The sequence below is a fragment of the Diospyros lotus genome, chromosome 11 (assembly GCF_014633365.1).
Source record: "Diospyros lotus cultivar Yz01 chromosome 11, ASM1463336v1, whole genome shotgun sequence".
Classification (NCBI taxonomy): Eukaryota; Viridiplantae; Streptophyta; class Magnoliopsida; order Ericales; family Ebenaceae; genus Diospyros; species Diospyros lotus.
The window spans coordinates 19770516-19914694 of record NC_068348.1 but is presented as its reverse complement, the minus strand read 5'-3'; the positions used below and the strand labels follow the sequence as shown (position 1 = coordinate 19914694).

At 38.0% G+C, this 144179-nt stretch overlaps 3 protein-coding genes across 30 annotated transcripts; 2 read left to right on the top strand and 1 right to left on the bottom strand.

The window, feature by feature from the left end:
* Positions 1 to 19998: 19998 nt before the first annotated feature.
* LOC127813487 (calcineurin B-like protein 1) lies at positions 19999 to 28177 on the top strand. 4 transcript variants are annotated; one of them, XM_052354484.1, is made up of 10 exons: positions 19999 to 20199; positions 20989 to 21120; positions 21393 to 21475; positions 25369 to 25428; positions 25697 to 25805; positions 25905 to 25957; positions 26866 to 26946; positions 27298 to 27339; positions 27443 to 27555; positions 27633 to 28177. In XM_052354484.1, the coding sequence occupies exons 2-10, from the start codon at positions 21042 to 21044 to the stop codon at positions 27694 to 27696; spliced, it is 684 nt and encodes a 227-aa protein (XP_052210444.1). In that variant the 5' UTR covers positions 19999 to 20199; positions 20989 to 21041; the 3' UTR covers positions 27697 to 28177. The 4 variants fall into 4 exon arrangements, with proteins under 4 accessions (XP_052210444.1, XP_052210447.1, XP_052210445.1 ...); XM_052354485.1 differs by lacking the exon at positions 19999 to 20199 and adding an exon at positions 20212 to 20509; XM_052354486.1 differs by lacking the exon at positions 19999 to 20199 and adding an exon at positions 20530 to 20779.
* Positions 28178 to 33843: 5666 nt separating this feature from the next.
* LOC127813485 (pentatricopeptide repeat-containing protein At4g17616) lies at positions 33844 to 139340 on the top strand. Of its 25 annotated transcripts, none has more exons than XM_052354458.1 (12): positions 33844 to 34037; positions 34114 to 34364; positions 34593 to 34752; positions 35761 to 36033; positions 36182 to 36236; positions 36452 to 36479; positions 36574 to 36658; positions 37041 to 37159; positions 37891 to 37965; positions 125176 to 125311; positions 129283 to 129368; positions 136736 to 139340. In XM_052354458.1, exon 12 carries the CDS (start codon positions 136872 to 136874, stop codon positions 139029 to 139031), a length of 2160 nt encoding a protein of 719 aa, XP_052210418.1. In that variant the 5' UTR covers positions 33844 to 34037; positions 34114 to 34364; positions 34593 to 34752; positions 35761 to 36033; positions 36182 to 36236; positions 36452 to 36479; positions 36574 to 36658; positions 37041 to 37159; positions 37891 to 37965; positions 125176 to 125311; positions 129283 to 129368; positions 136736 to 136871; the 3' UTR covers positions 139032 to 139340. The 25 variants fall into 25 exon arrangements, with proteins under 25 accessions (XP_052210418.1, XP_052210434.1, XP_052210432.1 ...); XM_052354474.1 differs by adding an exon at positions 124964 to 125052 and having other exon boundaries at positions 36452 to 36658; positions 37041 to 37135; positions 37891 to 37954; XM_052354472.1 differs by adding an exon at positions 124964 to 125052 and having other exon boundaries at positions 36452 to 36658; positions 37041 to 37135.
* On the bottom strand, positions 56634 to 57194 carry LOC127812765 (LOB domain-containing protein 18-like). The gene has a single exon (XM_052353291.1). It carries the CDS (start codon positions 57192 to 57194, stop codon positions 56634 to 56636), a length of 561 nt encoding a protein of 186 aa, XP_052209251.1.
* Positions 139341 to 144179: the final 4839 nt, after the last annotated feature.

Sequence of the window (144179 nt, the reverse complement as noted above, 5' to 3'; positions counted from 1 at the left end):
GCTATCGCAGGGGACCCTTGGAGCTCTCGACAGCGGCCAGTTGGGGGCTCGCGAGTCATCTCGGATCGCCATCGCACCCTGCTAGCCCTCGCAACACCTCACCCCCATCCGCCAACCCCCATACTCGTCGTCGACCCTTCATTCCCCCCTCACGCTGTCGCATCGGGCGATGGCGTGGGTGGGTAGGTATATGAGAGAAAGAAAGAGAAAGAGACAGTGAGTGAGGGAGTGAGAGAGATGGTGCAACATAGGGGGAGAGAAAGAGGTAGTGAGTTAGAGAATGAGTGGCCGTTGCACCAGTTGGCCCCCCACCTGTCGTTGTCCCTCCCGCCTTCCTCACCTCCATCGACTCCACCACTTGTCAACCCTCCCTTCCCCCACCGCCATCACACCTACCGATGGCGTGGGTGGGTGGGTATGTGAGAGAGAGAAAGAAAGAGGGAGAGAGAGAGGCAATGAGTGAGGGAGTGAGCAGTTGTTGCACCCGCTAGCCCCCCACCCACAATCGTTCTTCCCTTCCCCCCACCATCGATGGCATGGGTGGGTGGATTTGTGAGAGAGAGAAAGAGAGAAGGAGGGATAGAGAGAGAGTGAGTGAGGGGTGGGTGGGTGGATCTGTGAGAGAGAAAAAGACAAAAGGAAGAGAGAGAAATAATGAGTGAGGGAGTGAACATTCATCTCAACCATTGATATATATTTAAAATTCATCTCAACTATTGAAATGTGTCTCTGAGATATTTTACATATTTTTAAATATTCTATTGCTTTATTATATAGATAATAATTATAATAATAATAATTTTATTTTTAACATAAAATAATGACATTTTAAATTTGAAATAAGAAATCGAAAAATAGAGAAATTGTCCTATAGAAATAAAAAAAAATAAGACTTTTTAATTGTTTACAATCGTCTTATATGATAAATTTAATTTTTTTATTAATCAATAAATCATAGCTCAACATATTTTATCATAAAATTTGATTGATAGTTTACGTGATACATACACACACACAAAAAATTACACGAAATATACGAAATGGAGTTACACACACAAAGGCACGTGCATATACATACATAGAATATATATATAAATATATAGAATACATACATACACATACAAGTTACATAAATATACATACATACACAGAATACATAAATATACATTCACACACAAAAAATACACTTAATTAATCGAATACATTAACATATATTCATACATACATACACACACACACACACAAAATACATCTATAAATATACGAAATGGAGTTACACACACAAAGACATGTGCGTATACATACATACACATAATAATATAACTATAAATATCAATTAAGTATTGATATTTAAAAATTAAGAAAATTATATATTAATTTGGAGTCCTGACTGCGCACAACATTTCTTTTCTTTTCTTTTATTTTTTTCTCCTTCTCCCTCCATCTTTTTCATCCCGCATCTTCTTCCTACAATGCATGGCCATCGCTTTCGCACAGCATCGCCCACCCACTGGCTTGGCCTCCGTCAGTCGCCACCGCGGCCAATGCCCCACTGTCGCTATCAGCCATTCGGCGTCGTGGGCCACCTCCGGTGCCTCGCCTGCTCGCACGAACCACCATCGCCATTCAACCTTACTGTGTAATAGCTAGCACCAAGCGGCGCCCATGCGTGCGCCTGTGCACCCGGCAAGGCCGCGCGCAGCCACGCGGCCAGGGTACCAGGCGTGCACCCCTAGCCATGCTGCGTGGGTGGCCATGCGCCACCCACCCCTTCTCCCTTGCTGCCACATGGCAGCATGCGAGAGACCCTTGGCTGCCCAATTTTTCTTCCCCTGGCCGAATTGCTCCCTCCTGGTGCCTATAAATAGTAGTGATTTCACTGCTGAAATGCTCTGTAATTTTTAACCCGTCGAAACTCTACCCGTGTGTGTACGCGAGGTATAAAAATGTTTTAAATTTATTTAATAATGCTATTTATGAATTAGTCGCATGTTTAGCTAAATTAATTAGCGATGTGTCGGTGATAATTAAAAATTGACTGCACGTTTAATTAAATTATTTTTATTTTATAATTGTTTAGGAATTGGGACGTGAAATCGACACGCAGTTTGAGATTAACACGTGGTATGGGTTTTAATATGCTTTGTGTGTAAATTTATTATGGCATGGCTTTCATTAGACTGTGGGAGAAGTGTCTAGGCATGGGGCTGTAGATTTGGACCGTGTGAGTCTTGAGATGGGGTCCTAAATGAAATCAGTGGGGCCACCAAAATCCGGTTTAGGGTGAGGTGGGCAGGCCTGGATGCATGATACACTTCACATTATTCTATAATTGTCATGCATTTTAATTTACTGCAACTCATATTACCCTTACTGAGTCCCTGGGACTCACCTCTGTATTTTCCCATTAACACAGCAGGTGGCTCGGGATCTGAGAAAGGAAAGGCGATGTTGATAGAAGAGCCGCCAGTTGGCAGCGACCGTTAACCGTGGGGGTGTGGGTTAACCCCAAATGTTAATAATGTAATGTAACTACTGTGTGTTAACTATGAGTGTCGGATATGGCTTAACCTGAAGTAAACCGGAACCTAGTTAAGGTTCCCAATATGAGTAAACCCAGTAAGGTAGGGAACTTGTACCTGTCGGCTACGACCAAAAACTGAGATATGTTTAATTATGTTTGGTGGTTGAAGTAATTTATGAGGCTTGATGGTATTTGTTTGAAATTGGATTTATGCTCTAAGGGCCCAATCAGGTACGAGGCTTAGGTGAGTTTCCGCTGTCATCGTAATTGACTCTCGAGTTCTCGTCTGGTCGAAGGCGGCGAAGCCTCGACCCCACCCAGGGTGCCCACATTATTTAAAAGTTTTATATTGGCAGGGGCATAGTCGTCCTTCGGTGCAGGCCTAGATTATAATGCGTGTCATGGTGGCACCCGTTAGTGGGGGCCGGGGCGTCACATACTGCTTCTGGCCACCAAGTGTCGCCGTATCTGACCACCATCGATGGAGCCTCCAACCCCCTCACCCAGCCGCTGCATTGTCCGTCACCGCAAGTCCACCCCACTCACTGCTTCAGGCTCCATTGCTCTCTCTCTCTCTCTCTATATATATATATATAGAAAGAGAGGAGGTATGCCTGTGTATGAAAGGGGCTGGAAAATGGGATATGGGTAAGAGGGAGGGAGAGAGAGAGAGGAAGAGAGAGAAGGGTTAGAGACGAGGATTGGTGGGTGGGAAGGAGAGGGAGAGAGACAATGAGATAGTCGCTGTGGGTGGGAAAATTTTTAATCCCATCCATCAAATGTATCAGAAATGATCACAGCCATTGAAATGTCTCTCTTTTGAGACATTTTCAAAAACCATCATGTCTTATTATATAGATATGTTGGAAGTTCATCTTTTTAATAATAGTTTAAATATATATTTTTAATGACAAAGTACTCTTATAATCGTCGTCCGTCATGCCTGTTGCGGCCACGGTCATGAATAGTTATAAACCATCATTCCTAAATTATCTATATAAATTGATAAATAACATATTATAATATGACGACTTCAAATATTAGGGAAATTTGGATAGAAACAAAAGAATATCCAAATAACATATTAATATTGAAGGATTTTTAGGTTTGTTGTTACTTTAATATAATAACAATTAATTTATAGTGCGAGAAAAAGTGATCTCAAAAAGTAATCCTCACGGTTGCAAATTTGGATGCTAGTGATCAGGAAACTAATGGCCTGAAGGGAAATGATTTGTAGAGTCTTGTGGATAATCAAATGCCCTAATGAACAAGTGGGCCTGCTGATTGTTAGTGATGTACCATTATACTATATTTAGATGGCGTCTAACGTGTGTGTATTAAAATACATGTGATGTATCTTTATAAAATGCAAGTTTTATTATCGTTCATTACTTTCTACTTTTGTTGTATAAATGAGTTCTTGAATTTCCTTTTTGAGAGTCTTATTTGCAATATATTAAGAATATGTGACGAGATTATTTAGTGATGGGATTTTTTAAGTATTCCTAGTCCTCAAATTAATTGGATGGGGACTCTGATTATCAATTATGAAATGTCACGAGATTTACTACCTTGATTAGTGTATGAGATAGTAATGATTAAGGATGGTGAGTCACATAACATACGACATATGGATATTTCTAGTAAAGTTGTGGGTGGTTGTTGGAAAACAACACATTGAATGTATCACCGATAACTGATCAAATGACATTATGGATAATAATCTTATTATCAAGTTGCGATTATATAATTGATTCTTTGATTTGAACATAGTTGTTTTGAGTATTGGTGTGTGGGATTTGCTAATGTGCCAAACTATCCAATTCAACAACTTGAGAGAAGAAGGAGTTTCCAAGAAGGAAAATATAAGTATGTAGAAAAATTCAACAAAACTTCCAGCTTCTTCCTTATCTTTTAATCTCCATTTTACATGCTTAATGGAAGGCCAATCAAGTGCTCATCCACTTCAATAAATAAACATTCTTGATGGTGTATGTCAAAACTCTCAACTAGTTTTTCTATTTTGTTGACCGACTTATTCAAAAACTCAAAAATCTATTGATTGATTACTAATATCAATCAACTATTTTTATCGTAAAAGTTTCAACGACTAATTGTACTTAATCTTTCTAGGCTAGGTTTTTTTTTTTGGGTCTCTAACAGCTATATCTTCAAAGAAGGACGGCAAAGTCTATAAATATGAGAAGATTTGAAGCGCAAAAGGAGAGATTAACAATTGGGCTCGTTGTTGTCAAACTAGCAAGTGGACTCGTACAAGTTTACGAGTTTATGTAGGAACCTCTAAACGAGTCAACGCGTTTGTAAAATTGAAATTATATTGAATTGGAGTTGGTGGCGAGTTAACTTGGTAAATTTGATGGAATCATGATTGCAACAATGAGTTTAACAAGTTCAATACATAGGCTTTTTATCTTCTTTAAATCTTGAATTTATATGGAATGGACCACGCCCAAATGATTGAGCCTGTCTTAATTAATCAAAATTCAACATTTAGTTTAATATTTTTAATTTTTTAACAAAAAACAAAAAAACCCCAAATCCCAGTTCTCTCTCTCACACACATCATAGGTCTGAGATCTTATCTCCAACAATTTCTGACCTTATCTCACCCAATTAGCAAGTCTCCAATCTCCTTTCATTAAAGAATCTTTATCTCATGCTTAGTGAAGAACATCTAGATCTGTGATTTTTTACAATTACTCTTTCTTGAACTAGTTTGGGATTACATTCTATTTATTCTTATTGGTTTAAAATGGAGATTTGAATGAATTGAATTAGTTAAATAGTAATTACCTTTCAATCAAATCTCAAGTTCAAGTTTCTAAAAAGAAATCACGATATGGATTTTAGCTCTGATGCTTGTTTGAGTTTCATTCAATGCTTTATACATGCACTTTTGTAGGTGCTTAGTATAAGATACTTTTAGGATCCTTTATGTACTGATTTACGTTAAAAAAAAAATTGAATGTTTGTTGGAACTTTTAAAATTATTGCTTGTAATTAGTGCTGTAGTTGTTTGAATTTTTATTTTAAATAATATATTAGAAGAAGAATTAAGACATTTGAATTTAGTTTGGATCACAAGATTTGAATCAATAGGTGTATTAAAAAATAATACCATCTATAATTCATTCATTAGATTCAAGAACAATATATAGACAGAGCGAAGCAACGATTAAGGAGTCAATTTGGAAACAATTGACTCCTTAATCTCTAAGCTAAGAAATGACACAAAAGAGGAAGCAAACTGAGAAAGGAAATCCTAAAAAAAAAAAAAAAGAAAACAAAATAAATCTCCTTGATTTGATTTGAATCTTCTAATCTTCCAACACTTCCCTTTTAAGTTAGTGAATAGATGTCTATCAATTCCAACTTGCTAACATTTAACTTAAAGTCTAACTTTAGTAACAAGGTTAGCATTTTGCAACTTTGTTGGCACATAATGCAAGGTGAATGTCCCATTGTCAATTCTTTTTTAATGAAGTTTCTATCAATCTTTACATGTTTCATCCTATTATGTTGAATAGAATTATAAACTATGCTGATAACAGATTTGCTATCACTGTATAACTTCATAGGTTCTTCCATTGGAATAGATAGGTCTTATAGTAACCTACTAATCCAAATCAATTCACACACGTCTTGAGCAATTGTCTTGTATTTAGCCTCAATACTACTACTTCTTGCAACCATTGCCTATTTCTTGCTTCTCTAGGTCACCATATTTCCTTATACTCTTGTGCAATACCCAGTAGTGGATTTTTTGTCTTTAATTAAACCTGCCCAATCTGCATAGCACTCAACACTTTGTTAGTCATTTTTATTGAATAGTATACCTTTCCCCAGAGTAGTCTTTAGGTAGCAAAGAATATGACTCACTGCTTCTGGATGTCCCTTTATGGGAGCATGCATGAATTAACTTACCACATTGACATTGTAAGCAATATCGGGTCTAGCGAGAGATAAGTAAATTAGCTTCACCACAAGGTCTTGATATATCTCTCTTTAAACTGGAGGATCCTTTTTAGTAATTGTACGCTTCCAATTTTGATCTAGAGGAGTCCCTGTAAGTTTGTAGCCCAGTTTCCCTATCTCCTTCAACAAATCAATTGTGTACTAACTTTGGGAAATAAAAATTCCTTTTTTACTTCTAGCAATTTCCATCCCAAGAAAGTATTGTAGGTGCCCAAAGTCTTTTACTTTAAATTCTGCTTGAAATTTACCTTAAGTCTAATAATTTCTTGTGTGTCATCCCTAATAATCACCATATCATCTACATAGACTATAAGTATAACCCTTTTCTCATCTTTAGACTTCTTCACAAATAGAATATGATCAACCTAACTTTGAGTGTAACCAAACTGCTTCATAGCTATTCTAAATCGAGTAAACTATACTCTAGAGGATTGCTTCATAGTACATAAGGATTTTCTAAGTTTACACACCATGCATGTTGTGTCCTTTTCGAACCTAGGAGGAAGTTTCATATATATCTCTTCTTCCAAGCTTCTATTCAGGAATGCATTCTTCACATCCATTTGGTGTAAATCCTAGTCTAGATTGGTAGCAAGAGAAATAAGAACTTTAATGGAATTCAACTTGGCAATAGTAGCAAACGTTTCACTATAGTCTATACCATAAGTTTGAGTGTACCCCTAAGCAAATAGTCATGCCCTATATTTGTTTATATTCCCATTAACATTCAATTTTGTGGTAAAAATCCACTTACACCCCACAACCTTCTTTCCTTCAAGAAGATGAACAATATCCCAAATCTAGTTCTCATTTAATACTGTCATTTTCTCCATTACAACTGCTCTCCACTTTTGATCTTGGAAGGCTTCATAGGCATTATTAGAAGTCATCGATCTGGGTTCATGTTCAAGTTGTTGGACATAGAGGTCTTGAGGTGTTGGGTTAGGCAGTGGAATCGAGATTAGAAGATAAATAGATAGATCCTAATGATTTTCTTTAGTTGAGATCTCCTTATAAAGAGAAGAATTGGGGAAGAATGCTTGATTTTACTTAGATGTGGTATCATAGGAGATGTAGAAATGCCTGAAAGTAGGGCAGTAGCACTTGTATTCAATTTTTAGTAAGAAAGTAGCCAAGAAAGATGCATATGTGAGACCTTGAATCAAGTTTTCCTCAAGTAAGACTGGGGTTATGGATAAAGATCGTGCTAAAAGACACCAATTTGCGTGCGCTAATGTTTAGTGGTAGATGCAAGAAGACAGAACTGGTTTTTAAAACTTTTTTTAAAGCCAAATAAACAAGTAATAGAAATGAATCATTTCTTACATGACATAGTGATAGCAACCATATGCATATAATAAAACCATACATTATGAAAATGCAATAAATGGTAATTGTTACCTCAATTTCGAAGAAGATGACTGTTACTTTCGTTGCACATCTGAGATGAGCTCCCACGATCCCATCACGCACCAACTCACGAACCAATTTCCTAAACCAGCTTCAATACCTGTCCTCAACTGACCAAGCCACCCCCACAAGCGCAGAGGACAAAGTTAGTCCACTTGTAGGCTGCCCTGGAACCCTTCGTTGGACTTGTATTAGGACAATCTCAACAAATTGAAAGAAGTTGGGACCATTCTTTCAACAAGCTCTCCATCTCATGGACTTCGAAATGAGGTATAGTAAAAGTGGCCGCGACTATAAATCCACCACCAGAAACCAGTACAACTGTTATCGTCGGTAACTTTTACCATCATAGGTATTGGACTGGCCGGAGAATGAATCGCAACCATCACTAGTTGCTTGCAACAACCCACTACCATCCACCGAAAACTCTTGTCGGTGTCGGAGTGCTTTTTTTTTGGCTACCTGTGTTGGTCTTCTGCAACGGCAACGACGAAGTCCTTATGAGATGTGCTTGTTGCTATCCATTCTACAACTATTAATTTCTAGGATGCTTTTGTCCATCAATGCTTCTCCAAGAAGCTTCTTGTAACACTGAGCCATGAGATTGCAACGCCTTATAATCTCCTCCTTCACTCACATAATGCTCGACCACACACATTGTATACAATATATCATATATATACATAGATGGCATTAAGGCGAAGGAAGAAAAATTGGTCGTGGGACCCATTAGCTTCCACACCCATCTCCTTTTTAACATATATCACATATAAGTATTACAAGAAGCAGAGAGAAATAACCTGATCAAGGAAGAATAAGAAGTTGCTTGCGTTGCCATACATATATATATATATCTAATATAGATTAAGGAGAAGCGGGAAGCAAAAGAAGAATGGATAGACGAAAGAGAGTAAGAGAGAGAATTATGAACTATCTCAAATTAATTTTCTTTTTTCTTTCTCAATATATATATATATATATTTTCAAATCCAGAGAACCATTCTCCCATATCTCTCTGCCCATCAATTTCTTGTGCAGGTGCACTAATTGCGCATGCTGCCCATCACCTCAATTGCCTTTTCAATTTCAAATTGATTTTGATTTTTGAACTCTTTTAATTAATTAATTCTTATAATATAATATAATATACATTATGCATAACAATTATACATATTAATATTATACAAAAATTAATAATTACACACTATGAACTTTTCTCATATTTAATATCTCTCTAAAAACCTCATTAACTCTTAACGATGTTTTGATCAACTATTAACTTTTAATGGTAATCAAATCTCTATTAACTCTTAATGGTGGAAGAATAGTCTATCAATTCAGATTTACTAATCCAATGCTATACCTATTCAGGTTGTGACTTTCTAGGTTCACAATTGAGAAGCAATTGAGACACGCCAACTCTTTAACAGTGATTGAACACTTCGATTTATTAAGGGGATATATCCATCTCCTCAAAGCATCTCGAAAGGTCCTGAGTAACATCTAGCCATGGCTTAGAACGATCTTATTAGCAACAAAGTCATAACTTCTTATAAACTTATTTAGGGTTTTCGATTACCATCCACTATAGTCCTTCCACTAACTAACATCTCAACTGAGTGAGAGCCATGGACTGACTAAACTCGCATGACTCGATAACTATGCCAAGATCTAGTCTAGGGTGATTGAGGTGACATATCTGAACTCCTTCCGACATCGAAAACTCTTTTCCAATCGTGTGTACCTTAGCCAAAGATTTCTAGGATATTCACTCCATGCCGGAGAACAATGGATCCCATCAGTGACCATCTGACTCCATACACTACTGCACAAAAGTCACACACAGAGTATCTCTATCTCTCACTCTGGATGGTTCTACTCAACAACAAATCCTCGACACCATTATACAAGACAATTCATTTCATCAATTTGCTTCCAACACTAAGGCTGGACAAAAATCACCTTATGGTATCTTGTTCCATGAGAAGCCTAATAATTATGAGCATATACACGTCTTTGGGTGCTTATGTTATGTTTTCATCAAACCCAAGCCTTCATATGAATTCTCTGTAAAAGCATGAAGGTGTGTATTTTTGGGATATAATATAAGAAAGAAAAGATATAAGGTAATGCAAATTGTAAGTAGAAGAAGACAATAATCAACACACGAACCATGATGATACTAACTCAAATGCCAACCTAGAAGAAGAAAGGGAAAATTCCGAAATAGAGAATCATATCAAAGGAAATGAGATAACTAATTAGGGGAGGCCAATAAGTGAAAAAATGTTGCCTATAAGATATGGTGACTATGTGTTAAATCATGCTAGCACATTTTCAGGCACCACATGAGCGACAAATCTTCTCAGACATACCCGATGACAAACTTAAGGATATAAAGACCATAACTCCAGATTTTAACACTATCTATTCTAATGTTATAGGAAACGCAAAACTAGAGGAAAATCCTAGCAGTTTCGAAAAGGCCATGGAGAACTTGAGGTGGTGAGAGGCAATGGATAAAGATCCAAAGGCATTAACAAATAATGTAACTTGTGATTGGTATGCACTAACGCTTAATGCATCAAGCAAGGGAGTCACTATTGTTTTGAAAACTCTTTTAAACACACACACGTAACGGAAATGATACAAAAACAATCCTTGCAAGACTAGGTATAGATAGCCATATGCAAACATATACGCATCAAAATGAAATACAGAAATAACTGTTACCTCATTCCGTTGTGATGCTACTACCTATTGTGCTTTTGATATACCTAACTCGAACTTCTTCAGTCACGAATAGCTTCTGCTAAGACGATTTGCTCTGGTACTTGCTTCCTTGGTTGACCAAGCCAACCCTAACAAATGTAGAAGACCAAGTTGGTCCATACCTAGGTCCACACCTAGGTTGCACTAGAATCCTGCACCTCATCCACATGCTAGACAAGCAAAAACGAAGGTGACTTCGAGCTAAGCTAGGCTCTCCTCGGATGAACGGGTCGTCTCATGACCTTAACACTAACTGAAATAGAGAGCAAGAGAAACATGAGGGTGATGGAGCAATAGGAAGAAGAAGATTAACAGTAGCAAGCTTGGGCGAGGTTTTACTGCTTCTCTCAAAATTGGATAAAAGATAGAAGAATACAAAAGCGTGTCTTATACGTTTCTTCTTCTTCTTCTTTATATCTTCTCTCTCTATTAAATGCGTCTCTGACGCATGTGATATGTTAACGAAAGAAAACCACATGGGATCTAATCCCACTCAAAGAAATTATCAACCTTTCCAAATGAATTGTTGACGGTTTCCAAAACTGTCGATTGTTCCAAGAAGAGTGTCAACTGTTTCAAACATTTCTTTCAAAATTTCACCAAATTGCATCAAAGCTCACTATTAACTCTTAATGGAACCAAAACCTCCTATTAACTCTTAACACTCTCCTTCTATTAACTCTTAATAGTTTGTTGATCCATTTGTTAACTTTTAACAACACATCCATCATTATCATTAACTCCTAATGATGATTGAGAACACACGAAAGTAAGGAATCACTAATCCAATGCATTACCTAGTATGTGTGTAATCTTCTAGGTTCATCGCTATGTAGCAATCAGGTCATGCCAAACCTTTTGACACTGACCGAACACTTCAGTCTACTATGAGAAATTCTCCATTTTCTCACAGCACCCTGAAAGGTCTTGAGTGACCTCTAGCATAATGTTAAGACAATCCTAATGGTAATGAAGTCAATACTTCAATGAACCTATTAGGGGCTCTCGATTATCGTGCATTATAATTATTCCACTAACTAACATCTTGATCGAGTAAGAGCCATGTACTAATTAAACTCATAAGACTCGATAAATATGCTAAGATCCAACACGGTGTGGTTAATATGACACATTGGAGCTCATTTTAACATCAAAAACTCTTTCTAATCATACGTACCCTAGCCAGAGGTTTTCCAACCACAACCAACTGAGACCGCATAGAATGTTCACCCTGATAGACCAGGAGGTGCTATGGCACACACCAAGAGGGGGGTGAAATGTGTAATTTAAAAACTTAATTCAACATGAAAAACTTATTGATACAAATTGAGGTTTTAGTGATTTAAAACGTAAAGCATATAAAATGACAAATGTAAATTTACAAAGATAAATATGTGAATCAAGAGAGGAATGGATAGGTGCTTGACAAAAAAGAGAATTTAAAGAACACAAGCACACAAGAACACCAAGATATATAGTGGTTTAGCTTAACCCAAGCCTAATCCACTACCTTACCTCATCGCTAAGGATTTTGCAAACAATCCACTAAAACCCCCTACTTAAACCAAGTAGGTCCTTTAGTCCGCAACTAGGAAAATTACAAAATCTCCTACTCAAATGGGCTCTCTAGCTACACAAACAAGGAAATATAAGAAATGTAATCAAGAAAAGATCCAAGAGATAAATCTCTTAGTTACAATGTCTCTAAAAATACAAATAAGGCTTAAATGAATTGATACAAATAAAGATTAAAGCCTTGAAGAGAGAAAAATGAAGCACAATCATTGTAAATACAAATGAGTATAAATGTAAGCTCAATTCAATTTATTCCCGTCCATTAGCCTTTTCTTGATCTCATTGGTTTGTATTTATAGGCTTCTCAAAAGTTTTGCCCGAAATTAGTCGTTTTTGAGCCGTTGGAGAATGAGAAACTAGCCATTAGAAACTGTTAGAGACACAAACGATCGACAGACTAAAAATGTTAGTCGACTATATTTTTGAATAAAAATAAGACATAGTCGATAAACATGTAGGCATAATCGACAGATGTCCAACCAAAATCACTAATAGTCGATAGGCACCTTCATATAGTTGGCACATGCAAAATATGAAGAAAATTGCTAACATCAGACACACAAATAGTCGATAGAACAACACATAGTCGACAGTTCAAAGGCACTCAGTTGACAGATGAAGACTTTGAAGATACAATACATTAAGACATATTTACATTTCTTTAGTTTAAGTAAATGTTCTCATTTTCTTTAATTTATATTTTACCTTCCATTTACTTTAATACATAAATGTAAATAAGAAAGTACTCCATATTTGGATTCAATAAAAATATTAAAAAAATTAAAATCTATAATCATAAAAAAATAGAATTTTGATTTTAGTACAAATTCGGATTTAGCAAATTTGTGACTCTCAAAATACATATCTTATATTTATTGAAAAATTCAATAAAAATCATTTTAATAACAATTAATACTAGCTATCAAAATATTGAGATATAGTTCTTCAAAATGGAAACATTTTCTTATATATTTCCTTATAATGCTCTAATTTTTCATACTTAGAAGTTAAGCATCAAAATACACAATAGAATTATTTAAGCAATTTAGCTCAACAACATGGTCTTTTGCAAACCAATTTGAAAAATCATTTAGAAGATTATTTTAAAACTCAATATTTGTTTGTGCTAATCTCCAATTAATATAGAAAATCATAAATCATTTTGATTTTCATATTCTTGACAAATCATAATCTCCAACAAATCATAATCTTGACAAATGACTTAGGGAATAAGTTGATTTTATTTTTCATCATCAAAACCAAATACAAGAGTAAAATATCAATCTCCCAATTTTTGATGATTGGCAAAACCTAAAATCAATTTCAACATATCTCTCCCCCTTTTTGTCATAAATCGAAAAGGTTTGTTTTCAAAAATGAAAACTCAATACTCTCCCATAAATAGAATGAGTTTTAAAATGATTTTGAGATAACAAACAATATAAGCTTCAAAAACTTTTCCTTAAGCTAATATGACTAGAAATAAGTCATCCATTCTTAGATACTCCCCCTTAAACCAAGAACATAAATAGTTGAGTTGTATGAATACTTACGTGAGAATCAATAATTAATAAGCACATAATCTATACATTCATACATTCATATACATGTACACAATCCATGTACAAGAGTCATTCATAAGTCTTTCGCATAATAGGCCATAATAATCTCTAAATAGTTTAAAAATTTTGATATCATATATCACTCCATTTGCTCACAGGATATTTGCTTTACAATGCATAGCCATTCATCGTATAAGAGGCATATAATTTAAATGATCAACATAGGAATAATATATATCATTATAAGGAAAGAAATTAAGGGAAATACTCCCCTTGGAGATGAAAACTCCCCTTAGATATGATATAACATTTAGTCATAAAACTTAAAACTTCCTCTTAAGATATAGATCATTAACATTATATTCAATCAATATAACTACGTTAGAGGCACAAAATGAAAGAATGAACCACATGTACTCATTTTTCATATATTCAAAGGATAAGTGTTCATTAATCATACAAAACCAAATAATGATACCAATTGATAGACTTGGATAGCAAAGGTCAACACATTGTCTAGGATTACAACTCATGCAAGAACCACGCTAAAGGTCAGTGGATCCCATCACTGAACATCTGCCTCCATATACCACTGCATAGAGACCACATAGAGTGTATTCTCATCTCTTATATTGGATGGTTCTGCTCAACGATAAATATTTGACACTAGTGCACAAGACAACTTTGTCACCTCTACTTTGGGGATCAAATACATAATTGAAAATCAGCAATATATCATTAATCCTCCCAACCATGTGATCTATCACAAACATCACATTTAGCAGATGTTCAAGCAACATCCACCCACATATCTACTAGCTATATCTCATGCGATATGGCATGTGACTCACCATCCTTTGTCATTAGTATCTCATACTTTAAAAATCATGTGATATAGATCATTATCACATATTCTTAACAACTTAAGAATATGACCATTATTAGGAATCTAGGGATTTATTCATACACATTTGAAGAGAAATGAATGAAGAAATTATCGTTTTATTAATTGCAAGAATATCATACATGTATCCCTATTACATATTAGATGACTTCTAAATCCAACATTAAGCATATATCACTAACAACTTAGAGCTTGTTCCAAGTATTTAAGGACAAGAAGACTATAAGATCAAAATGGGTTTTCAAAATAAAATACAACCTAGATGGCTCAATTGAATGCTACAAGTCTCACCTTGTTGCAAAATGATATAGCCAAGTCGAAGTGCTCGACTACAATGACAATTTTGCTTTAGTAGCCAAGTTTACCATTATAAAATGTCTTATTGTAGTTGTTGTCGTCAAAGAATAAGAGCTTCACCAACTTGATGTCAATAATGCATTTCAGATGAAGAAGTGTTCATGAAACTTCCACAAGGCTATTAGAGATAAAAAAAAAGGGTTTAGCATGGAAACTTCACAAGTTGTCGTTCAATTTGAAACAAACTTCCAAAAAATGGTTTGGAAAATTGACAAAAGTTATAATCAGGTATGGCTTTAAGCAAAGTCCTTCAGACAATTCCTTATTCACGTTGTCTGCAAAAGGTAATGTGTTAATAGTGCTCATTTATGTAGATGAATTGATACTTGTAAGGGATAACAAGGATAAGTACAACCACTTTAAGAGATATTTGCAATGTTGTTTTAAGATCAACGACTTGGCCATTACACTATTTTCTTGGATTGAAGGTTAAATAGACCAAGGAATATATCACAATTAGCAAAAATATGCTAGAGATATCATATAAAAAATAGGCATACTTGATGCCAGAACAAATGAGTTTCCCATACCATAACAACACAGGTTATCAACTATAGAAAGGGATCCTTTCGACCAACCTTGGATGTATCATCCTTTCATTAGAAGATTTTTGTATCTAACACTAACAAAGCCAAACATAACATTCAATGTACACCTTCTTTGCCAATTTATGTCAGATCCCTGAGATCTTGATATAGCTATGACAAATTGGTTAGTTTGTTACTTGAAGAAGGACCCTGGGCAAGGTATCTATTTTCCAAAGAATAACATGCTAAAGTTGAAAGTTTTTTGTGACTTTAATTAGGCCACATGCCCCACCACTAGAAGGTTAATCACTGGGTTCGTATGAAACATGACACACTATTCTCCTGTCGATATTCTCATACTAAACGAGGTAGTAACCCCTGTGTTAGTCTATACTCGATTAATCGGAGTCCATATCTAAAGAATCTATAGATTATGAATAGTTTAAGAAATTCTGTTATCAGAGAATCCTGTCACATAGTCTAACACCTTGAGAATAAGATTCTCACACAGAAGATCTAAGGATTCATTCATATAATTGATTGAATAAAATATGAATGAAGAAAATCTTGTATTTTATTAATTTATACAAAGATACAATAAATGCATTAAAACAAGTCCACTAAATATCATTCAAATCTAGCATTAGAGCATACAACACTACCAATATTCACTGAGGTTCCTCGACCTATTGAACTACTCTGTGATAATAAATTTGCATTTCACATAGTTTTTAATCCTATTTTCCATGAATGCACAAAGCATATTAAGTTGAATTGTCATTTCATTCAAGAAAAGGTCCAAGCAAACTACTTAACCTCCTTTTATGCCATCTCATTGACAACTTGTAGATATTCTCACCAAAGGTCTCAGGCTTGAACAATTTCACATGCTTCTTTAAAGCATTAGGATCCATAGTACTCATCAGCTTGAGGGAGGTTATGTAGGAAATATTCTGGTACAACAAGCTTGATATGTTTCCATCATCCGGTCAACTTGAGGGGATTGTTTTTGGAATGTAGGAATATTTTCTTTATTACTTAACATCAGTTTAGGCACCAAATCAAGAACCATATATAATCTTTCTTGACCTTCACTATGATTGATTCTTTGTAATTTAGGAATGTTACCATTACAAACACCTCATACAAAACTAGTACTTTCCATTATTTGGTTGTATCCTTTGTGTGTGTGTGTTGTAGCCTTGTCTATTGTATTTATCATCAAATATAGTTTTCATCTTACACAATTCTAAAGGAAAGACACAACTATAGCAACAAGAATAAAACAAAAGCAAGCGACAGTAAGGAGGACTTTTGGATCAGATCTTAATTTATTGTCTTGTAGAAAATAAAGTAATTCAAATTCTAGTAGGAGTTGAGGACTAGTCACCTCAAATTTTAGTAGAAATTGGAGACTTCAAGATTAATCTTGACACTAATCCTAAATCAATTCGAATTAGGAAAAACAAAATAAATAAAGTTGAAGCAAGACTAGACAAACCCATAGATACTAAAATTCACTCTTAACTCACTCTCATACCCCACCCTTAATTCATAAGTATTTTATTAAGGCTAAGATGATATATATCTTCAAGAAATGTAGTTCTAGAATTTCAATATGGGACAAGACTTCCCCACTTGGCTTTGTAAATCCCCATAGATAAGGCTTGAAACACAACAAATTTTCAAACAACTCCATCACTATAAAGATTGTAGCTTAGATCTCAACAATTTATTATTTTTCTTATTGATAATGCATATCCATGCTAAGTATATTTTAACAAATTGTTTTGAATTTTATAATATAATTTTATGTAACATGTAAATGCAAGAGATGTAGTACTTTGGAAAAATTAAAATGTAAAATGAAAATTATTTAACACATAATTAATGTTTAAAGGTAACATTGTCCAAATTTAGTACATGCCACTTTCTTTCTTTTCTTTTTTGCAAAATATGGAAAGCTTTTATCTTAAAATTATATCATAGAGAACTCCCTAGTAAATGAAAGACACTTTGCTTTTCTATTATTTAAATTTTTAATTTTATATTTTAAATTAAGAATGTGCCTTGATAGTAATAATAAGATTATTTCTCGTGATAAAAAGATTGGCTAAAAGCATATTTATCGTTCTAAACTTCTATTTTTTTTCTTGTGAAAGCTTAAGGGATTGTTTTCTTCGTATTTTAGTTTTTAGTTTGAATGTTTTTTTTAGATTACTGAAAATTCGTTCTTTTTGTCTTTAGTATTTTTTGCGTTTTGAAAATTTTAAGTGTGTTTGTGATAAAAATAGTCAAGACAACTTTTGTTGTTTTGAGTTTTTTTTACAAAATTTTTCCTTATTTCTGAAAATACATTTTTGAAAATATGAAAGTAAATACGTTTTCACTATTTTGAAAAACTAAAAAGTAAAAATGGCTTGAAAATAGTAAAGAGAATAGAGTCTAAACTTTTAATGATTCCAAATGTGCCCATAAAGTTATGCCAAAAGAATATTTATACCCTTGAATTTTTCGAAATTTCAAATATACACAAACTCTACAAATCACTCATTTAAACACCTGGCCAGCAAGTGATACACACCCGCACTAACGTGTCATTTTTCTAGCGTCTCCTCAACTCCCTCTCTCTCTTCAAGTGCGTCTTCTCTCTCTCCCACATCTCCTATGTCTCTCTAGTTAGGGTATGTAGGTTAGTTGGGTTAGACAGCTGACTAACATGCCCGAGTCGATAATCACCCCATCATTTGGGAAAGGATCAAAGATTGGGCTAGTTTGGGGATAGCATTTTTTGCAAGAGACGTAGCTAGAGGAGACACATGAGACGCTAAAGAGAGATGAGACATAGCTGAAGAGAAAAAAAGAGTTGAGAAGATGCCTTCAGGGAGAGATAAAAAGTGTCTGTGTATTGAAGAGATGCCAAGGAAAAGATGATATCCCATAGATATATATATATAGAGAGAGAGAGGATAAGTTTAGGAATTGTTGAAAACTATTACGTTAGCATGCGTGCATATCATTTACTAGTCAGATGTTTAAATGAGTGATTTTACGTAGTTTATGAACACATTTAAAATTATAAAAAGTTTAAAATTCTAGAAGAAAAATATACAAAAATTTAATGACATAAATATGTTTTTAACCTAAGTTTAGAGTATATTTAATATCACAAAAAATTTAGAGTTTCATAAAAAATATATATAAAAATTCAGACATATAAATATGCTTTTTACCTTAAAAAATTACAATCATGCATTCTCGTAAGGTACGCTTTCTATGTTAGTATATAACTATAACTATATTATTATTGTTATAACCTTGCGATGATTCAACAAAAACTGCCATATACTACACTAACATTATTGTGAGACAGGTGGCTAGACAATGACAAGTATCTTATTGTGATTTTCAGCCATTATTATTATATCATAATTTAATTTAATACCAATAATATGAGGTCAAGAATTAAGATGGTAGTCCAATAATAATCACTAGAAAACAACAATATATCAAGTTTTCTATCTAGGGATTATTATCCTTGCGCAGTCCCCCGCTACTCGTGTTCTCGATCTTGACAGAGAAAGTAAATTTCAGGTGAAAATTTTGTTTTACTGCGTAGTGTAAAGAATCAAACCCATAATCTATTAGTATGAATTTTAAGTAATATTTGTTAATCAAAATATAAATTAAAAAAAGTAAAATATAGAAAATATTTTAAATTTTTATTCTTTTCAAAGTGTTTATTAAATTTATCTGACGACTTTTAGAAAAGAAGTCACATGACTTTTTATCTGTCATTTTTTATATATGTTTATCTCTTTATTCTCTTAAGATAAGCATATTTTGAACCTTATAAATAAGAAAAAATGATCATACGTCTTCTAATGCATTTTAAAAAATATAACAAATTATTTGATAAAAATCTTAAAATGTTTTCTATACTTATTTTGATGATTTTATATCTTAGTTTAGAAAATATGCTAATTTTATCTTGATATAATTTTATGTTACTTATTTTAACAAACGTTACCCTAATAAATATATTTCATGACCATTATGATTTGCATTATTAGGTGATTTTACATTTTTGGGTATCATTTTATTAAAAAAAAAAGGACTATCGTTCTTCTAAATAGACGAGAAATGTCATTTAGACCATTTTAAAAAAATACTTTATTTTTGTTACTCATTCTTTCATGAAATTATTTCTATTTTTTAAAAATGTTAGTAATTCTAACATTTTAGCATAAATAACCCAATAATAATAATATATAAAAGAAAGCGTCAAATGGATTCATTTTTTTTTTTTTTTCTTGGTAAAAGATTTTGCTTCTACATGTTAAGGCGGAGGTTTGTCTCTCCGTCACTTGATTGGACAAGGCGGACTCTAAATCTCGGATCAGAGCTCTCCCAGCCGTACGATCAATCATACAACTCGGCCCAAGTTCTCCATAAACCTCCTCCTTCGAGTTCATCTCTCTCTCTCTCTCTCTCTTCCTACTGTTTCCCTAGCTTTCTCTCTCTAGCCTCACGGCATTTTCCGGCTGCTATTTCTGGTTTCGGAATCTGGTATATCACTTCCCTCGATCAATTGAGCGTGCAATTGTGCAATTTTAGGGTTTTGGAATGCTGGGTTTTTTGGGTTCCAATACAGCTTTTTTTACTTTTGGTGCTTTTTGCTTTTGTACTTCCTGTTTGCCAGCTGACGAACTAAATGTCGGTTATTGTTTCTTGGGATTAAAAAAATGTCTGAAAATGTACAGCCAGCCTGCTTTGCTTTTACTGTTCTTCCAGCGGCTACTCAACCGGACCATTTGGTTTAGTGAGGAGATTCTGGGAAAAAGGAATGAAAATTGAATCTTCCTAGAATCCTCTGACGGTACAGTTATGGAACTTAAGTTGACGTTTTGGTACCCAGAAAATGACGTCCACTTGTTTTTACTGTTTTTTCTTCCTTTCTCTTTGGGTTTTATCGAACCTGGGACGTCATTGAAACTCTTGTCCCTGTCTCATGTTGGTCAGTGTATGTTTTTTACTTGAGTTGGTTTGGTATTTTATGTATTTTCCATTAGATGGGATTATTTGAACTCACTGGTAGGCTTCTTTTAATTTATTTGCCAACTTTTTCCTGTAGGTCTCTCTTTACCAGGTTGGAAAGATCAGATCTGAATTTTGTTTAACTTGCAAAGACTTTTTGATCTCTGATGTTAACTTGGATTCCTTTTGTGATCTGGAAACTTGATTGAATCTACATGTGATGTAGTTATTAGGTGTTGTTTACTGATTATTTTGTGTCTTGGTGTTTGAATTTCTATTGGTAATTTGCAAGGTTAAAATGGTTTTGATGATAAATTGTAGAGAACCTTAGGCGCTAGGCACTGCTCTGGTGGTAGGTGCTTTCTCCTTCGCAAATGGGCTGTTTCCATTCTACACCAAAAAAGCAGTTTGCTGGATATGAGGATCCTGTAATTCTGGCTTCACAGACGGCCTGTAAGTTGTTCAAATTTCTACTTAAGATTACATCGTTGCATAGTTTTGCAGTTTTCTGTAGAGGTGCAAGTTTGAACTTTGAATCTCTTTTTGTTTCTCGTTGGAGTTTCTTAAGTTGGCATTAGATCGTCTTAAAATTGATTGCCAAAGTTTATGAGTTCCTCATTTTAGATACGTTTAGGCCCAAGGACAATTTGTTTTTTGTTTCCGTTAAAGAGAAATGTTCAACATTGGTCTTGTAAATAACTTATGCTATTTTCCCTTGTTTTCAGTTAGTGTGAGTGAAGTTGAAGCACTGTTTGAGCTGTACAAGAGTATTAGCAACTCTGTTATTGATGATGGATTAATAAACAAGGTAACATGCAAATCATGCTTCTCTTCTTTGTTTTTTTTTTTATTTTTTGTTCTTAATACAACCCCCCACCCCAACCTCCCACATTTCGCCTTTTATGATGCATCTTTCATTGGTGGATTTGCTTGATTCTTAAACCAGTACACCAGTGTTAAAAGTCACTATTTGGTACCAATGGTCCAGGAAGTGTACATGGTTTATTCTTTGTTACTGATGAAAAGGCATTGACAAAACCTGGAACTTGAACTTTGTTTATAATATCAACAATTTCATTAAAGCTTACTGTCCATATGTGAATATGGGGCAATTATGCATTTATTGAAGTAGAAGCCCAATCATTCAATGCAACCCTATGATTGTATAGGAAAAAGAAAAAGAGACAAAGATGCACTTATCAAATAGAAGTCCAACGAAAAAGAAATGGAACAGAAATTGAAATTCAAGACTATTAAACTTTCCTTGACAGGTCTAACAGAATGTCAGCATCAGGGTGAAAACAAGGCACCCCTTCATAAACATAATATAATTTCTGGTTTCAGCCATTCAATGCTTAATTTAAACAGCGGCATTCCTGGTTAAACCACAACCTAACCAGTTATAATAATACAGTTAATCCGGTTCTCACCTTCCATCTAACCAGTGCCATTTTTAACTAACAAACTACTGCCTTCATTTTCATAAAACTCTAATCAAAATCTTTTAATGATTTTAAGCTCAAATATGACTATCATTGTAGCAGTAATCAATCTCCTCTCAAGATTTCCAAAATAATTTCTGTTACTCTTTTTAAACTAGTAACTAAGCCAGCCATGCCCTTTTGTTCTCAAAACCAGGCACAGTTTCTCCACACACTTCCCAAACCAACATCACAAGGTTTAATCCTACTGGGTGGGGGGGGGGGGGGTCGACCTGATGAATTCTAGACCTCTAGCCATCTCTCTTCATTACCACATCTTCTAGCCATCTCTCTCTCTCTCTCTCTCTCTCTCTCTCTCTCTCGCTACAAACTTTCTCCTTTTTATCCATTTGCCTCTCATTTGTGTTCTTTAGTCTTTTTTCACATGTTTGCACCATCTTAATTGTGTCTCTCAATCTAATTTTCAATTGGCACCACTGGGATGTTAAAACGTATGATCTGATTTTTTTATTTTGTCTCTTGTTGTATGACTACTCATTTACAGTAACATCCTTGTAGTACCTACACTCATATTTTGCACATATTGGTTTTTAATTGCCAACATTTTGAGCTATACAACAAAGATGATCTTCTAGTTGTTTGATAAAACTTTCTTTAGCTTTAATTGTGATCCCTTGGTCCTACAAGTAACATCTTCCATGACCTGTCCCTTTTGAACAATTGATGTGAGACATTTACACTGATAGTTTCTTGGGATAACTTCCATCTCAAAGTTAAGATGTTTCACTTTCACCATCAAGGTCGGCCCTAGGCATAGGTTGTCTAGGCAGCCACTTAGGGCCCCTCTTTCAAATCAAGTAATGCTATTCATCTCCTGTAGAGATGAACAACAGTCCATGTGGCAGTCACATGACAGTGTTTGATTGGAAAAAATGAAAGGACACTGAACAGATTTTATTGTAATGCCAACCAAACACTGTCATGTGGCTGCCACATGGACTGCTGTTCATTTCTACTGGAGATGAATAGCATTACTCCTTCAGATCCAATGCCTAGGGGCCCTTTCAGATCCAACGGTTTGGGCCCGGATCCAACCAATGGAAAAGTCAAAATTAGTAATAGGAAGAAAGAGATTGCTTTTGGGAGAAATGGCAATTAATGCATAGGGCAGTGGGTTACAAGCGCAATCATACGCCTGCAAGAAGAAGAAGAACTTGAAATTGAAAGGGGAGTGGGTTGTCGATTTGCTTATGTGTGTATATATATATATAATATTATATAATAATATTTATAATGAAAAGAAAAACAAGCAGCCAGGAAGGAAGCCCATTTTTCCTCCAATGTTATGTGCTCTGTCTTCTTATTTTGTCTATCTCCGTGCGTCCCTCTCAGCTCTCTTTTCTTCTTCTTCTTCTTGTTTTGTCAGTAGCACACAGCAATAGGTAGCAAACATCAGCGGCTAGTTTTCTTTGCAGAAGGATGAGTAAAATAGAAAGGCGATGAGCAAAATAGAAAGCAATCTGATTATATATATATATATATATATTGGTGCATTGGATATTTACATATCTCTTGAACTCTTCTCTTGTGTTCTTCTATTAATTTGTTTTGCAGATTTCAATTCAAATATCAAATCTAATTAGGTTCTATTGTTCCTCAATCAATTATATTTGAATTTGATATTATATTAATTTTCGTATTTAAATTGTTTATATATATTGGTGCACTAGATATTTACATCTCTCTCAAAGTTGAAGTTGATAAAATCTTACATTCGGTCAATAATATCACAAGAAATGTTGAATGGATTGGCGATAGTGTCTATTGAAAAACATTTGTCAGAACAAATTGATTGTAATAGTTTAATTGTTGATTTTTTTATCTAAAAATGCTAAAAGAGTAAATTTAAAGTGAAATATTGTGAATTTTAAACTAATATTGTGATAACTTTGAATGTTTTTATATAGTAAAAAATTTTTATTTGTATTTGTTACATATAATTTTGTTTTTAAATATAAAGGGTCTCATAAAATTTCGCTTAGGGCTCCTAAAATCTCAGTGTTGGCCCTGTTCACCATAATTCAAGTTTAGTATTCAGGTCTTCTTTTGTTTCGTCTACAAGTAGCATACACCAAGTCACTTCTTCTTCTATGTGCTTTGTGATTTCATCCATCACAAAGCCACAAAATAGATATAGTAGGAGTAGAGCACAAGTTATATGCTATTCAATGTTTGGAATGTGATGTTTTATAACTTCATACCTGTAATCTCTCTTTTGTGCCATAATTTATCTATGCATCTATGATCAATAAATTGGTTTGCTAAATCAATAACCATTGAGGGAGTAATCTCCTTGTTCTTTTTTTTTTTTTTGTATTAGTTATTCTCTATCTGTAAGATCTTTCTATGTCTCTATTGCCTTTACCTTGTAAATCAAGTCCCACTAGCTGTAGGCAGACTTTTTCTGCATGTCCTCTGGAGATCTTTGGATGATGATGCAGAAACTGTAATACCTGAACAACTTGCTAAAAAATGAATTTGTTGTGTGGTACAGAGATCATGCCAAAATAGTGTTATGCTACAACAACAAAACAAACATATTAAGCGTTAATCCTACTAGGCTACTAGCTAGGGTTGGCTACATGAATTCTAACTTGTCAATCATCTCTATCTTTCAAATAATATTTTGCTAATTATAACAAGAAATATTATTTTGTATATGGCAGAAATGTTGGGCTGTTAGGCACAATATGTACAAAATATGGCAGTAAATGAGCTTAAGATCTGATGGTAGATGTGCGGCCATGCTAAAAGGATTTAACTAGGAAAGAGGTTATCCATAATAAGGTTGGAATGGTGCTCTGAAATATGTTTAAGATGGTTTGGATATGTGAGATGAAAACAAATAGATGTATTTATTAGGAGTTGATGGAACGTAAGAAGTTTTTAACAAAAGAGGTAGAGGAGAAATGAAGAATACTTTTTTAGAAAATCTTAGATATGATATGGGATATTAGAACCTTTCTGAAGATATGGTCTCAAATCAAAATGAATGACAACTCAAAATCCTTGTATACTGCCCCACCTAGTGGGATTAAGGCTTTTGATGGGAAAGCTCTGTTTGTTGTGGTAGTAGTAGTTGTTTGCTTATAAATTTTGTTTCTAAGTTACAGCATATACATTTTATGTTTAACTGATTACGATCATTTTAATTATTTTTTTTTTTCACATGATATTGGACCTTTTGTTGGATATGCAGGAAGAGTTCCAATTGGCTCTATTCAAGAATAGGAAGAAGGAGAACCTATTTGCAAATAGGGTATGTGCTTTATACTTTTGTATTAAGTTGACCATGTGACAGTATTTATTATACATGTCAGGTTGTTTTTGGAAATTGGCATGAAAATAACCATGAGTCTCTCCAAGCAGAAATTATTAATTGGATTTTCCATTTGCTTTGATGCAATTAACTTACATTTTGTTTTCAAGATTATGAGTTGCTGATCAGTTTTTCTGTTGCATATAAAAATTACTTCAGTATGGCATTCGGCTTCTACTTCTTGAATCTGGACGAATTTTGCATGCAGATCTTTGATCTATTTGACGTTAAGGGGAAGGGAGTGATTGATTTTGGTGATTTTGTTAGATCACTCAATGTGTTTCACCCAAATGCGCCTCAAGAAGATAAGATTGATTGTGAGTAAAATCAATATGATATGTTCTCATTAGGTTGCCTTCGAGGTTTTTCAATGCAATACAGATTTATTAATACCATACAATAATATTACATGGCAGTTTCATTTAAGCTCTATGATTTGGATGGCACAGGATTTATTGAGCGGCAAGAGGTATGTTGGTGTTTAAATGCCACTTGAAGTACTAGTACTACTGTAATATATCTTTGGAAGAAAACGCATATGGCTGATGAGATGCTAAACTGCTATAATCTGAGGTTTCAATCATCCTAGAACTTATGACCTATGTGTTAACAGTTGGATTTTCAATCTGTTACTTCAAAAAGAAAATCAACCTACTGTAGTGAATAGTGCCTGATCCTACAGTTATGTAATTCACAGGTAGGGCCACATTAACTTAATGTATGTCACTTCTTTTTTCTTTTTCTTTTTTTCTCAGTTTGGTTAAATTGGTTGTTGAACAATCTGTTTTATTTTTATGCTGCTCCCATAACTTTGCTGAAGTTATTATACCAATAGATGTGACTTTCCGCCTCTTCACCTGTCTTGTATAAGATTACTTGAAATCAAGCCATACCTTATCTTTTATTAAACTTACTCTCTGTATATTTTGTTTTAGCTGATATGGACTTGCATTTCTACTGTTGATGAATCTTTAGTTTGGGTTTCAATATTTCCAGAAAGTTGTCAATTTTATTTCCCTTGTTGAAAGAAAGTAGGAGTAAATTTTTTATTTTATGGGGTTCACTTTCATTATTCCTGCACCATCTATTCAGCACATTGACTTCAACTAGTAAGAGACAACATCAAATGTTGTTTGTAGTTACTGATTCAAAACTTCAGTCTCCATCTGTTTTTCCTTTCCCTCTTCAGATGATTTTTTTTACTGCATAAATTATTCTTTTCCAGTCTGAAGACGCTTCATCTCAGATCTCAGTAGTTGCTTGCTTGTAATTTTGAGAAGACAAAACAATGGAGCACATAATCCATACAATTGTGTTGATTAAATTTATGCTCTACTTGGGGCACTTGCAGGCTTCTTCATTGCATAATTTTTGCAGGTCAAGCAAATGCTAATTGCTCTACTCTGTGAGTCTGAAATGAAGCTGGCTGATGAAACCATTGAAATGATACTTGATAAGGTGAAAGTGGTTACTGATTCTCCTGTTGAGGAGAAATTAATGCTCTTTCTTCATAAGCTTCAGATCTCTTGCTGTTCATTTTCTAAGGTTCTTCAGTCAAGAGGCATGAAATTTCCATTCTTGAACCCTTAGTTCTTTTTTACTTGAATGACGGGCATTATTAAGAATAGAAACATAGTGGTAACATGTTTGCTTCTTAGATTCATGCAACATCGAAATGTAGTGCAAAACTTAGCCGATTGGTGATTAGAAAGGAGCAGAGTTAGGAGTCAAAATACCTCCATGATATATAGTGATCCTCGCAAAAAAAAAAAAAAATGTGGCTCTGACCCTTGCATCATTTTGAAATAGGAAGTGGTTATTGGCCTTCATTTCCTGCTGCTTAACATTCAGGTGCTGTTTTAATTATGTTAACTGAATGACAATCATGCTTTCTGTTGGTAAGTTTTTTTTTCTGAAAACTACTAATTTAGAATTTGGTTTCTAAATTTTGTAGACATTTTTAGAAGCTGATATAAATCAGGATGGAAAGATAGATAAATCTGAGTGGCATAATTTTGTTAGCCGAAATCCTTCATTGTTGAAGATAATGACACTTCCATACCTGAGGTAGGATCACATCTTATTGACATGGATCACGTATAAGTCGATCAGTTTCAAGCCTGAGAATTGTAAGATTTTTGCAGGGATATAACCACCACCTTTCCAAGTTTTGTGTTTCATTCCGAGGTTGATGAGATAGCTACGTAACAAAGATGGTACTACTACCTTTGACTAGATTGAAATGTTCTGTTTTTTTTTTTCGTTCTTTCTTATTTCTTGGAAGAAAAAGGTTTGAAGCTCTTATGCAGCTGGAAACAGCTGGCTGCTGTTCTAGAATTGTAAAGTTCCGATTCAGGCATTTCCAAGTTGCATTTTACCCCATGAATAGCTGTAGTTGTAGATATAATTTGCCACCGTTCTGACCATATGAGATCCAAATACAAAGCTTTATCTGGAAGTACTTGATTAGCAAGTGATGTACCCAACAGAAGCAAGACGTTGTTTGTTCTTTTCACCCTGTGATTTTGCTGATGCAAACTAGGTAGGTAGCTGGTGGAGTATACAGTTACTGTTCCTTGAATCGTTATGGAGAAGTATTTTCTGCTTTCTTCGTGCCACAAAATGGACCCTAAGTAATGTACCCATCGCATCTGCCTTAATAAAAGATTATGATTTGAGGTATTTTTAAGATTGTGGGATCAGAGTGGTGTTGAATTCTGTTATTATTTGAATGGTTAAGGGTTGTTGGAAGGGTGGAAGGAATTATTGATCTTACTATTGATGGTCTCTCACATCACATGGTATAAGAATGTAAGTAAGCAGTAGCAATGGTATGGGAATGTAAGTTTAGGTGGGGGTACCCAGTTCTTTTACTTGGGATGCCATTTCTTGCCGGGGTTTTTGCCGTTCGGTCCTATAATTTTTGACAAGAGAGGTAAATATGAGTCTAATGCACAATAGTTGTGCAGGGACTAGATTCGAACTTGAGAATCTAGACTATCCACCACTCTCTGCTGACTACTGGGGTAATCTCGGGAACATTCAGTTCTTTTACTTTACTATTAAATGAGCTTTGACAAGATAGGATGGAGTCCTTTTGTATTCTTTTCATTCTTGTAAGCATAGTACTTGCTTAAATGAGAATCATGTGATTGAATCATACATTTGTAAAAAAATACTCCATTCTGGTGATCTATCCACCATTGTTATTTTACATTGAGTTTTGTGTTTACATGTTTTCCAAGCATATTGTTAGAATTAGATTGTCACAAATATTTATTTAATTTAAAATGTTTTCGTAACTAATCTTGGCTTATTGGAATATTAATAATTATATTATTTGATCACCTGTATAACACTGGATTTGGGGTATCTTGAACTCTAAACTCGTCATCAATTAACTTAAAATATAATTTTTAAATATTACTTATTTAAATGGGCATGCACCACGTGCGAGTTTAAATGTATAAATTATTTTATATGAGAAATTATATTAAATTATTTGTGATCTTGAAATGTAATTTAAATGTATTATTATTGTCAATAAATTAATTTTTTAAGTTAAAGACCAGTTTTAAAATAGTAATGGATATTGAGTGTAATACTTTACATTTATAGCAATCTTTTAAAAAAAAATTATTTGTTTTGGAGGGTCATAAAATAATAGTAAAAATTAACTTTTTATTTACATGAATTCAGTTGTATTTGTAAAACTTTAAAATTCTTTTGAATTTATTTTACCTCTTCATTGAAAACAAAAGAATTTATTTTAGCACAACGAATTTATTTGAATAATAAAAATGGGGAGATAGACAATAATTAATGTTAATGATCTTAATATAATTTATTGAAGTTAAGGATGGGAATGAATGAGATTTTAAGTTCTTTAGAACAATATTAAAAATAAATCTATAGGCAATGTATAAAATTTTCAAAGCCTATTTTATTTATTCATTTAAATAATTAAAGAAAAAAATACATTCGATACACTTGAGATTTAAGGTAGATCTCGATAGCACCGTGGTGTTTGAAAAAATGAGTACCTTTACATTTTAATATCATATTGTAATTTTTTTTCATATCAAATGGTGACTTAAAATATGAGTATGTTTTGCACTCTAAACTATTATATAAGAGATTAATCGAGTATTTTCATTATAAAATATTAACATTCGCGTTAAAAGCTCAATAATACTTAAGGATGTGACGTGTGTGAAAATATTTTTAAGGGAGTAATTAAGTATTTTCATTATAAAATGTTAAGACCTGTGGTAAAACCCTAATAATGTTTGGGAAGATGAAATAGTGGTGGCCTTTGTCTTCATGAAAACATTCGTGGCTATTGATGGCTTCCTCCGATAGGTTCTTTTTGGTATATATTGTGACGAATAAATTTTTTCATTTTTGTTATTGGGCTCATGGTATTTTGTGTTTAAGCTTATATTTTCTTTATGAAGTTGAGGGTATGTCCTTGCTTCTATGTTAGTGCCTTGGTAGTCTTTTTATGTTGATAATTTTTTTTCTTATTTTGTGTTATTGTTCAAGACATGCCCTAATATAGATATTGTGTCCTCTATTTTTTATTTAATGAAAGTCTCATTTATATATATAAAAAAACTTAATTAATTCTAGTTAATATTTTGAAATAACCAAATAACCCTTGTAATTACCTTTGTATTTAAAAATCTACCAGCCCCCATTCTCTCACTCATTTTTATTTTAGAACACCTTTATTTTCTTTCTTTTATTTAAGAAGAAATTGTCAACCACAAATGTAACACTCTCAATCTATTCCCTTTTTTTCTTTATTTTTCATCCTCTAATTTTTTTTTTTTTTCATTTTTAGTAGCAACTCGATCTTGATAAGGTTATGTTATAGAAACCCTATAATTGAACGAATTCTACCATGGTAGAAGTTATCTCTATTGTGACTATCTCTCTCTCTCTCTCTCTTTATATATATGTATATATAAGTATGGGTTGTCTCTAGAGCACATATCAAGTGATTGAATTATGATAAAGTAGGATTCATATCATTAGGTAATAGGTTTGATTTCTTGTCCTGCGTAGTGAAGCAAATCATCCACTTGCGATTTACATACTCTACCGAAATCAAGGGCACGAGCGGTGGAGGACCACGTAAGGGTAATAATCCCAAGTGCGGGTTGTGTTATTTACGTATAAATAGAAAAATAAAATATTTTAAATAAAAAAAATTTAAGTGACAATTAATATATAGTTTTTATATTTCTTAAGGAAAAATTTAAACAAAGTTTAAAATTATCAAAAATGATAAAATCAAATATTTTAACTTACAAGATCAAGAGATCAAATATTTTGTCTGCCAATGTCAATCCTTCTCTATATCTTTGCCTTTCCCTCAAATTGATTAGGGTTCATGTTTTACAAATTGATCTTGATAAACTTAAATTTGCAATCGACACATCCCTCATCTAGCATATGTCTTCCTTCTTTACTATGCCACCTCACCTCTTTACTTGATTTCTCTAGAGTTTCAACCTCTCTTATTAATTTTTGATTCTGAATTTTTCAATGTGAGATTGTTTAATTGAGGATTAGATTACCATAGTTGTTCAATTGAGTTCCCCACTTGTGACACTATTTAATTGAGATGGGTTATAATCATAAAAAGATAAAAATAAAGATAAGATTAAGATCCTTGATGCCACAGTCTCTCTCATTTCTTCATTTCTTTGTTTGCTGTGGCAAATGATAACAACTAGAAGTTCTTTTTTCAATTTCATATATATGTATATTGGTTTATTATTTACATTTTGTTAGTGATGTGTGTCTTGATATTAGATTTGGATAACATCTAGCGGGTTCGTTTTAATGCATTAATTGTATTTTTGTACAAATTAATAAAATTTTAAGTTTTTTTTATTCATATTTTCTTCAATCAATTATATGAATAACTTCCTAAATTTTCTGTGTGAGAATCTTATACTCAATGTGTTGAGACTGTGTGATAGGATTATCTGGTAACAGAATATCTTAAACTATTCCTACTTCTTAGATTATTTAGATAGGGATTCTGATTAATCGAGTATGGACTAGTACATGAGTTACTATCTCGTTCAGTATGAAGATATCAATGGGAAGATAGTGTGTCACGCGGCATATGACATGAGATGTTGCCAGTAAACCTATGCGTGGTCATTGGGGAATGATCAGCCGAATGTGATGCCGATAACTGACCACATGGCCTAGTAGATAATAGTCATGTCATAAGTTGCAATGGTGTGTTGATTTTTAGACTTAAACCGGCACGACTATGTTTGTGTAGTGATGTGCGAGATTTATTAATGAGTTGAACCATCTAATTGGGATGTGGAAACGTTTATCTATGTGGTTTCATATTACTAGTATATGGAGACAGGTGTTAGAAATAGGATATGTTGCCATCGTCAGTATTTAATAGGGTGAACGTCTTATGTGATCTATTATTAATGTGACGGGATAGTCCTTGGCTAGGGCAAATTAAAAGTCAGGAAATATGTTTCCTAATGTGTCATCTAGTCATATTAATTAAGTCCGACACATAGTTACTGAGTTTGTTACTCCATGGCTTTCACTCAGTTGGGACGTTAGGTGATGGAAGGATTATAGCATATGGTAATCGTTAACTATAATAGGTTCACTTGAAGTGAGATTTCACTGCCACCTATACTGTCCTGAACCGCTGCTAGGCGCTATTCAATAATTCTCAAAACGCCATTAAGATTTGGAGAAATTCTGGTGATGGGTCAAGGGGATTGATATCGGAAAGGGTTTCTATGTTATCTAATTGCTAACAAGTAATGAACCTAGAAAGTTACACACCATATAGTGTTGCATTTAGTATCGACATCATGTGTCCGAAATGTCTCAAGAATTAATTGGTCAAATATTGACCATTGGCCCCCTGCTAATAGTGCATAGTACATAATGCATAGTACATAATATAAAATCAATTATTGATTGCACAGTAAGAGACAACTACTAAAATTGCATAGTGCATGTACATAGTAAAATTGTATAGTAATATTTGAATTATTACATATATAATTGAGGTGGGGTGGCGGCGGAATCCAAAATTAATTAAATTTGGAGAGATTGAATAAAATGACAGGGACAGAGCCTCTGCCTCTTTCTCTCTTCTCTCTCACCTATGCAATTTTTCTCTTTTTTTTCTTCTTCTACCTTCAAAATATTATAAAAATTATACGTATAATTGTTACACGTATAATTTTGAGACACGAACACTAGTGATATGTAGATCTTTTGTGTCTAGTATAGAAAGAGATGACTAGAACAATATTTTACTGCATACTAGGTGTGGACAGACTAGAATCACTACAACGTGAGGTAGACACGGTCTCAGTACATAAATAGTTTCTGTACCCCAACCTTATATCGGACAATAGGTATATGATTTTTTTATGTATTCAATTGTTGAATATGCGTGTTGCTTAAATACCCAAACTATATGAGGCGTATATGTTATATTCTGCTACGTGTATCTGATATATAGTAAAAAAATTATTTTTACCTATACTGCCGTATTAGTGATTCTTTTCAAATTTTTTATGTAAAAAAATATTTATATTCTCGCAACAAAATAAATTTTATTTGTAACTTAGAATTTTTTTCTATATTTGTGTATATATTATTTAGGAAAATATCCTTATATCTATAGTTTACTTAAACATATTTTATTTAAGAAAATTACAATAAACATTTTATAAGCTTGTTTTAATTACAGAAAATACCCTTAATGTTTTTAAAATTTTACTAAATAACAAATTTATCTCTACATTCCCCCCCCCCCCCCTCACTCTCTCTCTCAATCTTTTTCTTTATATTTAAATACGGATAAAATTTAAATTAGTAAATTATTTATAGACTTAAATGAGAGAAAAAAGAAGAATGTTTTATTATCTAATCTAATGGAATCATGAAAATATTAAGTAATTAATAAAATTACTTATTTTATATAAAAACAAATATGAGAAACTATTTTTTGAGTTTTTTAAAATAAAAACTTTTATATTTAATTTAAAAATCTCTCAATTATTTTTTTATGATTTAGGTGTCCAGATTTCGCTCGTTTAATCTTGAAGAAGACCTGCCTTCTCTCTTGATTCAATTTTCCAATAAATTAGATACAGTCACAAATTTATACACTTTCAAGGAACATGCGATTAATCTCTACTAAATAAAATATTTTTGAAATCTCTCAATTCCTTCATTTTATTTTGTTAATTTAATTTTTTTTTTCAAAATTATAATTTCAAATTTTGAAAGAACGCTCCACTCTCTAGCGCAGTTCACGCGCCCACGCGACAACTGGGGCTTGTCCATCCAAGCAGGCCTACAACGGAAATAATAATACTGTAACGGTCGGGGGTGGGTGACGTCAGACTTGGTGTATATGGTGCGGTCAAACGAATTGGGAATTATTTGCTCAATTGTGTTTAGGCCAATCTCTCTCGCTCTGGTTTTTCGCTGATCATACGCTCATGTGGCAATCAAGTTCTTCTGCACAGGTTTGCTTTTCTTCAAATTTATTCTCTAATTCGTTTCGATTTGGTTAATGGCGACTGAAACTGGGGGGTTTTTCAGCGAATACGAAGAGGGGAAAGGGCTTTTTTCTTCAAACTACTCAAGATGGACCGGTCGGGTTTCTGGATATTCCAACTAAGCGTGTCGAATTCATGTCGTTCTATCGGGAAAACAGACATGGTTTTCGGGAGGTTGGTTTGCACTTTTGCATTCGGTTTTTACTGATTTTCATCAGTTTTGCATAATTTCCGATGAAAAGAGGAGAAGGGCTATCGGGCGTTACCTACGGGGTGGCTTGAGATTCGTCAATGGTGCGCCTTCTTCACAGCTTATTCCTTTCTGTGATCTCTCGCCCTATATCTTTCTGTTGTTTTCTCGGTTTCTCGTGATCCCTCTGTTTCTTCCTTACATATTTATGAAAGCACAATTATAAAAAGTATGACACTCGATTTTCACTTTATTGTTATTCAAAGGGACAAAAATAGAGAGAAAATCACAAAATAAAGAACATAAAATTTCTCTTTTTTTTTATTGGTAAGGGGAAACTCGGATGATCAGGGACACAACTTACTGCCTTTTAAGGTGATGAGGCTAGTACATTGGCCATGCAGGACATTTGGAGAGTGGGGGTAAAAGTCATCCCAAGTAGAATAATTGAACACCTGACTCAAACTTGAGACCTAAAGTCTCGACGCAGAGGTAAGACCAACATAAGGTGTTTATCTCATGATTTTTACTCGCAATATCTTCGTGTTTGACTTGAAGTTGAGGTTTTTAATTAGTTCATCAGAATGTTTGGTGTGTCTGTTGTACTAAAATATTGATCCTTCGATTTATTGTTAGTTTTCACGTGTTTATTTTCAGTGTTCATTTTTAGACTCTTGTGCTCATATTATGTTTCCAGTTACATTTTCAAAAATGAAAAATGAAAAATGAAAAATGAAAAATGAAAATGAAAACTTAATTTGTCTTTTGATTTTTGTTGTCATTCTCAAAAATGTGGAAACAAAAATAGAATGCATAAGAGACATAGTGAAAGATGTGGGAGAGAGGGGACAAGTGATCAATATGGAGGAAGGAGCACTAAGGGATTGCTAGATTGAGACAAGGAAGGCGTTGTTGTGGTGCGTGGGTCAAGGGAAATTAGCTTTACACTTTCTCAAACCTAGGTCAATGGGTACCACTAGAGCTAGAGAAGCTAGGTTACAAGTCGCCATAGGCCATCAAAGTCTGCCAACCATATGATCTAGCTAACTTTGACTTCTTAATGGGAAGAAACCTTCTTTTGATTACTGTTGGAGTGTTGATACTTCAAAAATGTAGGCATGGAAGGTCGCTCAAGGTCTTTGGTCAGTTGTTGTTCCACGCCTTTCTGTTGGTTGTCCAAAGCTGGGAAGATTTGGACGGTGTTTTGGGGGGGGGGGGGGGGGGGGGGGGGGGTCAACTTTACGTCCAAAGATGAAAATGTCTTTTAGGCATTTCCAAAATTTTTAAAATTAGTGAAAATGTATTGATTTTGGAAGTAAACACAAAATATTAAACAATTTTTTTTTTTTTTTTTAGTTTTTGTTTTCAAAATTTTGAAAATGACAACAAATCAAACTACCCAACAAATGAGTTTACTTCTGATATATGGCTCAAAATCTTTTTAGTTTGATCTACTTGAAATGATAACAATGCTTTTTAACTTAAAAAATTATGTTCCAGGGCTCTACTTGTTTCTAGCAGGAGAGAGGAATTTATCACTAGCAAGATAGGCTACAAATGCCATAGAAGTGAAGAATCCAATAATGAATGAGTTGAAATATGCTGTGAATTTCATCTGCAGAAAAGAATTCTGGAGGATGGCTGTGTTATGAGTTATGGCTTTCCTCCTTTCTGATTTGTGATTGTTCACTGAAACCTTTTTCTTTTTTGTTCTGTGAAACCTATTTCGTACCCTCGCTGTTCTCCTTTGCCAACAATGACAACATTAACAAGGTCTGTCTGCAACTTCATGGGTGTAATACATTTTGTTTTCTTCTTGTTCTTCGTATTTACACCTGATTTTGAAGCATCTTTTGGAGTGGGAATTTTTCTTGATTACATGTATTTTTGCAATTTTTGTTTTCAACACTTTTCTAAACAGGTCACATATGGGTTGGGTGCTACAGTCTCAATTGAAGGCTTCTTTGTCGTTCTTGGTGATACCACACTCTTTTTTTGCTTCTTCGCATCTCAATATGTTTTTCCTATTTCTTTGCGCCAAGCATCATAGAGCTGCAACCAAATTTATCTTCTAACTGCAGTGTGACAATGATCTTATTTGTTGTCAAAGGTGTAGTGCAAATCATAAATCTGTGTTCTAACTAGGCCTGGAAGCTTTAACTAATGTACTCTCTCCTGGTTGTTTTGACAGGCTAAGGCTGACATTAGAAGATGAGAAAGTATTCCCATATAAAAACTTTTCCAGTTGACTTATCATCTTTTCGTCAATTTTGAAGTTTAAGGAAACCTTTCAGCTGTGGCTTCTGTATTCAGATGTGCATTTCTGAGTTCAACTCCTGATAAACAATTCTGGGATATTGGCAACATCATCTAGACTCACTGCTGAAGGCTTTGATCAGTAATACTTCAGTTTTTTTTTTTGCTAAGTAAACAGTATAGTTCATTTTAATGATGCATTTATTTGTTTGCCACTTGAGAAGTAACTATTTATAGATAGGAAGGCCTGAGCTGTTAATTTTAGTGAAAGATGAATTAGTTGTCGCAATTGATCTTCTTTGAATTTATGAACATAATAATTTTGTGAATGTGTTTTTAATATTGTAGATTATCATTTATATTTGCCAGGATCATTGATATCGGTTCTATTGTATGTAGTCAAAAAGAATTTTGGATTTTGTTGTTCCAGCTAAAAAAACATAGAAGATGGAATGTGAGAAAAGTTTCATACAATATGTAGTTGCTGTGCTTAAGCATATTGATATTTCTCTCATCTTTTTCAGGATGATGGCTACTAATTATATTGGTGCATTTTCACTGCCCAAACTTCTATTGTCGCTTCTTGAGAACAGCCCTGTTACTGCCTGAATTGTTACTGGTACACCCTTTACACATCTGACTGGTATGTGCTTTTTACCTGTTTCATTATACAAATTAAATTTCAAAAGATATAAAGAGCTGTAATTTGATCTTCCAACACAACTTGCACTATGGCGATCGCTATACTAGAGGACTGACATTGCCTTTTAACATGTAGCTATTAATATACCTCTGTTGTTAACTTTTTGATCCTTGCTTTTATGCACGGAAACCATTTTACTGAGATATTAGTTGTCGACAACATAAAAGTTGCATCCCATGTGACCCAAAGAAAACATTGGTGGCGTGAGTGTTACTTGTGATATTGTCCACCATGTACATTGGTGCGTTCAACAGACATATACATGGTACACGAGAACAACCCTTTGATTTTCTTATGTGATTATGTGTTTAGAACACATCGAAGATCGTATATTGTATGTGGTTGATTATTTTCATTGGTGATAATTGCTATTAGAATTGCTTATTGTTTTTGTATATGTTAAGAGGTATGCTAGGGTATTGGATATAAATGTAATTTCATTATTGCCTTTTTCCTTTAGTATATGGATAGGCAGGTGGATTGGCAAATTGTTTTTGGAATGATTTTCTCAAGATTTAGGAGATACCTTTGTGCTTGTATTTATGATATTTTAAATATATTCTACTTGTATTCAGCCCAAAGAAAAAAAGAAATCTACTTGTCATGTAGGGATTGATTTGATAGTTTTTTACTGTATTTCTGATTGTGTCTATCCATTTGTGTCTTTATAGTTTGCCTGCCCAGTGCTCTCTTATGTGATTCATTGACAATTGAGTGCAACGAGGATCTCGACAGGTATCTGTGATGTACGTGCTCTAATACTACTTAATGTTTGCATACTTTTCTAACTTCTATATATATGCTATAAAGGTGCACATTATAATTTCAGTAGCGAAACTTTTGTTTAGTCTATCCATGAGATGTAGGATGATGTGCCAGATGCATTTTACAATTTTTCTTTTTTCTTTTTCTTTTTTTTTTTTTGCTGAAACATTTTACAAGTTTTAGTTTGAGTTCTTTTTCTACTGAAATAAATTTTGGGTGGTGGTTACACTTTTTTCTCATCAACTTAAGAATATTGAGTATAGGGAATGTAAGGTCATTAACAAGATAGGCTTCAATAAATATTTAGACATGAGGTCACAAACCGTATGAGTACTTTTGCACTAGGGTAAATTAGTATTCTTGTTTACCAACTGCCTAATACATAATTGTTTTTGAAGGGTCAAGGCCTCCAAAATCCTAGTGGACTGTTCTAGAACCATTTGAAGTTGGAAAAATAGGAAGAGAAGAAATAATAGGGGAAGACCCAGTCAATTTTAACTTAAGTTCGTAGACCCTCACCTCAAAGATGTATGAATCACTTGTACTTATAATATTAGCGTTTCTTAAGGACTTTAATCATGGGCTTGTAGTTTGTTGTCCCTGCATACTTTGACCACTTGCTTCTTCAAATGAAAAAGTTTCTTCCCCTTACTTCAACTCATAGGTGCAGCGACCAAAACATTTTGAGAACTTAAACCGGTACTACACAATTAATCCCCTTTATATATAGCTTTCCACCTCTGTAACGGACTATTGGGATTAATTTGATATATTGACTGACATGTGCGAGAGGCTCATAAAATTAGCACTGTTGGCTGCTAACTTAGCGTAAAATGTGGTGTCCATGTAGGTTATGATGTGACAGCTTGTGACATTTTCCCTTGACAACTTGAAGACTTGTTAGCGAGTTAAAATTGGAAACTGCCCTGAAGGAGTTTTACAACTGTACTTTCAGAATCATGTAAATTATAAATAACTATCTCACAAACAAGCCATTGTGGTATTCTATCTCCTCATCATAACCTAGGTGTACTCAAGGAAACTTTTGAATAAAACCTGAGAAAAATATGAAAATAAAATCAACAGTAAGTTAACATATTTTATATTTGTGTAAATAGACTCCTGTGAAAAAAATATGGACTTGGATTTTACTCGGAAGAAAAAAAAAACTAAATGAAATTGGACAATGTTAAGATTGAACTCTGTTGGAGGTCTATATACAAAGGTAGCCTTCTTTTGTTGGAGAATGATTTAAATTAAGTAATTTAGTTTACATTAATAAGTGTTTTGTATTGGATGTTTGTGTGCCTCAAGAGACGTATCTAAACTATGAACTCTAAAAGACAATGTAAATTATTTGGATGTCAAATAAATTTGACTTTCAAATATCAACACATCATAACAAAAATATCCAAAACATATATATATATATGTTCAAGAACCATTAGCTCTTGATTTCAATCAGTTAGTGCAAAATTGTAAGAAAATGAGATGAAATTCAGGCTAAGTTGGATTCCAACGATAGCTCTTGCATAGTGGGAGGCCCTGACTCTATCTTCAAGAACCATTATATTGCCTCTTAGCTAGATTTGACAATAATAACAATTCTAGTAGTTTCAGACACTATAGATGATAGAGGCCGTAATGAAACTAGTATTAGAGGCGTACATTTTTTGGAATGAGTATTTGTTTATTTATAAAGGGATATGGAGTAATCCTAAATAGTTCAAAATTAGGATTTTTGCAGTTAACGTCTACCTTGACTTTTTCTAATCATGCCAGGATTAGGATTCTTTATGGATAATTGTTTATCCCTTTCATAGATTCATTGGAGGGATTTTCGTATGTAGGAGTTATTTAGTTTGCGCGTTGTGCGGGACCCCCCTCCCTCCCTCGCGTACAAGGAAATTTACACCTTTTACCCGAAGAAGTTATTTTGGGCTTTTAATGGGTTTTTACCTATGACACAACACTTATGTCACAGTTGCGCTGTGACCACAGCTGAACTTCCAACTCGGTGTGAATTGGAAGTAGGCGCTAGAGAACCGTGAGAAAGGAGGGAGGTTTGGATAGGAAGAAAGAGAGAAAAGGGAAATAGAGAATTGGAGAGAGAGGATACAGGAAATGGGAATCTAAAATTGGTTAATCGATTGATTTTCTTCCAAGAGGTTGACATAGTATTTATAGGACCCATAGGTGCTGCCACAACAGATCTTCTCTCTTCTAACAGCTTCTTTTGTCTATTCTAGCCCCTTTACACTTGGCATAACAGCCTAACAAACTAACAACTAGAAATGGAAAAGTTTCTAATTAATAATGGAAAGAAAATAACTAATCTATACTTAATATCCACAGTAAAATTTCTCATACTTCCGGCCTTCCTCTTGTTTCGTGACAATACCCATCCCTTCAGCGATTTCTTGTCCTCAAGAAATATTCAAGAGGTTGGCTTCCCTCGGAAACTTTTGTAGTAATTGAGGGAGATATTCCCAGGTAGCCTTTTCCGAGGACTCTTCTTGCCACCTTACTAGCACTTGGATAAGGGGGGCTCCTTGGTGGTAGACCACCCTTCTTTCCAGTATAGCCTCATGCTCTTTCTCTCCTTCCTTCTCCTTCGGTAGTGCGGGTAGCTCGGGGTTAACCCTCTCCTTGCCAGTAGTCCGTTTTAGTAAGGACACATGAAAGACTGGATGAACTCTTGATCCTTCTGGCAGCCGCAATTGGTAATCTACTTTGCCAATCTTAGTGGTTATGGGAAACGGCCCGAAGTACTTAGGGCTGAGTTTAGAGACTGGCCCTTGGGAGATGGACTTAAGGTGTGGATACCTGAGTCTTAGGTAAACACTTTCTCCAACATTGAACTCTTGGTCGCTCCTCCGCCTGTCGGCATATTGTTTTATTCGGTTTTGGGCCCATGCCAGCTCCTGTTTGAGTTGCTACAACACTTTCCTTCGCTGCTGCAAGTACTCTTCCACAGCTGGGGCAGTGGTGTGCCCTCCAGTAGCCAGTAGAGTCAGTGGGCTATACCCAAACACTGCTTCAAATGGCATTCTCCTTATAAAAGCATGGTGGCTGGAATTATACCACCACTGTGTCAATGCCAGCCACCTATGCCAACTCTTAGGCTATAGCAAACACATGCACCGAAGATAGGTTTCTAGGCTTTGATTGACCCTTTTTGTTTGTCCATCGGACTGAGGATGGTAGGCGGTTGAAAGGTTGAGTCCTATGCCCAGGTTCCATCAATTCCTTCCAAAAATGGCTGGTGAACACCTTGTCTCGGTCAGATACAATGAATTGAGGAACCCCAATGCCTTGGCCACTTCTTGGGTGGTGTAGGGGTGAGCCAGCCCTATAAAATGTGCATACTTAGTAAGTCAATCTACCACCACCATTATACAATGTCCATGATTGTGCCGGTATTGGCAGGGGTTGCAGCAGCCTTGGATAGGCCACATTTTCTTTCTTGCACCTCTTACAGGTATCACACCCCATCATGAATTCTTTTACTGCCCTCTGAAGTTGCGGCCAATGGAACAACTGCCTCACCCTCAAGTAAGAGTCATGCAGGGACTGTAGGATTTTCTTCTCGAGTTCCTCATCATGGCCCACTACAATTCTGCCCTTATACCTCAACAGTCCATCAACCATGGTGTAGTCTTCAGTTTCCTTGCTGCCCAGGGCTAATTTCTCCCACAGGCTCTGGATGTGTTCATAGCTATCCACTACCTCCTTGCACCATTCAGGAATCACCACGGTTATGGGGGTTGCAACACCTTCCTCTTGACACCTTGATAGGGCATCAGCGGCCACGTTTTCCTTGCCCTTCGTATATTGTATGGAATAATCTAGCCCCATTAACTTTGCCATTCCCTTCTTTTGCAACTGGGTTTGGAGCTTTTGTTGTAGCAGAAATTTCAAGGACTCGTGATCGGTTTTAATCACAAACCTCTCAACCTCTAAGTAGTGCCGCCACTTCTCAACAGCCATAAGAACAGCCAAAAACTCTTTCTCGTATATACTCAAGCCTAAGTGTTTTGGACTGAGGGCTTGACTTAAGAAAGCCATTGGCATGCCATCTTGCATCAACACAGCCCCAATTCCCACTCCACATGCATACGTTTCCAGCACAAAAGGCTTGCTGAAATCCGGCAGCCCCAATGTGGGGACCTCGCTCATTGCCACCTTTAATTTTTCAAAGGCCTCTTCTGCTTCCTGCCCCTATTGGAAGTTCCCTTTCTTCAACAAGTTGGTGATGGGTTTGCTGATAATCCCATATCCCTTCACAAATCTTCGATAATAACCGGTGAGCCCAAGGAAACCCCTAAGAGACCTTATGATCGTGGGTTTCAGCCAATTGAGCATTGCCTCCACCTTCCTTGGGTCGGTGCTGACTCCTTTGCCCGAGATTAGGTGTCCCAAGTATTCCACTTGGTCCTGACCGAATGCACACTTGGACTTTTTGATGAATAGCTGGTTGTTTCTAAGGACCTCAAAAGTGGTTCTTAGGTGGCTAAGATGTTGGTCCAAGGTTGGGCTGTAAACAAGGATATCATCAAAAAACACAAGTATGAATTTCCTTAGGTAGGGTTCAAAGACCTAGTTCATTAAGGATTGGAAAGTGGTCGGGGCGTTGGTGAGTCCAAAGGGCATCACCAAGAACTCAAAATGGTCATGGTGGGTACAGAAGGCAGTCTTGTGGACGTCCACGGGCCTCATCCTGATTTGGTGGTAGCCCGAGCGCAAGTCCAACTTGGAAAATAATTTGGCTAGGTTAAGCTCGTCCATTAGGTCTTCAATAAGGGGTATGAGAAACTTATCCTTAATGGTTAGAGTGTTAAGCTAGCGGTAATCTACACAAAAATGCCAGGAACCATCTTTTTTCTTAACTAACAAAACTGGGGAGGCAAAGGGGCTCTGACTTGGTCTAATGAAAGTCTGGCTCATCATTTCTTTCACCATTCTTTCAATCTCGATTTTTTGGGCAGGGGGGTAGCGGTAGGATCTGATGTTTACAGGCTCAGTATTCGGTTTTAGGTTAATGGCATGGTTAAAGGCTCGGTTAGGAGGAAGGGTATTTGGCTCCACAAAGAGGTCCTTAAATTATTCAAACAATTCATCAATAAGTGGTAAGGTGCATACCTGGTCGGTTCTCCCTTGTTGGTGACTAACAGTGAGCTGTAGCTCCCCTGGCTCCTCTTCCTTAATATTTCCTTCCACTTCCACAATGGAGAACAGCTGTGTAAGTTGACTCCACTTGCTTCTGAGGACACTTTGCAACCTCCTTCCTGTAATCATCTTGCAGGTAGCAACCTCTCTTGTAACGCCTCGCTTTTCCGAGCGTTAAATAACTTAGGAATTTCGAGAATATTTTTTTTATTTTATAAACCATCTCCCAACAATCCCGTTTTACCTTCTCAACACACTAAATAAGAATCAATAAGTTAAGACAGGTAATCATCATAACTGCGGAAGCTTAAAATTGAAACCTGATATGATACATAATCAATTCACTTATATTATATTATAAAGAATTCGTACCATATATTACATCATATCTTTAATAGCCTTAATACATGAAGAATCCATAATATTCTAACAAGGCTAATCATCAATAAAGCATCAGCTAAAACATCTTCGAGACAACTTGCTGAATCATCGGCCATGCCATCACGTGCCGTCATATCTCAACCTGCTCCTTGCCCTAACTGCAAGTCTAAAACTGGAACTTGGAATGTTCTAGGGGCATAACCCATTAGAAGATGAAACTTCTAGTGAGGGTCCAAAATATATATATATATATACGAATATATATATACGAATGCATGATGCCAGACATAATCAACATATGCCCTTAATGTAACTTCCCAGGCCCACTAGCCCGGCACGGAATCCTAGGCAAATCCCGAACCTCTGCAGGATAAGCCTAACGTTATTCCATCATTGCCCTAGGGGAATTACGACTACACTCTAGGGCGACATCCCATTCCTATGCACAAATATCAATGTAATAATAATATTGTGTCATGCAACTTTTACGACTTTCCATGCAATATGCCAAAATGAATATTACATTTATAACAACATGCATAACAAACATATCATGAATATAAGTTCTTGTGAGAAAACCACTCGCAATATCATCATTAGGATAGGAAAACTCACAAAACCATGTTTTGGATAAAATTACTTACCTTTAGCACAAGTTCGAACTTCCTCGAAAAACGTGCATCGCTTCAATTTTCGTGCCAACTCTCAAAAGTTGTATCAATCACATCATCTTGATTACCTCAACATAAAAATGACATTTGTTACTAAATATCCTCAATATTCCATTTATTTCCTATTTTCCTTCATTTTCTTTCATTTTTCCTTTTGAAAATCCCAATAAATACATTGAGACTATTTTCTCAAATCTATCTTCACAACAATTCATAATAGACTTTAGACTTCAAGGGTTATATTGGACTTACTCGGATGGTCCGTTTTCACGCAAAACGAGGCACTTTGATGCTAGAATCGAGACCTATAGAACTCCAAATTCAAATATTTTTTTACAGGAGCTAGATCTCGATTTTAGAGGAATTTAGAAATTTTTTTCAGAATTTTTTGAGCCCGGAGCGCCCGCACTTGCCCAAACAATGTACTCCACGCGCCCCCACTCGCGGGGCCCAGCTGGCGCGTGTGCCTCACGTGCCGATCTTCTTCAACATCTAGCTCGCCGGACTGGTGCGCTGCATTCGGTTTAATGGCTATATCTCCTTCATCCGATCTCCGATTGACCCCCCATTTGAACCTATGGCTTCCCATTTTCATCCTCTACAAGATGATACCAAAAAATTCCACAAACAGAGTCATTTTCAGACTGCTTGAAGCTATTTTTTGGCGAAGCTCATTTTTTCGACGAAGCTCCAGATCTCCTTCATCTCTCAACGAAAATTGCTCAAAATTCACAAGAATGATCCTCTGGACATGGGGAACAAAAGCCTCTTATCCGTTGCTCTCAATTTTTTCCCAAACTCTCGGATCTGAGAGTTTAATTTTTCACTCCATTCGGCTAATTCAAAAACCTCTATTTATAGGCAATCCCGACCCTCCAAATGCTCATGTTTGGTCGATCCAACCTCCCTGAGGCTTCTACCTGCCCCAGAGTAGTCCAAAAATGCCACCAAACACGGATTCAACGTATTGGAATTTCATCGACAAAACGGCCGAAAATCATGCAAAATTGGTCATCATCTTGGCCAATGTCGGCCTAAGCTCGACCCAAGAGCATCCTAGGCCACTTTCCTCGAATCTCTCACCACCGAATTCGGTGATGGGAGGTGGTAGAGAAAGCTTGGTTGGCCATGGCAGATTTGCTCTATCTTCAACTTTTGAAAATTACACTTTGATCCCTATCTTTTCTCATTTAAACTTTTGGTCCTTTCCTTGATGCCCCTAAGCTTCCCAATACTGCCATTGCGACCTATAAGTTCTATACTTTTCATTCCATCCCTGAAGATTCCGAAAAAATATCACTTCGACCTCCCTCCGGCAAAATTAAGAAATTACACTTAGGCCCTAATCTTCGTTTTGGCCCTAAACCTCTTCGTTTCTTCCTGAAACCACTAAGGGGTTGTTCCTTATGAAAAATCGAAACCTCTTCAAGCTTCCGTTGACTTCTCGGAAGTCGTCTATAACAATTCGGTATTGCAGCCTAATTGGCAGTTGCCATTTTGTTGTACCGAAAATTGTTCCCGATCCGATTTCTTTTGGCACCATAAATCCTATCTCGAGGTGCTTGTTAATGTCACGTCATTTTTCTTTGGCACCTCGACTGCAGGACACTCCCTCCAGTCGATTTGGTCATTCATACGGTAATAAATTACCATTATACCCTTCATTTATCCTTAAATTTCATTTTTGCTCATAAGATAATTTACCCTTGAGTCCTTTAGAATTTCTCGGGTATTACAGCTTTCAAGATGAGAGATGGGTTGTTTGAGTGGTTGGTCATGCCTTTTGGACTAACCAATGCACCAAGCACTTTCATGAGACTAATGGATCAAGTATTACACCCTTTCATTGGTAAATTCGTTGTGGTGTATTTTGATGATATTTTGATATACAGTAAGTCTATTAATGAGCATGAGGGGCATATTTGGGATGTGTTGAGTGTGTTGAGAGAAGACAAACTTTATGCTAATTTGAAGAAGTGTACTTTTATGAGTGAGAGCTTGTTGTTCTTGGGCTTTGTTATAAGCAAATATGGCATAAAGGTAGATGAGGAAAAAGTGCTAGCAATTAGAGAGTGGCCAACCCCTAAAAATGTCAGTGATGTGTGAAGTTTCCATGAGTTAACAACTTTCTATAGGCAGTTTATCAAACACTTTAGTAGTATTGTGGCTCCAATTACTGAGTGTTTAAAGAAAGGAAAGTTTCATTGGGGTGAAGAATAAGAGCAAAGTTTCGCCTTGATAAAAGAGAAATTATGTACCACTCATGTCTTAGCTTTGCCAAGCTTTGACAAATTGTTTGAGGTTGAGTGTGATGCGAGTGGAGTAGGTATAGGTGTTGTGTTATCCCAAGAGAAGAGATCAATTGCATTTTTCAGTGAGAAGTTGTGTAAAGCTAGAAGAAAGTGGTCTACTTATGATAAGAAGTTTTATGCAGTGGTGAGGGCTCTTAAGACATGGGAACAATATTTGATTGTCAAAGAATTTGTTCTTTACAAGGATCACCAAGCTCTTAAGTACTTAAGTAGCCAAAGGCAATTGAGGAGTGATATGCATGCTAGATGGTTTGCTTTTATTGATAAATTTCCATATAAAATTGTGCATAAGTCGGGACAACATAATCGAGTGGCGAACGCTTTGAGTAGGCATGTGGATTTGATCAAGACCCTTAGTGTTGAGATTGTTGGGTTTGAGTGCTTGAAAGAATTATATTTGACAGATGGGGATTTCAAACATGTGTGGGGACAATGCATATCTCAGCAACCGTCAGGAGATTTCTATGTCCATGATGGGTTTCTCATGAAGGGAAATCAGTTGTGCATCCCTTGCACATCCCTTCGTGAGAAAATTATTCGGGATTTGCATGGTGGTGGCTTAGCAAGGCATCTTGGCAGAGACAAGACTATTGAAGCTGTTATGGGAAGGTATTATTGGCCAAGAGCAAGGAGAGATGTTTCTATTATTGTAGCGAGGTGTTATATATGTCAAACAGCTAAGTGGCACTCTTCTAACGGCGGTCTCTACATGCCATTGCTTGTTCCCAATGCTATTTGGGAAGATTTGTCTATGGACTTCGTGTTGGGTCTACCGCGAACCCAACGAGGTATGGATTCTGTTTTTATAGTGGTTGACAGGTTTTCCAAGATGACACACTTTCTTCCATGCAAGAAGACGGCAAATGCAGTAGGTACAACCAAACTATTTTTCAAGGAGATTGTTAGACTACATGGAGTCCCTAAAACTATTACTTCTGATCGTGATACAAGATTTTTGAGTCACTTCTGGATTGCTTTGTGGGGAATGTTTGATTCATCTTTGAATTTTAGCAGCACAGCACATCCCCAGACTGATGGACAGACAGAGGTGGTGAATCGTACTTTAGGAAATCTAATTCGTAGTGTTTGGTAAAATTGAGTCACTTCTGGTTTGAGTGCTTGAAAGAATTCTCTATCGTACACATGAAAGTTCCTAATCATGCATTGGATTTGGTAAAATTGCCAAAGGTACTAGGTTTCAGTGTTGCAGCTAGTGACTTAGCCGAGTACGTTCAAGCAGTTCAGGAAGATGTCAAGCAAAAGTTGCACGAGGTGAATAAGAAGTACAAGGCAGCAACTGACAAGTATAGGAAGCACAAGGTATTTGCGGTTGGAGATGAAGTCACGATATTCTTGAAGAAGGAACGGATTCCAACAGGACAACAGCACAAGCTCAAGCCAAAGAAGTATGGTCCTTACAAGATTACAAAGAAGATCAATGATAATGCTTATGTTGTGGATTTGCCAAATCATATGGGTATTTCCAAAACATTCAATGTTGCTGATCTTTCTTTGTATTTGCCAGACGTTGAGTTGTCATATCTAGATCATAATTCGAGGACGAATTCTTCTCAAGTGGAGGTGAATGATGCGGTCACCAATCAAGACCCGGCCCAAAGCCGACCCGACCATGCCAGAACAATATTTTAATACTTCTTAAGTTTTAGAATTCTACTTCATGTTTCTACTTGATTTAGGATTCTACTTTATGTTGGATTAGGATTTTATTTTTCTTAGGATTTTAGTTGGATTTTGTTTACAAATATTAGATGGATTTGGATTAGCCAAATACTATAATATGCCTAGGATCTAGAGTTTGTAATCAAGTTTTCTCAATCAAATTTTAGCAAACTATTTGGGTTTTCTTAGCAAAACAGTCTTGTTTTTGCGTCTTCTTGAAAGCCAAGCTTCGGCCATTGAAGTTTGCTCTTTCAAGGGTTTATTTTGGTGTGTTTTTTCACACACGCGCTACATGTTGCATCATCTTCAGTTTAGAGATGCTGGGATGACCGAGATGAGAGTGGAGGAGATCTAGGGAAGCTACACTGGTGTAGGCTACCAGTGAACTAGGCGCAACAAGATGATAGTGGCCTTGTGACTCATGCCCAACGCCAATCATCTGCCCTGTGCCCCGGTCCTACACAAACAGAAGTAGAGATAAAGGTTATTGAACAGTCTAGTTCTCTAGTAAACTGACTAATAGCAAGCAAATTAAAATGACTACATGGGACATAAAGGAAAAAATTTAAAGGGATAAAGGAGGTAGGAGAGGTTTTCCCTATCCCTTTAACTGGCATTTTGGTACCATCGGCAAGAGTGATGGTTGGTAAATGTTCAAAAAATGTAAGTGTAGAGAAAAGATTCTTATTACCACACATGTGATCGATGGTGCTAGAGTCCAAAATCCAAGGCCCCAATAGAATGACTTTGAGTAACATAATCCATAAGATGAATAGTAGATGGCTGAGACGCCTGGAATTTCAAGAAAGCCTCATAATCAATAGCAAGTAGGGTTACCAGCAGATGTTGAAACGGGCTCACCACGTGTAGGAGTGATATGACTGAGGTCAGACATGTTGAGGACTGCAAATTAGATCTGAAAGGAGCAACAAGCAACAACAAAGGCTTGCTGATTCCATTGTTATGTTGGACTGGCGTATGGGATAGATGATTGGCGTCAGGCGTGAGTCGCAAAGACTTTATTATCTTGCTAAGCCATCTTCACCAACAACTTGTATTTCTACTGAGTCTTCAACTCTTCTTCATAATCGGTTAGGACATCTGAGTCTATCCAAATTGTGACTCGTGTCAACTTGGAAAATAGTCTCGTATTTTGTTTCCAAAGTGTGTCAATAATCAGGCTACATCCCTTTTTAAACTTGTCCATAGTGATGTTTAGGGTCCTTGTCATGTTCATTCTGTTTTAGCTTTTCAGTACTTTGTCACTTTCATCGATAATCACTCTCGATGTACTTGGATGTTCTTACTGAAAAATCGTTCAGAGTTATTTCCTATCTTTTAGGACTTCTGTGATGAAATTCAAACTCAAAGCAAATGGATTCAATATCCATGAAATCAGGAATGGTAAGTTGTCACGAAACAAGAGGAAGGCAGGAAGTATGAGAAATTTTGTTGTGGATATTAAGTATAGATTAGCTATTTTCTTTCCATTATTAATTAGAAACTTTTCCATTTCCAGCTGGTAGTTTGTTAGGCTACTATGCCATGTGTAAATGGGCTAGAATAGGACAAAAGAAGCTATTAGAAGAGAGAAGATCTGCTGTGGTAGCACCTATGGCTCCTATACTATGTTAGCCTCCTGGAAGAAAATCAATCAATTAACCAATTTCAGATTCCCATTTCCTGTATCCTCTCTCTCCAATTCTCTCTCTTTCTTCCTATCCAAACCTCCCTCATTTCTCACGGTTCTCTAGCGCCTGCTTCCAATTCACACCAAGTTGGAAGTTCGGCTGTGGTCACAGCGCAACTGTGACATTTGGTATCAGAGCCTCGGTGCTGGCAAGAAGTAGTAAGATCGCAGAAGATGGCCAAAGGAACACGCATGAAGAACATGGAGTCGCAACTCTAGCAACTTAGCTCGACAGTGGGAGAATTTCAGGATCCGGTGGACCGCTTAGAAGTCAGTAACCAAAAAAATCATGATGCGATCATGACAGTAGATCGCATGGGTGGAAGGAGGATTTATCCAAATGAGAGAAGATATCAACCAGATGAGGGAAGAGATGGGTAATCAGCTTCAACAGTTTATGTTGATGTTTACTCGCCAAAATCAGGTTAGGCTGTCTCTCGATTTTCCTCAGAGAAATAGAAACGACCCTATATTAGAGAATGAGAGGATGAATCCAAAAAATAGAGCCCATGAGATTGTGGTCGAGTAAGGTGATGACACTGAGGCGTTGTTAGGTGGGGAACGGGAAGACCTAACTGTACCTCCACCACAAGGGTTTCCCATGCCTCGAATGAAGATACCCATATTTGAGGGGACCAATCCTAGGTAGTGGGTTAGAAAGTGTGAAAGGTTGTTTGATTGGTACAATGTACCAGGAGAAAGAAGGGTTGCCTTAGCGGCAGCTTACTTTGATAATGGGGTGGATGCATGGTTCCAAGGTTGGACTCGGGGGCGAGAGCACTACACCTGGAGGGAGTTCTCTGAATGGTTGTGTGAGAGGTTCGGGGAGAAGAGCATGTTGGACACTATTGAGGAATTTAACAAACTTAGAGAGGTGGGTGATGTTGGAACCTACTTAAGGAGATTTGAGGAGCTGAGATCTTTGATGAGTAGCCATGATCCTCACCTAACGAAGGCATATTATGTCTCTAGTTTCCTTAGTGGCCTGAGCGAAGAAATGAGGCCTATGATAAAGATGATCAGGCCACGAACCTTGGAGCAAGCGGCTGAGAGTGTCAGGTTGCAAGAAATGGTAGTTGAGGCACTGTTAAAGAAGCAGAAGGTGCAGCAACAAAGAACTACACATGCGGGGAGTTGGCAGCAAAGAGGAAGCAGCAAAGAGGTCAACAAGGAGATGGTGAGGAGTAATGTTGGAGGAAGGAATTTTGCTAATTCCAACCTTAGAGGGAGGCCTAATGATCCTAGACGGCAACCCGGTTCCTGTTACAAATGTGGGGATAGATATTTTTCGGGGCACCAATGCAAACGACAGCTGCTGTTATTGGAGGGCCGAGAGGAAGAAGAAGTAGAAGGCGAAGAAGAAGTGGAAGTAATCGGTGAAGAGGGAATAGAGGATAATGGGGAGATATCTCTCCATGCACTCAAAGGGATCACCAATAACAAGATAATCAAGGTGAAAGGCAAGACGAAGAGAGGCAACTTATCAATCCTAATTGACAGCGGAAGCACCCGCAGCTTCCTCGACGATGGCATTGCCAAGAAACTGAAGTGTCATCTCACTAATACAATGCCTCTGAGTGTCACAGTAGCTAATGGAAACCGGGTAGTGAGTAACATGGCCTGCCTGGGATTCATATGGGAAATGCAGGGGGAGAAGTTCGAGGCAAATCTCATGCTGCTATAATTAGGAGGGTGCGATGTCGTTTTAGGGGTGGACTGGATGAAGAAGGTGAGTCCCATATGCTTTGATTTTAACCGTATGAAGGTGACCTTTGAAAAGGAAGGGAGAAGAATGACACTCACTAGTGGGAGAGATGTAATACCCGAGAAATTCTAAAGGACTCAAGGGTAAATTATCTTAGGAGCAAAAATGAAATTTAAGGATAAATGAAGGGAATAGTGGTAATTTATTACTGTATGAATGACCGAATCGACTGGAGGGAGTGTCTTGCAGTCGAGCTGCCAAAGAAAAATGATGTGACATTAACAAGCACCCCGAGATAGGATTTATAGTGCCAAAAGAAATCGGATCGGGAACAGTTTTTGGTACAGCAAAATGGCAACTGCCAATTAGGCTGCAATACCGAATTGTTATAGACGACTTCCGAGAAGTCAACGGAAGCTTGAAGAGACTTTGGTTTTTCATAAGGAACAACCCTTCATTGGTTTCAGGAAGAAACGAAGAGGTTTAGTTCCAAAACGAAGATTCGGGTTTAAGTGTAATTTCTTAATTTTGTCGGAGGGAGGTCGAAATGATATTTTTTCGGAATCTTCAGGGATGGAATGAAAAGTATAGAACTTATAGGTCGCAATGGCAGTATTGGGAAGCTTAGGGGCGTCAAGGAAAGGACCAAAAGTTTAAATGAGAAAAGATAGGGGTCAAAGTGCAATTTTCAAAAGTTGAAGATAGAGCAAATCTGCCATGGCCGACCAAGCTTTCTCTACCACCTCCCATCATCGAATTCGGTGGTGAGAGACTCGAGAAAAGTGGCCTAGGATGCTCTTGGGTCGAGCTTAGGCCGACATTGGCCAAGATGATGACCAATTTTGCATGATTTTTGGCCGTTTTGTGGATGAAATTCCAATATGTTGAATCCGTGTTTGGTGGCATTTTTGGACTAATCTGGGGCAGGTAAAAGCCTCAGGAAGGTTGGATGGACCAACTATGAGCATTTGGAGGGTCGGGGTTGCCTATAAATAGAGGTTTTTGAATTAGCCGAATGGAGTGAAAAATTAAACTCTCAGATCCGAGAGTTTGGGCAAAAATTGAGAGCAACGGATAAGAGGCTTTTGTTCCCCATGTCCAGAGGATCATTCTTGTGAATTTTGAGCAATTTTCGTTGAGAGATGAAGGAGAAATGGAGCTTCGCCAGAAAATAGCTTCGAGCAGTCTGAAAATGGCTCTTTTTGTGAGTTTTTTGGTATCATCTTGTAGATGATGAAAAGAGGAAGCCATAGGTTCAAACGGGGGGTCAATCGGAGGTCGGATGAAGGAGATATGGCCATTAAATCGAAGGCAGTGCACCAGTCCAGCGAGCTGGATGTTGAAGAAGATTGGCGCATGGGGCACACGCGCCAGCTGGGCCCCGCGAGTGGGGGCGCGTGGAGCACATTGTTTGGGCGAGTGCGGGCGCGTCCGGGCTCAAAACATTCTGAAAAAAAGTTCTAAATTCCTCTAAAATCGAGATCTAGGTCATGTAAAAAAATATTTGAATTTGGAGTTCTATAGGTCTCGATTCTAGCATCAAAGTGCCTTGTTTTGCGTGAAAACGGACCATCCGGGTAAGTCCAGTATTTTTCCCTTGAAGTTTAAAGTCTATTATGAATTGTTGTGAAGATAGATTTGAGAAAATAGTCTCGATGTATTTATTAGGATTTTCAGAAGGAAAAATGAAAGAAAATGAAGGAAAATAGGAAATAAATGGAATATTGAGAATATTTAGTAATAAATGTCATTTTTATGTTGAGGTAATCGAGAAGATGTGATTGATACAACTTTTGAGAGTTGGCACGAAAATTGAGGCGACGCACGTTTTTTGAGGAATTTTGAACTTGTGCTAAATGTGAGTAATTTTATCCAAAACATGGTTTTTTGAGTTTTCCTATCCTAACGATGATATTGCGAGTGATTTTCTCACAAGAACTTATATTCATGATATGTTTGTTATATATGCATGTTGTTATAAATGTAATATTCATTTTGGCATATTACATGGAAAGTCGTGAAAGTTGCATGACACGATATTATTGTTACATTGATATTTGTCCATGGGAATGGGATGTCACCCCAGAGTGTAGCCGTAATTCCCCTAGGGCAATGATGAAATAACGTTAGGCTTATCCTGTAGAGGTTCGGGATTTGCCTAGGATTTCGTGCCGGGCTGGTGGGCCTGAGAAGTTACATTAAGGGCACATGTTGATTATGTCTTGCATCATGCATTCGTATATATATATATGTTTTGGACCCTCACTAGAAGTTTCATCTTCTAATGGGTTATGCCCCTAGAACATTCCAAGTTCTAGTTTTAGACTTGCAGTTAGGGTAAGGAGCAAGTTGAGATATGACGGCACCTGATGGCGTGGTCGATGATTCAGCAAGCTGTCTCGGAGATGTTTTAGCTGATGCTTTATTGATGATTAGCCTTGTTAGAATATTATGGATTCTTCATGTTTTAAGGCTGTTAAAGATATGATGTAATATATGGTACGAATTCTTTATAATATAATATAAGCGAATTGATTATGTACCATATCAGGTTTCGATTTTAAGCTTCCGCAGTTATGATGATTACCTGTCTTAAGTTATTGATTCTTATTTAGTGTGTTGAGAAGGTAAAGCGGGATTGTCGGGAGATGGTTTATAAAAAAATATATATATATATTCTCGAAATTCCTAAGTTATTTAACGCTCAGAAAAGCGGGGCGTTACAGTTGGTATCAGAGCATAATTGTTAAAGACATAGGAAATGTCTGAGCCTTGAGTGACTCTAGTATGGTCGATATTAGAGCGAACCTAAGGAAAAGGTCGCACGTGGCTAGATAAGCAAAGCCACCGTAAGATTTGGGTATTGATGATTACTGGATAAGTGTTGTGTAGTGGAAGTGCATGTCTAGGAAAGTTCTGGCTAAGGAAAGACTTGGTACTTAAGTGTGTTCGTTTGTGACCCACCTCTCTTTCCTGGGAACTTACTTGGTGTACTATTCACGAGCAGACACTATTTCAGTGGACGACTACTATTCCTGGTGAATAGTAGAATGCCTGATAGAAGCTAGCACAAGATTAGTCTGATGGCCTAGTTGTCAAGATTAAGGATCAAAGGATAAGGATTTTCAAGGATCATTTAGCATCTCGAAAATATGATGTAAGGATAAGGGATTCATCGGATTGGATCGAACAAGAGGCCAAATATGGCCAAATGATGGCATGTGAGCGCATCAATTAATGAACTGAAGGTGGTGCAACCAATGTGACTCGCGAAGACGAGATAAAGAAACCCTAGCAGTGTGGCGACACAGCTGGATGGGTGTTCACAGTGACAGATCTGGATCTAGGGACCAAGGTAGAGGGCTTGTAATTAGCTTATGATCAATGTACCAGAGAAGCTTATAGGCTGTCTTGCGGTATGGGTTTGGGACCCAAGATTTAAGTTGCTTAGTGAACTGCTGAGGAGACAATCAGATGCTGAAAATCTGGGGCAAAACAGTGGAGTTTGTACCTTGTAGAGAATTCCAAGTTCTAATGGTCTAGGATGCGAGGTGTGCCGCTAGTTATTGTTGATAGAGCCGGAAGCCTAAGGAATTAACCTAAGGTAAGATGAGTTGAATATGGACCGAGTGTCCTATTTAAAGGATTACATCGAGGTTCGTGGTCACCTTTGGGAATGATGATACGACAAGCAATGGGAGGCTCGAGGGCCTAGAATGAATATTCTTGTAGAAGGAGTTGGACTCATGGCAGCAACAAGGAATGATGGCTCTAAGATGGCTACGACGAGACTGTGCAATTTTCACCCAAGACGTACCCATGTGAGGGTCAACGTATGATGTAGTGGTAAGCCTACTAGGTGATCGGGGTGATGATGACAGCTTGTGTGCTGGTTGACGGTAAATGTAGTGCATAGGAAGAACTAATTTAATGGTCGGGTGCCGATAGTCAACTGGATCTGAAGAACGAAATGCGAGAGTTAGTGAATTCTTGGTAAATAAGATTTCAGGTAGTGAAACATGGCTAGTCTAAAACCTTGAGTTGTGAGATGGCAACCTCGGTTCAAGGTAGAGATCGGGTACCAAAAAGGAAAGAATTAATTGATCGGTCGTATCGACCGAAAAAGAAATGATAAGGACCCTTAGTCAATAGCGATTGTGACTACGGTTCAGTGAGCCTAGGGATTCAGGTAAAGTTGTCGGTAGTCAACCCGATAAGGTGAAATTGATGAATGGTAGATTGAGAGCCATGATAGTTAAGGAAATCGAGTTCACAAAAAGTGATTAGAACCAGATATCGTAAATCTGATTCAGGATTTTCGGAGATAAAGTGATTTGAGATTCTTGAGGAATTTCTTGAGGATCTAGGGATTCGTGATGGAACTTTAGGGTTTCATGAAGAAATCCAGTAAGGATTGGATGACGGGATCGAGGAAATCAAGTGATGGCAGATGTGCCAAGATGACGGGTCACAGTAGGGGAAGCTGCAGACCTAAGTCGATTAAGCGATCCAAGATTTTCAAATTTTAGAGAATGGAACTCTCATATGGCTAAGACGGTTAGTCTAGCCTTGGTAAGTAAATTGAGAGATGTATAGCTAGACAATCATTAAAATGATGTCAACAAGTTATGAAAATGATGAGCCTATTGTTATGAGGTATAGAAAAGCTGTAGGAAAAATGGAAAATAACCAAGATATTTTCTCAGAAGATTTAATGTGATTATTTCTTAATGATGAAACTACCAATAATAGCTTGAGGATATTGGATGCTTAGCCATGTGTGACTTGATTAAGGATGCGAATTATCATGTGATAATTAAGAGCTGATGTTTTCATCTCGATTTGATGAATTATTAAAACAACTACAAGAGGCTAAGATACTTAATGATCAATATACAATCAGAGGTAAGACAAGAGAATGGAACGTTAAAGCATCCAAAGCATAATATACATTCCATATGTCCAAACGATTACAAGAAATCAAGCTGTACAATTACTCAAAGGAAAAAAGAAACCATAAAACTGATGATGATGTCGATGCTTAATAACGACGACAGTTGCCAAACACGATAGATCCCAGCTCATCGATATCATCTGGGGGTAGCATTTGGCTACTACTGGCTTCACTAGGGTAAGGTGGAAGAGCAGCCTTTGAGAAACTGGGATGAGGGGCATCCTCCGGGATGATAGGAAGATCGAAATTCCAGCTTGGGTCTTGAACAGGTTGAGGAATAGGTTGGGGATGTGAAGAATAATATGCAAATAGTAAATCCTGCAAGTAAGCTCGATAAGCTTGCAACTCATTAACCTGCTGCTGAAGGGAAAGAATATGAGATACACAGCCATAGACAAGATCTTGAAGCCGGGCTTGAGCTTCAAAGAGGAGTGTGTTGGAAGCCCAATATCGGTCGCTGACCGGAAGCGGAGCTAGGAAGTTGACAACATTCTTGACAGTAAAAACATCATGGATGGCGACAAAATGAGCAATACCATCCTCACAATGGAAGTTAGGAGTAAAGATGCACTGTGAATTGCATCCTCTATTTAAGAATACGCAGGCACCGCATTGAGACCGGGGCCTTGGATTGTTGCCCCATGGCATGTTGTGCCTTGGCATGACATATCTGGGATCTGGCTAAGTCTAAACAAAATCAGATATGGGTCGGATCTAAGTGGATAGGTCAAAACAGATATGGGTCAGATCTAATGGGTCAAATCAAGAATGGGTCAAACCTGAAGCGTATCGATGTCGGGTCGGGTCAGGTTGAGTCGGGTCGGGTCGGATCGACCCAGATCTGGCAGCAACGACGATGGCGCGGTGGCGGCTGAGGGAGGCCGGGCGATGGCCAGCAGTTGCATGGTGGAGCAAGCGGCGACGACGGCGTGCCGGATCTGGCTGACGCGAGGGCCGATTGGGCCGGAGATGATGGCGGGGAAGAGCTACGATCGGCAGCTGGGGCACAGAGAAGCCGCACGGTGGCTCGCGGCCGATGGCGGAGCAGGCGCCTGCGGTGGTTGTAGAGGGGGTAGCGGCGACCAACAGAGGTGGTGGCGATGCTGGAAGGCGGCGACGACGGTTCGCGCGCAGGGTCGGTGCATTGCAGAGGAAGAAGAAGAAGGGGAAGAAAAGAAGAAAAGAAGAAAAGAAAAAAAATAAGAAAAAAAATAAAAAAAAGAAATAGAAAAATGAAAAGAAAAAAAGAAAAGAAATGAAAAAAAAAAGAAAAGAAATGAAAAAAAAAGGGGAAAGGAAAAATAATCTTCTTTTCTTTATGGGAAAAACGTGTTTTATTATTCCGGAGATTTTGGCAAAAAAAAATAAAATTATCCAGATACGCAAAAGTTGAGTTCGGGGCTTTTCGGATATTTATAGTCCCGACCCTATGTTTTAAAACATGGAGCAACGTAGGGTTCGAAATGAAATTTATGCAAGTCAAATTTTGAAATAGAATGCTAAGATGTTTCAAATTAAGATGTTTTGGCAAGCTTTTGTCAAAAAGTCGTGATTGGACACTTTGGAATAATTATGTCTATAATAGGACTCGTGAGAAGAGTCTAATGAGAATGATCTGCCGGGTGCAGTGAGAGTTTGTGATAGCTTAAAGGATCGGGTTGCGTGTTAATGTAACATGACCTAATGATTACGTGTGGATTACACCAAGACACAAAGAAAACTACTTGGTGTATAACCTGTAGCTAGTAGATGTGGTATGTACTCTCGAGGCTATGGAGACACTATCGAAATGATAGGACATTTGATGTGCTCACGAACCACAAGGAGCCTAAAGTATGGGTTCTTGCAGAAAGAGCTAAACGAGAGGTAGTGACGGTGGATGAAGTTCCTTGAGGACTACAACTACACTACTTTGTATCACTCGGGGTGTGGCAAAGAAGTGCTTAATGCATGACCTGGGTGGATAGTTGTGAGTGTCAGATGTTGGAGGCTTGTTGGCCTGCTGACTATGAGTATAGTGCCAAAAGGATTGTCTGTTTTTAACGCTAGGCTGGTTGTTTAGCTGGATTTGATGAACGAGATACGAAATGCATGTGTGATTGATCATTGTGGTTAGCTTAAGGGTTATGATTTTTGAGATGCAAGATGGCATTCTTAAAAGTTTCGGGGTAGGATGTGTGTGCCTAGGATGTGGGAAGATATGTGGTCGTCTGTAAAGAGACACAACAGGAAATTATGTAAATGACACGGCATGCTTGTAAGCATTGGACGTGTAAGAAATGCAAACTGAAGTATTTGTCAAGGACCAAATGGACGTTTGATTTGAAGTATTCGGGTAATAAGCTGTGTATTGTCTTAGTTATCTGAATGGTCAGATGAAAATTTTGAGGCCGAAATTTCTTTAAGGAGGGGTGAATCTAATACCCGAGAAATTCTAAAGGACTCAAGGGTAAATTATCTTAGGAGCAAAAATGAAATTTAAGGATAAATGAAGGGTATAATGGTAATTTATTACCGTATGAATGACCGAATCGACTGGAGGGAGTGTCCTGCAGTCGAGGTGCCAAAGAAAAATGATGTGACATTAACAAGCACCTTGAGATAGGATTTATGGTGCCAAAAGAAATCGGATCGGGAAGATTTTCGGTACAGCAAAATGGCAACTGCCAATTAGGTCGCAATACCGAATTGTTATAGACGACTTCCGAGAAGTCAACGGAAGCTTGAAGAGGCTTCGATTTTTCATAAGGAACAACCATTCAGTGGTTTTAGGAAGAAACGAAGAGGTTTAGGGCCAAAACGAAGATTCGGGCCTAAGTGTAATTTCTTAATTTTGCCGGAGGGAGGTCGAAATGATATTTTTTCAGAATCTTCGGGGATGCAATGAAAAGTATAGAACTTATAGGTCGCAATGGCAGTATTGGGAAGCTTAGGGGCGTCAAGGAAATGACCAAAAGTTTAAATGAGAAAAGATAGGGGTCAAAGTGCAATTTTCAAAAGTTGAAGATAGAGCAAATCTGCCATGGCCGACCACGCTTTCTCTACCACCTCCCATCACCGAATTCGGTGGTGAGAGACTCGAGGAAAGTGGCCTAGGATGCTCTTGGGTCGAGCTTAGGCCGACATTGGCCAAGATGATGACCAATTTTGCATGATTTTCGGCCGTTTTGTGGATGAAATTCCAATATGTTGAATCCGTGTTTGGTGGCGTTTTTGGACTAATCTGGGGCAGGTAGAAGCCTCAAGGAGGTTGGATGGACCAACTATGAGCATTTGGAGGGTCGGGGTTGCCTATAAATAGAGGTTTTTGAATTAGCCGAATGGAGTGAAAAATTAAACTCTCAGATCCAAGAGTTTGGGAAAAAATTGAGAGCAACGGATAAGAGGCTTTTGTTCTCCATGTCCAGAGGATCATTCTTGTGAATTTTGAGCAATTTTCGTTGAGAGATGAAGGAGAAATGGAGCTTCGTCGGAAAAACGAGCTTTGCCAGAAAATAGCTTTGAGCAGTCTGAAAATGGCTCTTTTTGTGGGATTTTTTGGTATCATCTTGTAGATGATGAAAAGAGGAAGCCATAGGTTCAGACGGGGGTTCAATCGGAGGTCGAATGAAAGAGATATGACCATTAAACCAAAGGCAGCGCACCAGTCCGGCGAGCTGGCCCTGCGAGTGGGGGAGCATGGAGCACATTGTTTGGGCGAGTGCGGGCGCGTCCGGGCTCCAAAAATTCTGAAAAAAAGTTCTAAATTCCTCTAAAATCGAGATCTAGGTCCTGTAAAAAAATATTTGAATTTTGAGTTCTACAGGTCTTGATTCTTGCATCAAAGTGCCTCGTTTTGCGTGAAAACGGACCATTCGGGTAAGTCCAGTATTTTTCCTTTAAAGTTTAAAGTCTATTATGAATTGTTGTGAAGATAGATTTGAGAAAATAGTCTCGATGTATTTATTGGGATTTTCAGAAGGAAAAATGAAAGAAAATGAAGGAAAATAGGAAATAAATAGAATATTGAGGATATTTAGTAATAAATGTCATTTTTATGTTGAGGTAATCGAGATGATATGATTGGTACAACTTTTGAGAGTTGACACGAAAATCGAGGCGATGCACGTTTTTCGAGAAAGTTCGAACTTGTACTAAAGGTGAGTAATTTTATCCAAAACATGGTTTTTTGAGTTTTCCTATCCTAACGATGATATTGCGAGTGATTTTCTCACAAGAACTTTTATTCATGATATGTTTGTTATATATGCATGTTGTTATAAATGTAATATTCATTTTGGCATATTGCATGGAAAGTCGTGAAAGTTGCATGACACGATATTATTGTTACATTGATATTTGTGCATGAGAATGGGTTGTCGCCCCAGAGTGTAGCCGTAATTCCCCTAGGGTAATGATGTAATAACGTTAGGCTTATTCTGTAGAGATTCGGGATTTGCCTAGGATTCCATGTCGGGCTGGTGGGCCTGGGAAGTTATATTAAGGGCACATGTTGATTATGTCTTGCATCATGCATTCGTATATATATATATGTTTTGGACCTTCACTAGAAGTTTTATCTTCTAATGGGTTATGCCCTTAGAACATTCCAAGTTCCAGTTTTAGACTTGCAGTTAGGGCAAGGAGCAGGTTGAGATATGATGGCATGTGATGGCGTGGCCGATGATTCAGCAAGCTGTCTCGGAGATATTTTAGTTGATGCTTTATTGATGATTAGTCTTGTTAGAATATTATGGATTCTTTATGTATTAAGACTGTTAAAGATATGATGTAATATATGGTACGAATTCTTTATAATATAATATAAGTGAATTGATTATGTACCATATCAGGTTTCGATTTTAAGCTTCCGCAGTTATGATGATTACCTGTCTTAAGTTATTGATTCTTATTTAGTGTGTTGAGAAGGTAAAACGGGATTGTCGGGAGATGGTTTATATAAAAAAAAAATATATTCTCGAAATTCCTAAGTTATTTAACGCTCGAAAAAGCGGGGCGTTACAAAAGCTGTCTTCCACTCATCTCCATGTCGAATTCTGATTTGATGATAACCACTTCTAAGATCAATTTTGGTAAAAATCACAGCCCCATCAAGTTAATCAAGCATGTTGTCGAGCCTAGGAATTTGAAATTTATACCCAATAGTAATTTTGTTGATGGCTTTACTATTAACACACATCCTCCAACTCCCATTTTTCTTTGGTGTTAATAATGCTGGCACTGCACATGGACTCATGCTAGTCTGAATGTGCCCTTTTCTCAACAATTCCTCTACTTGCTCACGCAAAATCTCATTCTCCCTAGGGACTCATCCTATAGTGTGGTAGGTTAGGCACGCTAGCACCAGGAAGCAAGTCAATGTGGTGTTGAATATCCCTCATAGGAGGTAGCTCATCAGGCAACTCCTCAGGAATCACATCATGAAATTCCTTTAAATTCCCTGTACCTCCACTGGAATTTGATTCACCTTCAGTGGCTCACTCACGCTCTCTCCCTTGATAACCAATACGTGAACCTCTCGAGTATCCTTACACTCCCCCACAAACTCAGTGTGCTTATGTGTAATGGTAAGAAAATTTCGCCTCTCCACTTTAGAAGCTTTGGTTTGGTTTTTTTCCACTATGGGTAATAAAGTATAACGCACGCCTTCTTTCTGAAGCTAATATGTGTTCTTCCTACCCGAGTGCTTAGCATCCACATCAAATTGCCAAGGCCTCCCAAATAAAATATGGCAAGCATCCATATCAACAATATCACAATAGTCTTGGTTGGAGTACTTACCAATAGAGAAAGGCACCCTACAGCATTCATCCACATGTATGCCACCAACTTCTTTGATCCATCCAATCATGTAAGGGCTTGGATGTTTTTCAGGAGTTAACTGAATCTTTGCCACCACGTCTTTTCCTATGATGTTCTCTTGACTTCCACTATCAATAATCAACTCAAAGATTTTTCCTTTCACCGTATACCTCGTGCGAAAAAGCTTATGCCATTGAGTAGTATCTTCATTCTTTTGAGATAGCATTAACTTCCTCACTACACAAGTATATTCCCCATGTCCATAATCTTCTTCGTCATCCTCTCCATCAGGCTCGTAATATACTTCCTCTTCAGCAACATCTTCCTCTTCCCTTTCTATAATGTTAACTATTTTCCTCCTTAGGCAATCACTAGATTGATGCCCAACCTCATTGCACTTGAAACATTTTAAAAGAAGAGGCTTTGCATAAGGATTAGGGGATTTTGGAAGATTAGAAGCAGTACCTTGAGTGTTTTCCCCCACGTTATAGCCTTATTAGGGTTGACTGTATGGGGTGGATTGGAGGGTTGCGCTCCCTGAACTGACTTGCCTTTATCAAAAGCTACTTGTTTATTCTTATTCCCACCATACCGACGATAGTTGTCATTACGAGCTCTCTCACTTAACATTAACTCAGCCTTTAAAGCTAAGTTCCTTGCTTCTTGCACACTCATAACACTCTGAACCCCAATTTTATCACGAATAGGAGGTTTCAATCCATTCAAGTAACGAGCTGCCTGTTGATTGTCACTTTCTGACAATTGGTTTCTCTCCGCCAATCGCAGAAACTCAAGAGGTATATTCATTCACACTATTCATTCCCTGTGCACATCTTTAATAAGCTTCAAACATATATTGTTCATAGTCAGGGGATAAAAACCTACCTTTTAACAGTTGCTTCATTCGTCTCCATGTTTGAACTGGTTGCCAGCCTTCTCTCAATGTCGTTTCTCTTAATCGCTCCCACCAAACAGATGCACTGCTCTTCAATCTGGAAGCCACTAACTTTACTTGTTGTTCATATGGGATCTCCATGTATTCGAAAAAATGGTCAACCTTAGTGATCCAATCCAGAAACCCCTCAATATCAAGATCTCCACTAAAGGTAGGAATATCAACTTTTAGTTTATACTCATCGTTGCCCCAGTGGTTGTGTTGATGCGCATTCCTCCTAACCCCTCTACCACCAGGGTTAGCTATTGCTCGACCAAAATCATCATTTTCATCGCTTTCTTCAATCACTGGTCTTCTAGAATTAACAAGCACATGATTAATGGGTGGTCTTCCCGCTCCGGCTTGATTCACCCCATTATTCAGGATCCTGTCATCATCGACTTGTAGTATGGTACCCAATTGGTTGTTAAGTTGCACTAATCGCTACTGGATAGTATGAGTTACTTCTCGCTATTCTTCGATTGGTCTCCAAACTAGAGATGGGCAATGGGCGGGCTGGGTCGGCCCGGCCCGCCTCCCGCTTGGCCCACCCATTTGGTGGGCCGGGCCGAATTTAGCCCGCGAGGAGGACGGGCCGGGCTGAGGCAATGAATATTGGGGCCCGGCATGGCCCTGTGGCCCTTAATAAGTGGGCTAAGCGAGCCGGGCCAGGCCGTGGGCCTGCTGGGCCGATCCATGGGCCTGTTGGGTAGGGCTGGCCCGTGGGTTTGGCTGTCTGGGCCGGCCATGGGCCATTTATTTATAATTTTTAAACATAATTTTTATGTTTGTAAAATTTTAATTATTATATTTAAAATATGTTTAAATATATTTAAACATATTTTTTAAACATATTTAAAATATGTTTAAACATATTTTTTAAACATATGTTTAAATATTTAATAAACATAATTTTTTAAATATTTTTTTATTTTTTGGTAGGCTGGGCTGTGCCATTTTGGCGGGCCGGCCCACAGGCCATTTGGTGGGTCGGGCCGGGCTATGGGCTAGATAGCCCGTAGCTCGGCCCGACCCGTATTTTGCTTGGCCGGCTGGGCCTGTCTGCTACAATAGCGGGCCGAGCCGGCCCATGGGCCACCTGGCCTATTTCCTATCTCTACTCCAAACTGCGAACAACCCCTGATCGCCATCACGAGGTTGGTTGCTACCGTTACCTTCAAGATTGGCCATCTGATTGGTTGATTAACTGCTCTGATACCACCTGACGCAGCGTGTAGCGCGTGTGTGAAAAAACACATCAAAATAAACTCTTGAAAGAGCAAACTTCAATGGCCGAAGCTTGGCTTTCAAGAAGACGCAGAAACAAGACTGTTTTGTTAAAAAAACCTAAATAGATTGCTGAAATTTGATTGAGAAAACTTGATTACAAACTGTAGATCCTAGGCATATTTATAGTATTTGGTTAATCCAAATCCATCTAATATTTGTAAACAAAATCCAACTAAAATCCTAATAAAAATAAAATCCTAGTCCAACGTGAAGTAGAATCCTAAATCAAGTAGAAACATGAAGTTGAATCCTAAATCAAGTAGAATTCTAAAACTTAAGAAGTATTGAAATAGGAAAATGCTATTGGTACACCTTTGTGTACACCTTGGGCTACATAAAGGTGTACCAATGACAAAAAGGTCCCTCATAAAGCGTATAGAGGCGCGTGAGGCGCATGTGAGACGCAGTGTATTTTGGTCATAATACCCCCTTATGTAGCCCAAGATGTACAAAATGGTTGTACATCTAGCATGATTCATTGAAATAACATGAAGTAGAATTCTAAATCAAGTAGAATTCTAAATTTTAAGAAGTATTAAAATATTGTTCCGGCATGGTCGGGTCGATTTTGGGCCGAGTCTTGATTGGTGACCGCATAAGAAGAAGTAAGTACCTAGTTTGTCGTCATTATCCACTTTTAACTGTGAGTCATGTCAATGTGGTAAACACGCTCCTAGTTCTTTTCCTAATCGCATCCATAATAGGGCTGAGGCTCTCTTTTCCCTTGTGCACTCTAATTTATGGGGGCTTAGTCGAGTCAACTCTACTCTAGGTTTTTCATATTTCGTTACTTTTATCGATGACTTTTTTCGTTGCACTTGGTTGTTTCTCATGAAAAGTTGGTCCGAATTGTTTCCTGTCTTTCAAATATTTATTGTTGAAATAAAAACATAGTTTGGAGTTTCTATACATATTTTTCGTAGTGATAATGCCCTTGAGTACTTTTCCTGTTAGTTTATTACCTTCATGATTGCTAATGGCATTTTATATCAATCTTCATATCCTTACACACCTCAACAAAATGGTGTTGCTGAGCGTAAAAATCGCCATTTCATTAAAACTGCACAAACACTACTTTTACATGTTAATCTTCCCACCAAATTTTGGGGTAAGACTATTCTTACTGCTTGTTATTTGATCAATTGCATGCCATCTTTCGTGCTACAGGACCAAATTTCTCATTCTCTTTTATTCCTTACACAACCATTTTTTTCTATGTCCCCTTCTTGTATTTGGATGTATATGTTTTGTGCATTTTTTTTCACTTGGACATGATAAACTTGCTGTCAAATCTCTAAAGTGTATCTTTCTAAGCTACTCCCGATTGCAGAAAGGCTATAAGTGTTACTCTCATGAGTTGAACCGCTATCATATATCTACTGATGTCACATTCTTTGAACAATAGTCTTTCTTCTTGGTAGTTCAGCCCGATTCACAGAGTCTTAACCAAGTACTATCTATTCCTTTTTCTTCTCTTTTGTTGTCCTTTTCGGGTCTGTCTGTCTCCTCCTCTATGGACCCCCCACTATAATCTTTAGGTCCACACTCCATGGATCTTCCACTTCTTACATATCATCGTCGTCCTCAGCCCATTGCCGGCGCCAGCATTCCTCCCGAACAAGACTTACTTAACTCATTCTCTTCGTCAGTGGTTCCTCTTGCCACGGATCTTGTGCCAGCTAGCCTTCCTGTTGCTCTCCGCAAGGGTACACAATCCACTTGTAATCCACACTCTCTTTATACTTTTTTGTGCTATGAGTGTTTGTCACTTGCTTTTAGTGTCTTTGTTTCAAGTTTTTCTTCTATTTCTATTCCTAAAACCACAGGTGAAGCCTTGTTGCATCCAGGTTGGCACCCAGCTATGTTTGATGAGATTGAAGCCTTACACTCAAATGGTACTTGGGATTTTGTGCCTCTACCACTAAGAAAGACTCTCGTTGGTTGCTGGTGGGTGTTCACCCCAAAAGTGGGCCCCTACGGACAAGTGGATTGTCTTAGGGCTTGCTTGGTTGCCAAAGGCTTTACACAGATCTATGGGGATTATCGTGATACCTTCTCTCTTGTTGCTAAAATGGCCTCTGTACGCCTATTTCTCTCTATGGTTGCTATGCGTTATTGGCCGCTCTATCAGTTAGATATTAAAAACGCCTTCCTTCATGGTGATCTATAGGAGGAGGTTTATATAGAGCAACCACCTGGTTTTGCTGCTCAAGGGGAGTTCAATATAGTTTGCAAACTCAAGAAGTCTTTCTATGGTATAAAATAATTTTCACGAGCGTGGTTTGGAAGATTCAACATTGTGGTTCAAGCCTTTGGTCTCACCTGGAGTGAAACTGATCATTTGATTTTCTATCGACACTCATCTTCTTTATGCATCTACCTTTTTGTTTAAGTGGATGACATTGTTATCACATGGAGTGATCAATTTGGATACAATAGCTGAAAGAACATCTACATTAGCATTTTCAAACAAAAGTCCTAGGCAGACTCTGGTATTTCTTGGGTATTGAGGTTCGCTATCAAGAGATGACAGTTCAATTTCTCAAAGGAAGTATGCCCTTGACATCTTAAAAGAAACTGACATGGTGAACTGCAAACCGGTTGACATTCTAATGGACACGAATATCAAACTCTTGCCAGGACAGGGGGGGAGCCCTCTTCAGATCTTGAAAGGTATCAAAAACTAGTAGGCAAGCTGAACTATCTCATTGTCACTCGTCCTGACATTGCTTTTGTTGTGAGTGTAGTTAGTCAGTTCTTCAATTCTCCATGTGATTCTCATTGGGATGTTGTTATCCAGATTTTGAGATACATCAAAAGAGCACCATATAAAGGGCTACTCTATGAGGATAAGGGACACATAAACATACGTTGTTATGCAGATGCAGATTGAGCAGAATCTCCGTCTAATTGTAGGTTAACCTCTGGGTAGTGTGTTCTTATGGGAGGAAATCTAGTTTCTTGGAAAAGTAAGAAACAAAATGTAGTAGTTAGATCAAGTGCAGAGGCAAAGTATCGGGTTATGGCTAATGCAACTTGTGAGCTCGTCTGGCTTAAGCAACTCTTGCAGGAACTTAAGTTTTGTAAAGTGTCTATCCCTTTTGAAGCTTGTTTGTGATAATCTGGCTGGCTGCCTTGCACATTGCTTCCAATCCAGTGTTCCATGAACGGACTAAGCATATTGAAATCAACTGTTACTTTATTAGAGAAAAGTTAGTTGAAGGTGTTATTGTTTCAAAGTTTGATAACTTCAATAATCAACTTGCAGATGTCTTCACCAAGTCTCTAAAGGGTTTTCGAGTAGAATATATTTGTAACAAGCTTTGTGTATATGATATCTATGCTCCAGCTTGAGGAGGAGTGTTGAGTTGTATATAGAGATAGTTAGCATGATGTCATGGCTTATGTCATGATCATGTCATGATAGTTGTATATATATGTGTTCCATCTCTTAGTTTGAAAATAATTGAGATACTGTTCAAGCTTACAACTATACGAGTACTACTTGCGTTTGCAGCTAATAAAGACTATAACTTATGGTAAATGGATGTGAAGAATGCCTTTGTATATGGAGAGCTACATCGGGAGATTTACATGACTCGACCAATGGGATTTGAGTTTGTGTGCAAACTGAGAAAAGCTCTCTACAGGTTAAAGCAAGCACTAAGGGTATGGTATGGTAAGATTGCTGAATTTCTAACTCAAAGTGGCTATTCTGTAGCACCTGCAAATTCAAACTTGTTTGTGAAATCAAATAAAGGGAAGTCAGCTATTGTGTTGGTGTATATGGATGACCTAATTATCATTGGAGATAATGTTGAAGAAATTCGCCAAATAAAAGAAAACTTGCTAGTTCGCTTCCAGATGAAAGAACTTGGACAACTCAAGCACTTTCTTGGGTTAGAGGTTGATCGAACACAAGAAGGGATATTTCACTGTCAACAGAAATATGCTAAAGATTTGCTACAGAAATTTGGGATGCTTAATTGTAAGCCAATCTCAACACCGATGGAATCAAATGTCAAGATGTGTGCACATAAAGGGAAAGACTTGGAAGATGCAACGATGCACCGAAAATTGGTAGGTAGTCTTATCTACTTAACCTTGACTCGACCTGACATTTCTTATGTAGTTGGTGTGATGAGTCGGTACATGCAAAATTTGAAGAAGCATCATTTGGAAGTTGTTCGTCGAATATTAAGATATGTGAAGAGTACATTTGACTATGGTCTGTTGTACAAGAAAAGTGAAGACTGTAAACTAGTTGGTTACTGTGATGCTAACTATGTAGGAGATCATGACACCAGAAGATCAACTACTGGGTATGTATTTAAGCTTGGGTCAGGTGCGATATCTTGGTGTAGCAAGATACGATTGACTGTGTCTTTGTCAACCATAAAAGCATAATACAAAACAACAACTTCATAGCTCAAGAAAGCATGTGGTTAACACAGTTGATGAATACACCGAAGACAGGATCATGCACAAGGTATGACTGGGCGATGGGTCTCAAGTGCCTTTCTGGCCTGTTGACCTCTTCAAGCCCTGTCCTTTTATGTGCAATGCCACCCTCGGTATATCAGATCGTAGTAGTTTGTACATCGACGTTCTGATGTAGATGATCCTCCGAAGAGGCAACTGCAGAGCATACTTACCATAAGTACAGTGCTCATGGATTGAACATAGCCATACAAGAATCGGAGGCAGAAATCAGAAACAGGATGAAGTTTAGAAGATCATGGAGAAAACACACAATCTTATTTCTAGGAGAGGAACTTCCGATTTCATATATTACAATGGACATTTGACCTTCCTTTTATAGAGGAAGAGAAGCCAAATAGAGAGCATCAGATGCTCTGGTAGACACAATAATGCATAAAGTAAAAATATAGTGAAAGACAAGCTTCTTTTGGCTAAAAGTAAACAAACACACAGACAAGGGCATATGCATCTTTTGACTAGGGGTGCATGCCGACAAACATAATAAAACAGATAATCATCATGCATGATGCTGGATACATTGGACTTGAGCTGGGGTAATCTGGGCCGGGATGTTGATGTTAGGCCTGGGTTCAAGGTGTTCCAAGGTTGCATTCTGGGCCTGGTGTGTCCGAGTCGTATGGGTCTGAGGGTATTCCCAAACGTTTCCACCAGGGATCTTCATTCTGGACTGAGGCCGGTTCTTCAGGCTGAGTGGAGCTGCTACTTTGGGCTTGATCTGGAACTGAGATGCTTTGAAGATATTCACTCTGGGCTTTGTTAGTCTTTCTAATGTATCTGGAGGGGAATTGTTCCCTAGGAGCATCATCTTCAAGGTTGGGTCATATCTGATGAGGAATGACTTTGTTAAGGATATAGTTGTTGCTAGAGTTCTCTGAATTCTTTGGGGTAGGACAACCAGTCAGCATGGAGGTTAAAGGGAAAGAAAGCGTAATCCTGGAATGTAGAAGTGTATCAGGATAATGTACCATTTTTGAGGAGCAGTCTGGAGGCTTTCATTACGAAGGGAAATACTGGAGAAATAGTGTTGCTAGTAGGAAAGTGGGTGGAACCACTCAAGGAATTGGATGGCATGGGCAGGTAGTCGGGAAGGTTGAAGCTAATGTTTCCAGGTTTGGATGTGGAATTGGATTGCAATGGTGTGTTGGTCAAGGAGGTACCAAAGAAGGGGTTTTGGAAAATCATTGTGAGATTATTCGGGGTGTACTCTAAGACCACCAAAATGGTGTGAACCAAAGTGTCGGATGGTTTGGAGCTGGTAATGGAGCATGAGCTTATGGATTTCATCTGGAGAGTTAAATACTCGGGGCTATTCAGGGGGGTATGATGGGAAATGTTGGAACATGGCAATGATAGGTATGACAGTCGACCGATAGATATTCTGGAGACAAGACCTGGTGAGGTCATCAGTATCTATGAAAGCTAATTCTTCAAGGCAAGAGTCACAGCCACATTCTTCAGGGTCTATCTCAAGACCATTAGGGAGGATGATGTGATGTCGTTCTTTAACCCATCGGGGGATTGGAGATCCATCAGCACGGAATTTTGAGATCTTAATTTGATCATTGGGATAACTGGGGACAGGCTGTATGGCGAACTGAGTTGAAAAACATGAAAGAGTGGTAGCTTCTTGATTTCTTTGGAAAGTAATTTCCACGGTTCCATCAGGCTTGGTATGGTAGACTGGATCAGTAGATTGAGTGGGCTCAGAGTTTCGTCCTCCTTAGTGGTACTTTTCATAGTCAGTAACCCAAGCATCAGGAAGAATTTTTATGAGTTTTTCTCTGAAAAGCTGTCGAGGAACATGGATGCAGCTGGGGACTTGATTAAAATCAACTTGGAGGAGGAGAGCATCAGACTGGTTGTGAGGAAGGGCGAGATCCAGTGCATGGTTTTGGACTCGATAAGCCATCTGATAATGGAGAGTAGCATCATACGTTGGGACACTGGGTTTGGCTCCAGCAATCTGGACTTGGACTTTGAAAGTTTGGAGAAGTTGGGGGTCACAAATCGGTATATTAAAGTTGGGAAAAAGGGTCACAAAGATAGTGCCAGAGTTGAGTTTAGTTTCAACAGTACCGATACAAGCATTCTGGTAGTTTGCATATCGAGAATCGAGAAGTGCAATCCTCGAAGTGGTTTTTAGACCTTTTCGTCCATGAAAAGTGAGAGCACGACGGATACAACCAAAATGGATGTGAGTATAGCCTTCTCGTAACCAGATACGAGGTGTATGAGTAGGAAGCTCAAGATTAACAAAATGTTCTTGTTGCTGAGAAGGGATAAGGCACTAATCGAATTTAGTGGCCTAGATGTACTCTTTAACTAAAGATTTGGGAGCAGAGGGAGAAATGAGAGTTTTCATTTTTCGGACCAGAGATATAGAAGGAGCTTTTGTGAAAGCAGAGTAAGGGTTGACAAGAGAGATTTCAGTAACAGGAACATGGGAGTCATCAGGTAGATAGTTAATCTCATATAGAGAATCTATCTGTGAAGATGTTGAAGTTCTGGAGGTAGAAGCAAGGGAGTCAGAACGAGACAATGGCGGTGGTAATAAGTGATTCATGATAACTAGGAGGTTTTCTGGTTTCAAACTCTTCTGCTTGCTAGTAAATGAACAACCATGAGATGATAAATAACAGGAAGAAGGGTAATACGGGGCGTTGTATCTATATCCACTATGCGAAGAGCATACACTCCACAAACACACTTTGAGCCAGTAGCTCGTAGGTTCTAGTTTCCAGCAAATATACTTCTCTGATCCTGGGTAGGCTCTGAAACCAGAATACATTGAAGACATGACCGTGCACAGGGTATGACTGGGCAATGGGTCTCAAGTGGCTCTCTGGCTTGCTGAACTCTTCAAGCCCTGTTGTAATACCCGGTATTACATAGTATTGTAAATAAATGAGTTTTGACTATTTCGGCAGGGCCTCGGGTGGTCTGGGAAGGCCAAAAGTCAATTTCGAGTAATTTATTAACAAATTTGCCGAATTGGCGGCTGGGAGTGCCTCGGGACTTGGATGTCCAGGGAAAAAGGCAAGAGATTGATAAGCGTCTCGAGATGAGATTAATGATGCTGGAAGCGGTCCGATCGGGAATAATTTTCGGAATAAATTTTTTATAAGCCCGAGTGGGTGCCATTACCGAATAATCGGAGGGGACCTCCTGGAAGCTGAGGGGACCCTAGGGGTGGTTCGATTTTCTGAGTAAGGCAACCCTTAAGCGTTTTTGGACTGAATAAAGATCTCGGGTCGGCGCAGGGACCAAAATCGGCTTTGTCATGTAAAGTCGGTTATTAATGTTTGAAGAAATCAAGTTTTGGTGTGGCTTAATGATAATTAATTGTGCCTTGGAGGGCTTAAGTGTGTTTAATAAGTCTCCAAGTGGAATTATTAAACCCCTCAAGTGATATATTGAGAAATTGGGGGGGGGGATTAAGTGTGTAATTAATTTATATATATATGTATATATATAGGCATGGGTATATTTAGGAAGAGCCGCGAGTTTGCTGCCATTTTTAAAATTTGAAATCTGAGAAACAGAGAGGGAGAAGTGAGCTCATGAGAGAGCTATGGCCGAGCTTGAGAAGAGATCGGGAGAGTGAAGCGAATCCGAGCAAAGGAGGAGGCTGACCACTTGTAGGCGGCCTGAAGCAAACAGCCTCGGCCATGGCTGCAGCTTCAGGCAGCTACGATGGTGGCCATGGCCGAGTGATGCAGCAACTCGAGCAGGGGTTGCGATCAGCAAGGTAGCTGTAGCAAGGGCGAGGCGGTCAGCAGGAGCGCGATAAGGTGCTCGGAAGCAATGGGGAGGCTGGCTGGGCAATCGGCCATAGCAGCGGCCATAGCTGCTCGGCAAGGGAGGTGGGGCGGCTCTGGAGCAGCAGCTGCGGTGCACGACAGAGCTCGCGAAGGCGCTGGGAGGTTGGAGCGAGCTGGGGAGGCTTCGTCGACGGCCGGAGGCGCCGAAATAGCTGGTGGCAATGGCCATGGCAGTCGAAGCAGTTGCACGGTAGAGAAACCAGCCGCGGTGGTGGCGTCCAGCCGGTGGGTGCGGAGTTGTAGGGGCGGCCGACGGAGGCGAAGCTGGCCGCATCGGCAGCTGGCAGGCTGGAGGCTGTGGTGGCGAACGGCCAGGCAGGCTGCGTGCGCCGTGCGCAGTGAAGAGCAAGAGGAAGAAGAAGCGCAGGAGAAGAAGAAGATCCAGTGAAGAAGAAAGAAAAAAAAAAAGAAAAATGAAAAGAAAATAAAAGGGGAGGAAATCTAGAAAAATGGGAAAAATAGGAGAAAAATCCCAGAAAATTTCAAAAAAGTTCTGAAAATTATTTCGAGGCTCGTGGAGCATACTGGAAGCTCGAGAATGGGATTTTGAGCGCAAGTGGCAGCTCGAGAGGCAATGCCGGTGTGGGCGGTTGGCCGATTTTCGTTTCCAAATTGTTCGAGGTAAATTAATATTTCTCCCCAAATTATTTACATTAAGCGAGTTAATGTAGAATAATTAATTATTGGATTAAACCCTGTGTTGCGGTTATTTGAAATCTTGTTGATGGATGATTTTGGCGATGTGCGGCGTAGTTGAGGGCATTGGTTGAATGCCGGATGTTAATCGAGTTGGGGTTTTGTGTGTTTTGCCTCTAGGTTCGACCGGGAAGGTAGTGATCCCAGAGGAACTTGAGATTCAGGTTGGAATTCGTGCCGAGGCAGAGAAGAAGCTTCGAGCCAGGTAAGGGATGGCCCCATGTGGAGGTGGCCTTGCAAGTTGGTAAATGTGTTTGATAATGTTTTTATGTTGCATTGGCATGTAGTGGTTATATCTTGTGTGATGCAAGCTCTAGTGGACCTATGGCCATAAGGAGGACTAGTGGTGGGGGCTGATAGGTTGATGCCTCAAACCTTAGTGGGTTGTGAGGATGTGTGAGCCTAGCCTCATTTGCATGCATTTGGCATACATAAACATGATTATACTCATATTTACATGCATTGCACCCTTACTGAGTCTTTATGACTCATGAGGTTTTACCTCATGTGTAGATATTGCAAGTCCAGAAGCAAGCAGGGATGGCGCCGGGAGGCTGTTGTGGCAATTAAATTTGTTGCCCGAGATGTGTTGTTGTGTATTCCCTTGTAAACTTTTATACGTATTCATGTAATTGAGTGTAAGCGATATTGAGCATTAGATGTATTTAATTGTTATAATCATCGTAGTGTGATAAATGATTGTGAGATGGTTCTTTGGATATGGCTTAGTTGGCCAAGATGAGTTTCGGACCAAGTAAAGATCAGCAAGGTACATTCTCATAAATCCCCAATACTTAGCGAAGTGTTTGTATGCTAGCTTGTGCCTGGGTCACCTCTGGCTTGCTATGGGGCGAGCTGAAGAGAGGTGAAGCTCACTCGGGTTTCGGGTCTCAGTCCGCTGTGTCTTCTTGATTGAGTTAGGACCGATTCCTGAGTGGAGCGAAGGGAAGGACGAAGCCTAGTTCCCACCTAGGGCGTTTCTCTTGAAACATAGTCCAACCCTTCAGTTGTGGTTTGATAGGTGAGTAATCTGGTCGATTATTTACCAGTGGCACCCGTAAGTGGGAGCGGGTCGTTACACCTGTCCTTTTATGTGCAAGGCCACCCTCGGTATATTGGATCGTAGTAGTTTGTACATCGACGTTCTGATGCAGAGGATCCTCTGAAGAGGCAACTGCAGAGCATACTTGCCATAAATACAGTGCTCATGGATTGAACATAGCGAGACAACAATTAGAGGTAGAAACTAGAAACAGGATGAAGTTTAGAAGATCATGGAGAAAACACACAATCTTATTTCTGGGGAAGGAACTTCCGATTTCATATATTACAATGGACATTTGGCCTTCCTTTTACTGAAATCCCTCTTGTTAACCCTCACTCTGCTTTCACAAAAGTTCCTTCTATATCTTTGGTCCGAAAAATAAAAACTCTCATTTCTCCCTCTGCTCCCAAATCTTCAGTTAAAGAGTACATCCAGGCCACTAAGTTTGATCAGTGCCTTATCCCTTCTCAGCAGCAAGAACATTTTGTTAATCTTGAGCTTCCTGCTCATAGGCCTCTTATTTGGTTACGCAAAGGCTATACTCACATCCGTTTTGGTTGTATCCGTCTTGCTCTCACTTTTCATAGACGAAAAGGTCTAAAAACCACTTCGAGGATTATGCTTCTCGATTCTCGGTTTACAAACTACCAGAATGCTTATATCGGTACTGTTGAAACTACACTCAACTCTGGCACTATCTTTGTGACCCTTTTTCCTAACTTCAATATGCCGATTTGTGACCCCCAACTTCTCCAAACTTTCAAAGTCCAAGTCCAGATTGCTGGAGCCAAACCCAGTGTCCCAACTTATGAAGCATTCTGGTAGTTTGCAAATTGAGAATCGAGAAATGCAATCCTCGAAGTGGTTTTTAGATCTTTTCGTCCATGAAAAGTGAGAGCAAGACGGATACAACCAAAATAGATGTGAGTATAGCCTTCACGTAACCAGATAGGAGACATATGAGCAGGAAGCTCAAGATTAACAAAATGTTCTTGTTGCTGAGAAGGGATAAGGCACAGATCGAACTTAGTGGCCTGGATGTACTTTTTAACTGAAGATTTGGGAGCAGAGGGAGAAATGAGAGTTTTCATTTTTCGGACCAGAGATATAGAAGGAACTTTTGTGAAAGCAGAGTAAGGGTTGACAAGAGGGATTTCAGTAAAAGGAAGGCCAAATGTCCATTGTAATATATGAAATCGGAAGTTCCTCCCCAGAAATAAGATTGTGTGTTTTCTCCATGATCTTCTAAACTTCATCCTATTTCTGGTTTCTACCTCCGATTCTTGTCTGGCTATGTTCAATCCATGAGCACTGTACTTATGGCAAATATGCTCTGCAGTTTCCTCTTCGAATGATCCTCTGCATCAGAACGTCGATATACAAACTGCTACGATCCGATATACCGAGGGTGGCCTTGCACATAAAAGGACAGGGCTTGAAGAGGTTAGCAGGCCAGAAAGCCACTTGAGACCCATCGCCTAGTCATACCTTGTGCACGGTCCTGTCTTCGGTGTATTCTGGTATCAGAGCCTACCTAGGATCAAGGAAGTATATTTGGCTGGAAACTAGAACCTACGAGCTACTGGCTCAAAATGTGTTTGTGGAGTGTATGCTCTTCGCACAGTGGATCTAGATACAACGCCCCGTATTACCCTTTTTCTTGTTATTTATCATCTCATGGTTGTTCATTTACCAGCAAGCAGAAGAGTTTGAAACCAGAAAACCTCCTAGTTATCATGAATCACTTATTACCACCGCCATTGTCTCGTTCTGACTCCCTTGCTTCTACCTCCAGAACTTCAACATCTTCACAGATAGATTCTCTATATGAGATTAACTATCTACCTGATGACTCCCATGTTCCTGTTACTGAAATCTCTCTTGTCAACCCTTACTCTGCTTTCACAAAAGCTCCTTCTATATCTCTGGTCCGAAAAATGAAAACTCTCATTTCTCCCTCTGCTCCCAAATCTTTAGTTAAAGAGTACATCTAGGCCACTAAATTCGATTAGTGCCTTATCCCTTCTCAGCAACAAGAACATTTTGTTAATCTTGAGCTTCCTACTCATACACCTCGTATCTGGTTACGAGAAGGCTATACTCACATCCATTTTGGTTGTATCCGTCTTGCTCTCACTTTTCATAGACGAAAAGGTCTAAAAACCACTTCGAGGATTATGCTTCTCGATTCTCGGTTTACAAACTACCAGAATGCTTATATCGGTACTGTTGAAACTACACTCAACTCTGGCACTATCTTTGTGACCCTTTTTCCTAACTTCAATATGCCGATTTGTGACCCCCAACTTCTCCAAACTTTCAAAGTCCAAGTCCAGATTGCTGGAGCCAAACCCAGTGTCCCAACTTATGAAGCATTCTGGTAGTTTGCAAATTGAGAATCGAGAAATGCAATCCTCGAAGTGGTTTTTAGATCTTTTCGTCCATGAAAAGTGAGAGCAAGACGGATACAACCAAAATAGATGTGAGTATAGCCTTCACGTAACCAGATAGGAGACATATGAGCAGGAAGCTCAAGATTAACAAAATGTTCTTGTTGCTGAGAAGGGATAAGGCACAGATCGAACTTAGTGGCCTGGATGTACTTTTTAACTGAAGATTTGGGAGCAGAGGGAGAAATGAGAGTTTTCATTTTTCGGACCAGAGATATAGAAGGAACTTTTGTGAAAGCAGAGTAAGGGTTGACAAGAGGGATTTCAGTAAAAGGAAGGCCAAATGTCCATTGTAATATATGAAATCGGAAGTTCCTCCCCAGAAATAAGATTGTGTGTTTTCTCCATGATCTTCTAAACTTCATCCTATTTCTGGTTTCTACCTCCGATTCTTGTCTGGCTATGTTCAATCCATGAGCACTGTACTTATGGCAAATATGCTCTGCAGTTTCCTCTTCGAATGATCCTCTGCATCAGAACGTCGATATACAAACTGCTACGATCCGATATACCGAGGGTGGCCTTGCACATAAAAGGACAGGGCTTGAAGAGGTTAGCAGGCCAGAAAGCCACTTGAGACCCATCGCCTAGTCATACCTTGTGCACGGTCCTGTCTTCGGTGTATTCTGGTATCAGAGCCTACCTAGGATCAAGGAAGTATATTTGGCTGGAAACTAGAACCTACGAGCTACTGGCTCAAAATGTGTTTGTGGAGTGTATGCTCTTCGCACAGTGGATCTAGATACAACGCCCCGTATTACCCTTTTTCTTGTTATTTATCATCTCATGGTTGTTCATTTACCAGCAAGCAGAAGAGTTTGAAACCAGAAAACCTCCTAGTTATCATGAATCACTTATTACCATCGCCATTGTTTCATTCAGACTCCCTTGCTTCTACCTCCAAAACTTCAACATCTTCACAGATAGATTCTCTGTATGAGATTAACTATCTACTTGATGACTCCCGTGTTCCTGTTACTGAAATCCCTCTTGTTAACCGTTACTCTGCTTTCACCAAAGCTCTTTCTACATCTCTGGTCCGAAAAATGAAAACTCTGGCACTATCTTTTTTACCCTTTTTCCCAACTTCAATATGCGGATTTGTGACCCCCAACTTCTCCAAACTTTCAAAGTCCAAGTCCAGATTGCTGGAGCCAAACCCAGTGTCCCAACTTATGATGCTACTCTCCATTATCAGATGGCTTACCGAGTCCAAAACCATGCACTGGATCTCACCCTTCCTCACAACTAGTCTGATGCTCTCCTCCTCCAAGTTGATTCTAATCAAGTCCCCAACTGCATCCATGTTCCTCGACAGCTTTCTAGAGAAGAACTCATAAAAATTCTTCCTGATGCTTGGGTTACTGACTATGAAAAGTACCACCAAGGAGGACGAAACTCTGAGCCAATTTAATCTACTGATTCAGTCCACCGTACCAAGCCTGATGGATTCGTGGAAATTACTTTCCAAAGAAATCAAGAAGCTGCCACTCCTTCATGTTTTTCAACTCAGTTTGCCATACAACCTTTCCCCAGTTATCCCAATGATCAAACTGAGATCTCAGAATTCCGTGTTGATGGATCTCCAGTCCCCAGATGGGTTAAAGAACGACATCACATCATCTTTCCTGATGGTCTTGAGATAGACCCTGAAGAATGTGGCTGTGACTCTTGCCTTGAAGAATTAGCTTTCACAGATACTGATGACCTCACCAGGTCTTGTCTCTAGAATATCTATCGGTCGACTGTCATACCTATCATTGCCATGTTCCAACATTTGCCATCATACCCCCTTGAATGGCCCCGAGTATTTAACTCTCCAGATGAAATCCATAAGCTCATGCTCCATTACCAGCTCCAAACCATCCGACACTTTGGTTCACACCATTTTGGTGGTCTTGGAGTACACCCTGAATACCCTTTCTACACCTTATTCTCCTTTCTCCCTCGCAATGATTTTCCAGAACCCCTTCTTTGGTACCTCCTTGACTAGCACACCATTGCAATCCAATTCCACATCCAAACCTGGTAACATTGGCTTCAACCTTCCTGACTACCTACTTATGCCATCCAATTCCTTGAGTGGTTCCACGCACTTTCCTACTGGCAACACTATTTCTCCAGTATTTTCCTTCGTAATGAAAGCCTCCAGACTACTCCTCAAAAATGGTGCATTATCCCGATACACTTCTACCTTTCAGGATTATGCTTTCTTCCCCTTTAACCTCCATGCTGACTGGTTGTCCTAGCCCGGAGAATTCAGAGAACTCTAGCAACAACTCTCTATCCTTAACAAAGTCATTCCTCCTCAGATATGGCCCAACCTTGAAGATGATGCTCCCTGGGAACAATTCCCCTCCAGATAAATTAGAAAGATTAACAAAGCCCAGACTGAATATCTTCAAAGCATCTCAGTTCCAGATCAAGCCCAAAGTAGCAGCTCCACTCAGCCTGAAGAACCGGCCTTAGTCCAGAATGAAGATCCCTGGTGGAAACGTTTGGGAATGCCCTCAGACCCATACGACTTGGACACACCAGGCCCAGAATGCAACATTGGAACACCTTGAACCCAGGCCCAACATCAACATCTCGGCCCCAGCTCAAGTCCAATGTATCCAGCGTCATGCATGACGATTATCTGTTTTATTATTTTTGTCAGCATGCACCCCTAGTCAAAAGATGCATATGCCCTTGTCTGTGTGTTTGTTTACTTTTAGCTAAAAGAAGCTTGTCTTTCACTGTATTTGTACTTTATGCATTATTGTGTCTACCAGAGCATCTGATGCTCTCTGTTTGGCTTCTCTTTCTCTATAAAAGGAAGGTCAAATGTCCATTTGTAATATATGAAATCGGAAGTTCCTCCCCCCAGAAATAGGATTGTGTGTTTTTTTCCCATGATCTTCTAAAGTTCATCCTGTTTCTGGTTTCTACCTCCGATTCTTGTCTGGCTATGTTCAATCCATGAGCATTGTACTTATGGCAAGTATGCTCTACAGTTGCCTTTTCAGAGGATCCTCTGCATCAGAACATCGATGTACAAACTGTTACGATCCGATATACCGAGGGTGGCCTTGCACATAAAATGACAGGGCTTGAAGAGGTCAATAGGCCAGAGAGCCACTTGAGACCCATCGCCCAGTCATACCTTGTGCACGGTTCTGTCTTCGGTGCGTATATTGCGATAATCAGTCTGCAATCCACTTAGCAGAGAATCCACTGTTTCATGCAAGAACTAAGCATGTGGAAGTGCATCATCATTTCGTTAGAGAAAAGGTTTTGCATGAAGAAATTGAAATGGTGTAAATCAAGACGACGATCAAATTGTTGACTTGTTCACAAAAGGATTGAGCACCAACAAGTTTGAAAATTTTCGTTATCAACTTCATACAATGCCAAGAGTGAGACTTAGTGTTGAGGGGGATTGTTAAATAATCAACACTTAACTATCCATTAATGAGGAAGTAGGCTGATTAGGCATGAGGTGGAAGGGAAAAAAGTGGAATAAATGTGTGGCTATTATTTAGCCAAGTGTGTGTCTAATATTGATTAGCTAAATGTGTGGTTATCTGTAGTTTAAGATGTGTGGTTGTAATTGCTTGTAAACTAGTATAAATAGGTGTTTAGATTGCCAATGTTATTTATTCAAATGAGTGTGACAACTCATTAGTAAAGAGTTCTAAGTGAGAGCTAGAAGTGTTCTAGCAAATGTTGTAATAGTTTATTGTATAAAAGTTAGTAGTAATTAAGTGATATATATTATGCTCTGTACTTGCCACTTGAGTGGATCTTGACTCTAAGCGTACTATATATCACTGATGTGAGAACATACACGGTTTATGCAGGATGACTATAAACATAAATCTACTATCTCATTCCTTCTTGTCTTGTCCACATATGCAGACTCAACTGACATCACGTAGACTAACTCTAAGCATCGTCCCTCCATCATCAGCTCTTGAGAGATCTTAAGACTACGATATACCTTAACATCTTGTGGACCGAACAACACATAGTGGCTTGACGATGCCATTTGAGCCACATATAGTAAATTTTTCTTCATACCTGGAACATGGTAGACATCTTGAAGTGGTACTTGGTCAAGATTATATCGATGCGAAATTGTTGTGTTACCAATGTGTGCTATCAGTAACCTTGAGTTGTTACCAAATGACTTCCTTTGTCTTTTAGACAGGTTTTGTAACTTTTGTTTATCACCTGTTATGATTTGAGTAACTTGAGTCAACAATCCAATCATTCTCATAGTTGATCCATTCGACTAAAGTGACTGTGAGAGTTAAGTCTTCCTCTCCCTTTGCAAAAGATGCTTCAATATCTCATTCATCTTCTTTAGAACTAGAAGTAACAGTACTACTTTCAACAGGTTTTTCCTTGAACCAACAATCTTTTGCCATATGTCCCAACTTCCCGCAGTTGTAACCCTTGCCATCGAATTTCCTGCCATTATTACGGTTCTTTAAGCTCCTCCTGAATGAGGACCTCCTTCCTTTTGATAACTATTTTGTCTTGTTATCATTTTTTTTAAATCTGCCTTTAATATGCTTCTTTATCCTATCATTTCCAATAGTAGCTGACGAATCTAACCCTGAAATTTCACGGCATATTGATTTTACCTTGTGAAAGTACTGAGCGATCGTCATGTCACGTTGCGTCATTGATAGCAGCTTGTTCTCAAGGATTTGCAATTTTGTATCATTCTTCTTTGAGAAGAGTGTAGCAAAAGAGTCCGAAGCTTCTTTTGGTGTTTTGGCATCTCGAATGTAGTGGATTGGTTTTCAAGCAATCAAATAGTGGTTTACAGATGGGTCTGAGGTATTGATAGAAGTCTGATATGTAATTGAGGGATCCTAAGAACCTCTATAACTGATGTTTATCTGATATTTTGTCTGAAAATTTTTAAGCAAATTCTAAAGATCTTTGAATGGGAATTATTGTCCCATTTCTGATGATGTGTCCTAGGAATCTGATTTCTATTTGGAAAAGTTTGATCTTTGGTGCTGATACAACTAATCCATTTTTCTTGATGATGTGGATGAAAGTTCTCAAATGCTTCCAATGTTGACAGATATTTTCACTAAAGACTAAGACATCATCAATGTAAATGATGTGAATAGACTATGTAGAGTGAATATATCATTCATAATATTTTGAAATTATGAGGGAGCATTTTTCAGACTAAAGGGCATTCCATTCCATTCGTATTGACTGAAAGGAACTATAAATGTTGTCTTATACTTATCTTTTTTTGCTATCTGGATTTTCCATAACCCTGATTTCATGTCAAATTTAGAGAAGATCTTTGCCTGATGAAGTCTTTTTAATAAATCTGATTTATTTGGTATGGGATATCTAATCCATTTTAAAGCCTTATCATGGTGTTTGTAATTGATGACTAATCTTTGGGTTCCTCGTTCTATCTCAACATTCTTATTGACATAAAAAGCAAAGCAAGACCAAGGGGATTTTGATTTCCTAATTAGTTTTTTGTCTAATAAATCACCATTTCTTTCTTGCAATATTCTACTAATTCGAAGGACATTTGGATGGGTCAAGCCTTAGTGGGAATATTCTTATTTGTGAATCCTGATTCATAGGATAATTCCAAAGTGTGTTGCTTCCTATTCCAAAAAGTATTTGGAATGGTAGAACAAACTTCTTTTTCCAATTTTTCTTGAAATTGAAGGAATTTTGGATTAATTAAGGTATCCTCAATTTGTTTAAAAATGAGGTCTTGTTGGAGAGAATTGATGTGCTTACTGAGAAGTTGGTTTTTCTGATGGACTGATACATTCTTGAGAAATTGAATGTCCCGATGCTTAATTGGAAAAGAAAATTTGAATATTATAGGTTTTCCTAAATGTTCAGTTTCTACTCTTGATTCTGTAACTTTCATGGGATAAAGTAGTTGAAGGAATGGATTTCCTAGTATGATTGGGGTGGATAGATTCCTTACTAGGAAGAAAGAGGTAGAGAAATTGATAGGTCGCTGGTGCATCGGACTTACCAGAGACGTCACAAGCAGCAGAAGGCATGAAGATTAGAGTGAGAGGTCAGCATATGTAGGTGTAACATCCAACATGTGCACATGGGAGGGGTAGAATTGTAATCCACATGCTGAGGGAATAATCAACATGTGCGAAGGGAATTCAGTTAGAAAGGTGGTGAGGAGAGGTATAAATAAGGGGGGAGAAGAGAGAGAAAGGTAGCTAGTTTTTTATAGAAGAATTATGAGAGTTAGGGCCCCTCGAATGCCCTGGTTTATTCTTGTTTTCTGCTGAAAAGTTTTGGAAACTCTTGATATTTGATTGCTATTGGAATTCTATCTAGTATCCTATCAATTTGGTATTAGAGCCATTCTGAACCTGATGGTGAACTTAACGGAGAGAGTTGGTGAATTGGAGTCGAAGATGGAAGGCGTGCAAAGGGGAGTCAAAGACATTAGAGGGGATATCCAGGCAGTGGAACGAAATGTAGTGATGATGCTCAAAGAGTTCGCTTTCATGCGAGCGAAGTGGGATGAGCAGGAGCAGGAGAGGAAGAACAAGTCCAAGGAGCGAGAAGGACCTTCGAAATTCACCATGGATTCTGAAGTAACCCCTGGGGTTGTGGGAGGTCGCGACTCGGATGGAGGCGTCGGGGGTGGGTACTGATCGAACATACACGGAAGGAGATTGGAGATGCCCATTTTCGAACGAGAGAATCCAGATGAGTGGATTTTTCGAGCTGAGAGGTATTTTGCTATCAATCAACTAACGGACGAGGAGAAGATAGAGTCCGCAGCACTGTGTTTCGAAGCCGCGGCTCTGTCTTGATTCCAATGGGAGACAAGGCGAAGAGGGGTTCGGAGTTGGGAAGGCTTGAAACAAGGAATTCTGGGCCGGTTTCGCCCTACTCAGGAGGGGTCGTTGGAGGAGCGTTTCTTGGCTCTTCGGCAGGAGGGAACTGTTGAGGAGTATCGGTTGATGTTTGAGACAAGGGTCGCGGCAATGCCTGATGTTCCTGAGGCGTTTTTGGAAGGCCAGTTCCTAAACGGCCTCAAACCAGAGATAAGGGCGGAGATCAGGGTGCTGCAACCACGAGGGCTCGATCGGATTATGGTGGTGGCTTAAAACATTGAGGACAAGAACGTAGCTCTTCAGAACTGCCATCGGGCAACCAGACCACCCAGGAGCGGATACTCTATAGCACCCTTGGTCGCGAGTCGGATGTCACCAGTACCGGTGAAGAGTCTGGGTTCCTCCCAAAAGTCCGTAACCAGCCAAGACCCCGTTTTCACGCGCTGGAAATGGTGGAAGCTTCCCTTTTAAGAAGCTTAGTGAGGCCGAGTGGAAGGCCAAGCGGGAGAAGGGCCTTTGCTTTTGCTATGATGAAAAATATTGAATAGGCCATAGGTGTAAAAGCAAGGAGCTCCAAGTTTTGATGATCTATGACGTAGAAATAAGCGAGGTTGTAGTAGAGGAAGAAGCAGTGTTGGGGGGCGATGAAGAGTTGGGATATGGGGGAGAAGTGATCGAATTATCCATGAATTCGGTTGTGGGATTGACTACACCACAAACGATGAAGCTAAGGGGACTCATAGAAGGGCAACCAATAGTAGTTCTGGTGGATGGAGGAGCAACTCACAACTTCATAGCGTCCGAATTGGTGCAACGTTTGAGTTTTCCTAGGACAAAAACGGTTGGATATGGGGTGATAATGGGAACCGGGATGGCTGTTCAAGGAGCAGGAGTTTGTAAAGGGGTGAAACTGATCCTTGATAACCTGCAAATAGTGGAAGATTTCCTTCCACTTGAGTTAGGGAGTTCCGATGTCATTCTTAGCATGAAGTGGTTGGCTTCGGTGGGGAAAATGAGTGTGGATTGGAGGAATCTGACCATGAAGTTTCAAGCAAGGGGAATGACCGTGTCTTTGCAGGGTGATCCTAGTTTAAGTAAGACATTAGTCTCCCTAAAAGCTATGATGAAGGCGTTTAAAGAAAATGGGGAGGGAGTACTGTTGGAAATAGGAGAGGTGGCTGCCGAGTTCAATGAATTGCAAGTGGGACTGCCTTGAAGTTTAAAGGAATTATTGGCTGAGTTCGAAGGGGTTTTTGCCAGCCCGGAGGGACTGCCACCCACTAGAAACAAGGACCATGCCATCAACCTTCTACTCGATACTCCCCCGGTTAGTGTTTGGCCTTACCATTACCCTTATCTTAAAAAAAACGAGATCGAGAAGATGGTACGTGAGATGTTGGCAGCTGGAATTATAAAGCTAAGTGTCAGCCCCTATTCTAGCCTGGTATTGCTCGTTAAAAAGAAAGACGGGGGATAGAGGTTTTGCGTAGATTATTGGACTCTCAACAAAGTAACAGTCTCCGACAAGTTTCCAATCCCAGTCATTGATGAGCTGCTGGATGAATTACATGGGGCTAAGGTTTTTTCGAAATTGGATCTCAAATCTAGTTATCATCAAATTCGAGTCAAGGCTGGAGACGAGCCAAAAACTGCATTTCGAACACACGAGGGCCGCTATGAATTCCTCGTCATGCCTTTCGGATTGACGAATGCACCGGCCACCTTCTAATCTTTAATGAATGATGTATTCAGGGAGTATTTGAACAGCATGTGCAGCACTTGCTCTGTGTTCTGAAGTTGCTGGCTGAAAATCAGTTGATTACAAACAAGAAGAAATGTTCCTTCGGACAGTTGGAAGTTGAGTATCTTGGCCATGTCATCGAGCAAGGTGTGTCGGCTAATCGCTGCAAGGTGCAAGCCATGTTGGACTGGCCTGCGCCCACTTCTTTGAAGGAATTGAGGGGATTCCTTGGTCTTACAGGGTACTATAGGAGGTTTGTAAAGGATTATGTCAAGATGGCGTGGCCCCTCACGGAGAGACTAAAGAAGAATAATTTTTTCTGGGATAGGGAGGCTGAGCGAGCCTTCCAACAACTCAAAACAGCAATGGTGTCGCTACCAGTTCTAGCCCTACCAAATTTCGATCAACCCTTTATAATTGAGTCTAATGCTTTGGGGCAAGGGTTAGGAGTGGTATTGATGCAGAATCTTAGGTCGGTTGCGTACTTCAGCCATGCTCTTAAGCCGTCGGAGAGAAAAAAATCGGTTTACAAAAGGGAGCTGATGGCCATGGTGTTTGCAGTCCAAAAATGGAGGCATTACCTCTTGGGAAGAAAGTTCATTGTAAGGACAGATCAGAAGAGCTTGAAGTTTTTATTGGAGCAGCGAATGGTGAACCCGGAATATCAAAGATGGATGTTGAAGTTGATGGGGTTTCACTCGTGTTTCTCTTGAATGACATCTCTCCACTCTGATGTATGGGGGCCCAGTTATGAGGCTTTGTTCTCTTCTACCACCTATAGTGTATGGGAAACAGATAACTCAATTGTGATGGCATGGTTGATAAACTCGATGGAGCAAAGGATTGGGAGCATGTACTTGTTCTACCAAACAACAAAAGATGTGTGGGATGCAATGAAAGAGATGTACTCAGACCTTGAGAATATATTAGAAAGCTTTGAAGTTCGCTCTAATATTCAAAACACTCGACAAGGTATATTAACTACCACCGAGTATTTTAATACAGTCTTAGAATTATGACAACAAATCAATTTGTTTCACAATGTTAATTGAAAGTGTCTAGATGATGGAGTCCTATACAACAAGATGGTAGAAAGAAATCGAATATTTGATTTTTTACAAGGCCTTAATTAAGAATTTAATGACGTTCGAGGATGTATACTTGGCACAGAGCCTCTACCTAAACTAAAGAAGGTATTTGCTGAAGTTCAGCATAAAGTAATAAGGAGAAAGGTGATGTTCTCTTCGGTAAAGCTCAGCTACCGAGATAGCAGTCTAGGGATCTGCTTTAACAGCAATCCGAAATGAAGGATGCAATCCAAAAGAAACTTCTAGAAAGAACAAGCGGTTGTGGTATAGTATTGTAAAAAACCCTACCATACCAAAGACATGTGCTAGGATATTCATGGCAAGCCCACAAATTGGGAGCCACGGAGTCAGAGAAAAAATAATGCATATGTGGCTGAGACAACAACTGGTGCTCTTAACCATTTTCAGCAGAGTAGATGAAAATTCTTTGAAAAGTGCTAACTTCATCATCAATTACAAATGCATCCAAACTCATCCCATCAATCTATACTAGCTCTGCAACCCTTACAACACATAAATGTATTTTTTCCTTATTGTCATGTAAAGACTCATAGATACTTGGATAGTGGACACAGGTGCTTCTGACCATATAACAAGCTCTAATACAAGATTTAACTATAAACCATGAAAGAAAAATGTTGGTATTACTGTAGCAAATGGGTCCATGTGCACAACAACAGAGAGAGGAGATATGGAATTTAATGGGTTAAAGATGAATTCAGTTCTTCATGTTCCAAATCAATAGTGCAATTTACTTTCAATGAGTAAATTAACCTAAGATTTGAACTATTCAGTAACTTTTTTCCCTCCTTACTGTAAATTTTAGGATTTGTCATCGGAGAGGACGATTGAGAATGCTAAGGAGCAAAATGGCCTTTATTACTTGTCAGGTGTTAGTTCTCCTTCAAGTCGAAAATCACCTACTATTTTTTCTTTGTTTTCTAATTCCAATGTTCTGTTGTGGTATCATAGATTAGGCCACTACAGTTTCTCTTATTTAAAGCATATGTACCCTCATTTGTTCATTAATAAAGATCCTTTATCATTTCAGTGTGATTGTTGTATTCTTGCCAAGCAAACCTGTGCATTTTATCCATTTCACACATACAAACTTTCTACTCCGTTCCATTTAATTCATAGTGATGTCTAGGAACCATCACGAGTGTTAAATTTTGTCGTGAATCAAGGAAAGTAGATTTTCCATAAATCTAGGAAAGAAGATTTGTCAATTAGCATGTGATTAGATGTAATTAGCTATTATTTAAGCCTTAATTTTAACCTTAATTATTGTACAACTTATTATAAATTTCAATGGAAGGATGCTAGACCTAATATAGAGTTCTGCTCCTAAAAAATGGTTTTATCTCTTTTCTATCTTGTTCAACATTGTTATTCTCTCTTTTCCACATGGTATCAGAGCCTAAGAAACCCTAAGGACTCTTCTTTTTAAGCCTTCATCGCCAACTACTTTTCTGCTGTTACTGACAGCCCATCACCAACAACCTTCATTGTTACCCAACCTTACCCGATACTTCAACCATCACGAGCAGCCTTCATTGCTACAATAGTATGTCATTTCCCATTCTTCCCTTGGCCCTTCCCATTAACTGGATAATTCCTTTGGCACCCTTGATGCTTTAACCGTTGGGAGAACTGTAGCCAATCAATGCTGCCTAATGGTTGGATGGAAGGAATTATCTTAAATGGTTCTAGTTGATTTGAACCATTTTGAAAGGAAAAGGGAAGATTAACTATATTACAAGAATTGGACCAACGAAAGGAGATCCAGCCTATGCGACATGGGATGAAGAAGATCCCATGATCATTGCATGGCTATGGGGTTATATGGCTCCTGAAATCAATGATATCTGCATGTTTTTGTCAACAACAAAGGAGGTTTTGGAGTTTATCCATCAAACCTACTCGAAGGTGAAGGATACAACCCAGATCTACGAGTTAAAGACCAAAATAGCTGCAATAAAGCAATATAACAGAACTGTCATTGAGTATGCCAAGTCCCTAAAGGGACTATGGCAAGAAATGGATCATCACTACAGGGTAATTGAGATGAAGAACAATGATGATGCAACTACCTTGAAAGTTTTTTTAGACAAAGATTGCACCTATGATTTTCTTGCAAGCCTAAATGTGGAGTATGATAAGGTGAGAGTTCAAATCCTAGGCAATGATGACTTACCTTTACTTAATGAAGTGATTTCAATTATTATAGATAAGGAAAGCAGGAGAGGGTGTTATGTTGGACCCCAAACCAATTGTGGCCTCAACAATGATGGCAAAAGGAGGAGGAAATCATGGGTTTAAGAAGGACCAACTATCGGGAGAAAATGGAAAAACAGGTCTCAAATCCATGGGTAATGACAACTGTGAGAATATGTGGTGTATTTTCTACAAGAAACCATGGCATAACAGGGAGATGTGTTAAAAGCTACATGAAAAGCCACCAAGCAAGGAATGGGGAAATAGAGGTGGACAACATCTACATAGGAGCTAAGTTAATATGGCAACTCCGCAGAAGGAAAAACAATCCCATGAACCAAAAGAATTCAATAAGGAGGAGATTGAAAAGCTACGGTACTTTTTAAGTACCCTTGAGGCACCATCCTCTTCAGGTACATGCTCACTGCAACAATCAAGTAAAACCCCAATTTCACATGTTTTAAATGCCTTTGATACAGCCCTTAAAGACTCATGGATTATTGACTCCGGAACCACATACCATATGACTCATTCCTCCCAGTTTTTTCTCTCATACTCACCCTATTCTAGCAATCAGAAAATTGCTATAGCTGATGGTTCCTTAATCACAGTAGTTGGAATAGGAGAGATCAAAATCAGCCATTCCTTGACCCTAAAAAATGTTTTTCATGTGCTTAAACCGTCCACCAACCTAATCTCCATATCCAAGCTATCTTATGACACTAATTGCAAAGTGTTTTTTTCTTCCGTCTTGCTGTTGGTTTTAGGATAAGGACTCAGGACTGATGATTGGACATGCTAAGAAACGAGATGGGTTATACTATCTTGAGAAATCTGTCACGAACCTAGGGTTCGTGATAGGTTAAAAGAGGAATTGGGGAAGAAATCAGAATTGAAGGTAGAAATTAGTAGAAAGAGGGAGAGATATTAAGAGGAAAAGGGGGGAGAAATAGTAGAGAGAAACAAGAGGGAGAATGGAGAGAGACATAAAGGAAAATTAAATTTAAGAATTCATTCAATTCAAGCATATCCTCTCCTCTTACAATGGGCCTTTTTATAAGCATAGTAGCTAGTTGCTTAACTAATTTCTAACAACATCCTAATAGCACCCATGTGCTTCTAACAACTTGTAAAAATATCCTAACAAACAATTGCAACCCTATTACAATGATGCCCTTCTATTATTCCTTCGGTCATGACAATTCCCCCCTCCTTGAGAGAGTTCTTGTTCCCAAGAACTTGCAGTAACTATTCATTGCTTTTCATCCAATACCCTCTTTCTCAATCCGTTTCATTCTTCTTTCTTGCTTGCGTCTTTTAGGCCTCTTCTTCTTCGTTCTTAGGTTTCCAAGATCCATCCTAGGCATACTTTGGCCTCGAACTTCAATTGAAGAAATCCGATCAAGTTCAAGTTTGATGCCCTCACCTTCTGCAATAGTTGGCCGACTAAAATCGGTCTCCCTGTCCAATACAAGAATGGATAATGGATCTACAACCATAGCTTCCTTTATTGTATTCCTATTCAACCCATGGCCAAGCTCTGTTGCAAAAATATCAACAATATCTTGAAAATATAGCGATGAAGAGTTGTAGACTTGCCTGGGTGCTCAGACCAATGCTGTTTGTGAGCATTGGAATTGGGGGTTGTTGTGACTTCAATCCCCAATTCCAGCAATTCCTTGTGGCCTTTTGTCATTCCTATCATATGATTGATTGCATTAATCATCTATTGTTTTTGATTCTCGTAATTATCATTTGAAACATCCTCATCGAGAACTACTTCTCCCAACGAATCTGATTGTTCCTTTGTACTTGCTGTCCGAGCCACCAGATTGTTATAGCTTCCCTTTAGATAATGCTATTCACTGCCAATATCATTTCCGATATTGCAGTCATCCTTCTTGTCATTGCTGCTCAAATCAAAATACTTCTTTTGCTGCCCAAAGTCTAGAGTAGGCAGTGAATCAGTTGCTCACAATCTTGTCTCCTCCTTCGACTGCTTCACTCCAAAGAATTCCTCTTTGTTAAAACTTTCGTGATAATCATCAAAGTATTCCACCGGAAAGTTGTAATGATACTTCTAAATAAGTATCATCGCAAACTTTTGCAGCTTCTCACGTATCATAAAGCCAAATTCCTTGCTCATATCTTGTACCCCATTGGTTGCTCTCTTATCCCATTGGTTGATCTCATTATCAAGCTTCTTTTCCCTTGTTTGTTGCTTCTAGCCAACTGAAAATGCAGCCTTCTTTGGCGGCCATAGAGGCTCCATTCTAACTGAAAATAAAGCATTCTGCTTCATGTATGCACTGTCGCCCCTAGCTTCACGAGTAAGACACCCCACTGAAAATGCAGCATCATTCGGCTGTAATTGAGACCCCATTTGTTTCATGTATGCCTTGCTCCCCATGGTCAACTTCTCACCAACGAAACACTGCAAAGACTAAGGAGTAAAAGCCCTGTACATTGAATCCCTCATCTCCCTTCGATATCCTCTTCACAGCAAGCACTTAGGATAAACAATTGCCTCTCAACACTCCACAACCTTTAATTTCTCAACCAGATGAGCCACCTACCTTCCAATTCGACTCAGACTCAATGCTAAGGTGGCTTATGTCAACAGTCATCGTAGAGACTACTATAAACTCGCCTATGTCAGCCTCAATTCAGCAAAATAATCAGACTCAAGATCTTCTTCACTTAATTTACCGGAATTCTGCCTCTGTCACCTTCGTAAATCAATTGGCATGGCTTCAATGGATCTGATAAGAGAGTTCACCCAGCTTGCCAAAAATCGTGGCCAATAATTGTTGGCCTGTTCCATAAGTTTCTACAAGACGCTTCTAAAAATTAAACAGAATTTCAGATTGCCTAACCTACTTCGCCTTCCTTGTTTGAACAACCACGTCGGCAACAATATCCCAAAAACCTAATCGAAATTCTCTTAGCTCAATTGTTGTCAAAGTCCTCCTCCTGAACTTCGAGCTTAATTGTTATCCAGCAGATACCTTTCAAATTAGATCGGAAGCTCAATTTATCCTCCGTTAATCTCGATTTGCAACGACTACGAATCACCGTCCACTGGTCGCGACCACTGGCTCAGTCTCGTAATTTACTGAAATTTTGCTGGGATCTGCTTCGCGTTCCATTGCCAGCCTCAACTAGTAGCTCACGCTCCACCCCTGAGCTTCGGAATCAATTTCCGAGGATCACCCATAACGACTGTGGATCAAATGCTAAGAATTTCCAAACTTTAGCTGAGGATAACCTCGCTATGTGATGCCATCCAATTCGGACCTTACGGTGATCGAAAATTAGCAGCTCATGGTGTTGAGACTCAACGAACGAATGAAGTCAGAGGAATCCGCCTCTCCAAAATGGAATCCGCTTACAACTTTGATCTGAGATCCACTTATCCCCCTATCAATTTCAATTAATCCTTGATTCCTTCCGATTTAGATTTGAAAGTAAAAAAAAATCCACTATTCGGCCACTTCTACAGGGTTCACCACTCTTCTACAGCTCTGTCACTTCGGCAGAGTCATCAGAATTGGCTTGTAAATGGTCTCCGAACATATGGCTTCCAAATCCTCCTAAGCTGCTATCGACGCCTCCAAGAAAATCGAACAACTCTTCCAGATCACCTGTAGCTCAGCTTACCCAATCGCTTCCTATAACTCGATCGGCTTCGAGAACTATCCTCCAAAGTAGCCTCAATTAGTTCTGAGGGACGTCTCGCTTGGTGATGATCTGTCCTTGGTTCCTTAGGAATCGGATCGAAATTATTAGCCGATCGGTTCTGTTGAAGCTCCTCGATAACATATCACTATATTTGCCTCAATTCTGTTTAGAATAGATTGAAATCACAGTCGAGGAACGATGCTCTAATACCAATTGTCACGAACCTAGGGTTCGTGATAGGTTAAAAGAGGAATTGGGGAAGAAATCAGAATTGAAAGGAGAAATCAATAGAAAGAGGGGGAGATATTAAGAGGAAAATGGGGGAGAAATAGTAGAGAGAAACAAGAGGGAGAATGGAGAGTCATAAAGGGAAATTAAATTTAAGAATTCATTCAATTCAAGTATATCCTCTCCTTTTACAATGGGCCTTTTTATAGGCATAGTAGCTAGTTGCTTAACTAATTTCTAACAGCATCCTAACAGCATCCATATGCTTCTAACAACTTGTAAAAATATCCTAACAAACCATTGCAACCCTATTACAATGATGCCCTTCTATTATTCCCTGGGTCATGACAAAATCTGAGAAATTATCTGTTGGCAGGTGGAAGCAACCCTTAACATGTCTTTCAAAACCACGTACCCCCCCTCCCCAAGGATACTATTTGGCTGCATCATTATAAGTTGAGACATCTTGCTTTTTCTACTCTTAAAATCATGTTCCCTTCGTTGTTTCAAAACCTTGATATTAGAGTGTTTCATTATGATGTCTGTGAGTTTGCTCCAGCTAGTAATAACAGATGTCTTACTCCTTTTGAATTGATTCATAGTGATATATAGGGTCCATCAACCATTCCAAATGTACGCTGGTTTGTTTCGTTCATTGATGATTATACAAGGGTTATGTTCGAATAAATGTTTGATTAGTTGTTAATTAGCTATGATTAGTAGACAAGTAGACAACTAGGCCTTAATTCTAGGAGTAACTTTAGCCTTAATTTCAGGTGTGTCTTTTGTACATTCATACTATAAATCATAATTGAAAGAGGCTAGACCTCATCAAGTTATATGATTCAACATGGTATCAGAGCTGGGTTATAAACCTTAGATCTAGCCTATATTGCTTAAGTCTCCTCCACCTACGGTGTGCATCCCCTTCCTTTCAACAGTGGTCGTTTTCTCTCCAGCGTGCAATCTTCAACACCGCTGTAGCATCTTTCACTTCTTCCACCGTTGCCTTCTCCAAATCTACCATCACATCCAGCAATGACCACTTTGTCTGTCACCATTCGTAGCTTATTGCCCATATTTCCTGCTTCACCTCACCCTTCCATTGCGGTTGTGCTCTGGCAGCCGCCGCCTCCAAATCCAGTCGCACCTCTCTCATCACCCAGATCCACTCCCGTCGTCGCCGTTATTGCCCAGCTCCGTCCACCGCTGCACTTAGCCGTTGTTACAGTTGTCGCGGCCTTCAAATTCGCACCATCCGACGGCTGCCTTCCAGATCGCGGCCTCTGTTGCCGCCACCTAAATCCGCTCTTGCCACCGCCCAGATCAACGTCGCCCATTGCTCAGACCCACGCTGGCTGCCACCCAGATCCACACTCACCGCCACTGTTGCTACCACTCAGATCCTTGCCTACCGCTGCTGTTGCCGCCGCCCAGCATCGCCACCACCTCTCGCTGCTTCTAGATCTGGCTACCTCTTGTTGTTCTCCTTCTTCAGGTCTGCATACACTTGCGATTTTTTAGCCTTTTAATTGGTTTCTAAACTTAAAACTCAGATCTCAAATTAGATCTGGTCTGATCCGACCCGGCATAACACGATCCGTTTAGCCCAAACCTGACTCACCAAACCAGATCCGATCCATCAGATTTACCTAGATCCGTTTCAGATTTGTTTAGGCCAGATTTGACCCATCAAACCAGATTCGACCCATTAGATTTGTCCAGATTTGTTTCAGATCTATTTAGCCCAGATCTAACCCATCAAACCAGATCTGACCCTTCAAATTTGTCCATATCTACTCCTAAAGTGACTTCCATCTAATATATGGAAAGTCCAGCATCTTTAGTTGCTTTTGAATATAAATCTATAAGCTTCTCTTCATCTTTTTCTTCTTCACCTATCCTTACCTCTAACAAACTGGTTGGAAGTACCAATTACATGTCTTAGGCTACCTTTGTTGAGTTATGGTTCATGGGTTAAGGAATGGAAGATCACCTGAGTACGAAAACTGATGCAATTCTTGTTGCTAAGAGAGCTACCTGGAAGAAAACTAATGCTCTTCTTTGCAACATGTTATGGCAAACAATTGATCTCAAACTATATGTTATTTACAAAGCATACAAGACGTGTGTTCAGGTATGGACAAAGGCCAAATCTCTTTATGCAAATGATATTCAACGTCTCTACTTTGTTGTTTCCACTATTGTTCACTTAAGGCAACAAGATATAGATATATCTGAGTTCCTTGGCTGCCTAGAATCCCTAAAGGAAGAGTTCAACTCTCTGTTGCCAATTGGTAATACTCCAGAAGAACAGTTACAACAACGGGATAAATTCTTTATGGTATTGGGATTAACTGCCATTCGATCTGACCTTACTTCGGTCCGGGATCAAATATTATCCAATCCCATTGTTCTAACGCTAGAAGATGCCTTTGCTAGACTTCTTTGGGTCTCTTCCTCGTCTTTAATCATCGATGGTTCTCAGGTTGATTCCTCCATTTTGGCGTCACAAACCTTTGGCAAAGGAGAACAAGGGAATAACCGAGGTGATAACTCACAACGAGGTAATCATCCTAGATGCAACTACTGCCATAGGTGGGGCCATCTTCGAGAACGATGCCACAAATTACATGGTCGACCTTTACGTACTGCTAATGTCTCTTAGTCTATTGCAACCAACTCCTCAACATAAACATTTGAGAATCATTCCTCTCTGTCCCTTGTTTTGACTGGAAGTGATTATGAAGACTACCTTTAGTATCAGGCTTCTAAACAGACTGCGTCGTCATCCACTGCTTCTGTGATGCACACTAGTAATTTAAGTGCTTATGTTACTCGGTTTTCCTAGACCATGGGTTCTCGATTCTGGTGTAACTGACCATCTCTCTGGTAACTGAAGTATTTATTATCTCGACCAACCATCTTCCCCAGCAGTCTGCATTTCCACTGAATCTCCAACTCTTTTTCATAATCGTTTGGGACATCCAAGTCTATCCAAGTTACAAAAGATGGTCCCACACCTTTCTAAAGTTTCCACTTTAAATTGTGAGTCGTGTCAGCTTGGAAAATAGTCTCGTAGTTCATTTCCAAAGTATGTCATTAATCGGCCTACGTCCCCTTTTGAACTTATCCATAGTGATGTTTGGGGTCCTTGTCATGTTCCCTCTGCTTTAGGTTTTCGGTACTTCATTACTTTCATCGACGATTACTCTCACTGTACTTGGGTGTTCTTATTGAAAAACCATTCAGAGTTATTTACTGTCTTTAAAGATTTTTGTGTTGAAATTCACACTCAATTTAATGTTTCTATCCGTGCCTTCTGCAGCGATAATGCTAGAGAATATTTCTCAACTCCTTTCATGGATTCAAAGGGTATTTTACATCAATCTTCCTGTGCCTATACACCCCAACAAAATGGAGTTGCTGAGCGTAAAAATCGCCATTTGATTGAAACTGCTCGCACTCTTTTACCGCATAGTCACGCTCCTTTCCTTTTTTGGGCTGATGCTGTTCTCACTACATGTTATCTGATTAACCGGATGCCTTCTTCTGTCTTACAGCATGAGGTCCCTTACTCCATTCTTTTCCCTGCTCAAAGTCTTTATCTCCTTCCACTTCGTGTTTTTGGGTGCACTTGTTTTGTCCACAACATGACCCCTGGTCATCCCAAACTTTTTGCCAAAGCTATCAAATGCATCTTCCTTGGTTACTCATGACTTCAGAAAGGCTATCGATGTTACTCTCCTGATCAACAACGTTATTTCATCTCTGCTAATGTTACCTTCTTTGAGGAATCTCCTTTCTTTCTCTCCTCCCCTGCCGAGAGTCATCTAGTGTCTGAGGTTCTTCCTACTCCTTACCTTTGTTCTTCCTCCTCCGATATTGCTCCTACTATCCATGAACATCCCCTTCAAGTTTATCATTGCTGTTCACATCCTCCTGCGACTGCTGACACAGAACCTGCTAACTCACCTCGTGCTCCGACATCTTCACCTACCTCGGACCAGCCTGTTCCCTCTGAGCCAATTGTTGAAGCTTCTCTTAAGCCCATTGCTACTCGAAAAGGTATACGCTGTACTCGTAACCCTCATCCCATCTACACCCTCCTTAGCTATCATTACTTAGCCTCACCCTATTATGCTTTTGTATCCACTTTATCTTCTATTATTGTCCCTAAAACTACCAATGAGGCACTTTCAGATTTAAGGTGGCACCAGGCCATGGTTGATAAGATGAATGCTCTACATTCTGGTGGCACTTGGGAATGGGTTTCACTTCCTCCTGATAAATCTACTGTTGGTTGTCACTGGGTATATATTGTTAAGGTTGGTCTAGATGAGAAAGTTGATCGGCTTAAGGCACGTCTAGTTGCCGAAGGATACACTCAGATTTTTGGCCTGGATTACAGTGACACTTTCTCTCTAGTGGCTAAGATTGCCTTTGTGCGCTTATTTTTATTAGCTAGATATTAAGAATGTTTTTCTTCATGAGGATCTTCAGGAGGAAGTTTATATGGAGCAACCGCCTGGATTTGTTGCTCAGGAGGAGTCTGACTTAGTCTGTAAACTTCGCCCCTCTCTTTATGGGTTGAAACAATGTCCACGAGCTTGGTTTGAATGGTTTAGTACAATTCTTCAAGAATTTGGTATGAATTGCAGTGAGGTCGACCACTCTGTCTTTTATCGCCACTCATCAAATGGTCAATGCATTTATCTAGTGGTTTATGTGGACGATATTGTCATCACTGGAAGTGATTAGGATGATATTCTTTAACTTAAGACACATCTCTTCAACCATTTTCAGACTAAAGATTTGGGTAAGTTGAAATATTTTCTTAGCATTGAAGTAATCCAGTCCAAAAGCGGCATAGTTATTTCACAAAGGAAATATGCCTTAGACATTCTTGAGGAGGCTGGTCTGCTTGACTGTAGATTAGTTGATACTCCCATGGACCCAAATATCAAGCTTTTACCAGGACAGGGGGAGCTATTATCTAACCCTGGTAGATATCGCCGACTTGTCGGAAAACTAAACTACCTCACTATTACTCGGCCAGACATCTCTTTTGTTGTGAGTGTAGTTAGTCAATTTCTACAGTCTCCATGTGATAGTCATTGGGATGCTGCCATTTGCATTCTCAAATATATCAAAGGCGCACCGGGTCAGGGATTGTTATATGAAGATAAGAGTCATACTCAGGTGATTGGGTATGTGAGAAAACAATTATGAGAGAAAAACCTAAGAGATTAGTCTCTTTATGTGTTATTTATAATAGGCACAACAGGCCTAATAACTTGTAACACTCGAGATTTTATTTATTTCCTTTCTCGGTTCAAATATTTTAAATTGTGAAGCTTGGATGTTGTAATGGAAAATTATAGTAGCAAAATGAATGGTATTTTGATTCAGGACATTAACGTAATAAAGGGAATGATTGCAATGATGATTCCTTACCTAGAAGACATGACTTGGAGAGATAGGATTGGATTTGGAACTTCACCTTAAAGTCTTATGGAAGAAAGAGATTGGCTTACACCAAAAGTTTTAAGGAGGCTTTGCTTGGAAGTTGTAATAATGAATGTTACCCAAAAGTCTTAAGGTGGCTTAACTTGGAAGAAAGAGATTGGCTTACACTAGAAATCTTAGAATGGCTTAACTTGGAAGAAAGAGATTGGCTTACATTAGAAGTCTTAGAATGGTTTAGCTTGGAAAGGAAGAGATAAGGGCCATGATGGGTTCTTATCCTAGAAGCCATGTGAAGGTAAGATTTGAAGGCTTGTATTGGAAGAGAATAGAAGCTTGTATTGGAAGATAAAATCGAAGAAGAAAAATTCAAAGATTGTAATGATTATAGGACACGTGGCATTATTTGAATGGAAGCACATGGATAAGTCTTCTCCAAACCTTTACTTAACCTCCAAGTTTGGGACACATGTCACCATTTGGGTGGTAACACATGGAAGTAATGATGAATCCCAAATAATTAAGGTGACACATGGCATGCTATGATTTGATAGATAATTCTATAAATAGGCTTGAAATCTAGCTTCCCAAGCCATCTCAAAATTGTGTGAGCCAAATCCAAGTTACTTTGAGAGCAATTTCAGAGAGAAATAAGATCTTGAGTGTGAGGAGGAAGTTCTGTAAAATAAAGAGAGAGTCGGTGAAAAACGAGGGAGAAAACGAAGGAGAGGCAAAGGCTTGACGGAAAGCGGACAGCCGTAATGTAACGCCCCGCTTTTTCAAATACACAACAACATGAAATATAAGCAGACATCACCTATGGGCGTTATGGAAATCCTTACCAACAGAAGCATTGGATCGAACCTGAAAGCTTAACCAAAACTAAAAGAAAAGAGTTTCCACTGTATTTCCTTTATAAGTACAAGGAATGCTCACGACCTCCAATACTCCAAAGGACAATACATCACTGAAGGTACAATTGCAGGACACCCACACACACTTCTTACAACCTTGAGTATCCTAGCTGCTATTCACAATGCATCATTCAAAGACTTCCAAAATCCAACAAACAACCCTTATCATGTTCATAGTACATAGTAACCCCAACTTACATCCCAAGATTTTAGGTAAATTATATTTTTACCCGAACTCAATATTTACGATTTTTCCACTGGTTCAGAAACTGAACATTTGTCCCAAGACTTCTATAATCCCTTGAAACCACCTATTTCCTCAAGTATTAGAACCTAACAATTTCAGGTATTACCTCATTTTTTATTTGAAAATCTGGGATGTTACACGCAAAGATCTGCTGTAACAGTCTACCAATCAGAGAGGTAAGTCTGATTTCCTTCCATAATCATGTAGAGGACTAAAATAGGAGTCTGTAGGTTCAAACGGAAGTCGATTCGGAGTTAAAATGAGAGAGATATGGCAAAAATACGAAAAGGTGTCGAATCTGCCCCCAAGTCGTGAAAATAGGCGCCACCTCTTCTTGGGGCGCGTAAGGACGCGTGGAGGCCCCTTTTTCCATGAGATTTCACATATCAACCCCTTATTTAATTACCTACAATCCCATGTAAGATTATGTGAGGTTTAGTTCACGAAAATACGTATTTTGTTTGCAGAAAAACAAACCCGATAAGGTGTGAAGCCTTAAACATTCGAATCTCATCCAACCAAGTTGAGGCAAGTACATTATAAACTATTTATGATGTTTAAGAATGCCCATGAATTATGTTATGTGGTCCCTCATGTTATGTTATGTTCATGCAAGCTTCGAGACCGGAGCTTAGTAGCGCTACGCACGAGGGTTCTTACCCCTGCAAGTTGGTGGAACCTCTCGTGTCTCTATATGATATGTTATGTTATGTCATGACTTGCTTAAATACATATGATGGTTCTCTTGTACTTATTGAGAATCGAATGAATCTCATCCCATATTTTCCCCCCTAGGTGATTATGAATGAGGAGATCGGAACGTGGATGTGGAGTGTGGTGGCTATTTGAAGATAATTTTTAATAATCGAAATCTTGTTTCTCTCCTCTTGTATTAGAAATATTTTCAGTATTACACTCCTATGGTATATGTACACTATTGCTACATCACATGTCCTTAAAGCTTATATAAGTTTATGAAAAGGTCGAGTCTCATTTTAAGTCCGGATTTCTCAATATGGTTGCCATTGTTACAAAGCATATTTGCTAAGTTTTCTTTCTTATACCGAAGCCATGTTTTCAATATCAAACGTTATATTTACGCAAAACATGCTCTGAATTCTATTATGTTTGGAACAACATTTAAGTTTACAGAAGTATCGTTCCTCAAGTTTCTTGTCTGCGCTAAACCTTGAATTTCATATGAATATTACTATTATTAAGCATGTTTTTAAGTTACGGGTGTCACATAACCTACGGGCTTAGCCTATGGACTTAGCCTAATTATACATAGTTATAACAAATAAATAAATAAAAACACTAACAACAATATGCAATATATCTAATTATACTAATAATTCTAATACTCCCTCTCAAGTTGGAGCATAGAGCTTGTTACAGATATATCTAATTATACTAATATGCACCAAGCTTGTTACAGATATATTCTATCTGATGACCATTTAGAGACTTGGTGACGACATCGGTAAGTTGATCACTAGAGTTAACAAACTCTGTAACAATAATGCATTCAACCAGCTTTTCTCTAATAAAGTGATAGTCGATTTCAATATGCTTACTCCGCTCATGGAACACTGGATTGGAAGCAATGTGCAAGGCAACCTGATTATCACAAACAAGCTTTATAGGGGACACTTCACAAAACTTGAGTTCCTCCAGGAGTTGCTTAAGCTAGATGAGCTCACAAGTTGCATTAGCCATAGCCTGATACTCTGCCTCTGCACCGGATCTAGCTACTACATTATCTTTCTTACTTTTCAAAAAAATCAGATTTCCTCCCACAAGAACACAATATCCAGAGATTGACCGACGATCAAAAGGAGAGTCAGCCCAATCTGCATCTGCATAACAACAAATATCTGTGTGCTCCTTATCCTCATAGAGTAGCCCTTTACTCGGTGCTTGTTTGATATATCTCTGAATCCGGATAACAGCATCCCAGTGAGAATCACATGGAGAATTGAGAAATTGACTCACCATACTCACAACAAAAGCAATATCGAGACGAGTGACTGTGAGATAGTTCAGTTTGCCTACCAATCTTCTATACCTTCCAGGATCTGAGTAAGACTCCCCTGTCCCAGCAAGAGTTTAACATTTGGATCCATTGGGGTGTCAATCGGTTTGTAGTTCACCATACCAGTTTCTTCTAAGATGTCAAGTGCATACTTCCTCTGAGAGATTGAGATCCCATCTCTTGATTAAGCAACTTTAATACCCAAGAAATACTGGAGTTTGCCTACGTCTTTAGTTTGAAAGTGCTGATAGAGATGTTCTTTCAGATTTTGTATACCAACTTGATTGTTCCCTGTGATAACAATATCATCTACATAAACAACGAGGTAGATACATAAAGAAGAAGAATATTGATAGAAAACTGAATGATCAGCTTCACTTCAAGTGAGACCAAAGGCTTAAATCACAGTGTTGAACCTGCCGAACCACGCTCGTGGAGATTGTTTCAGGCCATAGAGAGACTTCTTGAGTTTGCAGACTACATTAGACTCCCCCTGAGCAACAAAACCAGGTGGTTGCTCCATATAAACCTCCTCTTGTAAATCACCGTGAAGAAAGGCATTCTTAATGTCCAATTGATAGAGTAGCCAATGACGCGTGGTAGCCATAGAGAGAAATAGGCGAACAAAGGCCATTTCAGCAACTAGAGAGAATGTATCACTGTAATCCAGCCCATTGATCTGTGTAAAGCCTTTGGCAACCAAACGGGCTTTAAGACGTTCCACCTATCCGTCAAGGCCCACTTTAGGGGTGAACACCCACCGACAACCAACGAGAGTCTTTCCTGGTGACAAAGGCACCAAATCCCAAGTGCCAGTAGAATGCAAAGCACCCATCTCATCTAACATAGCCTGGCGCCAACCAGGATGGGACATGGCTTCACTTATGGTTTTAGGAATAGAAACAGAAGAAAGGCTCGAAACAAAAGCACTATAAGCAGATGACAAACGATCATAACACAAAAAATTATAAAGAGGATGTGGATTGCGAGTAACCGTGTACCTTTGCGGAGTGCAATAGGATGGCTGTCGGGCTGAGGATCCATGGCAAGAGTTACCACTAACGAAGATAGTGAGTCAGTAGCGTCGCAGTCAAGAGGAATGTCGGTGCCAAGAGCAGGATGAGGACGACGATGATAAGTAAGAAATGGAGGAGTCGGGGAGTGTGGACTAGAACATGGAAGTGAAGGGTCCACCGAAGAGGAGATAGACGCATCTAATAAGCGCAATGGAAGTGAAGGAATGGGCAATACCTGGTCAAGACGTTGTGAATCAAGCTGAACAACCGAGAAGAAGGACTATTGTTCAAAGAATGTGACATCAGTAGACATAAGTTCAACTCAGGAGAGTAACACTTATAGCCTTTCTGCAACCGGGAGTAACCGAGGAAAATACACTTGAGGGATTTGGCAGCAAGTTTATCCTGTCTCGAAGAAAAGGAATGCACAAAATAGATACATCCAAATACACGAAGGGGAACATAATAAAGGGGCTGGGAGGGGAACAAAAGAGAGTGAGGAATGTTGTCCTTTAACACTGAAGATAGCATGCAATTGATCAGATAACACGCAGTAAGAACATCTCGCTAGAATTTGGTGGGAAGATTAGCATATAAAAATAGTGTTTGTGGAGTTTCAATGAAATGGCGATTTTTACGCCCGACAACACCATTTTGTTGAGGTGTATAAGGACAAGAAGATTGATGCAGAATGTCACGAGTAGTCATAAAAGTAGTAAATTGAGAAGAAAAGTACTCAGGGGCATTATCACTACGTAAAGCACGTATAGAAACTCCAAACTGTGTTTTTATTTTAGCAGCGAATGTTTGAAAGACAGAAAATAACTTAAACCGACTCTTCATGAGAAACAACCAAGTATAGCGAGAAAAATCATCAATGAAAGTAACAAAATATGATAAACCAAGAGTAGAAGTGACACGACTGGGCCCCCATACATCAGAGTGCACAAGAGAAAATGGAGCCTCAACCCTATTATTGACACAATTGGAAAAAAGAACTATGTGCGTGTTTACCATGCTGACATGACTCACAATAAAAAGTAGACAACGATGACAAACTAGGAACTAATTTCTTCAATTTGGAGAGGCTAGGATGACCAAGACAATAGTGGAGAAGATCTGGAGAAGCAACACTAGTGCAATCCATCGGCACAGCAAGATGATAGTGGCCCTGTTACTCACGCCCGACGCCAATTGTCCGCCTCGTACCCTAGTCCTGTACACAAACAGAGGTAGGAGTGAAAGTGACTGAGCAGTTAAGGGTTTTAGTAAGCTGGCTAACTGAAATCAAATTAAAAGGACTGCCATAGACATATAAAACTGAATTTAAAGATAAAGACGAAGTGGGTGTGGTTTGGCATATCCCTTTAACTGCAGTTTTGGTGCCATCAGCCAAGGTAACTTTAGGCAAGGTATCAGAATAAGTAAGTAAAGAGAAAAAAAGTTCATTACCACACATATGGGCTTTTAGCAACGCAAGCAACGGGATTACCAGGATGAGACTGTTAAGTGGCCTGAAACTTCAAAAATACATCATACTCAACTGCAGACATAGGTATCAACTGTGAACCCGGTGCAAATTAGGCAGAACTAGGATCACTTTGGGATGCATGAGCTGCACTGGTAGATGATGTAGGTGAAGCAGCGGGCCGATCATGTTTCTTCCAACACCTGTCCTCAAGATGACCCAGTTTCTTACAAAAAGTACATTGTGGACGTGTCCGATTATTATTACAACCTCTATTTCCTCCTGAGTGAGAAGCCTAAGACACAAGGGCTGAAGATTCGGCTGGAGGAATAACATGAGAAGAAACATACCATGTGCATCGGTCATGTCCAGCAACCTTTTAAAAGAGTCCCTCATGGTACAATTAGTGGAGTTGGTCAAGATTTGATGCCTGATGGCGTCAAATTTTGGGTTTTTAGCAACGCAAGCAACGAGATTACCAGGATGAGACTGTTAGGTGGCCTGAAACTTCAAAAAGACATCATACTCAATTACAGACATAGGTATCAACTGTGAACTCGGTGCAGATTGGGCAGAACTAGGATCACTCTGGAATGCATGAGTTGCACTGGTAGATGATGTAGGCAGAGCAACGGGCCGACCATGTTTCTTCCAACACCTGTCCTCAAGATGACCCAGTTTCTTACAAAAAATACACTATGGACGTGTCTGATTATTATTATAACCTTTATTTCCTCCTGAGTGAGAAGCCTAAGACACAAGGGCTGAAGATTCGGCTGGAGCAACAACTTGAGAAGAAACATACCATGTGCACCGATCATGTCCAGCAACCTTTTAAAAGAGTCCTTCATGGTAGAATTAGTGGAGTTGGTCAAGATTTGATACCTAATGGCATCAAATTCTAGGTTTAGACCGAAAAGAGCAATAACCATAAAAAACTTCTCTCTTTGAGCAACTTGTTCGGTCTTAGTCATAGTAATGGGAAGAAGAGCATCAAATTTTTGCATGAGAGCCCGAACCTGTCCCAAATAAGATTTCTTGGACGACTCTTGCTTCAGATTCTTGATATTATAAACTACAGTGTACAAACGTTGGATGTCATTCGTATAACATTCTTCAGCTTCCTTCCACACGTCAACACAAGTTTCAAATGGCCGAAAGAGCTGCATGATGGATGGATTAATGGACTGTCATAGCAGACTGCATTACTGGGCATCAACTTGTTCCCATCTAGCCTAATTGGCTTTCGGCACACTTTCAGCCTTTGTGGTAAGATGATCGGCTTGGCCTTACCCTTTGAACCACATTTTGATAGAGGATGCCTGTGAGAGATAATTGGAAAACCCTATCAACTTGACAGTGGTGATATTAGATGTTTTGAGATTGGATACAGTAAAGGATTGAGAGGCAGCAAGGGCAACAGGTGCAGTTGCGAAAGTAGCACCGACATAAATTGCATCATCGAGGTTAAACATAGCAAGGATTTGACACAGGGAATAGGCCTAGGGAAGGGAGGCGAGTTGATATGGAGAATTCGGGAGAAAACGGCTGGCGAACACTCCTTCACGTGCCAGCGTGTGGGGGCAGATGGTTCCATGTGGCGGCGGCGCCTGGGAGCTCCAGTGGCTGCAATTTTCCAGCGGTAACTCGACTTAAAGGTGGCAAACCCTAGGGTGGGGTCGATTCCAGCAAATGACGGCCGGGCAATGATGTTCCGGCATGAACAGTGACGGTGAAGAAAGAAAACTAGGGTTTTTAGGCCACTGAAAAAAGATACACAGCGGTGGCTAGGGTTTTTCTCATCGGTGGCTCTGATACTATGTGAGAAAACAATTATAAGAGAAAAATCTAAGAGATTAGTCTTTTAGTGTGTTATTTATAATAGGCACAACGGGCCTAATAACCTATGGGCTTAGCCTAATTACACATAGTTATAACAAATAAATAAATAAAAACACTAACAACAATATACAATATATCTAATTATACTAATAATTCTAATAGGGCATTCTGATACTGATTGGGCAGGATCTCCTTCAAATAGACGCTCTACTTCCGGGTATTGTGTTCTAATTGGTGGCAACTTGGTATCTTGGAAGAGTAATATGCAGGATGTGGTTGCTAGGTTTAGTACCGAAGCAGAATACCGTGCTATGGCCTTAGCAATATGTGAACTTATATGGTTGAAACAATTGCTTCAAGAATTAAAATATGGCGAGGTGACGCAAATGAAATTAATCTGTGATAATCAAGTCGCCTTACATATCCTTTAATCCTGTTTTTCATGAGAGGACCAAACACATAGAGATTGATTGTCATTTCATCAGAGAAAAGATTTTATTTGGATGTATTGCTACTAGCTTTGTCAATTCAGTCGATCAACTGGCAGACGTCTTCACTAAGTCTCTTCGAGGTCCTCGTATTGGTTTTATTTGTAACAAGTTTGGTGCATATGACCTATATGCTCCAGCTTGAAGGGGAGTGTTGGAATAAATGTTTGATTAGCTATTAATTAGCTATGATTAGTAGACAAGTAGACAACTAGGCCTTAATTCTAGGAGTAACTTTAGCCTTAATTTCAGGAGTGTCTTTTGTACATTCATACTATAAATCCTAATTGAAAGAGGCTAGACCTCATCAAGTTATATGATTCAACAGGTTACATGGGTCTTTCTTCTTAAATCTAAATCTAATGTGAGTGATATTCTTCTCAATTTTTTCTCTATGATCCACAATCAATTTGGGGCACAAACAAAATAGTTTCGATCAGACAATGCAAGGGATTATTTCAACCAAACCCTTTCCCACTATTTCCTTTAATGGGGAGTTATTCATGAATCCTTGTGTGTTTCTACCCTCAACAGAATGGGATTACAGAACGAAAGAACAGCCATCTCCTAGATACTACTAGGGAATTGTTGTTTCACAAAAATGTGCCTAAACAATTTTGGGGAGAAGCTGTCCTCACATCCACTCATGTCATAAACCGATTACCCTCTCGAGTGTTACATTTTCAAACTCCACTTCTATCCTGCTCTTCCTACCACAAATCAGGTTAGTCCTAAGGTATTCTGGTGTGTTTTATTTGTTCATGTTCACAGCCCTCATTGGGAGAAGTTGGATCCTAGAGTTCTTAAGTGTGTCTTTGCGGGCTATTCTTCTACACAAAAAGTGTACAAATGTTATCATCCTCCGACTATTTTTTTTTTTTTTTGTGGATGTTACCTTTGTTGAAACTAAACCCTATTTTACTCACCCTTCTTTTCAGAGAGAGACCTCAAGTGTGGAAGATAAGGATGAGTTGCTCCTTCCTAACTTTCTGCAGCTAACTCCAGCTCCTAAACCTCTACTTGAACAACCTACATTTGAACCTTCCCTTGGCCTACTGCCTGAACCTGCATTTGACACTACCTCATAAGCTCATGAACCTAAATTCTCCTTCCAACCTGTTCTCCAAACTACCAGGGAGGAGACCACCACTAACAAACGGTTTTTCCATATTTACTGAGGAAGAAATAATCCAGAACCTGAACCAAGGCTGCACCTATCATCAGGTCTAATGTCTAGAAATGAGATAACATCTATTGGCTCATCTTCTAATGTTGATTCAATGGCTGATATTACCCTTCCTATAGCACTAAGGAAAGGAATTAGAGAGTGCATAAAACAACCCTTAGATCCACTGTCTCACTTTATATCCTTTAAAAGATGCTCTCCATCTCATAGAAGCTTTCTTACAAACACACACAAGATCCATTCCTACCACATTATCAGAGGCTTTAAACTATGAAAATTCAAGGAATGCCATGAATGTTGAAATCCAGGGTCTTGAGAGGAATAATACATGGGACATTGTGGATTTACCAAAAGGGAAGAAACCTATTGAGTGAAAATGGGTCTTCACAATCAAGTATAAAGCAAATGGGACACTTAAAAGATACAAGACTAGGTTGGTAGCTAACCCCAAACATATGGAATAGATTACTAAGAAACCTTTTCCCTAATAGCCAAAATGAACACGGTGGCAATTCTCTTATCCCTAGCAATTAACTTTGATTGGCCTTTGTTATAGTTTGATGTGAAGAATGTTTTTTTGTATGGAGACCTTGAGGAGAAAATTTATATGGACATACCCCTAGGATTCAACAAAAACAGACTTGGGACTAAGGTTTGTAGACTCAAGAAGGCACTATATGGCCTAAAACAGTCACCTAGAGTTTGGTTCGGGAGATTTTCCAAAGTAATGCAAGCCATGGGTTACAAGCCGAGCCAAGGGGACAACACTTTATTTATAAAACACCTAGGTTCAAATTTTGTCATAGCTCTTATTGTTTATGTTGATAACATTATAGCGACAGAAAATGATGAAAATGAGAGGTAGAACTTGGGCAGATGTTTGGCTGAGGAGTTTGAGATCAAGGAGCTAAGGAATTTAAAATATTTCCTAGGTATTGAAGTGGAACGATTCAGGCATGGGATATTCATATCTCAACACAAGTATGTTCTTGACCTTTTGAGGGACACAAGGAAAATGGCTTGCAAACCAACCAGCATCCCGATTGATCCTAATCACAATCTGGGAGAAGCAGAGGGAGACAAGATACCAACAAAGAAGCCAATCAAAGATTAGTTTGCAGGTTGATTTATCTATCTCACACAAAGCCGGACATAGCCCATGCAGTGAGCATAGTAAGTCAGTTTGTGCACAAACTCAAGGAGCTTCGCCTGCAAATAGTCTATAGAATTCTGCACTACCTCAAAGGAACCTGAGGAAAGGGAATTTTGTTCAAAAAAGGGGCTAAACTTACCCTGGAGACCTATACTGATACAGATTATGAAAGAGGTTTACTATATGGTATTAAACTTTCTTGGGAGAAAATCTAGTTACTTGGAGGAGTAAAAAGTAAACTATTGTCTCTAGGTCGAGTGCAGAATTAGAATTTCGAGCAATGGCACAAGGTATATGTGAGTTGCTATGGCTGAAAATTATTGTTGAAAACTTGAAACTCAAGTGGGATAGCCCTATGAAACTCTATTGTGAAAATAAGTTTACTATCAGCATTGCACACAATCCTGTACAGCATGATCGAACAAAGCACATTGAGATTGGCCGACATTTTATTAAAGAGAAATGGACATAGTACTTATTTGTATTCCCTATATACCAAGTAAATCCCAGCTAGCTAATGTTCTAACCAAAGGACTCCCTAGTCCTGTCTTCCAGAAGATTATAGCCAAACTGGGAATGGACAATGTCTATTCACCAGGTTGAGAGGAAGTGTCATGAATCAAGACCATAAATCAAGAAAAGAAGATTTGCCATAAATCAAGGAAGAAAGATTTGATTTACCATAAATCAAGGAAAGTATCTTTTCCAAAATTTAAGGAAAGAAGATTTGTCAATTAGCATGTGATTAGATGTAATTAGCTATTATTTAGGCCTTAGTTGTAGTCTTAATTTTAGTCTTAATTATTGTACAACTTATTATAAATTTCAATGGAAGGATGCTAGACCTAATATAGAATTCTACTCCTAAAAAGGGTTTTCTCTCTTTTCTATCTTGTTCAACTTTGTTATTCTCTCTTTTCCACAGTTTTTCTGTTGTATTATCTGTTAGAAGGCCGAAAATTCTATGCTTTCCTAATATTTCTGAATTAATGATTGGTTTCCTAAAAGTGTTTGTATCATATATTCTTTATATTCTAGATTGATTTGATTGTATCAATAGTTGTGTGATTTATTTCCTTTCTATAAGTATTTCCTAAGCTAGATTAGGCAACTATTAACTAAGAATCCTTCCTAATTAACCTTAGGATCTTGCCTATTCAAGATAGGCGCACGTGTATATATGTCTTGGCATTTCATTGAGATTAATAAGATCTATTTTTTAGTCTCCTTGACATGGTATCAGAGCCACTTTAGATTGCTCTCTAATTTCTAGCCTCAAGCGTTTGTTCTTTTTTCATGTTCCTGTTTCAGTCCACTCTCTGATCTTTAGGGCCATTCTTCGCCCTTTTGCTTTGACTATTTTTTGCTATTATTGCCACATTCACAATCACCTTTCTTTTCCTTTCCCAACTTAAGAACCATAACCGACTCCATGGAATCTGGCAACACGACTGAGGTTCCTTTCACAGGCGGTTCGGGCAGTGGTCTAACTTCAAGTGGAGAGTTACAAAATATCCAATCAGCTTATAGGCTGAATGGAAAAAATTATCTTAAGTGGTCTCAATTGATTAGGACTTTCCTGAAAGGTAAGGCAAAGTTGAGCCACTTAGTGGGAACCGGTCCCAGGGAGACGGATCCTACACATGTCGCATGGGATGAAAAGATTCACTTGTGGTGTCTTGGCTTTGGAACTCTATGGTTTCAGAAATTAGTGACACTTAGATGTTCCTCACAACTGCTAGAGAAATCTGGGAAGCTGTGAAAACCACATATTCAAAGGTGAACGATGTTGCACAAATTTATGAGATTTGGACCAAGGTTGCAGCTACTAAGCAGGGAACTCGGTCTATAACCGAGTATGCTAATTTGCTGCAGACCTTGTGGCAGGAGTTGTACCACTATCAGTGCATCCAAATGAAATGTAATGAGGATGCTGCTGTTTTCAAGAAGTCAGTAGAGAAAGAGAGAACCTACGACTTTCTAGCGAGGTTAAATGCAGAATATGATGCATTCAGAGTGCAAATTCTTGGCAAAAACGGAACTGCCTTCATTGAATGAGGCAATATCGATTGTACGAGCAAAAGAAGGAAGAAGAGGAGTTATGTTGGAGACTGGTTATATGGAAAATTCAGCCCTACTTAGTCTGAAAGGGCGTGGTCAACAAAGGCTGCCAAAAGGAGATAAGAAGGCTATGGAGCCATTCAAGATCACAAACAAGGATGATTTATGGTGTACCTATTGTCAAAAGCCTCGACATACAATTGAGAAGTGCTATAAGTTACGTGGGAAACCAACTAAAGGAGGTCCATCAAAGGGGTAGGCTTACATTGCCAATAATCAATAGGTTATAGAAACAAAAAAATTATGAACAGACTGGGTTGATGGAGCTAAAGCAGGAAGAAATTGAGAGGCTGAGGAATCTGCTTGGGACTGCTTGAAAAAGAATCAGGGACAGCAAATGCAATAGGAGCCTATAATCTAGCCTTCACAGGTATAACTTCCACTTCTATTGCTTTTCATGCTTCAGATTTAAGCCTTAAAACTACTTGGATCCTTAACTCCAGTGCCACAGACATATGACTCCTTTTTCCCACAAATTCTTGACCTATAAACCTTGTCCTAGTACAAAGAAAATCATTCTAGCAAATGGGTCTCTAACAACAGTGGTTGGACAAGGAGATGTCTTGATAAATGAAAACTTAATCCTGAAAGATGTTCTCCATGTGCCTAAATTATTCACCAACCTTGTCTCCATTAAAAAATTGACCCATGATGCTAATTGTCGCATTATCTTCTACCCTACCTTCTGTGAGTTTCAGGAAAAAGACTTGAGAAAGGTGATTGGGCATGCTAAAGTAAAGGAGGGGCTTTATCACCTTGAAAGTTTTAGTGAACAGATTTCTAAAAGAATTTCTCCTGCATCATTCTTAGTGAAGTCCAATAAGGATGTGCTTTGGCTTCATCACTTTCGCCTTGGCCATCCATCCTTTAGTGTCCTTCAAGTTATGTTTCCCTCTTTGTTTGAGGGATTAGATATTAGAGAATTTCAGTGTGATGTTTATCAATTTTCTAAACATAAGAGGGCTTCTTTTCCCTTCAATAATAATTAAAGTTCTTCTCCTTTTGATCTCATTCATAGTGATATATGGGGTCCTTCTCCCATTTCTAATCTCATAGGTGCACGATGGTTTGTGCTTTTTATAGATGATTGCACACGAGTAGTGTGGTTATATCTACTAAAAGCTAAATTAGAAGTATGCACTATCTTTCAAAACTTCCACACTATGGTTAAAAATCAGTTTGGGGCTGAGATTAAAAGATTCCGGACAAATAATGCCAAAGACTTCTTCAATCAAACGCTGTCCAATTTATTTCAAATTAAAGAGGATAATCCATGAGTCCTCTTGTGTTTACACCCCTCAGCAAAATGGGGTAGCTGAGAGGAAAAATGGCCACTTGCTTGTTGTTACAAGAGACTTGTTGTTTCATAGAAATGCTCCTAAAAACTATTGGGGAGAAGCTGCTTTAACAACAACCTATCTCATTAATCGGTTGCCATCTAAAAGTCTTGACTCACACAGCCCCATTCAGTTGTTTTCTAAGTTCTTCCCTGACTTTAGTCTCTCTCATGGTCTTTCTCCTAAGGTGTTTGGATGTCTGGCTTTTGTTCATAACCATTCACCTAATAGAGGTAAATTAGATTCGAGAGCTTTGAAATGTGTTTTTGTTGGGTATTCTTCCACTCAAAAGGGATACAAGTGTTTCCATCCTCCATCAAAACGGTTCTTTGTCTCAGCCGATGTGACTTTTGTGGAGGAAAGTTCCTATTTTAACAAGTCCTATCCTCAGGGGGAGAGAACATTCTTGGAGGATAGTGATAGGGAATTGTTCTTTCCTACTCTAACTTCTTTATCTTCTTGTCATCTCAAGAATATTCCACAAGATTCTCTGAATGTGATGCATGGGGAACAAGTTTATACTAGTCCACTAAAGGTCTATTCAAGGAGAAAAGTCTCAGATCCTCTTGAACCTAAGCATGCTGAATTGCCCGCACCAAGTCCAGATTCTCATCCGAGCCCTGATTCAAAACTCGAGCCTATGTGTTGCCCTGATTCTAACACATCAGAACCAAATTCCTCTACCCATCAAGAATCTAAACCTAATTTAGATGATCTTGACATTCCAATTACCCTAAGGAAAGGAACTCGAACCTGTACGAGGCATCCCTTGCACCTATTCTTGACTTACTCCCACTTATCTCCAGCTCATAAAGCCTTTCTGACAAACCTACATTCTATCCCCATTCCAAAAACCTTATCTGAAGCATTAAGCAATAAAAATTGGAAGGATGCCATGAAGGTTGAGATGGTAGCTCTTGAAAAAAATCAAACTTGGGAGTTAACTAAGTTACCAAAAGGGAAGAAGCCGGTGGGGTGTAGATGGGTTTTCATAGTGAAATATAAATCTGATGGATCTCTAGAAAGGTATAAAGCTCGGCTAGTAGCTAAGGGGTATAGTCAAACATATAGGGTGGACTATCTCGAAACTTTTGCCTCGGTTGCAAAGATGAACACAGTGAGAGTTTTACTATCATTAGTAGCTAACTTTGACTGGCCTCTTCTACAATTTGATGTAAAAAATGCTTTTTTGTATGTGGACTTAGAAGAGGAGATTTATATGGAAGTGCCTCCTGGTTTTGGAGTTCAAACTCAAGGAGAAAATGTAGTGTGTCGTTTAAAAAAGGATCTATATGGACTGAAACAGTCACCAAGAGCTTGATTTGGGCGGTTTGCACGAGTTATGGTTGGTTTAGGGTACAAGCAAAGCCAAGCTAATCACACTCTCTTTATACATTATTTGAAAAATGGGAAACTTACTACCTTGCTTGTCTATGTTGACGATATTATTGTTACCGGGGATGATAAAGAAGGAATGGAGTTTTTGAAAGTGTGTTTGATTAAAGAATTTGAGATAAAAGAGTTGGGAAAATTAAAATATTTTCTAGGTATCGAAGTTGCTCGATCTAAGGAAGGAATATTTATTTCTCAACATAAATATGTGTTAGATCTTTTGACAGATGTTGGTATGCTTGGTGGCAGGGCTGTTGATACACCTATTGAGCCAAATCATAGACTTGGTGCTGATTCGAAAAAAGGTACACTAGACAAGGAGTCCTATCAAAGGTTGGTAGGAAGACTTATTTATTTATCTCACTCTCGACCAGATATTGCATATGCGGTAAGTGAGACTAGCCAATTTATGCATTGTCCTAATAAGAGTCATCTAAAAGCAATGCATAGAATTCTTCACTATCTTAAAGGGACTCCTGGTAAGGGCATTTTGTTTAAAAAGGGAGGAGAATTGACTCTAGAAGCATATACAGATGTAGATTATGTTGGCTCTATTGTTGATAGGAGGTCTACTTCGGGTTTTTGCATTTTTCTTGGTGGAAATCTTGTCACTTGGAGAAGTAAAAAACAGAATGTGGTGGCTAGGTCAAGTGCTGAAGCTGAATTTAGATCCATGGCTCTAGGTATTTGTGAGTTATTGTGGCTGAAAATTCTGTTGGAAGACTTAAAAGTGAGTTGGTTAGCTCCAATGAGGCTTTATTGTGACAATAAATCAGCCATCAACATTGCTTACAACCCAGTCCAACATGATAGGACTAAGCATGTTGAGGTTGATAAACACTTTATTAAAGAGAAACTAGAGAGTGGCTTGATCTGCACACCCTTTGTTCCTACAGGAGAACAATTGGCAAATATCTTGACTAAAGGTCTCCTGGGTAATGTGTATCACAGGTTCTTGAGCAAGACGGGCATGCATGATATACACGCTCCATCTTGAGGGGGAGTGTTAGAAGGCTGGAAATTCTATGCTTTCCTAATATGGAGATTTCCGAATTAATGATTGGTTTCCTAAAAGTGTTTGTATCATATATTCTTTATATTCTAGATTGATTTGATTGTATCAATAGCTGTGTGATTTATTTCCTTTCTGTAAATATTTCCTAAGCTAGATTAGGCAACTATTAACTAAGAATCCTTCCTAATTAGCCTTAGGATCTTGCCTATTCAAGATAGGCACATGTGTATATATGTCTTGGCATTTCATTGAGATTAATAAGATCTGTTTTTTAGTCTCCTTGACATTATCTATTAGTGGGCTGAAGTTGTGGCCCTCAAGTTGTGTTTTGTGTTCAGATTCGTAGTTGGGTAGTGGATCCTTAATTTAAGGAAGTGGGGAGTCCTTCCCCTAATATGTATATATATTGACTTATAGGTCGGAATAAAGATAAGCTTTTCTTGCCATTTCATAACATGGTATTAGAGCCATAAAGGCGTTCGATTTCCAAAGAAAGCAACATCTCAATCCAAGATCTTAAGCCTGGCTAACTTGTGGCCTGAGAAGTTCAAGAGCAATTCATCTGAGAGCTATATCTACCTTAATTGAAACAAATGGTGCCTCCGAATCCCCAATTACAACCACTGTTTGGGAGGAGAATAAAAGTAATCCATCAAATGGAGAATTGCAGAATATCCAGGTAGCTTATAGGTTGAATGGTAAAAACTATTTGAAGTGGTTTCAATTGGTTAGAACTTTTTTTAAAGGGAGAGGCAAATTCAGCCATCTACTCGATACTAGGCCTAAGCAAGGAGATCCTACCTTCAGAGCTTGGGATGAAGAGGATTCTATGGTAATGTCTTGGCTATAGAATTTTATGCTTCCTAAGATAAGTGATACTGTTATGTTTCTAGGTACAACTAAAGAAATTTGGGATGCAATCAAGCAAACTTATTCCAAAGTTCGAGATGTAGCCCAAATTTATGAGATAAAGACAAAGATCTCAACAACCAAGCAAGGAAATCGCTCGATCATCGAGTATTACAATCTCCTGCAAACTCTATGGCGGAAAATGGATCACTAGCAGTGTATAAAAATGAAATATAGTGAGGATGCTGCCCTACTTAAAAGGTTTGTTGAAAATGAAGGATTTATGAATTGCTTGTCGGTCTAAATATTGATTTTGATGCAATGAGAGTCTAGATACTAGGAAAAGAAGAGTTACCATCTCTAAATGAGACTATAGCCATTGTCCGAGCTGAGGAAGGAAGGAGAGGTGTCATGCTTGAGACTCAACCAGTGGAAAACTCAGCACTAATGACTAGAAAGATCCAACATTCCAGTACAAATCATCAAGATGTGTCACAACCAAACAAAGATCTTCTATGGTGCACCTATTGTAAGAAGCCTAGACACATTATAGATAAGTGCTGGGAGTTACATGGGAAACCACAAGCTGAAGGTAAAGCGGTAAAGCACCAGGTAAGCAGAAAAGGAAGGAACATGCATGTGTGGCTAACACACAGCAGGTGGGGGAAATGGAGCATTCAGAACCGGTGATTGTTGAGTTTAACAAGGAAGAAATCTCTAAATTGAAGCAACTGATTGGATCCTTAGAGAAATCTACCGATTCAGGTACTTGTACCCTAATCTCTTCAGGTATTTCCTCTTTTTCTTATACACTAAATGCCACAAATACTGCTCTCTCAAATGCTTGGATTATTGACTCAAGTGCCACTGATCATATAACCCATTCTTCTCACAAATTTGTGTCCTATAATCCTTGTCCTAGCAATTGAAAAATTACCATTGCTGATGGTATAACTATCACAGTACAGGTTAAGGAGATGTTTATATCAATGAACATCTTACCTTAAAAAATGTCGTACATGTACCTAAACTTTTCACTAACCTTGTTTCAATCCAGAAACTTACTTTAGATTCTAATTGTAGAGTGGTTTTTCATCCCTTATATTGTGAAATTCAAGAGCAAGACACAAGGAAGATGATTGGACACAAGGAAGGTCTTTATTTTCTTAAGGAACAAAGCAGCGAACAGGAACCTAGGCTAGCTAAACTATCTCCTATGACATGTATGATAAAATCTTCTCAATCTCATAGAGAGAAGATTTGGTTACAGCATTTTCATTTTGGTCATCCTTCTTTTAATGTTTTGAAAATTATGTACCCTTTATTGTTCAAAGAATTAAATGAATTAAACTTCCAATGTTACACGTGAATTTGCAAAACGTAAAAGGACCTCATTTCCAATGAAAGTTAAAAGAAGTCTTCTCCATTTACACTTATTCATAGTGACATTTGGGGTCCATCTCCTATTCCTAATATGACTAGGGCTCAATGGTGTGTCATTTATTGATGATTGTATTAGAATCACTTGGATTTATCTTTTAAAGAACAAATGAGATGTCAGTTCTGTAGTCCCTATTTTCTATAATCTGATCAAAACTCAGTTCAATGTTGCTATAAAAAAAGTTAGACCAAACAATGCTAAGGACTACTTTAATCAGTTTCTTACTTCCTACTTCCAAGAAAAAGGCATAGTTCATGAGTCCTCTTGTGTCAACACCCCACAACAAAATGGGGTGGCCGAAAAAAAGAATGAACATCTTCTAAATATCACTAGAGCCCTTATTATTTCAAGAGAATGTTCCAAAACAATATTGAGGGGAGGTTGTCTTAATTGCTACTCATCTTATAAATCGACTGCCATCAAGGAACCTAAGTTCTAAAAGCCCTGTTCAAATGTTGTCTCAATTGTTTCCACAAGCTTCAATCTCCAGTGGCCTCATACCTAGAGTATTTTGGTGTCTAGCATTTGTTCAACACTCTCAACAAAGGAAAAAAACTAGATCCTAGGGCTCTTAGATGTATTTTTGTGGGGTATTCATCTACTCAAAAAGGGTATAAGTGTTTTCATCCTCCAACCAATTTTTTTTTTTTTTTTTTGTATCAATGGATGTTACATTTACTGAACAAACTAAGTATTTTATTCAGGGGGAGATCTCAGTCAGTGAGGAAGAGGATAAGAATTTGTTTTTCCCTGAGTTCCCTTCTTTATTGCCTACTCCTTTACAACACTTAGAACTTGATGTTTCATCCCCACAATCAGCATCTAATTCTTAGTCCAAGCCTTAAGAACAAACATAAATGTCAATCAAGAAGCTGAACCTCATCCACTTCAAGTTTACTCAAGAAGGAAGAGACCTACTAGTCATTCAGCACTTGTTCAAGTATCTGAATCAGCTCTTAAACCTGACATTGAGCAAGCTGAGGTAACTACTTCTACTATCATTTACCCTATTGCAATTGAGCATGTTTCTGATTTTCCTAATTCAGCTGATATTGACCTACCTATTGCCACTCGCAAAGGGACCAGAACATGTACACAACACCCCATGCACTTATTTATGTCCTATAAACACTTGTCTCCCAATCACAAAACCTTTCTCACCAACATTAGCTCAATTCCTATTCCAAAAACACCCCATGCACTTATTTATGCCTTGTAAACACTTGTCTCCTAGTCACAAAACCTTTCTCACCAACATTAGCTCAATTCCTATTCCAAAAATAGTATCTGAGGCATTAAGTAATGAGAATTGGAGAGAAACCATGAGAGTAGAGATGCAGGCACTTGAAAAAAACAAGATATGGGATCTAATGACATTGCCTAAAGGAAAAAAATCAGTAGGATGTAGGTGGATATTCACTGTTAAGTACAACTCAGATGGATCATTAGAAAGGTACAATGTAAGGTTGGTTGCTAAGGATTATACTCAAACCTATTGTGTGGATTACCTTGAAACTTTTGCTCCAGTTGCAAAAATGAATACCATAAGGATATTGCTATCCCTAGTTGCTAATCTTAATTGGAAATTATAGCAATTTGATGTAAAAAAATACCTTTCTACATGGAGATCTAGAGGAAGAAATTTATATGGAGGTCCACCGGAAGTGAGTCAAACAAAGGACAAAGATGTGGTGCGTAAGTTAAATAAATCCCTGTATGAGCAATCTCCAAGGGCTTGGTTTGGAAAATTTACCAAAGCCATGCTCAAATTGGGATACAAACAAAGCCATGGAGATCATACATTATTTATAAGGCATTAAGTTGCTGGAAGAATTACTATTTTTGTAATACCCCATGTTCGTATGAGGTTGCCACGTAATTTCAATAAGTAGAATACCGAAAAATTGGCTTAATAGTAGTTATAAGTACCGAATCGACTGCAGGGAATGCCTCAGGGTGAAATTATCTAAAAAAAATTATATGATCTTGATGAGCGTTCTGAGAAAGGATTTATGATATCAAAAGAAATCAGATCGGGAACAGTTTTTGGTACAGCTAAAATGTAGCTGTCATTTAGGCTGCAAAATCGAATCATTGTAGGAGGCTCTCGAAAAATCAACGGAACCCTAAGGGGGCTCTGGTTTTACGTAAAGATTAACCCTTTAGTGGTTTCAAGATGAATCGATGGCCCGGTGAGGACACTGGGGCGAAATCGTCCTTTCTAACTAAGCTTCAAGTTATTAATTTTGCGTTTTCGGTATTGAGATGCAAATTAATTTGATGTTTAAGAACATTGTTGCAATAAAGAAATTGCTCGAGTGAAATTAAGAAGAAAATTAGGGTTTATATGTAATTTTCTTTAGTAATTTATTAGTGTAATATATAATTATATATATATAAATATGGGCGTGCATTGGCCATGCCCTACAACAATCAATCACATCTCTGCAAATCTCCATATCTCCATGCCCGGCAACGTGATGGTCGATTCTTGTAAATTGAGTGATTCTCATGCAAAGAAGGTACGGGCAAGCAAGCGTGAGACGAGGGTGAATTGATTATAAATAGGAGTGGACAGATTGAGGGAAGCAGCAAAGGAAATGGTAGGGAGCTCGTGAGAGCCTCGGCCAAGAGATGAAAGAGATGGAAGAGAGTTCGAGGAGCCGCAAGGAAGGCCGAGGGCGACTGGAGCAAATCGCCAGCAGCAGCGAGCGGCCATGGTCGCAAGTTCGAGTGGAGTAGGGGCTGCCATGGCAACTGGAGTGCAAGGCAGAGTTGCAAGCAACGAGCTAGGGCCTAATGCGCGTGGTGGCGAAGCTCGGTTGAGGCTGAAGCGACGGCCGGCGAGGTCGAATGCTGCCAAAGCTAGCCGCAAGCTCTGCGGTCGGTCGCGAGGCAAGGGAGGCTGCCGCGATGGCAGCTCGCGGCGGTGAGCGCGGTGCGGCCGGTGTAGGCGCCAGTGGGCAACAAGGGAGGCGGCGGCACGTGGGTGGCTGCGGGCATGGCGGGTCGCGCGTAGGCGGGAAGAGGAGGAAGAAGAAGAAAGAGGAGGAGAGAGGAAGAAGAGAAGAAAAAAAAGAAGAAAAGAAAAGAAAAGGAAAAAAATGGGGGAAAAAATAGAAACAATGTTAGAAAAATCCTAAAAAATAGGATTTGGGGATTTAGTAATTTTTCGGAGATTTTGGGTAAGAAAGCGGTTCAGTCACGCGTTTCAAGGTTATGGCACGCATACCGAGGAAGCCGAAGAAGCTAAGTTAAGGTGAGTAAAATTTCCTAGAAAATTCTAGAAATTCAAGAATATTATTTTATGAATTTTCATAGTGAAATATTCAAGGAAATAATTGAGAAATATTTAATTTGGATTTATTGAGGAAAAATAAGAAGAAATAGGGAGAAAAATAAAGAAAATACAAGAAATTATAGAAAATAGATTTTAATGCTTATTTAATCAAATATGGTGATTAGGATACTTTGAGGCTTAAAGTTGAAGTGACTTGTGCGAATTTTGAGGTTGGCACGCAAATTGAGGCGATACACTCATTTTGAGGCAAGACATGGATATTGAGGTAGCCCGATAAGCTTAAGAAGGTAAGTGGTACTTCCCAACTTGACCTAGTTTTATGGAAAATGCTTGGTTTGTAAGTGATTTATGTTTCTCGAAAATGCTTTCATCATATTGACATGCTCGGATATGTATCCATCACGTAGACTGCATACATGACATGCTATGAAATGCATATGTACATATTAATATCATTGATCACGCGCATTGTGGCCATAGGGAGTATGAATTGGCACCGCTACCTTACCAAGGGTGCACCCATACACCCCGGTTTCGAAAGAGGTGGCCGCAAAAATGGTAGGTAGCATGAATTGGCACCGCTACCTTACCAAGGGTGCACCCATACACCCCGGTTTCGAAAGAGGTGGCCGCAAAAATGGTAGGTAGCATGAGGGGTGCAGTTGACACCTACGATGAGTAAGACATTGCATTCATACATGAAATATGTTTTCTGTACCCTTACTTAGATGATTCATCATCTAATTTGGGGTTTGCCCTTGGAATATTCAAACGTTCCAGATGAAAAGTGTAGCAGATACGAGGATGAATGAGGCATGAAATGACACTTAGCATAGTGCATGATAAATGAAATGTATGTAACGTAGCCCCTGTATTTAAGTTATGCTATTTTGAATTCTGAACATTTTAGGGAATGATGATTTTATGATTAATGTTAAGATATCAGGTTTCGATCATTGCTTCCGCATTTAATATGTATAATGATTATCTTTTGAGATTAATGTAGGGGAATTCTGGGACGGATTCGAGGAATGATGTGATTTAGGATTAGTTTGAAAGGAAAAAAAAAATATTATTGTCCCAAATTATAACGCGCCCAGGAAAGCGGGGCATTACAATTTTTCTTGTTTATGTGGATGATATCATCGTGACAGTTGATAATTTAGAGAGAATGGAAAGCCTAAAGCAGTGTTTATTAAAGGAATTCGAAATTAAGGAGTTGGATAAGTTGAAGTACTTCTTGGGTATTGAAGTAGCTCACTCTCAGCAGGGTACTTTTTGGGAGGCTGGAACAAAAGCTGGAATTTCAGGAAGAGTAGAGGTAGTGGTTGGAATTACTGGAATATCAGGAACAATAGTAGGAACAATGGGGATAGTGGCTGGAATTTCAGTAGCTAGTGCTGGAAGGCCTAGATCAGGCAAACCTTGGTCAGCATTCAAGTGTTTCTCCCTCTGGAGACCAAGGTGAGTAGAAATGGAGAAGGATTGAGATTCCACAAAGGTTACATCTTTAGAAACAAAGAATTTTCTAGTAGGAGGATGATAACATTTATAGCCTTTTTGAGTAGGGGAGTAGCCAAGGAAAATGCAGCGAAGAGCCTTAGGATCTAGCTTGTCTCGAGCCTGTTGAGGTACGTGGACAAAGGCAACACATCCAAAGATCCTAAGAGGAAGAGGTGTATGCAAGCTAAGATGAGGAAAGTGAGAGATGAGACATTGGAAAGGATTGTTATAGCCAAGAAGTTTGGAGGGCACTCGATTAATGAGATAAGCTGCAGTGAGGATTGCTTCTCCCCAAAAAGTTTTAGGGACATTGGAATGATGAAGGAGAGTTCTAATGACATTTAGGAGATGTCTCATCTTTCTTTCAGCCACTCTATTTTGTTGTGGAGTGTTGATGCAGGAAGATTCATGAGTAACTCCTTTTTCATTAAAGAAATGATGCAAGTGATGATTAAAATAATCCCTTGCATTATCAATCCTAAACCTTTGAATAGAGGATCCAAATTGAGTTAAGATCATTGAATAAAATTGAGGCAAGATCATGCTAATAGCAGCTTTATCTTTTAAAAGAAAGATCCAAGTCATTTGAGTGCAATCATCTATAAAAGAGATGAACCACGTAACTCCCGAACAATTAGGAGTCCTAGATAGCCCTCAAACATCGGAATGAACTAATGCAAAAGGGTGTGAAGACCTTGTATTACTAATAGGATATGAAACTTGATGGTGTTTGGAAATTTCACATACATCACAATACAAAGTACTAAGATCTACTTGCTGAAATAATTGAGGAAACATTATTTTTAACAAAGAAAAAGGTGGATGGCCCAGCCGATAATGGTGAAACCAGATTTTAGCATGCAATGGCTAAGATTGAGATGTGCATGCTAGGGCGGGTAATAAGGTCCTTCGGTTTAGAACATATAGTCCATTCTTCTCCTCAACTGCACCAATCATCTTCCCCGTTGCCAAGTCCTGAAATTCACAAGAATGAGGAGAGAAAATACCACGGCAATTTAAATCCTTTGTAAGTTGATGGATAGAAAGCAGGTTGGTTGACAAATTTAGAACATGAAGGACTTGGTTGACAGAAAAATTAGGGTTAAGAGTGACTTTACCTTGTCCTTTGATGGGAATGGATGTGCCATTGGCAATAACAATTTGTTTAGGAGTCAGAAGGGATTTGTAGGAATCAAAGACAGTAATATTATGGGACATATGGTCCGTTGCACCTGAGTCTAGAATCCATGTATCATCCCTAATGATATTAGAGGCTGTTAAAGAATAGAAATTGAAACAATCACCTAGTTTAATACCTAATTGAGCAGTGGAACACGAACCATCCTGAATTGTTTGTAAAAACTGCTTAAGCTTGCTGATTTCATCAGCATTTAGTTGATTTAGTTCCATTCCATTCGCTGTGTTAGTCTTTTCGACTCTCTCTTCCTGTTTGTTTGAAAGATAGGCCTAATTTCGAGCAAGCATATTTTGAAATCCCCCTATCTTTTGAAGGACTGTTTCCTTCCCATGTAACTTAAAACAAGTTTCATGGGTATGCCTTGGTTTTTTATAGTAAGTGCACCATAAATTCTCCTTACATTGTGGCCGAGACTGTCCATCAGTTTTTCCTCCTTCTTTAAACCGTGACACTTCTTCATCAGCTCTTCCTAGTTGCAGTTTGGGTTGCATCCTCTCTCCTTTATTAGTCAGCATTGCAGATCCTTCAGAGTGGATCTCCCCTAGCATTGCAACTCTCCTATTTTCTTCATTGCGGACAACTACAAAAATCTCATTAAGAGATGGCAGCCTTTCCCTTCCAAGTATCTGAACCCTTACCTGGTCATATTCAAGGTTAAGTCTTGCCAAGATTTCCACAACTCTATCCATTTCAAGAATCGAGTGTAGAGTTTCTGTATCTTTTCCACATACCATCTTAATGTCTTGATAATGATCAAGTTCCAACCATAAACCATTCATCTTGTTGTAATACTCAGTAATCGTTAGTGATCCTTGTTTAGTGCTACTCAATTTCATCTTAATCTCGAAGATAATCGAAGCATCCTAAACTTTTGAGTATGTACGCCTAACAGTCTCCCATACATCCTTAGCATTAGACAAAAACATGTAATTTCTACTAACCTCAGGCTACATAGAATTCCATAGCCATGACATGATCATGGAATCCTCAATATCCCATGATGTAAAGCCTGGATCGGTTAGGTGATGCAGCTTCCCTTTACCCTTCAGGAAGGTTTTCACCAATGGAGCCCACTGTAGGTAGTTGCGCCCATCCAACCGATAAGATTGGTATAGCTCTGGTAAGTCCCCAGTGACCAAACTTCCTATCGGAGTATCACTCATATTGGGTCCTTCTAAAGATGACGGGTCTTTCTCAGATGTTTCAGACATGGTTGGAGGAAGAGATGAAGAGGACTATTGCAATCAAGGCAGGAACCGAACAGAATGGTTGAAGCAGCAGTGCAGTCGGAACTTAAATAAACCAGAAGAGCTAGATCAACAATGAAGGTTGAGCAAACGAAGGCTTAGAAGAGATTTAGAGACATGGCTCTGATACCATGAAGAAATCCTTGAAGGAATAGGATTTCTAAGTTTTCTATATTAGCAGAAAACTTTACAAACGGAACTTCTATTTTTATGAATACACCATGTCTTTAAATACAAGAGAATTCTATCATCTATCTCCTAAAAACTAGGAATTAGAAATACAAAATACAACATATTAAGTTAGAGAATTTTTCTCTGAAATCTCTCCTAAAATTTAGGAGATAATGCAGCTAGATCATTTCCTATTTTTTAGGACTTGCTTTGACTGATCTTTATCTTCTTTTAAATCTTTTCCGCCAACAAAAACGTTGATTATAATTTTTAGTAACCAAAAGGAATTTTTTTTTTTCTTCAACTATTTTACTTGGATCGAGTCAATATTAGGGCCCCGATTTGCTAGGTTAGTTGCAACCAGGTATATACGTAGAACCAAATCCACGAAGATCACAATGAATATAGACCAACTTGACAAATCACAATTGGGGGTAGTGAGGTATGAAATACATAAAACAAGCCAATCATGATTGGATTTTATATGTCACTCAGAGATTATTACAACAACAACAATATATCCAGCCGTTATCTCACTATGTGGGGTTGGCTACATAATCTCTGAATCTCACTCAGAGATTATTATCCATCTTAATTATATGTTCCTAAACCACCACATTAGCTGTGTAATTTAATCTTCATGTCACAAATACAGATTGTCCAGGATGTTTTTACAGGAGGTGAGATTTTGACAGTCCCTAACAAATCATCTTTGGAAGACAACCAGACTCGCTGATCATATTTCACAGTGGGTGAATAATTAAGAGTGCGTGTAAATATAATATTTTTGTTAAATTAGTTTAATATGTTGCTGCTCATATAATATGTTTCTATCCTTTTGAAGAACCTCGCGTTTTTGAAAAAAGAATAACATGCATCTACATTTCAGAGATGGGACGAAGAAAGAAGAAGGCATGTTTCTGGGAAGATGTTAGTTTATAAGAGGGGCATTCAAAGAGACGCTGAAGACCAGCAAGCCGAGGATACCACCAGTTTTGACATTACATGAGATCGCTCAGAAGCAGGTTAGAAATATATAGATCTATTACACTATGTGCTCACTATAGAATGCATTAAGAAAAGGTTAGTGAAATGTATTATGTTTCCTAAACGTATATGCTCAATACAGTTATATAAACACAGAGATGATATAATTATGTATGATTGTGCAATGCGGATACAGAGTGCATTGTCAACGTGGGACATCGACATATCTGTATTGGTCCTATTTATACAACAACATGAAGCCACAAAGCCATGATAAGATAACATGAGAAAATTTTCAAAATAATTTCTCTCTCAAGATTTCCTTCCCCAAAGCCCATAACCTCCATGTAAACCTTTAGACCCATTCACTTCTCTATCCTAAGTGTTGCTACTTTAAATTGTTGGAGATACCCAATGCTCTTTGTCCCTCCTCGCCAGAGTCGTCTTCCCTACTTTGCCGCCAGACTAGTTCTTCGTTCAGCCCAGATTGCCCTGATCATTTAGGCACCTTTACATCGCACCGTCCCTGCCCAATCACTGCACCACGCTTCTTCCACCTGCCTCCCTTGCCATCAACCCTCCATCTTGCCATTCAACCTCATAACTTCAAGAAAAGAAACTCAACTTTAGTTAAGTGTCCTTAGTTTTCAATTAATTGCAGCATCCTCTTCTCACTTATTCCCTTAGTCTTTTAATATTTTCAATTGCCCCCTTGATTTATGGCATATTCTCCTCATTTGATCCCTAATTTGGTGTTTCGATACCCTTATCGAAATTCTCTTATTAATCCCTACTCCAAATTCATGGTAATATGATACCACTACAAGAATTCCTGTCTTTGATTGTTGTTTTGGCTTCCTGGTATTCTGATACCATTAAAGGTATTTTTATTTTGGATCCCTATTGTGTCTTCTTGGTTGTTAAAAAACTATTGGAAGTCTTATGTGGTAGAATATTTTCCAAAATTGGCTACCTTCAATTGATCTATTTTTATGGTTTTGTAAAATAGGTTGATAGAATAATAGTTTGATTGAAACACACAGAGAGCCCATAAAGTATATCTGATCTTTATGTTATTGGACCAATGTGACATATTTTGGGTTAATGTGGGTTGAAAAATCTGGTTGTGGCTTATGATGAGTCGATCCGTTAGAGTTTTATTTTGTCATTATAAAATGACTAAGTCATCTTTTCGCTTTATACACACACATAAAAAAACAAATAGTAAATCTTATCAACAATCACCAAATAGGGAAAAAATACGAAGTTTCTAGACTAAATCCAATGGGTTCTACAACAATGGAGGGCAAAGGTATGCCATAAATTATGTGACTTTGTTCTAAACTTGGCATGTACAATTTTTTATGAATGTATGAATTACAAGTGGTATCAAACCCACAATGCGTGAATTATGTGAGATGATTTTGGTTAAGGACATAAAGGCTTTTGGAAATGGGATATATCAGTTTAAAAGGGGTTTATCTGCCCAAGGGGAAAACCTTTTCAAAAATCAAGAATCTTCTTATTTAGATGTGAAAAGTACTCATTTGCATCTTGTGTTCTCTACCCGAAGAGGATGTGTTCAATGATACACTGAGACCTTTTAGTTATATAGCACATGTTGATGCCCATATATGGACCCATTCACTAATATGGTTGTATCTCTGTCCTAAACAATATGATTCTTGGTGAAGAACAATCTTGGTACCAATTAAGTTTTGATTGGGTCAAATTTTAAGAGTAGAAAAAAGGATGTAGAATTTGCCTTTTGGTTATGCATAATCCAGACTTACCTTTTCAAGTTGATGAACCTCCTAAGTCAATTGAGAAGAATAGTGATACTATTAGGATTTAGGATAAAAAAAATAAATCACAATCAAACCATCAATCACACAAAAGAACACATAATTTTAAAGTGAAAAACTCAAATTGAGAAAAATCACGAGTAAGAAGAACAAATATCACTATAATGATATTACTACTACAATAGTAATATAGCTGCTATTAATTTCAGAATATTAGATACTTGTTTATAAATTTATCACTTATCTATAGATGTACACAAAAAAAAAAAAGATTTAAATAAATTTACATTTTAATCAAAAGATGAGCCATGAAGATCAATCTTAATAAGCTAAGAAGAAATATTTAATTGCAGATGTATTCCAATCACAGTCAAATTTAAATTCCATATCACAACTTTCACCTTAAAACAAAATTCAAATATATAATTATTATTAATTCTTTTAACGTTGGTTGAATACTTCGACACATCTCGAGAATCTTTCCATGTTCTCGAGACGTTCTAAAAGACCCTGACTGGCGCCTAGGTATGGCCTAGAACAATATAGAAGAGAATGGAGTCTAATTTCAAGTGAACTTCTTACAGTTGATGATTACCGTGCAATACAATTTTTTCATCACTCAACGTCTCGACTAAGTAAGAGTCATAGTATGATAAACTTACAAGCTCAGTAACTATGTGTCCGATCTCAACAGCCTGACTAAATGATAACTCAAGAAATTATTTCCTAATTAATCATATTGTCTTGACTAAAGACTTTCCCTTCACACTAACGGTGACCACATAGAATGTTCGTCCCAACTTAATGAGGGTGAGGAATCCTATTCGTGAACACTTGTCTCCATGCACCAAGAATACGAAATCACATAAATAAATAAACGTCCCCACCTCGCAATTGAATGTGTTTGATGCATTAGCAAATTTCACATAATAATACACAAGATAACTGTGTCACTTTAAGTCAAAAAATTAGTTATACAATCACAACTTGATAACAAGATCATTATCCATCATATCATGTGATCAATTATCGGTATCGTATTTAGTGTTTTGTTTTCTAACAACCACCTACAAGTTTACCATAAGTATCGCATGCTATGCGATATGTAAATCGTCACCCTTAATCATTATTATTTCATACTAATCAAGATAGTAAATTACGTGTTAGTCCGTAATCGATTAATTAGAGTCCTCATCTGAATAATATAAGGAGCAAGAACATTTAAGACATCTCGTTACCAGAGATTCTTGTCACATATTCTTAACACTTTAATAATAAGAATCTCTAATAAGAAATTTAGGGACTCAATCATATAATAAACTGGAGAGTAATTAATGATGCAAAACTTCCCTTTATTAATATATATATATAAAGATACATTAAATGTATTTATACGTCCGCTTATACGTCATTTCAATCTAGCATTAGGGTACATCATCGACAAATCTAGTGTATGATGTTTGTAATTATGAAAGGTTGAGTGTCAATAAAGAACATGAAAACTATCATGGTTCAACATTAGAAATTCAATTAGACCAGATTTTATTTTTAAAGATGTAGTTTCATCAAACTAACCTTTTTTTTTTTTTTTTTTGCCACATATAGAATGAGTAATCAATCTAAGAGTATTTTTCATTAATTATTAAAAAACATCAATTAATATTGTCCAAACGAGAGAATGTTGAGTATTTTCTAAATTCATGGTACCATTAATTGATATATTTTTATGATTTTATAAACAAGTTGATAAAATAATGGTTTGATCGAAACATATAAAGAGTCCATAAAATACATAGTGATCTTTAAGTAGCTATTCGGTCGATATGATATTTTCTAGGTCAATGTAGAGGGAGATAATATGGGTTGAATAACTTGGTTGTGGCTTGTGATGATCGGACCTATTAAGATTTTATTTTGTCATTATAAAAAGGTTAGGCCCTCTTTGCTCTTTATATACACACCTAAAAAGAATAGTGAATCTCATTAGTAACCTCGGAGTATAGAAATGATAAGAAGTTTTTCTAGCTTAAATCCTATACATTCTATAGCAATGGAAGCCAAATATTTGTCCTAAATTTTGTATTTTGGTGTTCTAAACTTCACACGTGTAGTTTTTTATGAATGTGTGAATTACATTATGTTTTTGGATATCTTATATTTGGATCAACTTTTTTAATTATTAGGTGTTGTTTCTTTGTTCTTAGGTAATTGCTATTTTTTTTTGGGTAACGTCCCATCACGACCATCTTTCACCAATTGACCCCAGGGTAGAGTAAAGGAAATAAATAAGGTAACTACTTTTTTTAGGTAGCTCCTACTTTGTTCAGCAACATTATATTCTTCAATGATAGTGGGGTGCTTAATTTATTCTTGTAAGTTTGTGATTCCATTCTTTCCGTTCTTGTTAGCAAATTGATAGAACTTCAATTTGAGGGGATGTTAAGATATGTTGTTTGATTAATTAGATATTAGTTTAGGTTTGACTTTTATATTAGATTATCTTTTGATTAGATTGACTTTATCTTTTGTTTTGAAATTGACTTTATCTTTGGTTTTAATTTACTTTCAGTTGGTTAGGTTTATCTTTTATCTTATAATTTATAATTTTTAAATACCTTGTAATTTAACCATATTATTCACACAATTTAATATAAACAAGTAATGTCAAGTTAAACCATGTATCTCATAATGGTAAAGGGTTGACAAGGATAAAATGAAAGAATCACGCCATTTGTACAGAATGGGTTCACAGAACCCTTTAAATGCGTGATATATCGCGATTTGTTCACCACATTCTCTCTCTCTCCTCTCTCTTGTCGTCTGCCTCGTCCTCGCCTGCTCTCGCCGTCACTTCGCCTCCTATCGTCGCTACAACCTCGTCACTTCTCGTAGTCTCGCCTCTGTGTCTTGTCGCCTCGTCTCCGCCGTCTCACCACTACAACCTCCAGCAACTAACGACCACCCAAACCATCCGAGGTGCAATGGGCGGCGGCCATCAGCAAGCGACGAGGGATAGGCGAGCAAGAGAGAGAGTGTGTTTTGGGTCATTTATCAAAGGGGTAATTTGGTCATTTCATTATTTTGTAAAGTTTTCTAAACACCCCCTTCTGTACAAATAGTTTTATCCTAAAATGAAATTGATGGTGATCGTGGGTAAAGAAGCGTCTAAGAGGCAATGTCAATGCCTACCGTTGAAGGCTCGATGGAAAAGAGAGGCAATGTCAATGCCTACTGTTGAAGGCTCGATGGAAATGGCATCACAACATTGAGGATCTAATGATAAAGAAAAAATACTTTAATGATGGGGGTTTACGAATGGTAGAAGGCTACAATAAATGATAGAATAAGGTTAAATGATGAGGAATGGTAAGAGGCTACGAGAACTAGTGATGAAGGGCCTATAAAGAATCGATGGTAAGAGGATGTTATTGACAATTAAAGTTAAGGGATGATGGAAGGCTATGATAGACAATGACTGAGGCAAAATGCACTACGACAACCGATTTTATAGAGGTTTTGGGCAAAAGGTAATGGTTGATGGCAATCCTTAATAGAGAACACTGGCAATGACATGAATTCAACAAACAACGACTATTAGAGTGTGTTTGATTGCATACTTTTCTCATGAAAATAGCCATTTTCCATGTAAATTCTAGTTTTGGTGGTGTTTGATTAGCCATATTTTCTAGGTAATTCTAATTCTCACTTTTGCTCACGTGACCCCCAATTCCCATTTTTGTTGGAAAATCAATTCTTATGGGGGGTGCTTGGAAAAGAAATTCCAGGGAAGAAAAAGAAAAGGGGAAACACAAAGGAGAAGAAGAGGGGAAGCGTGGCCGGCGGTCATGAGGAGGAAGGGAAGCGCGGCCGAGGGTCACGAGGAGGAAGGGAAGGGCGGTCGATGATGGCAGCCACGACCAGTAAAGATCGGCCATCGGTAGTTGCAGCGTCCATCGACGATGGGCAACGAAAATGGCAGCGGCAACAATGGCCACTGCAACCGGCACCGGTGGCGATGGGGGAAGGCAGGGAGAAGAACTGGGTTTGGGAGGGGGGAGAGAGATCTAGGTAGCTTACCACGAAGGCTTTGAAAATGAGTTGGTCCTTTCATGGCGGCACCTCCTTAGAGTCGAAAATTCGATTGACGGACGCCTCATCGACCGCATCTCCTTCCTCTGGCGCATTTTTATTCTCCAAGTCCTGATAGGAGAAGGCAGCGATGGTGGCGATGCTTGTTCCAGCGATGAAGGCAATGGGAGAAGGCAAGGCAGCATGGTCTCGTGCTGCTAGATCTCTCAATTCTCCAGCGATGGTGGCAATATGGAGAATGGCAAGGCGAAGAAATGGGTTTGGGAGGCAGGGGGAGAGAGAGAGAAAGAGAGATATAAGAGAAAGCAGGGAGAAGACGGGGTGGGTTTGAGGAAGAAATTGCATAGAAAATAAAATTCAATCAAACACTTCTAATTGATAATTTTCATGTAAATAAGTTTAATCAGGACCTAGAGAATAAAACACTTCTAATTCAATCAAACACTTATTTTATTTCTATGTAAGTTTCATACTTGCAATCAAACAGGCCCGAATAAAACACTTCTAATTCAATCAAACACTTATTTTTATTTCTATGTAAGTTCCATACTTGCAATCAAACAGGCCCTTATAGTGTTGTGGGAAAAGAAAAATGGTGCAAGTGCAGTTTAAGAAACTTTTAAAAGTTTCCTAGGTGACACTTCTACATCCTAAAAATTAGGATGTTACGTTTAAACCCTATATGTTTGATTATCTTTGCATATAACCTTATTTTTATTCAAATTGCACTAACACCCTACAATTTACATTTTATTATTCATTAGACTATTTAATTAGCATAAATTGCACACGACCCTAAATGCATGCATTTATAGTATGATGTGAAAATTTACAACTATTATGTTAAAACCCATTTCTAACTACATCCGTGCATATATGGTCATGTCATTACCTTTTATGAGTTGATGGATAAACTAAGATAAACATTATTTATTAATGGGTGATTGGCGTTTTATCTTAAACCAAATGATATAAGTTTATTTGATAAACAATAAACAACATTGTTTATCATAATGGGTATTGGAAGTTATGCATATTTGATCATATGCACGAAAATCGCTTTGACGGGGTCATCGGATGATTCATTACCTAATTCAGGATATTTAAACATGTATCCAAGCGCTTCAAGAGAAGATGATAAGAATATGATCAGTTGTTTATGTGAAAAATTCAAAAATTGATTATTTTCTTCAAATTAGCTTTGAAATTACTAGTGAGTTTGAAATACTGAACATACAACAATCGAGAAAATAACATAAAATATTCTCATATCTATGAATATGAGAATATGATGCCTCTATGAAAATTTAAAAAATAATTATTTTATTCAAAATAACATTGAAATTAGTAGTGAGTTTAAAATACTGAATATGCAATAATCAAGAAGATAACATAAAATACTGTAAACTTATTTTTTATTTTTACATAATGGCTAAACTTTCAACTCTCCTCATTTAGAGGTTGTTTGGCTTAGCGGTTTAACCGCTTATAAGCTGCATAAGCAGCGTTTAAGCTAAGCAGCATTGTTGAATAAAGTGTTTGGCAACCCAAATTAGCTTAAACGTTAAGTAGCTTAAATATTACTATAATAGCGTTTGAGAAAACCTAGTACCCCCCAAGCTTTTGCACAAAACGCTACCACGTTTACCAAGTAAAAGATTATTCTACCCTACTCCATCATCTTCTCTTTGCTTTAGCCATTACTACCGCTGCCGCCGCCGCCATCGCCCTTCCTCCATAACTAGGTCTCCGTCGTCCAGCTGGGCCGCCACAAGCAGCCGAAATGTTGGTCGCGTTATCGCTGCATAACTAGGTCTTGCCATCGTTGCATAACCAGGTCGCACCATCATTGGATCTGGTTCCAGATCTGTCGCCACAAGTTGCCGAGCATCATCGACCATTCTTCATTACCGCCGTCACCATCAGGTGCCGCCTCCAGCCTTGATCACCGCCTCCTCCTCCATCGCCGATGGCATCCCCGACCTGTAAGCCAGAGTATATACAATATATATATATATATATTATACACCTGTAAGTGTATATATATGTGTATTGTATATATATTAATAGTAATATTTTTAAGAAAAAAATAAAAGATATATATATTATATTAATATATTTTTTAATAAGTATGTATAATTTATCTAATATTTAAAAATTAATTTTTTTATAAAAATTACTATTTTTATAAATTTTATTTATATTATTTAACATCATATCTATTTTAGTCTTTTTGTCAATTTTGATAACTTATTAGCTTTTATAAACCAAATATATAATTATTAACTGACAGATTAAAAACATATTTATCCAAATACGTTATTAACTTAAACACTACACAATTTTTATGCTAACGACTAATTAACTTAAAAACTACAATTAAAAACGGTAAGCCAAACAGCCTCTTAGTTAAATTGTGCTTCTATAGGCTGTAATAGAAATTATGGCTATAAACCCTAAGAGTGATATGCTCATTTAAGTTCAACTTTGCTAGCTATAATATCTTGTTGGTGGATTCTTTCACGACTTAATTTGTGGTTTGTGTCGGCATACTAGACGGTTGCTTTCTATTTTGGGTTTCTTTTTCTCTTTTTGGTAAATGATTTCTTATTCAAGTATTTGCTTTTACCCTTTTAAAATATAGGGTTTCTTATAAAGAATTTCACTATATTTTGAAATATAGTGAATTTCACTATTTTTTTAAAGATAAACTAGCCTTTTGGCCCTATTTTTTTTTTTTTTTCATTCTAGTTCGGTCCAATTCTAATTTTGGACCAAAAATTGAATAAATTACTAGAGTCGTGCTATTTGTATAGAGGAGAATTTGACATGTGAGTATACTGGGCGATATATCGTGATATTTTGACATCAAAATATCGTGATTTTTGCTCACCCCTTTCTCTATCCCCTTCCCTCGTTGCTGTGACCAACCACTCGCCATTGTTCTTAGCGTCAACCACCTCTTCTGCTTTCACCGCCGCCTCATCTCATTTCACCACTACGACCTCGCCGCCTTGCCTCTTCTTGTTGTTGCAACCTCACCTTTATCGTCTTGCCACCTCGCCTCATCACCACTGTATCTTTCAGCAATCGACTCGCCTCTTGTTGATGCGACGAAAAATGGCCATGAAATGGTCGGTTGCAATAGCGAGGATGTGGCGATGATAGTGGCGCACGAGAGGAAGAGGAGAGAGATGAGAGGTTACTGGAGGGGAAAGGGGCAAAATGGTCATTGAGAAATGAGAAAAAGAAGCAAAATGGTCCTTCAAGCCATCTGTAAACCCACCTATAAAAACCTATCTGTACAAATAACATTATTAAAAATACTATATATATGTGTGTGTGTGTGTGTTTAACATTGCTCTACAAATTATTTACAGAAAAAAAAAAAAAAAAACATTGCTCTACAAATGCATAACAATACATACTTTGTACATGCAACGTTGTGTGTATTGTTGTATAAATGTATGCACTGTACATATACATACAACAACACATGCACTGTTGTATGTATTTGCATACACTACATACATAGTTGAATTTACATGTAACAGTTTGAAAAGTTATATTAATGGGATCGGTCCGGTTTGGTTCGGTCCTCCCTTTAATTAGTTTCGTCTTTGATATTAAATTTTTGCCAATTTTATTTTTGGATGGATTGAATATCTCTAGTTAGCCATTCACACCACATACATATAGTAGCTAAATGCTATGATTTGATAATACAATCTCTCAATAAGTTGCTAACCATAGTTTAATTTTTGAAAAGGTGCAAAATTCCTTTTCATTTATATATTTACTTTTTTATCCCTCAACAACAATTATCACTCTGCACCTTTGCTTGCTTGGTAGGATTATATATAACGAGGGTAAGAGTGAAAACTTAAGCATATAACTCGAGGATGCCCAGACTGTCATTTGTGGGTTCAATAAATGTGAGAATTTCCCGATTTTAAAGATGTATCTGAGTTGTAGTCAAGCCATTTTTCTATTAAAACATATTTGAGTGGTAGTTACTTCAATTGTTAGTTTGGATGATAAATATTTATTAACAGATTATGTTATAAGCATTTCCCAATACTTTTGTTATTCTTGCAAAGTGTTCCATTTACATTTTAATTTCTATGGCTGAATTATTATATGTAAAAGATTCAAAAGAAAAAAAAATTATGTTATTGGTATCCCTTGGGTTATATAATACATCACAAATGATAAAAATACTCTTCGTATCTCATCATCTTGGATGGGGTATTTCAGTCATGTGCTTCATCACCTCATTTCACCGTCTTGAATAAAAAGTATTTTACACATTTTAATTAAATTGTATAGCCTAATGTGTAAGTCATAATGTGCTAATAACATTTTTTAAGGAAAAAATGTGTAAAATATTTTAAAATTTTGGAATTTCAATCTCTATGAGATGAAATTATTAAAATGGGGTAAATTGAAAGAAAACGACTTTTTTTTTATTTTTTTCGAATTTATTTGATATGAAAAGAAGAAATTAGAAAAAAAAAAAAAAAGGAAAAGAAAGAACATTCCCGCTCCAGAAGGCCCGACCCGCAACCCAACTGAGTTGCGGGCAGAGTATCCCCCCCCCCCCCCCGGCAAGTCGTCCTCACTTGTCTGAGTTCGCCTTCTGCCATCGCTACCGTGCTTCCACTCCATTGCCTTAACCGCTCCCCACCGACCAGTCGACCACTGTCTCTCCTCTCTGTTCTCCAAGCCGCCGTGAACCGCCATAACAGCCACCGATAGTTTGCCATTCCTGTTGAATGTCGTCTCACCGATCCTTCCCCTTTTTCCTCTTCAACGCCAATCTCTCCGTCATTGTCATCTCTCCTCTGACCGGCACGGTGCTCGGAGGCATCGTCGCCACCTAGAGGAACTGGTCGTGGTGGTTCAGTGTCTTTTTGGAAGGACTGTCCCCCACAATAGTTTTGATTTGGGCGAAATCTTCGCCTTCAGGTATAGACCCAAAATCCCGATTTCATCTGTTGGAGGATAAGTTGGAATATTCGTTCGAGTTGCCTGGATTAAGAGGTGCCGATACTCGATCCAGCCGAAATTTGGGTGAGTTTTGAATTTCCGTTTCCTGGGTTTATTTTGATCTGGCTGTTTGTATTCCTTGTTGATGATTTCGAACAATCGGGCTACGTGTACTGTTGTTATTCGCCTTCTGGTTTCTCTTGTGGCTATACCCGTGGATTTACTGCCGTTGATTGAGGGATTTTGGATAATTTTGGACTATCAGCGAACTGATTATTTGACTCCCTCGAACTGCTATGGTGAAACCCTAATGGATTGAATTGAAGGAGCTGACTCCTGAAATTACCGATTTAAACAGTATGAATACTAGTAGTAGTAATAATAATAATAATAATAAATAAATAAAATAGATATGCTAATGATATATATATATATCTATATTGACGAATGAATAATGCTCTTGGAGTGAGTAAGAATCTGAGACAGATTTAAATGATGTTATATTTCATGATTGATTTGATGTACTGATCAGATTGAGGTCAATGCTTATGTAACATGTTTTGCACTTCCTTGAAACAGGTAGCAATTCGCAGTGAACCTGTCCAGAAAGGGCACCTGGAAGGCTACCAATTATGTAATAGTAATTGGAGTTCAATTGATTGTTAATCATGAAATGGAATAGCTGCTCATGTAGCCATATTATAACCAAGACGTTATGATGGTTTTTAGAAATCTGAATGGCACAATCACAAGAAGACCATTTCGTTTGGAACCCTGCTTCACCAGGAGTTATTTATCAATGGGTCATATCTATTCAATTACCAAAAAGACAGCTTTGAGATTGATCTTTGAGAGAGAGTATATTCTCAGCTACAGTGTCAGGAAGCCTTTTGTTTCAGATATAGGCGATAGACAGTATATAAGATCTTCTCTCCTACATTTCTGCACAAGTAGTAGTAAGACAGAAAGCATTTGTTGGGAAGGATCATCTCACATAGTTCTGCTCAGAAAGCTTGAAGTTTCTCTTAGAGAGCATCAATTTGACGAGGCATGGGAAGCTTATAATGATTTCAGAAATTTGTATGGTTCTCCAAGCAAGTCTGTCTTGAATAGATTGATAATTGAGCTGTCATACTCATCTGATCCTCAGTGGCTTCAGAAGGCATGTGATTTAGTTTTCTTAACAATTAAAGATAAATCTAATTTGCTTCAGTCTGACTTCCTATCTAAACTCTCCCTGTCCTTGGCAAGAGCTCAAATGCCTGTTCCCACATCCAAGATTCTCAGGCTGATGCTGGAGAAAGGCAGTTTGCCTCCGTTGAATATACTGGGACTGGTTATTCTGCATATGGTGAAGACAGAGATTGGGACACATCTTGCTTCCAATATATTGATTGAGCTTTGTAATCGTATTCAATATTTAAGTGCAAATAAATTTGTTTCTGCAAAGATTAGGAAACCCAATACAATGATTTTTAACCTCGTTCTGGATGCTTGTTTGAGGTTTAGGTCACCTTTGAAGGGCCAACAGATTGTAGAACTTTTGGCACAAACTGGTGTCATAGCAGATGCACATACCATTGTTATCATCTCTCAGATGCATGAGATGAATGGCCAGAGGGATGAATTAAAGAAATATAAGGATTTTATTGATCAGGTTTCAAATAGTCTGCTTTACCATTACAGGCAGTTCTATGATTGTTTGCTAGGCTTACATTTTAGATTTAATGATGTTGATGCTGCTTCAGAACTCATTTTGGATATGTGCCGATTTGGGGAATCTTGTCATGGTCAAAAAGATTGGAAGGAGCCTCAGAAGCCTTGTCTTGTCCCGATTGGATCTCACAATCTGAGCACAGGGTTGAGAATACAGATATTACCGGAGCAGCTGCAGAAGGATTCTGCCCTCAAAGTGGAAACTAGGGAGGAGTTTATTATGTATAAACATGGGAAAGTTCTCCTTAGTAACAAAGGAATAGCCAAGCTTGTCCTCCAGTATAATAGATGCGGGAGGATTAGTGACCTGTCAAAGCTATTGATTAATATTAAGAATGAGGTGGGCTCACTAGAAGAAAGTTTGTGTTCTGATGTGATTGATGTCTGCCTTAGCTTGGGGTGGCTGGAGAATGCTCATGACATCCTGGATGACATGGAGTTGGCAGGATCTTCTGTGGATACCAATTTGTATACAGTGCTATTGAGGGCTTACAACGAAAGAAAGATGTTTAGGGAAGCAGAGGCACTGCTAAAACAAATCAGGAAAGCTGGTTTGGATGTAAAATGGTTTGATAAAAGAGAAGATACAACCACTTTGTCTTCAAAAAGAATAACTTCAAGTAGAAGGTTAGATTTGATGAAGTGTGTCATCCAAGAAATGGAAGAAGAGGATAAAGCCGTGCCTTCTGTGGTTTATGAGTTAAATTCTTCCATCTACTTTTTCTGGAAAGCTAAAATGACAGAGGATGCTTTAAGGACGTATAGAAAGATGGAACAAATGAAAATCCATCCTACTCTGCAAACCTTTTTTAATATGATTTCTGGGTGTTCTTCTCTAGAACTGTATCGTGAAATTACTACCTTATGGGGGGACATGAAGAGGAAAATGGAGAATGGAAGTCTTTGGGTTGACAGAGATGTGTACGAGTTCTTAGTATTGAGTTTTATTCGTGGTGGTTATTTTGGAACAGTGATGGAAGTTGTTGGTTATATGAAGGAACGGAATTTGTACATTGACAAATGGATGTTTAAGCTTGAGTTCCTAAAGTTTCATAAAGATCTGTACAGGAGTTTAAAAGCATCTAATGCTATAACTGAGGCTCAAAGCAAGAGAATTGGACATGTTCGAGCATTTAGGAAGTGGATTGGGATACACTGAAGCTCATTCAAAAGTTTTCTGGTTTGTGGCTTGTTCCAAGCCTAGGTTCTTTACTTTTGACCTTTGACGTCGTTATCTCAATTTTAACCATGTAAATACAGCCTGATTTATGTAGAGACCCTGTTAACTATCGAACAAGGTGTTCCATTGATAAACCCTACAAAATTTTTCGGAGCTTGATTCTATGTTTTTTCTTCTGTTGATTGCCTAACTACCCAAAGTCTCCCGATAATACACATAAATATTCGTTCGCGTACATTATGATGTTTGCCAAATTGGAATGTGGTCCTAGTTTGATTGCTCTGATTTTTGTGTTTTCCCCTGTTTTTTTTTTTATTCTGGCACTGTTAAGGCTTTTTCTAGATGGTTTCTTTTGTAATGCAATATCCTTATGCCAAGATTTTCTCCAAATGCATAATTCTTATCCTAGTGTTGTGGTATTCTGCTTTGTTGGAAGCTAAAAACTTAGTTGTTTTTCTCTCAAAAGTGATGAAATAGTAGGAATATGACAAGCACAAACAAGAATGCAATCCATATGCTTGTAAGTTGCAACACGGAGTGGTACCTACTCTACTCCTTGCCTAATATGTTTGCCTACCCTTTTTTATCTATAATGTTATTTATACACTCAGGTAGCGTTTGTTAATCAAGATATAGATCGAAAAAAATAAGATATGGTAAATATCTTGGACAAAAATATTTTTCATTGTATTTGTTAAATTTATCTAAAAAGAAGTTGCATGATTTCTTATCGTGAACTTTTTAGATAAATTTATCTCTCTTTCCCTTCGGATAAGTTATTTTGGACTTTACAGATAAGTTATCTTAATATAAATTTATCTAACTCATTTTAACAAATGCTACTTCAAGAAATTTTAAACACTTATTCACAAAGTTACCAACTAATTTTCCAAAATGATAGAACAGCTGGAATATCAGAAGTACAAGCAAGAATGCAATCCATGTACTTGCAAATTGTGATTGGGTATGAAATTATTCCTGTGGTTACAGGCGATGCATCTGAACATCTACTCTAAATAACTCCATTGATTTGGAATTTTGGTTCATGGTCAATGATGTACTTGCTTTAAGTTGTACCCTGTAAAGCATGGTTGTTAAGTGTCAGAGCTGTTCTGCTTTTTGCTAATTGATGAAGTTGAAGGTTGTTTTTTTTGGGCTTCACTTCTTTATTATTGATATCTATATTTGTGTGTGTGTGCCCGGGGGGGAGCATGGAGTTGTATATCACTCATTTAAAGGGAAGATAATGTAAGATATGAACAAAAAAGCTTAGACAAAGAAATGAAGGCAGGCATATCCCAATGGCCAATAAATGTTCAAAAATTAGTCCTCCCAGTGTTTTGGAACACAGTGATCAAAGTGAGTGCAATGCAAAATATGAGAACATCTTTTGTTGAATTGGAGTCACCTTTCCCCACTCACTTAGCTTGTTGGCACTTCATTAAAGCTAAGAATCATCAGTATGGGTATAGACATGGATAGATGATGGATGTAGGGCTTGGCACTGATATGGATATGGGTCATGGCAGTGTCAGGTAGAAATGGCCTGGATGTAGGGAAAAAATTAAAAGGAATGGGGAAGAGAGGAGGAGAGGGGAAAGTTTTTGTATCATGTGGTTTATTTGCCGTGAACATAATTGTAGAGCTTTCAAGTGTATAGAAGACAAACTTTTTAGTTTTGAAGGGGTCCTATTCTCATTTCCTTAGTTTTGTGGTTAATCTCTCCCTTTACTATCTTGTGGTTTATTTTGTGTGGGCATATGCACAGAACTTCTGAGTGTGTAGAAGACATTTTTTTAGTTCAAAGGGAACTTTTGTTGTTCACCTTTGTCTGTTTCTTTGTTGGAAAATGTCGCTGCGTGAGTTGTCTTAGTTAGTTGTTTTCTTTTAGAAAACAAGGCTGAACCCTGGCATTGCTACTTCTTTAATAGATTTCTCTTCTCTGTTAAATGGGGAGCCAGTGTGCTGCATTGTAGGTTCTGGGGAAGGTCAATTGCACGTAGCCTTTACTTAGAAAAGAGGTTGTTTCTCGAATTTCTCTTTTCTATTTCTTATCACCCTTGTCTATATATATGACGGGAGAATGCAACCAAAAATATTTCAAAACTAGCACATGAAATTATCCTTTTCCATACAAAAGTAACACTATCTTATAAGTCATGCCATAATTAAATAAAGAATTTTTTTTGAAGTTCTCAGCTGATATATGATTTTACCATCTACAACCCTGATTGCAGCCTCCTCCTTGCGTAATATGTTTGCCTGTCTCTTTTATTCAGCTAACTTGGCCATGGCAAGTCTTATAACGTTTTTGAACAATTTCAATCAAGCTGAATACTAAGAAGATGTATTCGAGTACCTTAGATTAGATGAAGTACCTGAGAAGGATTAAAACAAGTAGTAAGAATACTCAATTGAAAGAGGATTGTTTTTCCTGCTTTTCGTTGATCTCTAGTGTGGTATATATACATGAATACAACTGAAATATTTTTCTAAAATACAAGAATACATTTGACTTCTAATATGATAAGATAATCAAAACTTAAAACTTAATTTTCCGTTGGAATTATCTTCTAAGGACTGATTAATCCCCTTCTTTCTTGGAGTCTTATCCTCTTATCGCTGGTGAGTTGGAGAAGACGACCAACGCATGAGGTGCACGCGCCAGCCTTCACACGTAGTACACGTGCAGGGCGCATGAGATCTAGATATTTTTTGAATTTTACTTTAATATTTTTTAGAAATTATTTTATAAATTATGGTGTTGAAAAATTTGAAAAAATATTTGAGGAGGTATTTATTTTGGAATTATTGAGGGAAAAATAGAAAGAAAATAGATAAAAAAAAAATGAGGAAATTATGAAAAAATAAATATTGATATCTTTGATAAATATGGTGGGGAGGGTACGTTAAGGTTCCAAATTGAGTATATTAGAAGCTGGAACGAGAATCAAGATATTCTAAAATACGTCAGGGTAAGTGATTCTATCCAAACTTAGCCTATTTTATGTAAGGATTTGGTCTACGAATGTTTGGAATTGTATGCCCTAAAAATCAGTATGATTCGTATATACAAGTACGTTTCACAATCTGCTTGAAATATTTACATGCTTGAATATGTATACATCACGTAGTTGTATTCACATGTCATGATGATGAAATATGTATATACTCACAATGATATTCTTAGTCATGCATCGCATGCGTTTGAGAGTACAGACAGGTATCGCTGCTCTACCATGGGTGTTGTATAACACCTTGGCTTGGTAAAGAGATTGTAAAATAAGAAATAACACTAAAGTGTGGTTAATGCCTCGTCGGCTCAAACAAAAAGAATAAAGATATTTTACATTTTGCATACGTACACGAAATATGAATCTTGTATTCTTACTTAGATGGTTCAGCATTGAAATGGACTTTGTCCCTAAAATATTCAAACGTTTCAGATGAAGATGTAGCAAAAGCGAATATGAAAGAAGCGTGTAATAGCACTTAGCAAGTGTATGTTGTATTAGCTATATGTTTTTATGCAGCCTATGTATTTAAGTTATGTTACTTTGAATTCTGAACATTTTGAAAGATGATGATAAATAACCTTATTTATGATTAATATTAGGTTCGATTTTTGTTTTCCGCTATCGATTAAGTACCCAGCCTAGCTTATATGTTATATGAATCTAATGCTAGCTAAGTAAATCAAAATTTTGGGATTTTTGTGTTATGTTGAGATTGTTTATTTAAAATATATATATATAGCCTAAAATTTCTTAAGTTATAACATGGTTGGGAAAATGGGGTGTTACACAAGGGGTATTTTTGTTATTTGTGATGCATTATGTGACTCAAAATATACACAATTATGTACATATAGCATGGTCCAACAAACAATGATCAAACTTTGAGAAGGAAACATTGAGCTCGATCTATGGGATTATGAGCTCCATCAGGTTTATTCTTTTTTACTTTTATTTTTATCAATGCACATTTGTACTACGAGCCTTATATGTGGGATTATATATAAGCCCTTTCGGCATCATGATGTGAATATTCATTTTGTATTTACAGTATGAGAGTTATTGATGACATTTATATCGTGGTTGTCGATACGTTATTTTGACTTCGTCATTCATATCACTTGTTTGTATTTTCTCAAGTCTTGTGATTAATTATAATTATAGAAAAAGACTTACTAATCCATAGTGGGGTCGTTTGGCCTAGGGATTAACGCCAGTTACGTGCCTATCTATAATCAGGTTGTGACACATTTTTTCAATAATATTTTAATTTCATTAACAATGGTAACTCTGCACTCAATTCAAAATAGTCTTATATAATAACAAATTCAAATTCAAAAACCTATTGACTATAAATCAGCTCGTTTAATTTTAAAAAAAATTATAATAACTAATTAAATAGACTTATTTAAAATTTTTTGATTTTTTTAATAAGAGATAATGATTATTATAGATGAATAAATAATGGACAAATAGCAAAAATAATCTAAACTTGTTTGCAAATTTATAATTTTATCTAATCGTTATAATTTTGTTAATTATGTCCCCATTAACTTAATTAAGTGTAATTTTGTCTAACGCTTAAAATCAATTTGGAATGCTTGTATTAATGCTAACGTTGATAAACGTATTATATGATACATGATGTGCTACATAGCATTAACACATACTTTTTAAATTAATTTTAAATATTAATAAAATTATATCCAATGGAGTCAATTAGACATAATTGTTAAAATTAAAATAATTAGAAAAAGTTATAACTTGGCCAAAAGGTTTGGATTATTTTTGCTATTTGACCTATTTCACAAAAATCACAAGAAGACTCTAAAATCTTCAAATGCAATTACATCATGATGCCTGGATCTTTTTCTTATTTTAGTTTGGACCCTTAAACCTTTCAATTAATTACAATACAACCCCTAAATTTTAGAAAATTTTGCACAACTTTAAGGCTGAAATTCCTAGTTATTGAACTTCAAATAAATCCCAATTTCTTACAATTTCTTTCACATGCAGGTATGTATTAACAAGTAGGAACCTCATTCATCTAGAATACAACCCAAAATTAGAGAAAACAAGGTAAAGGCCAAATAATATCACTTAAAAATCT

What these genes read in the sequence shown, in the direction of transcription:
- LOC127813487 (XM_052354484.1), top strand. Translation starts at nt 21,042, where the DNA reads ATGGGCTGTTTCCATTCTACACCAAAAAAGCAGTTTGCTGGATATGAG. An exon ending in ATGATGGATTAATAAACAAG is followed by an intron (nt 21,476 to 25,368) that starts GTAACATGCAAA and finishes TTGGATATGCAG; the next exon opens with GAAGAGTTCCAATTGGCTCT. An exon ending in AGAACCTATTTGCAAATAGG is followed by an intron (nt 25,429 to 25,696) that starts GTATGTGCTTTA and finishes TTTTGCATGCAG; the next exon opens with ATCTTTGATCTATTTGACGT.
- LOC127812765 (XM_052353291.1), bottom strand. Translation starts at nt 57,194, where the DNA reads ATGCCATGGGGCAACAATCCAAGGCCCCGGTCTCAATGCGGTGCCTGC.
- LOC127813485 (XM_052354476.1), top strand. Translation starts at nt 136,872, where the DNA reads ATGATGGTTTTTAGAAATCTGAATGGCACAATCACAAGAAGACCATTT.